Raw genomic sequence first — 117,979 nt, forward strand, 5'->3', positions numbered from 1 at the left:
TAATAATTTATTTAGACGCCAAGGAGACATTTTGCAGTAAATAATAAATAAGTATAAAATATTATACTTATATAAGTATAATTAAGCAAATTCAAATCCAAAAATAAGATGTTTAAAGCAGAGTTGGAGGAATAATTATTTTTATAAACAAGAAAAAGTTCATGTTTTCTGGTGTCTACCCTGAGAAGATTGAATTTAAGTTTTGCTCAAAAAATCAGGCACTTTAATGAATCCATTAATTAACTTATATAAAAGCATAGTCTATGGAGACTGCAACGATTAGGTAAGGACATTACAGATAAGTTATCAGGCACAATATCAATACTAAGAATAGCGTGTTAGGGAATGGTTTAGCAAAAATTTTAAGATAGATAGAAAATAGCAAGACAAATCGATTAAACAAAATTTATGTAAATCAAAAATGCATAGTTTTCCCAAAAAGTCGTTCTGGAATTAAAATCCCACATTTTGAGAACCGCTAACTACAAGCTGCTCAAAAACTGGCGCACCAACTCAGTGGTACGTTATTGAGAAGCAAGTGCAGATTACCGGAAAAATGTTGAAAAAATTCCTAATCATATTTTAAAAAATCTGGAGCTAACTTATTCTGTTAACTTCTTTAGTTTTCATTATTTTTTTATGTTTTTATGTTTCATACCAGGTAATCGTTCCGTAACAAAACGATGAATAATTATTTTTAAATTTACTATCACATTTTAACAGTTTTTTTAATCTAAAAAATTAAATTTCATCAAAAAAATAACAATGTGTAGATGTGCCAACACTGGAAATTATTTCCTAGGAAACCGTTTCAAAAATAATTTATTTTTATTGTTGCTCAAATTCTATTGCGATCATGACTGTTAGACAAAGTTGCCATATATCATTTATCTAAAATCCGTTATTTATCAATAATTTTAATACAAAGCATTTTTTTACTATTTTTACCTTTATATATAACCAGTTCTCTACCATACACCATTGAGTTGGTGCGCCAGTTTTTGAGCACGCTGTATAGTTATAAAAATTAGCGTAAATTTTTATATTATTGACAAAACAGCGGAGATAAATTTATTTTTAGGTTTTTAGGTTTTTTATTCTTCTATTTCAATTTGTGTTGTTGAATTTTGAAGAATTTTTTTTAGTCAGGACTAGGATTCGAACCTCCCACACAATTGAACAAGTTAGCCACAATTTTGAAACACTCTCAAAGCGCCTATGCGCCACCAACTCCATTTTCTTTAATAAAAAAATAACTGTTAATAAACTATAAGCTATAAACCATAAGCTACACAGTGGCTCTCAACGGGTGGGTTAATGAAAATTAAAAAAATACGCACTTTTTTGAAAAATGATATAAGGGTTTTTAACTCGCCTGATCATGACAAATTCACATACGAAATATTGCTAAACCATTCCCTAACACCCCGTATTTAAATTACGTAATTTGAATCTCACATACAGGGTGGTCCATAAGTAGTAATGAGCCTGAAAATTTTTTTTGAAGCAACCAACATTACATTTCATAGATAACGTGGATAGTAAAATACTTGGTTTATTGTGACATAGTGACCACACAGCACTTCAACATTAATTTAAAAATTCAAACTTAGTGTCAAACCTTGCTGAGTTTGTAACTGAATTTAGTGAAACTTTTGAAATAAAATGTTTCAATGGTTGTCATTTATGGAGAATATTTGAAAAATGCTTCGTAGGCTGCACATTTATACACTTTAGATATCCAAATAAACGGGCTCCGAGTGATAGTTTGCAAACACGTTCAAAATAAACTGCGGGAAAAATGGCCTCCAATTAAAAGAAATAAAAGAAGAGTAGCAACATTAGCTGAAAATGAAGCTACAGTTGTTGCAGTTATTGATGAAAATAGATGGATAGGAAGGAGTTCCGTGTATCCTTGGCTCTCTAGAAGTCCCGATTTGACGCCATTTGATTATTTCGTGTGGGAAGTGCTTAAGAAAAGGTTTTATAGAGCACCTATTGGTGATCGGAAACATTTAAAAAACCGAATTGTTGGAGAGTGCTGTAACAAATGTGTTATTTGTTAAAGACGAAATAGTAATTTTTCGGTTCCTTTAGTTTCAGTTTGACCGTTATTTGTCACATGAATCAAATTCGAAAGTGTCGACCAGATTGCGTTCTCGGAAGGCCGACACTTTATCAGTCTTTTTCAGCATTTAAGTTCATGTACAGGAAATCATAAATTTGTCAAAATTAGTGCCGTCTTTTTTAGAAAACTTTAATGTTCGACCACCCCCGACGACCGCCTCTATGACCGAAACGGTCGTCACCTGGTTATTGGGGACATGTGGTCAATTCGTAGAATCGCGGTTCAATAGTTTCTCTTTGATAATCAAGTCCATGGAACCGAATTACTAGACGCGAATTAAGGGAATTGGCCTCCACATGCTAGAAATACAATGGATGCGGTCCTCACGTACAATTGTACAACTTGTTTAGCTGTAAGATCGGCCAGACCAGACAGGTATTCAGGACCTTTCTATTCACAGGAGAGTCGCGAGGTCCTGGCTACCTTAGTTAGGCGATGGAACGTACTCAAAATCAAGTAATCTCTTGATTCATATTATTTGTAGAAATTGTATACCGTCACAAGTGTTGAGACGATCCATCAAAGTCACAAGGACTACAAAAAACCTAGCCTCTCTCTGGGTCCTCGCGTTAGTTCGGGTAAGAGAGAAAAATTTGGCAACAACGTTCCGGTCGGGAATTGCCGCCAAGGGATGCTTCTAAGTTATTGGTCTAGGAAGTAGCCCCTCTCCGAAGGCGAGCTTTCCTAATTTCAAAATTCCGAAGTTCAGTTAGTTCTTGTTTGATTCCGAAATCGAATAGTCCTTGTGACCATTACGTTTGCGTGATCAGTAGGAAAATTTTTATTTTTTTCTTTTATTTTTTGTATCCATTATTAACTTTCTCTAATTTGCTCGTCAGTGTTGTGAAATAAACGGCTGGTTTCGCTGAAACTTGTGTTTTCTTGAGTGCACTGTGAAGTGATCCCCGAGAGATTATTTCAGGCGGATCGGCGACCAAGGTAAGCGATCCTCCCCTTGTTTCAACCTCAAGGATCGTCTGAACTCAATAAGGTGCCAATCTCCACCAAAACGAAAACAAATCCACGCTACCAATTCGTTCAAAATTTCAAAGTCATCTTTACTCAAAAATACCCCCACGCACCAGTCTCGTTAGACTGGCACAGTGCGAATATTGCGTCTAGAACACTTGCTAGTGCGAGAGGATCATTCTTATGAAGAATTGATGCATGATATGGAAACTGTGGTCAGATCTGTAAATACCTCTTAGATTAAGTTTGAACATATTGAATGTAAATCAATCTTTTTACGTTTGACATGCATTTGACTAAATAAAATTCAAAACTAGAGTAATGACTGATATAAATTTGTCAAAAATAAAAATCCGATCACTATGTTTAATTAATTGAAACCAAATATTTTACTATCCACGTCATCTATGAAATGTAATGCTGGTTGCTTAAAAAATTTTTGCAGGCTCATTATTACTCGTGGACCATTCTGTATTTCAAAAAACTATTTTGTACTGCTTCAATACAATTGATATGAGTATTATACGAAGGTTACCACGCTATACAGCTATATTCGAGAATTGATCGAACGAAAGCATAGTTTCTAGATATAAAAAAAAATTCTGTTAAAAAACCTTAAAACAACTAGGCAAAGACGATAAACTTTTATTTTCTGTTTATACACTACGCACACCTTTCGAGATTAATCTTTCCGATATTGAATCGTCTTATTTTTTAAATTGCAACAAAATAATCACATTCATCGCCGTTGATCCAAATAGAGTACATAACGTTTTAAAATCGATAGTTAAAAACCTACAGGCTGTGAAATTTATTTGCCGCTGACTGACTTGATCTGCAAGTGCAAGAAGTTCCTTCTTTAACGTCCGTTCACACAACGATTTTGGAAATGGCAAAGTTTGTAGTAACTGTTTGTAACAAACTGTTGCCGTATGACGTCCTGTCCAAGCTGTTGCAACACAAGAGACTGTTATAATTATTCCCAGCAACTAAATGAAACAATTAAAAATAACACAGTTTTTGACAAATAACAATAATTACCATAAAATAACATATAAATATTAGAAACAACATTAGTCTGTAGAAAACACTGACGTCGTAACTAATTTTAGCATTTCCACTTGCATACAACAAAAATATAAAAGCACCATATGTTGTAGCAATAAGTCCCACAAAAAAAACTCCAAGTATTTGAACACCAAAACAATCATTGAAGGTGGAAATTGTGGAACATAATTTACTGTGCATATCCATATACTTATCCAAATCGCAATTCATTGATGAATTTTGAACAGAACTCTTCACATATTTTTTCAAACTTAAGTTGAGAGCTTTAAATTTACACTTGATGGCTTGTGCATAATTGCACATAGTTACAACTTCCAGGGTCATGACGTATTGATTTATAAAGTCTGGTATTTTAAATATGTACGTGTTTGACTCAAATGAAATCACACTTGTATAAATGTCGTAAATGTACAAAAATACGAAAACAAGATGAACTGTTACTAATTCAATAAATATGCATTTTCTGCGCTTTCGAAATTGCAAATTGTTCATTAGGTGATCAAGTTCTGTTAAATTTTCCATTAGTACCTTGAAGCTTTTCCTTCGTAAAAAGTTCGTGAATAATATTGTAACCAAGCTAAAGAGAGTTAAAATAATCAGAGTGACCACTTCGAAAACAAAAACGCTGAGGGAACTAAATTCTTTCCAAGCTTTACACTTGTTAAATAGAGACCAGACGAACAGAACCAGAAGTAAAAATATCATTCCAACAACGTGAAATAAATACGAATAAGAAGTATTGAGTTTTTGTGCATTTGGTAGAGCTAAGAGTCTTCGAAACCAAAAAAGTTGGTGGAAAACATCATTTTCGTTAAACTTTACTTGAGTATTTTTCATTTTTCTAGTGGGAAAACACAGGAAACGAGTTTTTATAGTTTAATAAAGATGAAAGCTTGTCACACAGTTATACACTCATTTATTTACAAAACTAACATTTTATGGTAATTAGTCAATAATTATGTTAAGGGTACTAATTTCCCAAGAATGTTTTTTAATATGTATTTATCTAAGTATGCAAGAAAGAAAATAACGTTAGTAAATAAAACAACACTAATAAGTAATAAATGATTAATTAGTAGCTCGTTACAGTCGTTACTGTCTGTTATGATGATTGATAAGATCAATTAGCATTTGCTACGTCTTTACCATAATTAATAACGCGACATTACGCAAGCAATTCAGGCATAATGTAATCCCTTGTTTGCTCAAAAAGAACCAAAAAAAAATTTTCGTTCAGACAAAAATCAAAAATGTTATTTTTCGAGAACGCTTCAAAGTAAAAAACCATTACAAACACCCAAGTTTAAAAATAAGCTCTTTAATGGAGAGCAATAGAATTATAAGCTATCCTCAAGTTGTTTGGCTGTGATTTGAATCGACAAAATTGTTGACAATCAACTCATTTCAACACAGGTGCAAATATAGAGCGTTTTTGGTGGTTTTTAAGCTTTTAAGCTTTAAGGTTCCATGTCTGTTTTTCAAAACCACCGAAAATTTGTCCATTTTAGTGACATGAAGCGATCTGAAATATTCCCACAAGCTTTCACTCGTTTTTTTTAAGAGAGAAACCTCGAAACTAAAAATTAATTTATCCGCAGCCAGTCTATTAGGTCAGAATACCAATATTAGGAGACGTCTTATAATATCGATAAAACACACGAGTCTTATAAAAAATCCTCTTTTAAATTTTTACCAAACCTTCGCCAAATGTTATATTCATTTTGGACGGGTATTTATCGCATACCAAGAATTTAGAGGTGATATTAAAAGCAAGAAAAAATTTTGTTTCGTTGTTTTGTTTACCCCCACACACTACACATTAACCACAGCCCTTAGACGTTGGAGTTATGTTTTCTCGAAATACATAGCTAGACCAATTTCTAGAAAAATGGATAAACAACAGCCTTGGTACGTTATCCATGTGCCATCCCAAAATGACTGGTAAAAAATCCAATCATAGTAAGAGTAAATCAATGTGATTCTAAGAAGCAGTCCATACAAAGAAAACCTTGAAAAAGAAAAGGTACAAAAATTGATGAGGAAAAAAGAAAGAAGAAGCAAGACTGGCTAAAAAGAAACAAAGCAAGAAGTCGAAGAATGCTAAATAAATTACTAAAAAAAATTACACTGAATGCATATTATGTTGTGGAAAGTTTAAACATTCAGCTAACGGAGAGGGTTGGATTCAGTGCACTACGTGTTGCGGGTGGGTACATAATAAATACGCAGGAGTAAAGGACGATGATGAAGAATACAAATGATCTGATTGTTTATCAAAAGCGCTGTTTAATTTCAATTAAACATCTTTTTTTTCAAATTCAAATTGACCACATGAAGCAATATTTAGGTCAGCCAAAACTGCAAGTTGTGGTCGACGACTTCTGGCGGGATTACAAACCTCATTTCCTGATGTGGAAATTTCTGTGTCCAAAATTGGGCAATTGATGCAATTTGCATTATTTGTCAAAGTGCTGAGTTACTGACCAAATTCCAAATGTATATATTGAAATTTTATTATTAAAATGCAATGTAATGTAGTTTTGTACAGATAGTTTTAATTGTAAAATAAAAATCAGTTTAGCACAAACCGTTGCTCTACTCACTTCGCTGATTCACTCCGAATCAGTTAGAACCTAGTGCCAACAGTCGCACACAACTTTAGTTAAGTAACCCGTGAAAGATTCACACAGAACACACTTCACACTTAAGTCCAAATCTGTTCAGCGTGGTAAACGACACAATAAAATTTAGTTTGCTCTGTTATGTTTTATTACATGTCCAAAGTTTTTATGTTCCTAAGAATTTTGTTACCTATTATAAGAAAATACATTGCATACTTTCTTTTGGTATTCGCTCCAACTTTTCTAGAAACTCCACCTTAAGATCTTGGGTGTGCTTTTGACACGAGGATCTACATAATAATGGTATTATTCGAATGGGATTATTTTAATAACAATAATAATTTATTAATTCATGACTCTCATTATTACTAACAAAATTTTGACAATGTTTAAACACATACAAAAAGCACCTGAGAATATAAAGAGATGCTACAGTTAAAGTCGCATGCTCCTTGAATATATTTCTGCAAGATTCTAATGACTTTAAGTCATATAGTAATCTGAGAATTCTCTTTTGAATAACAAAAACTCTGCTGATATCTACCGCTCTACCCCATACAATTGCATGATAGTTGACATGACAATAAATTAATGAATAATACACTTTCATCAAAGCTTGACTTGATAAAATCGGGTTAAGTCTACTTAAGGCATAATAAACAAAATTTAGCTTTTTGCAAACTTGATCTGTATTATAATTAAATTTTAAACTGGAATTAACTTGAAGTCCTAAGAATTTTATTACACTAACATCCTCACTTTTAAAAAGTAGATATTCGGTCTTATTTTCGTTTGACATTAAATGGTTTTGGTAACACCATTTGAACATTGTGGATTTAATTTCTAAAACATATTGATAAAGTAAAATTTTACATTTTGCTGTATCTGCATACATTTCTACACTGCCGAGATTGACAAACATGGGTAGATCATGGGTAGACTAAAAATAAGAGGTCCTAGGACTGAACCCGGAGCCACTGTTATGAAATGTCTCTTGTAACACTTCCGTTCTAACGTTTCACCTTTCACAACTCAAAAACGTATTTTCCGACCATGGTTAGTAGAGACATGGTTGCGCTGTAACTCTGTGGAGTAGGAGAACCGCCACGTTGATACGTCACAAGATTACAAACGTGTGGTTTACATCGTGTGTTTTATAGTTTTTAATAAAAAGTAACGATTGTAACCCAGTGGTGATTACTTTTTTAGTTAATAGTGTTTAGCTTGATAACAGTGCAGTTGATGACATTTTTAGTTAATAGTGTTTAGCTTGATAACAGTGCAGTGAAGAAAAAACAGGAACACCACTAGGAGAGGAATTTCAATTTTGCAGAATCAATAATAATTTGCAGACCAGAGCTTTAAAATAATCCGACCGACTTGAAATTCAACACATATAAACAACTTAATAATGGCTATCATTTGGTATTATTTTTAACCCCCTTGTTTCAACCCCTAAAAACATCCCCCAATTCCCTAGACGCTAGTCACCCCAATTTTAAATGACACTCTCAATTTTTGGAAAAGAAAGAAAAAGCTTGTCTAACCGTAAAAAATGTTGATTTGTTTTTGGGTTGGGGGTGGATTTTAAAATTTTTAGTCATTGGGAGCCTTTGAATTTAATCCCATTTGATTTAAACAAACAATAGTTCAATTTGACTTGCAAAAGTACAGGTCAAAACCAACATTACATATGTTTATGTTTAGGCTTCATCCCCTAGTCGCTAGCCACTCCTTTAACATTTTAAATAGCGCTTCCTACATTTTGAATCATTATTAGAAAGAAAAAAAATATTAGAAAGAAGGAAAAAACTAATCTAATTGTAGAGCAAACACATAATTGTAGATTTGATTTTAAGTTAGGGGTGGTTTTAAAAAGTGGGGAGTACAATTTAAAGTTCTAATTAAGGGGATGATGTAACCTAAAACGAAGATTATGCTAGTTTTAGACTCTCGTCTTCTAAGACGAATCTATATGTTCTTTATTTAAATTAAATTGGCTTAAAATCAAAGGCTACTAGGTACTACGACCAAAAATAAATACTTATATACTTATTGGGTATTTAAAAAATAAGTCAATAGGATATCGGTCCAAAAAGTCTTATTTATTTAAATTTACCGGATCCATCAAGCTACACACTGGACATGCATTTCGTCGCTCTTCGGCGTTTCTTTTAGTAGATTCTGGTGGTGATTTAATGCAGTTGAAGAAACACGGTGGATGGAAATCCAGCACAGTTGCCGAAGGTTACGTGAACGAATCAATGCAAACTAAAATTGATTCAGCAATAAAAATTTTGGCAGGAACTAGTTCCACACCGACTGCAAGCAACTTGTCCACAAGTGTCTACAATTCTACGGTTAATTCTACTATGCAAAAACAAGTAGGAAATAAGACTACAAATGTAGACGAAGTAAATTCTTTGAGCAAATCAATCGTTTGCTCTTCTCTACAAATCAATAACGCTCAAAGTTGCACTTTCCATATTTCAATTAATAAAGACATTTGAATTAATACTATTACTTTTTTATATTTTCATATTATGACGGACGTAGAAAAAATGTTGTATGCAATTCGCGAGTAAAGTATCTTTTTTTAACTCTTTTTAACTTAAAGTGTTACTTTACTCACTTGTTGCATAAATAAAATTAACAAACTGGCAAAAAAACGAAAATACGGCAGAGTTTTGGGGAGAGGTAATGATGTACAAGGACGCTTCTGGGGAAAACCCATTTCAAGATTTAGTTGGCCTGGCAGTTAGGCTGTTAATTCTTCCACACTCAAATGCTGATGTAGAAAGGGTTTTCAGCAATATGAATATTGTGAAGAGCAAGCTTAGAAACAAAATGTCGCTGAAGACATTACATAATATTTTATTGATTCGGTTGGCCCCAAGGCACTGTGATTCTTGTGCATGCAAGGTAGAAATTCCCCCAAACGAGTTAAAAGCAGTGGGCACATCCGCAGTTTATAAAATGTCTGAAGAAGATCCCATCCATAATGAAGTTGAGATTTTAAGAGATTTAGATCCAGCAGTAAATCGTAAATGTAACTGAATTTACACTTTTGTTTTGTTTTTTTTTTGTGATTGAAAATATTGTTTATTTTTGTATTGCCGTCGTTAAATTTTGAAATACATTATTTGAGTTAAGTGGTTTCTGGTGTTTTTTTCTGTCACTTTTTTAGATTTCTGACAAGTATAAGTTGGCAACACTGGTTTTGCATTTGCATACAAACTGTTTGCCAGGATCACATCTCGTTGGTCCTTTTACCTTGTTTTGTAGCTTTTTTGTTAGTGGTGATTTTTTTTGTTATTACGGAATGGTGCAAACAATGGAGGACCATCCCCCAGAACATGAAAAAAACGTAAGTACTTGGTTTTTGGAGTATTATTCATGTTTACTTAACCTCACTAAATGCACACTGATTAGATTTAACCTCAACTCATAGTTTTGCCGCGAAATCTATTTTCTTTTCTTTCTGTTCGTTGAAGAGATGAAGCATTTAAATACAAGTGGAATATATGTTAAAAATACACAGTTCTTCATAAATAATTTGTGATGCACCTGTAAACAGTTTTGTACTTTGTGTAAAAAGTCATACTGGTTATCATGCCTGTACGAAGTGTATTCAAGAAGGTCAATTTGAAAATGGTAGAATAACATTTCTAGAAATTAATAGTAATCTCAGAACAGATCAAGGTTGTAAGAAAAGGCTTGATGAATACTATGGCAAGGTGTTCACAGTCCATTTGAAAGATTAAGCACAGGACTAGTGTCTCAGGTGCCTCTTGATTACATGCTTTTAGTGTGCTTAGGAGTGTTCAAAAAATTATTGTTTTTCTGGATAAATGGAACTTGAGATGTGCGAATGAGATAAGATCTAAGTGATATAGAGAGATTCAAAGCAGCGGTGTTTAGACAGATTTTGTTATATTCGGGACCTGTGATATTAAAAAAAAAACGAATTTCTACTTCACGGTATACCCATTTTATGTGTTTGCATTGTGCTATTCGTATAAGTTATTCCGATAAATTGTTGCATAAATATTCTGATTGAACAGACGAACTTTTACGATATTTTTTGAAAATTACAGTCTTCTGTATGGAGAAGAGTATGTTACTCATAATGTACATAATCTGGTTTATCTAGTAAATGACTGTAAAAATCATGGAAATTTAGATGACTTTAGTGCATATAAATATGAATACTATATGTACGAACTTAAAAAGTCAGTTAAATTTTCCCGACATGCGTTAAAACAAGCTGTTAATAGATGCACAGAACAAACAAACATTTCTTCCACAATCCGTAATATTCAAAAAAGGACTTTGAACTTAAATATCGAAGGTGTTTTTTTAATAAAAATTTAGTATCACAAAACTTTGAAATACTTTTGAACAATAAGGATAATTTTGTATTATCCGTTGGTGGAATGTTTTACGTTATTGACTGTTATATGCCAGAAAGTTAGTTCAAGAAAAATATTTGTTTTTGGACGACAATTTCAAAATGTTCAATCATACTTCACCGAACCATGCGATTCCTACAGAGTTTTAAATGTGATTACTTCAGAAGACATATCTGACTCATCAAAAAAAATGCCTATAAAAGATATTAAACAAAAGTGTATCAAGTTCTCAAGAGAAGATGTCCATGTTTTAATTTTAATTAAACTATGAGAACAATGAATGACTATTTACATTATTAATATACAGAGGGTGCCCGGAAAGTCGCGCACCGCCGTGACACTACAATGCCCTAGACAACCAGAATAATGTTAAAAAAATCTAAGTCTTTAATTGTTGAAGGTATGATGAAGTAAAGATTAAAAATTTTTTGCAATCTTTTGAAGGTATTTGCACTACTATTTCGAATCCAAATTCATTTGTGATATAAATAACATTGCATAAAAGGTTTTAGTAACATAAAAATTGAAGTAACCTTTCCAGATTCTTTTAGAAATGTTAACAATATTTTTTAGTTAACAATGGTGTTAAATCTGGCAACACTTGGCACAAACCATTGTTGTTCAAATGAAACCATGGTTACGGTGATTGCTTATAATTTATAAAATAAATCAACTGCAATTTTAGAAGAAGAACTCGTGAGGAGTTGGTGAACCGAATTCATGCCGCTAGTGCTACGATCACTCCAGAAACATTACAAACAGTGCATGCCAAACCTTTGAGCATTTGTTATAAATTTTTTAGTGCATTGTTTATTCATTCGTACCTTAAATTGTTTAAAATATCATTACAATTAATAAAGCTGTTCTCCGCTCTGTTGCATTCAATAAAATAAATAAAAATTACGATAATGGACCAACTAATCCGACTAACAACAATGGCGTAACCATGGTTTTAAACACTAGAAATTAAATGTGTTCAACACCTTATAATGGTATCCAAGACTTTCATTATAATTTTTAATTTTAGTTTTTACGTGTATCTTTAAGCAACGTTGCCTTTTTTCAAAATTTGTTTTAGGCTCTTATGTAAAAACAGAGCATGTGAATTTTTTTTAAATATTTTTTCGGTACTCTAGGGGACTTATCCAATTACTCCCTTTCAAGGAGGTGCGCGACTTTCCGGACAGCCTGTATGCTATATCATTAATAATAATTACGAATATAAACATGTCTGATTTCGTAAGTAATGTCATGTCATGTTTATGTTTTTTATCATGAAATCTGGTCAGTAGTCCTGTTTTTGGAAACCAATACAGTTGCGTTAGTGCCGAATAACTGGATTACACATGATTAAAATGGAACAAACTATTTTTGGCCTGGAGATAAAGACGTCACTGAAAAGATTAAGTAACACTGGGTACCTAAAAGTTCATGGGACTGTTTTGAAATAGATATTCTAAAAGAATATGGTAATAATTCCAATATAAGTAGTCTCAACAGATTAGCTTCAAAGATAATTTATTTTAGATAAAAACGAGGAAGGTAAAGGAGAGACACGATTTGAAAATGAATTCACTGATACGGAAGCTGGTAAATTGTAAATTTGATTGTTGTTTGTTGTGATAACAGTCTTGTAGCGAAGCCTTTAGGGTGAGGTCAAAGAAAACGAAAAATCAAAAAAGATTCTAGTTTTTTTCGAGGATATTGTACCATCTCCGAAGCTTCAGTGCTTCCTTACTGAATTAATAGCATTCTCAGTCAATCAAGTTTCTGTAAAGCAGAGAATATCTGCCTCTGTTTGTGCCAAAAGCTCCACTACACTGGCGTTGAAGTTTTCAAATTCCTATTTGTCCCCTCACTACTACAAAATTTGGGTTGTTTTGAAAATCTCGTCTTTGATATTATGAGGTTGGTTGAGTCCTGGTCCTTGGCAGAAAAAACGTGCTACATATAGCCTGTTTTTTAACTAAAGAACCACCAACACCGCAATTTACGACCAATTACACATGGCAACATGGTAATTTACTAAGGTATGACTTGGTGAATTTTATTTTCTATTCATCTGAATATGTCATCAAGTGTCAGCAGGAACCTAAATATTTTAATTTGAATTTTTTTTCAAAAAATGCCAAGAAAAACGAGAAATTTACTGAATGCGAGATTGAGAGACGCTGTTTTGCGATGTCATAAAGTACTAAGTGAAATGAATTCACGACTAAGTGACCGTTAAATGCAGGAAAACTTATGTAACATCTTCTCGGTAATTTGTTGGATAAAATAATTACTTATTGCTTATTTAGTATGAAAAATTACTTAGGTGTCTCTTTCTACTGTAATGAGAATATTAAATGCTGACAACAGTGAGAGACTTTGTTCTAAAAGCGGAGGAAGAAAAAATATATTTCCTTTGAAGACCATTTCTTTAAAGAAATTAACGTAAAATTAATGAATTTAAAAAGCGTGGTATATTTTACTTTGATGAAACTTTTAACTTTTGCAAAGAGATAAACTAGTATATAGCGGATCGCAGAGCACTTTATATAAAAGGGTTACAGGTACAAATTGGAAAATTTCTGAAAAAATTTAATACTAAGGTCGTATATTACTGCAAAAAGAATGACAAAATGCCAACTAAAGATATTAATGGTGCTATTCTTAAACTGCTGTTACGATGTTATTGCTCTATTACTGTAAAAATTACAGCTGTTATTTAAATCCGTATTTCGTAAACTCTGTTAGCAACATTTCTACAGTAACATTCTCTGTTAAATAACAGCGGCAAAAACTTAGCTATAAACTTAAAAGTAACAGTGACATTTTGAGATATTTTTCGGCGTTTTGGGTAAAAATAAGAGTTTTGGAACATGAGTTTAGTTCCAGTGGTTTCAGCTTTCGTTTTTGACATGCTGGCCATCGAAGAAAGGCGGTAAGATCGACATACATAAAAAATACTAGTACGATTCACTATGTTCCAATAAATTTTAGAAACTACCTGAGGTTTTACAATAGACAGTTACGAGATGAGCAAAATCCATTCGAACTGCCAGGTGTACAGTTTAAAAGTATGTTTCGACTGAATAAAAACTTGGTGAATTTCTTAATTGAAGAACTTCAACCTCATATACCTAGTCGAATGTCTGTTTTACCGTTACATTTAAAGGCTAGTTTCCAAATACCTTCAGAAGCAGTATTTGCACAAAATACTATGTTACAAATCTTTGAAATTCAGGTGTTAACAACGCTAAAGTTTTTGAGTTCCGGTTCGTACCAAAACTGCGTGGGTAGTACCTCATACATTTCAGTTAGCCAGCCATCAGTCAGTAAATGCATTACTCAAGTTTGCAAAGCAATAACTAATCACCTAATGCCGGTATGGGTAAAATTTCCGGAAACCATAGCAGAGCAAAGTGAAGTAAAAAGAAAGTAGGTATATTACCACAAGAATTCTCTTTATAAATACTTGTATAGCTTTTGCAATAAATATGAATTTCAGGGTGTCATCGGAGCCATAGATGGGACTCAAGTAAATATTACGTGATCCGGAACATCCACGTCATGTCCACATAAACAGAAAGGATAATTATAGCATCAACGTGATGCTGGTAATTATTTTATATTATATTTTTAATTTTATCAATGCGTATCAAAACTATGGTCACAGAAGATTCTTCTCCTTAGCGGCCTTAACACTCAGAAGACTCTAAAATTATTTTCAAATTGCGCTTTCCTGTAATCAGGGAAACATTCTTTTAAATTCCAATTTACATTTATATATAATTTTGATTATTTGAAATCGGAAAGGTATGTGATGCTTAGAACAAAATAATTTGCTGTGATGCAAGATTTCCTGGTTCAACACATGATGCTGCAATATACAGAGTTTCAAACCTTCGACAATATTTGCTAAACAAATATGAAAATAAGGATCGAGGAACTCATTTAATTGGTAGTTGATAATAAGTTAAACATAGAAAAATTACATTTTGTTAACATTAAGGAGACAGCGGATACCCTTTGGAGCCTTGGCTATTAACACCTTTTCATGTGGTGCAAGAAGGTACATCAGAGGCCAGATTTAATGCATCATTAAGAAGTGCATGTAATGTCATCGAACGAACAAATAGTATTTTAAAAGGAAGATTCCGAGCTCTTTTAAAACACCGAACATTAAACTATCATCCAAGCAAAGCAGCTTATATGCAGCATGCGTGCTGCACAATATTGCAGTAGTATCAAACATTGTCACTATTTACATATGGGAAGGAATGCCATGCAAGTTTATATACAACAAAATTTATTATAACTACTAGTATTATTTAATTAAGTATTGTATTATTTCAAAAATTACTACTCCTTAAAAATAAATTCAGGATCTTCATATTCGTACTTTTGTATTTCAAATTTCAGTTTTTTTTCTTTTAATAATATCTTCCGCTCTTCTAGTTCAAGTTTCTTGCTTCATGTACTGTTGTTTTTTTTTATACATTTTTAGAAAATCTTCTCCAATCGACTTTATAGGTCGACGTTTAACTTTCTTGGTACTTATATAAAGTGGTTGGTTTTTAGGTATAATGCTCTCTTCCGCACTATGTCAAAATTTTGGGAGTTTGTAGAATTGTTATCAGAAGAGCAAGTAGTTTTACTGCTATTTGAAAAACCTCCTGTCGCTTCCATTTTTAGAGTACCTGTTACCGCTACTCGCCCCCAAGCAGTTAAACCTCTTTCTTCTAACAGAATTAGTACTGATGCATCCGAAGTACCTCCTCCAGGTTTGTTTCTTTCTTCTACATTTTTTCTGAACTTAGCCTAAGTTGCATTTTTCCAATCGTTGAAACGCTTGAAATAAATATGGATAAATATTTATTATAAATTTTTTAATAAGAAATAAATATACACTTCTGCCTACTTTTTTCCATTCAGAAGTATTCAACTTGGGATCGTTCCCGCATGCATTTAGTTTTTGAGTGAGTTTATCCCAGCACAAGTTCACATAATTTTGATCAAGTGTTGGATTGATCGTACCCGAACGAAAAATTTGATTCTCTTCCATAACACAAAGATATTCTTCGTATTGTTCGGTGGAAGTCTTTTGGTGACGCTTTCTTTTTGTCTTTTCTTGAGACGTTTTATCAAGGAGAGTGAAAAATAATATAAATTATAAATTGATGACAGTCTGATATTACGTCGATTTTCATTATCCCAAAAATTACATTTTCTAACAAACAAGAACTCTGTTACCCTTATTTTTATAGAGGCACTTAGAGAATCGCAAATTAAACAACTAACATACTATAAACGTATCAGTATAATAGAGATAGTTAGAGAATACCACCATAAAAATGTAATAAGTGGATAACACTAGAAGCTTAGAATCATGCAAACAATTCGACCTTTGGTTTTTGAAGTAATAGAAAACGAATAAAGAGGATAAAAGATCGATCTTAGAAAAAAATCAACTGGTTTAATTATCCATAATGTTGCAAAGGCAACCCTAAGGGGCAATGAACACAACTTAAAATTCCTCAGGAACCAAAATTTGTATAGATAAAAATATTAACACTGTGTACTCTTCATTTTGGAAACAGTATTCCGTGAAAATAAAACATAGATTTTTAAATTTGTGTTATTTATTTAAGTTTTGTACAACACAGAATAAAATAATTTGATTTCAGTTTGATTACCTAATCCGACACGAAATCCCACAGAAATTGTCTCAAAACAAAAAATGTGATTTTTTTTCAATAAACAAGGATATTCTTTGCCTTGATCTGCACTCGCCTTCTGCATTCACTCTTTGTAATACTCTAGTGGAACTTTTTGCAATACCAAAATCAAAATGATAATTTTAAGAAAATTTCTTAACATTGTCGAATACAATATTTAGAACAAGTAGTAGTCAAAATCGACTTCCATTATCTCTAAAATTACATTTTCGACCAAATGGGAACTCTGTTACTCTTATTTTAACAGAGAGCGTTAAAGAATCGCAAATTAGACAGCTCTGTTAGGCGTTGTCATAACAGAGTACCACAGAGTACTGTTGCTAAAATTCTATAAACATAACAGTTAGAGAATACCACCATAAGATACCGTTTTAGCTACTTACATGAAAATAAAGTTTTTTCAAATCAGTTCCAGGTTTACTGTACAAAAATAAAAACCAAAATAAAATTACACTTTTGGTTTTAAGAATTAATAAAATATAGAAACATTGCTTTTTTGATGACATTATTACTAAGTACGTGTTAAACAAGCTGTAACATAAGTTCGATTGTTCTGAATTACTACAGGCTGTTTATAATTTGTTTCCAAACTTTTTAAACTTAAGAGGCTTTTACTTTGCTTATTTGAAAAGACAACCCGTATTTATATTGATATAGTTCGATGCAGAATTAAAAATCGAACATCCGACAATCGGAGTTATTATTGTTTTATCATATATTATCTATTTGAACGACAAATTTAATGAATAAAAGTCAAAGATGGCTCCAAAGCTTAGGGCCGGTTTATAGAAAACAAAATTATGATTTAATTTAGAATTAAACTAAACGCATTGACAAATAATCTTAAGTTAATCACGAATTAAAATTTGATTGCGATTAAAATGTTCTGCAACTCGGCTTTTAACCTCTCGTTGGAAATGCTTCAACAAAGATTATGAAATACGTATTTAAATAACAGCTGTAATTTTTACAGTAATAGAGTAGTAATATCATAGTAACAGAACTTAGAGAATAGCACCATAAGTTTTGCTTTGTTTTCTGCATTTCCAAATAGTTGTAGACATACGTGTGAAACCGCGGGCAACTGCTAGTGTTTAATAAAATGTCAATAATAATACTAATAATTCACAAATTTTAATAATTCCAACATCTCCCTACAATTTTTATAATCATAAATATGTACTATTGGTACTACCAAAATCAGAGCAGGCCGTGTCTGCGGAATTTTAACCACATGTTAAAAATTGACACATCAGGATTTTTCAAATACTGATTCTTTGCTTTATCTAAATCATTATTTAGTATTTGTACAATGTATTGTGGTGGTTACGATATTCTTATCTTTTGCAACAACTAAATGTCTTAATTATCAGAAAAATCAATCCATTTATCCTCAAACTTTGTATCAATATTTCATAATTAATTGAGATTCTTAACAATAATTATTCTCAGTATACACCCTGTACCTTAAGAAATTATATTTCAACTAACATCTCAAAAACTATAAAATTTGCATGAGATATTTAAAACAGAGGATTATTTCAAATCTAAGTTACGGCCGGGTGATTTGAAAATGTCATGTCAATAAACCCCAGCACTTGGGATCGGTAGGTACTCCAACCGCAACCAAAGTCATTATGTTGACGAAATTCGTAATCAATGCAACTAATAATAAAGCTAATAATAAAGATTCCAACTACATTTGTCATTTAATTCGTATTGAGAATAAAATTAATCAAAAATGGACATTTTATTATTTGTTGATTCCAACAGTTGACTCGAATACTTAAAAGATCTGATGTTTCTAGTAAATTTAACCGTCGATTTGGCCGATGAAACCAATTTCAATAAAGATGTTGTTTAATTCGCGTTGCTAAATAAATTTGTTCTCCCTATGATATTCAGCGAAAACTAATTGCATCCCTCTTTGCAACAAAAGTCCAAACACGATTACCAAAGTGACAAACTGTAAACAAATTTCTGATAAAAATTTGCAAATAAAAAACATAGTTTTGTTTTTAAGTGGAGCCATCTTTTCTTTTAATATATTCTATTTCTTATTAAAGAAAGAGTAATAAGCATTGAACAAGTATCAAAATAGGTAAAATTCTTAAAACGCATAATTCACAAAGAGGCCTTTAGAGGCAATCAATTTTTTTTAATTCATTAATTAATTTTATTTTTATTTCGAAATCAATTTTATTTCACTTGAGAATTAAACGACACCTTCATTAGAATCGGAAAAGGGAATAGAATTATTGGATTAACGGGTTTATTAACATAGTGATTTTAAAAATTACTAAGAACATTATAAAACTAAATCGTAGCAGTTGGATTCAAATTAAAAAGTAAAATTATTTCGGGTACCCAAGTTTAGTTTATTGCCACAGATGGTTGCGGTCCGAGTACCTACCGATCCCAAACCGGGGTTTATTGGCATGACATTTTCAAATCACCCTATTGTACGTTAAATTGAACAGAACAATTTTTATCACACCTCACGCGGGCAAAAATTTGGTGTGAACTCCGATTAGCACCGTACGACGCCTGATTTCCCATTGGTTTTATTGACGATTGTGGACAGCGCTAATTATCAGCATCGAGGGTGTTATAGCTTGGAGATGATGGGACGTACGGCCGGCCGGTGCGAGGTGGTATATGTAATTATGGGCGCGGACCTGTGGAGATATCTTGTCACGATTGTGTTAAGTATAGTGTTTGGTACACCAATAATCGGACTAGTTGACCAGAATCCGGTTCTCAGCGAGTTGCCTCTACAACATGTTGCTGCTTCATTTGGATGGTTGTAGTGTCGATTGGTACTTTATTAAAAATACCCGCTTGATCGGAATACGGAATTTAATATGGATGGATACAATCCGGTCATGGTAACCTCAGCGAGCACATGGTATTATTTCTTCGTTGCAGAGTAATTAATCTCAACCATGCAAAAGCCAAGGTTCAGCTTGTTATTATCGGGAAAATTAGATCGGGGTGTTTACTCGCATGATTTGCTAAAATCTGCTTGGCACGTGTGATGTATTGCATTTTGGCGTTGGGGGAAAGGAATTTTTTCGTGAAATTATTTTAAAAACGCTAACCCAGAACATATTATTATGGAGTGATTCATACGAGCGTAATTTGCATTTAATTTTAATTTAATTTTAAACATAAACAAGCGGTGCGGATGTTACGCTAAATGTAAATTTTTAATTACATTTCTGCTCTTACTCAGTTCACTTAGGTATGATTGATTTTACGTTTTGTAGTACACGTATCTTATCATAGAACTTAATAATTACTATTATTGTTAATATATCATTAGGTAATATTTTATAAAGAATACTTAAACAGTAAGTTCATTAATATGCATAAGGTAGATCACGTAATAACGTCTTTATACGTCAGTATTACAATAATTTCCCATTTTTATCTTTTGCACTACTTTGAATATAGAAATCGTTTAATACTTCTTATAGGCACAACTAAATATTTCAAGTATTTCAAGTATCGCCTTTTTTTGAAGAAATTTTTACTTAGCCTACGACCTTGAACGTAAAATGTCATTCTACTTACTAGTGTGCAATATACAGCGTTAGGCAAAAGTTCGAAACCAAGCGTTTTATGCCCAAACTATATATCTTATGAAAAAACTAATTAGTATCAACTGCTTTAAAATTCTTTTCTTCGAAATTCTTTTTAGTTTTCGAGTTATTCAAAAAAAATTTTTTTTAAATAGTACTCTACTACGGCGATTTTTTTGGTAAAAGATTATGCTATAAAAATTACCTCTACTTAAAAATGACTACTTTTAATAGTTTTAATCATTTATTAAAAAAAAACACGGCTTAAAATTAATTTTAATAAAGTAGAACTTAATTTTAAAGCATAATAAAAAAATTACTTTAGTAGGGTGCCATTCTAAAAAAAAATTTTTTTAATAACGCGAAAATTAAAATTAAAAAAATATATTCTTGAAAAATGAACACATTTTTAAAGGAATTAATTATGTACCAATCCGATTTTTCGTAAGGTACATAGCTCAGGCACAAAACGCTTGGTTCCATATTTTTGCCCAACACTGTATATCATTGTTGGAAAATTGATTTCACACCTCTTGCATCGTAAAGTTCTATCAACTAACATATCAGCCAAAGTTAGGTTTCTCAATATAAAGATTAAGAGTAAGAGATGAATTGAAGTTAGAGAGTTCTGACCACAAATACTTCGGCTTTTTAAACGCAAAATTGTTGGAAGATTCTAAATTATTTTAGCTCTTGAGATATCAGACAAAGTTTTAGGAACTCGTTAAAATTTAATGGGTCAATAACCAAACTCATCTGAACATACAGGCAGTTCCAACGATCCGAAAAAGGTCCATAACTTGTTTAATATTAAAGATATTGACTTTTCCTTTTTTGAGATTATAGCTGCGTTCCTGCTGCATGTTTCGAAAATGTTGCGGTATATATACAGACTGTTCCAATAATAAAAAAACACTAAAGTTATGAAACACCCTAAATTTTATTGTATTTTTGAACGTAGCTTTAAATAGTACTGATGATTTTAATCTCAACTTGTGTTGGTCGATTCTGCTTAGTTTTTGAAATAATTTGAATTTTTAACATGAACACGTTTTATTTAAAAATTTATTACAGAAAAGCGGAAAATTGTAGAAAAGTAGGACTTTCATCACTTTAAAGGGAAAAGTTCAAACTTAAATCTGTTCCAATTGTTTAGCGTATTATGATTAGAAACATAGAAAAATTAAGAAGCTTAAAAGTTGAATAACTTGAAAAACTTAAAAGGAACACTCTATTTTTTGTTCTTGCTTCTCATAGGTTATTAAATTGTCTATCTAAGTAAGCTAATAAAAATAATACATCCTTGAAGTTTGAACTTTCTTCTTTAAAGTGGTGAAAGTTCTACTTTTCTGAGATTCTTAGTTTTTATGTAATGATTTAAAAAAAAACGTGTTTTTGTCAAAAAATTCAAGTTATTTCAAAAACAACGCAAAATTGACCAATAACAATTTAGCTTAAAAACATCGCTGGGACATTCTGTATAAGTTTTTGGCAAAGCGCAAAATCCACTTAACTCAAATGTACGTTTTCCTACTTTGGTTTCACAAGTTGTTCAATGTGAAACTGAAAGTAATTTCACAAGGCGAACTCTTGTGTTTATCTTAAGAAAAATTCTCCGAGAATTCCAAAACTGTCGTTATTTTTCATCTACAGCTAATAACTTTGAAGTTAGACATAGTTCAGAGAATTTTGATACTCCAGCCGTTCACATGCATAAATAATCAAGAGTTGTAAATCTGTTTCCATATTTTATATACGAGTCATGTTCTTAAAATACCAGTCAAAGTCTGAGGAACTGTTTAATTGGTCAAACACCCAACATACCTGAACATACATAATTTTTTGGCAAAACAGTGAATCCAATCAGCTCAAATGTAAGTAAATCTTTCTTACAGACACTTGTCTGAAGACTTCGAAACTGTTTTTATTTTCCATCTACAGTTAACATTTTTTGAGATCTATCAAAGTTAGTTGCGCAAGATAAAAATTAATCATTGGAGTAAGAAATTAGTACTTTTTATTTTTTTACTGAAGTTGAAAAAAAAAACGATTTTGCGTAATCACTCTGTATTTATCATCATTTTGCTAATTGAAACAAATAAGCAGCCAGAAGCTTGGTACTCTCATAAAACGTTCGTACTGTTATATTTTCGTTTTCCATGCTTGCGTTAGAACCAGACGTAACCAATGGCAGAAGAAGAATATTATTCTCCAGAACTCTGTCAAGAATAGTTAACAAAACCATAGGTTTATCAAGTTTGATCATGCTCGGATCTTCTTTATAAATCTGAAAATAATCTTTCTAATAATTCACAATTCACATTAAAACTATATCTCTACTTGGATTGTTGCCCTTCTTGCAGCTTGATAATTGGGATTGGCTACACTTTCGTGCCAATATCTGGTTGAAGAAACTTCCTCGCAAGTGACTTTATTTTCAATGTTAAGTTTCTTAACAACACTGTTAATGTGATTTTTTGTCATATTCACTGTTCTGTTGATAATTTGGCGAGGAACGATTTTTACAACAAAATGTCTTTTAACAATGTCCACTTCTTTCTTCTCACAAGTGCATTCTTCGGTTTCACCAATTGATATCGAAGGTAGGCGCCAATAATGCATTAGGAGTTTGACTTTATCCCATTTTTGCTTGTAAGAGGGCAAATTGTCTCTGCAAATTTTACAGTTAAAACAATATTTTTGTATGCAACATGTATGTAAAGTCTGTCCAAAAGCAGAAAATTGTTCTACACAAACACTTGTGTTAATGTCCAAAATATTATAGTAAAATTACTAAAAGCTGTACGTTGACGTCCATCTCTTTTTTGTCGTACAAAAGATAAAAGCCCTTATTAAAAATTCTCAATAGATCTGCCTGTTATTTCCTGTTATTTAGGCATTTTTAGTATTTAGGTACGCTAGGGCAATTTGGAATTTGTATAAGAGAATGCAAACGCTATACGAAGATAAAAACAAAAAGTTTTCGCTAAAATACAAAATCTGGGTATGATGCATAGAACACACACTTATTGAAAAAATAAAAAAAAAACAAAATTAAAAATATAAAAATGTTGATAATAAAGCACAAAAGATTTTTTTTTTAAAGTGCCTTCTTTTATAAGAAACAATTGTTTATTTATATTTTTTTAATAATAATTAGCATAAAAACACCTAATATAAAATCTAAAAACAAAAAATAAATAAACAATTATCTCTTATACAAATATCCACAACTTTTTCATTTCATTTTATCCTGTTTATACGTACGAATAACAGACACCTTCCACAACGGACAATTAAAAATTCCCCATCAGTGTCCGTTATTGAGAGGTTTTACTGTATTTGATTTTTTACCAAAAGATAAATAAGTTTGCTATCAAAAACAATACAGAATGTTGGTTGCCACTTAAAGAAAAGAAAATTACGTTACTTCTCAAAACCAATAAAGACGTGAGAAACTATGAAATAGTCGTGGAGAGAAAAACTTGTGGAAAAAGCATAAGCGAGAAGCCGTAGTCGTTGCACAAACACTTTTTTTAACTTTGGAAAGTAGTTTCACAAAGAGAAGTTTTGTACAACTCCTTTTAGTAAATCTTTTTCGAAGTGTTGGAGCTAACTAGAAATTTCAAACTTCAAATTCAAAATTTTTGGGACACTTGCAAAGGTTGCAGCTCACTATTGTAAAATATACTTAAAAACAATAACCGCAAATACTATAAATTAACACTGTTACGTGTTACATTAACTAATACTCGTAGAACTCAGTTTGTGCTTTATTCCACTCCAAAAAATTGAAATGCACTGTTACAGCAAACTGTTCATGGCAAAATTCTACTATGAATTTTGTACGTGTACATATACGATATAAAAAGTTTTGGCATGATATAAAAACTATTACTTCTTTTTCCAACGCATTGGATAGCTGAATTCTTATAATACGAGACTTTTTAAAAAACAGTATCACAATGATCTTTTAACTAGTAGTATAACAGATAGTTTGTCAAGGAAAATGTAAGGGTAAGAAATGTAATTATTTATTTTGCTATGTGTGCTTTTTTTTAAAGTGGTTTGTTGTCTCTGTTTAAGTCGTCCCCTAAGTATATTGTTTTTAATTCATGTGGCTCTTCGATTTCAAATCATACATGTGCAACATTAATTAAACTACAGGGTACAATGTTTTGTGTTATTTGCTGTTTTATATTCGCTTATAATTAATATTATTTTTATTTAATGTAGGATGAAAGTGCCTACTTAAAATTACACATAAATACAAAACTAACGCAAAGAATCGCATAGGTACCAGCAAGATGGAACCTCAAAAAGTGCTTGGTAAAAGAGGAAAACCAGTACGTTTCTACTACTATGATCTTTATGAAAAGAGAAAAAGATGAAGATCAGGCAGTCATACAATTTAAAAAGCGCGTTCTTGTGGCTACTGGTATTTCTAACCACAAGTCGATTAAGAAAAAGCTTTCCACACCCTCAAAACCTCGTACATTTTCAGGAGGAGAGGAACAAGCTATAAGACGAATAAAATTGTCCACGAATATCATGGCACCGAAAAAAAGACCGACACTTAATGGTAATTTTTATAAATTTACAAGGCTTTTCTTGGGACGATTCGCGTTGTGATTAATAAATAATGTATTGAAAGAGAATGCATACCTCTTAATTAGTGTCGATATTACTTAGTTGTTGCTCAAAAGGTATTCTGGTTAAACTACATGCTTCAGACATTCCATGTCAAGGAAAAACAAAGACTTGGTCTAAAGTTTTGAAATACATCTTTCACTTTGTCGCTTTGCTACTTATTTTCAACTTAAAAAACAAATGTTCCAATCAAAAGATGAGCTTATATTTTGAGCTTATATGATACGGATATAAGTACACAAGATTCAAGGGATTCAGACTCTGATCTAGATGATGAAGGCAATGAACTACCGTCCATTGACCTAAAGATATACGAAGGAAGAGAAAACAACGAGCTAGTTTTCCTCTATTATCCGTCTTTTTATTAAATTCTTGTCGGTGTCAAAATCGGATATAAAAGTAGTTCGTATCGCTTTAAAACGAAAAATTGAGATATTAGATTTACATTATGTACCTCGATTTGGGGTGAGCAATACACCTTTATAAATTTCTTCAGTTAATGCCATACCACGAAAATTCTTTGATTCTGATATTGACAATTGTTTATAAGAAAACGGACTATAGTCGTGTAGTAAACACCTTTTTTGAATAAAAAATTTCTAGTAAGTAGTAGATATTATTTTTTCCACTTTTGTTCTAATTTTCAAATATTGTAAAGGTATGGCAAAACTCAAGACAATCGCAAAATACTCATAGAGGGCTATGATATTCGTCGGAAAAAAATTGTCTATCTAAAAACACTCATGCAATATCAGACACAAAAACGGCCTATAATTTATACAGACGTAACCTACATTAATAACGACCATAGCTCTCCAAAACAGAGGAATGACAACAGTAATTTAGGTTTGTCAAAGGCAAAAGGCTTATTATTATCGCTGCTTCGAGAAACGAGTCAAATTTTGTTCAAAATTCCTTATAAAAAATTGCTTCAGGTTGTAGGTAGAGCACCACAATTTAGTTCTGTTAAATAAACTGTTGTAGATTCAAAAACAAAAGATTACTCGAACGAAATGAATTGGGAGAATTTTGAAAAATGGGTGACGACCCAGCTGCTACCCAATTTACCACCTACATCCTTTCTTGTATTGGACAATGCTTCCTACCATAACAAATTAGTGGACGCAGTTCCAACGTCCAACACAAGAAAAGGGGAAATGATTAAGTGGCTCCGGGTAGAGGGTGTGACGGTAGATAAAGGTCTATTGAAAAAAGAAATCTACGCCTTAATTAAACAAAAAAAGGAGTTTAAAAGATCCTTTTAGGCAGTCGGTTACAAGAAAATGGGATTGATCTGCTACGGTTGCATCCATGTCACCCAGAACTCAACCCCACTGAAAAAAATTGGCACAACGTGAATTGGGTAGCTGAGAGGAATGTTACGTTTAGGATGACAGAAGTGTAAGTTCCTAGTCGACAGAGGTTCAAGAAGATAGGCGAGCAAGAATGAGCAGGGATCTGTCGCCACGTGACCCTAGTTAAGAATGACTACATTGTCCGAGAACCTCTTTTAGACCAGGCTCTAGAAAAATTTGAATTTATAGTATTCACGCTGTATTCAGCATAAATTCACCACAGGATCCTCTGACATCAATGTACAAGACAGACTCAAGTTCGGAAGAGGAAGAGAGCACCTCGACCTTAGAACCACAAGACTTGAGGGTCTCTCCATTATAAAAGATACAATACAAACAGGTGATTTTGATAAATAACTTCTTAGTGTTTCTTAAAGACCATCGATTTTAGGTCTACAGACCATAATGGTGGATCGTATTATTTTACAGTCATTAAGTTGAACATGGCCTCACACAGTTGCCAGTAAAAACACTGAATCTACAGAATGGCCCACAACTCATTCCTCACCGGAAAAGTGCATTGTAACAAAAACTTGGATTTAAGAATTCCATGAATAAATGATATGTTGTGTTTGTGTTTTATTTAAAAGCACCGTTAAAAAAACAATAAGGGGTGAATCGAGATAAATCAATGAAAATATAAACAAAGTGTTTTGTTACTATGGAAATATTGACTTCAAAAGAGTGTATAAAAGAGCACAGACCGCCGCACCGACGGATTCATTTGAGCCTCCTTCCGGACCTCTTCGGATGAAATCACTAAGACCTCTCTTGGTGGAAACAACTTCAGAACCTCTTTTGAAGGACTGCATTCTTTGGGCATCTTCAAAGGACCTTCTTCCGTCGTTAAACTGCACCTGCCCCAGGACATCTGAGAACCGAGTTCACCTCTGAACACGGACCACGGGATTCCTTCCAAGTGCTATCGTTTCCTGGACCTCTTCAGGAACACAACCGACGGGACTTCTCCCCTCAAATTTCACCCGCGGAGAATCTCTTCTCCAAGGCTAGGGTTCACTAAGTCCAAGTTTGAAGTTGTTTGTAAAAATTACTTGTTCTATCTGTTGTTACTATTGTTATGGTTACTAAATAAACTCTTTTCAATCACTTGTGTTTAATTAAAATCGAACCTTCCCACTACCACTGTATAAAACCTAGTCGAAAAGGCACTCTTATGTAGTGTAAACCTGGATAAGAGCGGCAAATAAGTTCTTTTCCAACTTTTAGGAAAAAGTTGGTGGCACCCAGTTTTGAATAACAAATAGTAGAAAATAAAGCATTACAGCATATAGAATAGACAATTCTGAGACCAAAGTACCTTTGCAAAAAACTTGTAATTCTTTGCGTTTGGAAGGTAACGTTTGAGAGTAGCCAATCACGAAAGGCTCTGCTCCGGAAAACTAAAGAAACAAAATACGTTGCTAGGATAACAAGTACCGTCAAGCGTTACAGGCATTTTGTGAAAGTACTATTTTTCGTTTGAAACTAGAATTTCATAAACAGAAATTTATCGCTAAAATGTATTCAGCTGAAGAATGCTTTGAAATGGTTCTCATTTATGGGATAGACGAAACGCACGGAATGCCGCCAGGGGTTTCCGCGAACACACAAAACATTTTTAAATGTAATAGCAAGAGGAAGAAAAACGAGACAAGTGCGTGCGAACAGTGGAAAATGAAGAGGTCGTTTTAAACACTTCCGAAGAAAAGCCAACGACAAGCCAAAAAGCAGTTTCTCGCCAAATGGCTATGTCGAAGGCTATGTCCAACACATTATGAAAGAAAACTTTATGGACTCCTATCACTAAACACGTGTTTAACAATTGAAACCTGATAATTTTCGCATAAGACAAAGATTTTGCGAGTGGCTGTTGAACGAAAATAATCTTAACTTTCTGTCTTGTGTTCTCTTTACTGCGGAGGCGACGTTTGATCAAAAGGGGTGTTTTAATTCTCGTAATTGGCATGTATGGGCTGAAGAAAATCCGCATGCACTCTTTCATAGAGGATTTCAAGAAAGATTTTCGATTAACTTCTAGGTCGGTCTTTTGGGTGATTATTTGGTACAGTTTAAAGTTATTTTACTTCCCGTGTAGTTATATTTCTAATAAGTCTTAAAGTTCAAGGTTGAGCCTTTTGAATTTCCGGCACGTTTGACTGGCGAAAGATACGCGGAGTTTATCCAGAATGAGTTGGTGGGTTTACTTGACAACGTGCGGCTAGTTTTTCGTGTTAACAATTGGTATCAACATGATGGTACATCGTCTGCAGAGAAGCAAAATTAAGAGATCGATTGCAGGAAGCTTTTCAAACGATAACCCCTGACATGACCAATAATTCACACGTCAGTATGGTCAGAAGAGCTCAGTTTTGTACCCAAATGAACGGGGGAATTTTTTTAATTTCGTTTGATTCGTCTGCTGCTGTTTTTGGTGTTTTTCATTCATCGATTGTTCGTTTCATCCACTAGTTTGTTAAGCTGTGTTCATGAATAAATGCGGTTCTTTTTAGATCTCTTAATAGTCGTAAAAGTATATACCGTTAAACTTAATTGCTACTGATGGCCTTCGTGAACCACCCAATCATCTGCCACAGTGATGAGCGATTTTCAGATATAAAATTTGACCTTCGAACATAAAAACCATAAAATGGTAGTAAAATAAAGATTCTTTCTTTCTTATTGTGGCGTTTAACAGAAAGCTTCAATCTTGTTCCAATATTAAATTTAGAATTATAGTCATATCTGTCAGTGTCAGTGACATTAATCAAATACCTATCAGCATCAAAAAGCTCGTTCACAAAAAAAATGCTCTTGAATTATTTTTTATTCTTTAGTAACGCATTTAGTGCATGTGTAACATCTGGACGAAAGCTTCTGGGATTGATCACTTTGAAACATCTGTATTTCGCAAACGTAGAATAAAAGACCTACTTTTTTCCACTTTTGGCATTCTCATTGCTGTTACCACTAGCAGCTTTCCGGTGAGGGAGTGAGTTGTGGACCACTCTGTATAGTAATTTCTAACAAAAGTGAATACAATAAAACCAGGGTCAGCGGGTTGCTAAGAATTTACAGTGTGTAGAGGACTCATCTTAAATTTTATCCAAAATCTTACGTTATAAGCAGATTTCTGTGCTAACTTGAGAAAAGGAGTGTTAATCTTCAAGTAGTGATATAAACTACTGGAAAAACTCGGAATGAATATTTATCTCATTTCAGTTCTAAAGAGAAAACTAAAATGCACATTTGCATTTTTGTGTGAAATAGAACATACAGGGTGTTTCAAGTTATAGTGTCAGTCAAAAATAAATAGTTCTACTTATCCAAAAAAATATATATCGCGAACAATAAAGTTTCTAACACGCTTCAGTTTGATGCTTTAATGTTATCCCAAAATTTCATGATAAGATCGTGAAATATAAAAACTACATAAAAAAGTTTTTCCCCAAATTATTAAAATGACTTTTTCATAATAAATTTTTCCTATTTTCAAGAATGAGAATTCCGAAATTGAAACAATAAAAAACCCAAGGCGTTTTCTGCAAATGAATTTTTAATTTGATTTAGACGATGATATTTAGACCAAATAAATGTTTTATCTTAGTCACCTTTGAGAAAACAGAGCTCGAGTCTTTGCTTGCTTCACAAAAAATTGTAACATCATAATCTGTCGGACTAAAATTTGACTTAAATAACATATTAAAAATGCCATTTCAATACTCTTTTGAAGAAAAACTCGAAATGGTGCTAATCTACGGGGAATGTGGCAGAAATCAGAAATGCGTCCCGAGCAGCACAACGGTATGCAGCACTGTTTCCCGACTAGGAACATCCCAGTCGAAAATTGTTTCAAAAACTTGTTACTAGTCTTAGAGAACACAGAAATTTTTGCCCAAAAAAAGTATACGAAAATATTCCTGTGACCCACGATCTTAATCAAGCCTTAGTTGCAAATCTTGTGACAAATAATTCAAATTTAAGTCTCACTGAAATCCAGAGTGCTACAGGTATTAGCCGAACTAGTGTGCACAGAATTCTAAAACGACACAGGTTACATTGAGGTGCACTAGAAACTACACGGAGAGGATTTTAAAAGGCGTGTAGCTTTCTGTGAGTGGGCTCAAGAACGCATAAGAAAAAATCCAGATTTTTTCGAAAGTGTCATTTTTACCGACGAATGTAATTTCAAAAATATCGGTGTGGTTAATAAGCACAACCTTCATTATTGGGCCGTCGAAAACCCGCACTGGATGCAAGAAAGAGCCATGCAAAATTACTGGTCCGTAAATGTTTGTGGAGGTGTAATTAGAGGACAAGTAATTGGTCCTTTTTTTTTGAAGGCATTCTAACAGGACAAATCTAGACAGATTTTATATCAAATAATTTGCAAGACCTGTTAAAAGATATTTCATTACAGAGGATAAGGAACTTATGGTTTCAGCAAGACGGGGCCCCGCCACACTGCAAGAGCTGAATTAAATCACCAGTTTGGACCACCAACAACACCAGAAGATACGAGAAATCGTATTAGAAATGCGTTTGATGAGATTAATAAACACTGAATCGTACTGCTTCAGTGGCAGAAAGTTTTAAAAAACATATCCAGACATGCATTGAAGTTAATGGCCATCATTTTGAACATTTGTTAAAAATTCATTCATCCCACCGTTTCGTTTCTTCGTCAATTTAATTTTAAGTGTATTTACTCGTTTTTGTTTTGTTTTCCTTATTAAATTTGTTTTTCTACACAACTAACAACATTGATTGTTTTTTTAATGTGGCTGTGAAAGTTGAAAGTAATCTTGACAAGTGTGATATAACCAGAAATAACCAAAATTTACGTTTACTCTAACGTCCGGTATTTCAGTTGACGGTTAAACTAAAAATATTCTGGTTACCAATTGATTTCTTGGTTTGGCGTATTTCAATGCTTGGTTATGATTTACCCAAGGTTAAAACCTTTACCAAAGGAAATGTGCTGGTTACCAACTTTTCTCAGGGTTAGTCATACTCATGCGCAGTGTCTTTGTTTTTCTAACGTTATAATTTTTATAATGCTTTAATTTCAAAATTGTAGGAATTTATTATGAAAAAATCATTGCAATAATTTGGAAAATTATTGTATTTCATGATCTTACCATGAAATTTTGGGATAACATTAAAGAATCAGATTGAAGCGTGTTAGAAACTCTATCGTTTTATATATTTTTTGGACAAGTAGAAGTATTTATTTTTGACTTGCACTAAAACTTGGAACACCCTGTACATTGAGAATTTCTGTATAAGAAAAGCATTCGATGTTAAACTGATTACCAACGACAAATTTGGAGCCACTAAAACCCACCAGATTAGAAACCCAAAAGAAAAGTTATAAGTATGACAATTAACAGTTCTTGCTAAAGGTTAGCTACAGAGGTGAATGCTACAGACAATAGGTCGTTAGTTAAATTTATAGTAGAAACCTTTTTTTTGCAGTAAACGCGTTCCTTAAGTGGGAAATTCAGATTCAGGGCACCTTCTCTCCACAAGTTTATTCCTCCACGGAAATAGTTGAAACCAATTTCATGCGTTACTTTAAATTCACCCTGTATACGTACAATTCAAAATTTATACTTGAAAACAAACTTCAGGAACCAAACAAACGCAATAAAACTCTGGACTATTTTACTAAAGTCTAGTTAAATATGAATTAAACAATAAAATTTGAACCAGTCCGAAAGCTGTTCCTTTTCTTGTTGAAACTAACAATGTTAGTACCTCGGAAAAACCTTTGTAAAATTATTTTTACAGTTTTTACTACGAGTACTACAGCTACCGCATTCATAAGAATCGTAAATTACAAATCAAAGGTTTACCGTGCTTTCAATTAAATTTCTAATTAAAGTAGTGGTCTGTGACTCAGCAATTTCGTTGACAACAATGAATTTAGTTGTAAAGAATGTTTAGGGAATGAGCTACAATAAAAATCATATATTTTTAAATAGAACGCCGCAATTCTTTTACATTTTTGTATGCAACTTATAATAACACTGACGTTTTTAAGATAAATTGTTATTGGTCGATTTTGCTTAATTTTTGAAATATTTTTTAACACGCTTTTTTTAAATTTTTATACAAAAACTAAAAATCCTATAATAATAGGACTTTCACTATAAAAAAGGCTCAAATTTTAAAAATACAATTTTTGTTTGGTAAGCAAACTATCAAAAAGATGTAAAAATGTAACTCATTTCTTAAACAGCCTGTACATTTCCGATATCATTATGCCAGACATGTGGTTGCCAACTCTTCAAATAATCTCATCCATCGATTTAAAAACTCAAAAAAATTTAACCATGAAATCATAAAAAAATAGTAAGCTATTTATATTCCAGGTGAGTATGAATTTGTTTAAGCAAGTTCTTAACTTATTTGTTTGATTTACCTCCTTCTACAAAAGTTATTCATACCCGTTTGCACCGGTCAAAGTTAAGAGTAGGATTAAACTAAGCCCTAGTTAAATTTAGGTCCCAGTTACCTTTTATTATCTTCGCACCAATTTTTTTTAATTCTCAGTTAGGTAATGGTAACCTATGATAACGCAAGCTACTCGGCTATGGCTGGGTGAGATTTTCAACTCGTGTGTGTACGGATCTGTGGGTGCATTTGACTTTTCCAACGGTGAAATTATCAAACCCTTGTTTGTTAGTTTGTTATTAAAGAGAGGTCTTTTTTAAATACATAATGGTAAGTTTAAACATTGCTACTCATTCAATGAATAGCATTATATGTAAATTATGTTTGTACAGGAAGTAAAACCAAAAAGATTCTGATCAAGTAATTTTACTGGTGAAGAGAAAATTTAACTATTATATTCAAATTCAATATTCAAAAACATATAATAGAGAATAAAAAAACGGACGCTCAGACATGGAGGAGCAAAGAAGAAAGTTAGACGAAAATAACAAACGAATTTAATGCTCAAAATACTGTTTCTGAATTTCGAACTAAAGAAGCCATAAAAAGGTTGTTTGAAAATAAAAAAATAAACAAGAAAAGTAGCTGCTATGGAGCGAAAAGAAATTTTCAAAACAGTTGGAGGAGCAAAGGTTTCCGTTATTAAAGATCCCACTTTTGATATGACAATGGCCATTTTAAATAAAAAAACAGTTCTGGAGTTTCCTTCAATTTGCGATGGAGATAGAAACGAACCTTCATCATGTCGCCAAGAAAATAATTATGCTGTAGCAAATGCAAAGGAAGCGCGAGGAATTGAAGAAACAGAAGAAGACGATGAAGAAGAAGCTATGCCAGTTTCAGACAAGAGAATAGAAGCAACACAGAGCAAGAACCAGTTACAACTGAAGACGTGACAAAAGACTAAATAATAAGTTTTCTAATAAACTCGTCCTTTCTACTTGACAGGCGCTTAATTAACAAGAATAAAAAGTTCCAGAAAAAAGTCCCACATGGTCTAGTCGTAGGCGCCCGTCCCTATGTCCAACCGGAAACGTGGCAAAAAAATATGAAAATTTAGGAGAAGTAAAGCTTCAGGTTGCTAGAGTACAACATGAATTATTGCAAAATGAAAGAATGCATCAACAAAAAAAAATAAAACCGAGATTGAAGAAATGGAGAGAAAGGAGAAAGCAAAAAAGAGGAGAAGAGAAAGACCAAACAAATAAATGCATGCAATTAGAAAAGTACGAAAGAGATAAAGAAGAGTCCGAACTTAGATAGAAATGTCTAGGTTTAGAAATAAAATTGAAAGAAGCACAATTAAGAGCACTGAATGCTATTTAATTTGTTTATGTTTATTAATTAATGTTTTGTTATTGTATGATTTTTTGAATTATAATAGATTAAAGACTTGACAAAATTTAAATGTTTACAAAATAAGTATCTTCGTAACTGAAGTGTCTTCGTAACTGAGCACCGACCCCTACCGGTTTATTTGGGCCGTAATTATTAACATCTGGAATTTAGCCACCTTCTATCATTTATTAGCATCACTTTCATCTGGTACTAAGGAAGGTTCGGTATCATGCATGGTCAAAGCTAAATTATAAAGTATTGCTGTTGCAACAATGATTGTTATTGTGGTTGTAGTTTTTAATCTACATCCATTAGCCAAAATTAAAAATCTCCGTTTTAATACCCATCTTTCAATGCAATTTCTGCTTTTGATATTGTGACGTATTGTGGCGCTGTTCAGCTGGTGTAAGAGGATTAAGAAGTGGAGTAAATAGATATGTTTTTTTAGGATAACCACTATCTCCTAATAATAAACAGTTCCTGTAGGTACGTCTTTCAAAATCTGCTTGAATTTGGCTATTATTAAAAATAGTGCCATCATCTGATCCTGGCCACCGAGCAACGACATTGGTAATTTTTAATTCGGCAGTACAAATCATTTGTGTGTTGATTGAAAAATAAGATTTTCTATTTCGGAAAATTTCTACATCTTCGCCACTAGGCGACTGAATTTTTACGATTGCACCAACAACACGTATAAATCCGTCTACCTCAAAAAATCTCTTTTGTTCAGCACAGATTTCTTTTTCTGTGCTAGGAAACTTGACAAAAATGTCATATAAAGCACCAAAAGCCAAAGACATGTAAAATTAAAATTAAGCGAAGAGTTGTTAAAAGCTGATTATCATTATTATGATTATCATTGGAGAAACTGCATTGTTACTAAAACGAAGGAATTGCTGCATTCAAGAATTGTGGAGAATGATAAATATTTTACTTGTCATATGGATATTCTAAATGTTCTTCAATCAGTCTTAACAAATTTAAACAACATTCTTTTGACAAACGAAATCGTTTCCGAAAACTAGCATTATCCAAATTATCGAAGTAATTGTTACGTACATGTATCTGGCGTGGTATGCCATACGAATATCTAAAACTAAGGATATGAAACGACATACATACAAAAAAAACGTCTCCGCCCTCGACAGTTCCGTTATTGTCACCAGAGGCGCAGTTGTTCCATTACCGTTCAAGTTTTCAGTGCAATGAATTTATAAAATAGTTGTAACTAAATAACGGTTAGCGCAAGGCAAATAAAAACTATACAAACAGATGGAGCAGTAAATTCTCAATAGTAAGAAATAAAAATAGTGCAAAAATTATATCATAAACTACATTTTAAAAAAGTTCAAACGTTTACCAATTTGCACTCTACCTCCTTTTCAAAACGCTGCAAAGACTGTTACAGACAGATACATGAAAGTTTAGTTTAAAAAAGTCCGCTAGATCATATCCCTATCTTCAACCATTTAGGCCCCAAAGACATTCAAAAACGCTCAAGCAACAGATTTCCTTCACTTTGCTGGTGGTCAAGTATTGGAAAGTAAGTTTATACCTAAACCGTTAAAGATAGAAATATGATGTCCCGGACTTTTTTGTAGAAAATTTAATTAACTTATCAAAACGCTGCGAAAACAGCTGAAGATATAAAAAAGTGTAAAGAATGAGGTTGTAAAAAAGTCCGCGACACCATATTTCTATCTTCTATGGTTTAGGTATCAATTAACTTTCTAATACTTAACCACCGGCAAATTGAGGGAAATCCGTTGCTTGAGCGTCTTTAGGGCCTAAACTGTTGAAGATAGAAAAATGGTGTCGCGGACTTTTTTTATAGGATTTAATTTAATTCTCTACAATTTTTTTCTGAACATTTTTCTTTCATCTTTAACCGTATTCGTAGCGTTTTGAAAAATACAGGACGCAGCTCAAAGTTTAAATTTTAAATAATTTTTTTCTCATGTTTTTCGTGAAAATTTTAGTCGTCAGCTTTTCTGTTTGTTGAGAAAGCAAAGCTCAACATTTCTGCATTTTTTTCCAAGTAATTAGTGAATTGGTTGAATTTAAATTAATTTAAAACGATTTGACCTTGCTAAACCGCACTTGATCCACGGATTAAAATAACTGACATTTTAGCGACATTAACTCACGGATAAACGCCGTGCAAAGTTTTGTATGATTTAATCTCCGCTTAAGTTAATCTGTACTTTTAAGTGGAACCGGTGGAAACGGGCATCAAAGTTTAAATGAAGACTAGAATGTTTAAAAATAATAATTTCAAATTCTGTTGAAATATAAAGATGACATTTTTGAATTGAAAGCATAAAACAATTTTTAAATATACTGTATGTACCTTATGTCATCAATGTTGAAATCACAAATATCTTCATACATCTTCTCCTCCTCTGGAGTAATTTGCGAGACAATATCATCAAAGTGCGGGATCAAAATATGTTCCTTCTCGTCAACAATTTCCTTAAATATTTCAACCATATCGTCCCTCGGATCAGTTTTAGAGCCAGGAACTTTTTCAATAAAAATATCATGATGTATGACCCCAATAGTACCATAAATGATGCAAGGGTGCTTCTCACCAATCCACTCACCATCACAAACAATGATATTATCAATATCGACAAAAAAATCGTGTTTTCTCAAAGGCAAAAAATCGGCCAAACCGACACTATCGTAGTGGTACATCGACTCAATGATAAATTTCAAATTAACCGGGAATTCAATATTACTTTTCTGAAACGCTTCAATAATGTGGAACCAATGAATAAGAGTAGCTTTTCCCTGCGCTACGCCACAGCCAAAAATCGAATGACCAACTTGACTGACACTCCACGGATCTGTCTGCCATTTACTCGCCTCTGGCTCCTTAACGTCCAAATGCACATAAATGCAAAGCGTTTTCTTTCGTTGATCGTTTCCTAAAGAGGCCAAAAGAATGACCGGTAGTCGGTGTTTCTCACCCCCGAGTTCATGAAACCCAATATTGAAACGCTCATACTTTAGTCCAAGTTTCGAGAGCCAGTTTTGGGTAAAATCAATCATTTTTTGCACCTCATCTTTGTATTCCAAATTGCCGGATACTGATTTGATCATCACAACATCGGCCAAATCTTTGAGAAACCTGCCACGGTGTGAGTCAATAAATTGGATGATTTTTAACAAATCGGGTTGAATTGGAATTCTTTTACTCTGATGTTGGGCGTAATACTCTCCGTAGACACTGTTTGTAGTTCGCGTTTCGCTGTGTTCAGTTCTGTAAGAGTGAGGGTACACCATTTTTTACTGTCACAAAAAGACAAATAAATTATTTGACGTTATGAAGGTTGATATTGTGTCAAAATTATTATTTTCTACAGCCGTCAAAAAATCGTGACATTTATGCATGGTTACCTATGCGCGAAGTTTGACGTTTTTTCACTGTGAAAAAATATTATTTTTTCACGGTTTCACAGTGAAAAAATAATATTTTTTAACTGTGCAGGCAACTCGATTTTTCAGATCATTTTGTTCCAACTTATTTCTGTTACAATTTTAGTAACACGAAAAGACATCAACAGCAACCGAAATGAAGAGACGGATCGATAATGAGAGGTAGTTTTAAAGGTTTTATAATTATACAGAACAATATTACAAAACAATAATAATAGATATTTACTTTGACATATGAAAATTAAATGTGCATGACGAAAACGTGCCCCCGTTTATCCCCAGAGGCCTGAGTGAAGACGCTTGTAAATGAAAGTTATTTTCGCCATTAAAAGAAGCCGATGTAGAAGGTTGAGTGATTTTGTTTTCTTCTGTGGAGGAAGAAGGTTGAATTTTATTGGCAATTTCAATTTTATTATTCAAAGAGTCCTCGATGTAACTTTCTGCCACTGTGCTGCTTCTCCAGCCCCCATGACGTTTAATTGAAATTAGATCACCTCCAGCATTCGCCAAAAGAGTGGCAGAGCTTCTTCTGAAGCAGTGACCAGTATATTTTTTAGGTTCGTCTTTGTTAAGCCACTTTGCAATCAAACTTGGTATCTCTCCGATTTTGTTAATTCCAACATTTTGATTCACACATTTTCCGTTGGTATACTTTAAAAATAAACGGTCACTAGTCGCCCGTGGAGGCCGCAAAGCTCTATATTTTCTGACAATTTCTATATTTTCTAAATTTGAAACAGTAAATATTCGTTCGCAGTGGGTTTTTGTATCAGGCACCTTCACAATTAAGACAGACTGTTTATCTTCTATGTCAGTTAGCTTCATTTTAACTAATTCTTCACGTCGAAGGGCTCCCGATATACCCAAAATTAGCACAGTCTATAAATAAAACGAGTTGTTTTGATTTGTATTACACTAATATGATAAGTTTACCTTCATCAGTAAATATATCTTGTCATCTGCTTCATTAATAAACTTGCTAATGTCTTCTTTGTCTAAAATTTGCGACTTCTTGCTTCTGTAACCTACGCTTTTGCTTTTCAGGTAGGGCACTAACTTCGGAAACTTACGTGTATCGATATTCTCTTTAACGTTTAAGGTGGCTTTCAACATCGCATAAAGGGCCCAGAGTGTTGGTGGCTTTAAGGTGGTAGACTTTTCTTCCAAATACGCCAACAAAACATTTTCCGTTACTTGATCAATCTTTTTCATAGAACACCACTGCCGAAACTGAAGATACGTTTTTTCGTACTGCGGTCTTGATTTAGCAGGCAAAAGATTCGACACTGCCGCGCTTGCAATTGCATCTATTTCGTTTTCGCTGCTAAAATCCATCACACTTCTTCAACAAAAATACCTATTGTGACAAATTTTTCGCAACTATCACTTTTATTTATCATCGTAACCATGCAAGCAACTCGATTTATCAGACCATTTTGTTCCAACTAATTTCTGTTACTTTTTTCTTCATCTGGAGGCTGTAGAAAAAACGTTGTTTGTATTTCGTGGCGAAATTCATGTTTTAATGGCGCCTTCGAATGTCTTTTAGGTCTCGACCTGGCGGTCTCGACTAAAATAACATTCTCAGGCGCCATTAAAAAAACACTCATTTCGCGCACTTAATACAAAAATTACTATTTTATTATTTATTTGGTAAAAGTAGACCAAATAACCTTGAGGTTTACTACAAAAAAATACGAAAATATTAAAGTTTTACATCCACAATAAATTAACTGAACGTGAGAAAGATAGGTTGTTTCACGTTTTAACAATTTTTAAAGAGAGCCGTTGGAAAATTAGGGTTCGCGATGGACCCAAAAGACATTCAGTTCAAAAAATAAAAAAATTAAAAAATACAGGGTGTTATTGTTATTGGGCGATTTTGCGTGGTTCTTGAAATTGTTTGCTATTTATTGATGAAAACAAGCTTTTTAAAAAAATGTATTTATAAAAGGCCGTGGTTAGCCATTTGTGCGGACGACTATAACATTCAGGCTTATTACGGTGATCATTGAAAATTGGTTATTGTTTCAATAATCTGAAAATAAGCAATAACAAATTGTCTTCCTATTAGCGTACACTATTGGTTATCTATTATTGAATCAAGATCTTGAAATTTTTTAGATATTGGTACAGAATCAATTTCTGGTATTACTGTGACAACTTTCAATGCAATATTCAATAGCAGATATTGAAAAACATTCAGGGTCTTTGAGATTACCCTTAATTGGTATTGATTAATTGTTTATCAGTCATTTTATGACTTTTTATAATTTTGTAAAAATGGATGTGCAGTTCATACTTTTAATACATGCTCTTCAAGACGAGGAAGAAAGGTTCTTTGAAAATAATTCTTTTTTGTTACATAAATGTTTTCAAAAATTGCAGACAACAATACAGGTTAAAAAGGAGAACTTTAAGAGATGCATCAGATCCGTTATCTCTCCCCGCTGGTATTTTTAAATCAATTTATCGCTTAGAAAAAGAAACAGCTTATCAGTTAATACAGGAAATTAGCCCTCACCTACCTATTAGAGTGCGACAACAAATTGCTTTACCTGATTATTTGATTGTTCTGTGTGCTCTTCATTTTTACGCACAAGGAAGTTATCAAAAATCTGTTTCTCAAGATTTAAATTTTCCGATGAGCCAATCTGCAGTCACCAACTGTATTACCGCTGTGACCAATATTTTAAACAACTATTTTGCGCACATAATAAAATTTCCAACAACCGAGGCAGAAAGGAAAAATTTATTAATGTTCCAAATGGATTTCCTGGCATAATAGGTGCTATTGATTGCACCCACATCAGAATACATCCACCAAAAATTAATGCTGAAAATCCCGGAATCTTATATTTGAACCGCAAAGGATTTCATAGCATAAACGTTCAAATTATAGTTGCAGCAGATCTGAAAATCCTTGAAGTTAATGCCCGTTACCCCGGCTCGGTTCATGATCCTGCTATATGGGCTACAAGCCAAATAAAACATCATCTACAAATTACATATGAAAATAATGAATTGCAGAGTTCATGGCTCATAGGAGACTCTGGATATCCCTTAGAGTCATGGTTAATGACTCCAAAAATTGGAAGAAATTTAAATGAACATGAAAGACATTACAATTCTGCACATAGAAGCATTGTTAATGTTATCGAAAGGTTAAATGGTGTTCTTGAATCCCGTTTTCGATGTTGTTTTGGGGAAAGAGCATTGCACTATTCGCCAGAAAGGGCGGCGAAAATAATTAATGCATGTGCCATTTTGCATAATGTTTGCACTGAACGCAATGACGTCATAGTTGAAGACGACTTTCATCATAATATTATAGAGGACGATAATGTTAATAATATACCCAATCATTTCTTCAATGCAGAACAGAGAATAAGGGAAAGAATAATAAATCAATATTTTTAAGAAAACATATTTATTAAACGTTGAAGAGATTGGTTCACATGTTTGACGGCGTTAAGAATTTTAAAAGTAGCATTTGTTGAACATTTGGAGTAGTTAAAATACATTTTTTCAGCTTCTTTTTGTTTTTTTTGTAAGACGATACTTATGGCGGTTGCGTTGTTTGCATTTGTACCCAATCTCAATAGATATCTTTTTCTTTAGCTAAAAAAATGTATCAATCTTAGTTGCAATAGTTCTAAAACATACTTTTGTTTTCCTTTCACATAAACCCAACTCGATTACATTTTTAAAACCATTTACATTAACATTTCCCAGTACATGAAGTAGTCTTTCTTCCAATTTCGTCAGCACAACGTACAAAGCGCCACCACCACCAGTGATATATCGGTAGACAAATATCTTTTTGGCCTCCAGTACTGTAAAACGTGAATGACAGTTGCCCATTCATGAAAGGTAACTTGACCTTTAAACACGATGCTGTAAACTGGTAGCAAACAATTAGGTAAAGTAACCACAAAACACTGGACGATTAGACATGTTTAAGATACAAACCGTGCTTACCATAATTAAGTTCGTATAACGAAATACTTCTTACCTATAATTATTTAATTCAATCGACCATGGTGTATATTTAATTAGTGAAAATATAAATCCCCCGGAACAGCGCCACCTATACATACGTTTGGGAACCACAAATGTCATTGATTTTATAAAGAATAATATTAAAAGCTTGTCGGCCAAAAAGTTTTATACAAATCTCATGCGTTAAGTCATTTTACAGCGCTTCAACTAATAAGGCACTCGCCTTTCAGGCTCGTGCCTCAAACAAAGTTGTCGCGCTGTAAAATGTGACTTACCGCATTCGAGTGTAAATAGCTATTCTGGCTTTTCGTTTAACATACCTAACCCAGTTATCAAATGTCTAATTAACAAGAAATTTAACATTAAATAAAAATATCACATACAATAATACTCACTTTACGCCACTGTTGCACAGTTTTTCTTGCAGCATTAGTTATTTTATTTAAATTTTCACATAATGTAAAAAAAAATTTCCTTTCTTTTGAAAAAAAGTTAAATATAGTTCAAACTGCTCATGTGTAACACAACCTAAAAAAAAACACTTAAAATAAAATAAAAATTTCACTGTATAATTTGCCTCAAAATATCCAAGAATAGTAAGAAATAGTAATTAAATAACTCAAATTATAATTCTTGAGAATAAATGAACACACAAATAAAAATTATTATTTTTTAGATTCTGTGATGTCACAGAACCGATTAATTGCTCTGGCAATGTCTTCTAATGCATCACTTATTTTTTCAAGCCCTTCAAATTGGCTTTTTGTGGCTTGTATATAGGACTTCAGTAACACATCACTAGATGTTTTTCTAGTGCCTATAGGGGTTTCTATAAAATTTTCATTTAATACAAAGTGCTTACTTACGCTTCTTAATTCTAGCTGTAGGCCTTCTTGTTTGACCTTGATCATCATTATCCTCATTTTCTATACTGATAAGAATTTCTTCCTAAAACATATTTATTTATTATTTGTAGTTATAGCTTAAAACAACAAGGAAAAAAATTACTTTGCATTACGTCAGTTTAGTTCTTATTTTTTTTTTAGAAAATAACCCTTACTGCATTTGTTTCTTCATCCCTTACTTCATTTGTTCCGTCATCCCTTACTTCATTTATTTCATTTCTCGCATCGGCAAATCCACTTCCAATTTCTTCAACGCCTGTAAACCCCTCCACAGCCTCGTTTCCAGTTAACTTTAATAATCGTTTTTCATTATCATTTAATGATTTATTTTCTCGAGCCTTTTTTCTTATGGAGCATTTCCATTCTGTAAATACCTAAAAAATAAACTTTAAATGTGAAATGCTTGACTACAACTGACTTTATTCCATTCGTTAATTTCCCGGACTGGTCCGTCTCCGACACTATTTAACAGCACCGTTAACTCCTTCCAGATAGCCCCTAGAGCCTCGTACTGGTTTGGGGCCAGCCTCCTAGTACGTAGGCACTTGTTTTCTTCCAGAAAATTTAAAAATATCTCAAACTGTTTTTTTGTGGTGCGTTTTTTATTAGTCGTTGCCACACTCATTCTGAATATAAACCTGATTAAAACTTACTTGAAGCGAAGAAGAACATAGAACACCGAGCAGAACACTGAAAAACTCCTGCACCTCAAAGAATATAAAGGTTAAGAAGTGACAGCCTGTGGTGACAGCACAGAGTGACAGCGCCGTGTTATTTTGAGGAAACAAATTAATGCTGATAGCGCTACGTGCGGTCGGGTGAGAAACTAAATCCACCATATTGGAAATTGAAAAACCGCGCGCAATTTGAACATTGCGTATTTTATGTATGTACCCTTATTAGTTTGCATTACTGGTTTTATACAAAAATTGAATAAATATATCCAAAGTTTGTATATACAACCTGTAAAATTATTATCATTAAACACGGGACTAACAAATTTACACTATTTAAAAAAAACGGTTTTATTAATTATAGTAGTACAAAATACATTCTAAAGTAAAACATATTGTGTAATTTTCTCATGCACAACTTAATTTTAACAGTCCACAAAACTAGCACTTTACTTTTCCGTTTTATAAAACACTTCCAGTCTCACATAACATTCAAAGTGCACTTTACGAAGGTACAGGGGGAATTTGAAGGCATATACACTCTGACTTCTTTCCATTCTTGAATAATTGCGTTCCGTGATGAGACAAACGCGATTTTCACACAAGAACCAACCTAAACGACAACATGTTTACGACCAAAGCCAGTATCACGACCACACATGACACACAAAAACATTATTTTAAATAAACCGTCAATGTTGTCAACCGTTTTACAAAACTGCGCATGCTAATTGTGCTTTATGCCTTATATGGGTTGACATTGTTGACAGTCCAGGGTGAGCACATAGCGCGAAATTTAAATCATGTTTCCTCTTTCTCTATACAAGCGACACCCCCATGCTGCACCTCACGTGGTACAAAAATGTGAAAAATGTTTGATTTAACCTTAAACTTTTGTGTAATTTTTCATAGGTGGTAAACCTGTTTGAATCAACTTCATACCGGTCTAGTATTCATATTGAAAAGTTTTCAATATTGAAAAGCACTTATCAATGGGTGCACGGTAATATGGATTCATTTTAGTTATTGAAATATTGCAATATCCAATTTTCAATTATTGAAAAATAACCAATGGCCACCATAATAAGCCTGCATGTCTTGATATTTATTAAATGTTATAAGTAAAATGTAATTAAAATTAAAATGTAACGTGTAATCTTATCATTAAAAATGTATTGTTTTTTTAAGGTTTTGGTTTGGTGTTGTGGGACATCGAATATGGAAGGAGAGGACTCACTAAGTACAGTGAGTATTACCTTATAACTCTTACATAGAATGAATAATGATTTGAATAATGCAATTGAATGTAATTTTTAATTTTTACTTATTACTAGGAGACTCATGGGTTTGAGTTTCGAGCCATTTTCCTTGAAGAATGTACAAATAACGAAGAATATTTCGATAAAGATGATGATATACGTCGAAGAATTTACTTTCTACTTTCCGATTGTACAAATTTATCACTAAAGTGTGTTACATTAATAAAAGAATTTATTTCATACGTTGATAATATAATAATAACAATGGAAAGAGATCCTCTTGATCTGATAAGCATACTGATGAGTAAATCTGAAAAAATCACAGAGGAATACAAGTGTACGAATCTATCACCAGTTTTATTCAAGAAGCAGTGTCCCACATTATTCAAAGAACTTGTACTTGAGGCTAATTGTAGCAAGAAAACAAACATTAAATCAAAAGTTACTGTAACTGCTTATGAAGAAATAAAAAATAAGAATATTGGAAAGCAACACATAATGTATACAACACAGCCAGGTTCAATAAGCGATTCATCAAGCTCAGCTGATCTAGAAGATGATGATGATTCTAATTCCAATTCATCTCTCACTCGTAAGTGAAAGAGAAAAACATGTCAAAAAGCAGGGGACTTTGAGCTGGTAGGACATGAAGACAACTGTCAATTTAACAATACTGTGAAATGTCAAGTGGAAATATTGATATTAGTTGGGGATAGATCTTACTGTGAAACATTGGCCAAGCACCTTGGACTGATTTGGTTTGAAGGTCTGTTGAAAGGAGAGGAAGACATTGAACGTCGTTTGCAAAATTGTGATAATAAAATTTATAGACTAGCTCACACAGAAATTATTAAGAAAATGATGAATGGCTACAGCAGCATCTGCATCACCACATCAACATCAGCTTGGAAGTACATACCAGCATGTACGAAAGGAATTATTTACACAAAAAACAATAAATCTAATTTGTATGAATTATTCCAGAAGGACGCAAATTACTGTGTTTTTGTCGAAGATAGTATTCAAGCTTATGTAGATGCTGTTAGTAAAATTGTTCAAAAGTCATTGTTATGCAATATTTTACTGGAAGTAAATTATCAAATAGATGAAAAAGCTTATACTAAAATCCATTTACCTATAACGGTTTTAATACCCTTTTACATTGTTAAGTATTTCGCACAAAGCTTCATTGTGACACATGGAACTTGCACAAATTTTAATATTTTAGATATATTTGAGTCTAGAGGTAATGTCTAAGGCTCCATGTATTGATTCTTTGTAAATGCATACTAATAGTTTTCAAAATTATTGTGTTTTTATGTTTACTTTGTAACCTAAATTACTGATGATATCAAAATAAATTCTACAATACCTTTGTCTAATAAATAAAATGAAACTTTATTTTTGTTTTGAAATTAATTTCCTAAAACTATACCAATAAGATTGACAAACTAGACAAAGTTTTAAGATTGCAAGATGATAAAGACAAGCGCAAATTTGAAATTTTTAATATTTTTTTTCTCATATTTCTCATGCATATTTATTTAAGTCCTCAGTTTTTCTCAGTCTGTTGAGAATGCAAAGCTCTGCATTTTTTTCCAAGTAATTAGTGAACTACTTGAATTTAAATTAATTTTAAACGATTTGAGGCGCCCTCATTTTTACACTGCCGTACTACATCTTCGGGTGCTATTTTGTATCTCGTTTCGTCTCCTAGCTGATAGTCCTTCGTAGATTCGCTCCAAGAACGTTTTATGCACTTTTCATGTTTTATATTCGGAATTATTATCCGTAACCTCAACAATTTAAATTACTATTTTTTTGGAAAGCTTTTTTAACTATCTGTCTTAAAAAAAATCAGTTACAATATAGAAGCTAAACTCATACGTAAGAAATAATGATAAACAAATAAATGTTCCAGTTTTTATTTTATTAAAACCACAGTTACAATCTACAAACAGCAAAGTTACGTGAAAGTTTTAAGACAATGATTAATGGTTGAAATAAAATATTTACTGCTTGGTGTTGGACACATTAAGTACATTAATTATAACTAGTTAATGTGAAATTGCAACAAAACAATCAAAAATGTGGTTGCAGCATTCGAAAGACTGAAAATCGTTGGTCTACTAATATTATAAAACCTCGCAGCTGAAAACGTAGGTCGAATTTGTTCAATTTCGTCCAAGAAAGCTTCTTGTAACTTTCCCATTTTCATCAAGTTAAACTTAATTTTTAATAAAACATCCAAAATATCATCAAATTCTTTCAAAACGTTGTCGCAAAGTACAATCAGATACAGAGCCAAAATCTGAAATTTATTACTTTCTCAAAATAATTATTTAAAACTAAGTTACAGACTAACCCAAAAAATCAGTAAACTTCCAAGTATTGCGCCCGTTTCTAGAGAAAACTGAAAATTTGTTTGAGTTCGAACCAACTCATCAATGTAGATAAGAGTTCTACAAACGCCAATAATGTGACTAAATAAAATATTCCATCCGAAAATATCATTAAAGTGGGAAACCGCATCACTAAGTGTGAAAAGACCGCGTTCGAAAGGTTCCAACCAACTGTAGATTTCTTCCGATTTAACTTTTGTCAAAATCCGTCTTTGGACAATGTTTTTCTGAACGTGGTAACACTGGTGTAGCATTTGTAACACTGTAACGCCCGTAACCATCCCAAAATTGATCGAATTCGCCGCCAAAATCCGGTACGGAAAATAATAAAAAAAGCTAACTCCTTCCTTCCGTCTCAAAATAACGTAAAGAGAAACCGTTACAAAATACGAAACTGTAAAAAAGCCAGCGAAAGAGTATGAACGGTTAGCACCAGTGCCACAAACTTGCGACAAATTACGAATTAAGTGGTACCAACCCAGCGTTATTTTATTCGTCATGAGAGGGAAATAAATCGCCGAACAATACAAAGCCACGTCGGTCATCACCAGAAAAGTCATTTGCATTAAACTAAGACTACGGTAGTCCGGGAGATTATAAAGGAGGTGCGCAAGTGCGGCAATTGTGTACAGAATTATGAGAATAAATGCGAAAATGTGTTTAAGAAGAGACGGTTTTTTCTCACTTGGCGATTTCGGTGAAAGCAGAAAGCATTTTCCGACTGAAAAAATCGCCCCAACTGTGTTTGAATTCATTTTTGAACTGAAAGGGGTGTTTACGTAAACGTTGGGTGAAAGGCTTTTAGTTTCAGTCAATCAAACTACAAATTACTTTAAAAGGTGTGCAATTAGCTGTTAAACCTTTTTTAGTTTTTTAATTTTTAGTTTTATTTGGTTTGTTTATTGATTTGTTTATTCATTTTTCTGTTATTTACTTTTTGGCTGTTCATCTCTTTTTCTTTCAAGACAAAAAGTATTTTCCCTTTATTAGGACGTGCTCTTACGTTTACAATTTGGCGCCTTTACGTATTTTTACCTTTTGCCGCATTATTTTCATATTTCTGTCACTTTTATGCTTTGCTTTACGTTCGAACCCCGACCTCCCCTGTCGTAAGTGGCGCTTAAACCACTAGGCCACCAAGGCCCCAGGCACTGACCGTCTTTTGCAGATATTTTAACATAAACTTTTTAAATGAATCAACATTACAAACTATATAATTGCAATAATTCGCCTAAAACATTACACATTTTCGATAAACAACCGACATGTCTCTTCATATAGTCCATATATTACTTAATAATTAAATCAATATCCTGGTAATTTTCTACTTAATATACAGCGTGCTCAAAAACTAGCGCACCAACTCTGTGGTGTGTGGTAGAGAACTGGTCACATATAAAGCTAAAAATAGTAAAAAAATTCTTTGTATTAAAGTTATTGATAAATGACGGATTTTAGATAAATAATATGTGGCAACGTTGTCTAACAGTCATGATCACAATAGAATTTGATCAATAATAAAAATAAATTATTTTTGAAACGGTTTCCTAGGAAATAATTCCCAGTGTTGGCACATCTACACATTGTGATTTTTTTGATGAATTTATTTTTTTTCAATTAAAAAAACGGCTAAAGTCTGATAGAAAATTTAAAAATAATTATTCATCGTTTTGTTAGGGAACGATTACCTAGTGTGAAACATATTAACATTAAAAGCTAATGAAAACTAAAGAAGTTAGCACAATAAGTTTGTAGCTCCAATTTTTTAAAAAATGACTTTAGTAATTTTTCTCCCGTAATCTGCACTTGCTTCTCAATAACGTACCCCTGAGTTGGAGCGCCAGTAATTTTTGCCGTAAATATGACTTTTTTTTGAGTGAAAGCTCGAGTGAAAGTTTTAGTTTAATTTGATGTCTGTAGAACAAAACCACCAAAGTCAAATAAAACGGACATTCCAAGTACGATAAATTTAACAGAAAATTCGAACAAAACATTCAAGTTTTACGGATCTCATAAAAATTGCCTGACAAAATATTTTCAAAAAGTTAGGTCAAATAACTTTATACTTATTGTTTTGGTATGATAACGTGTTTTGTTCTTGTACTCCTCCGCAAATAAGTCTAACGATAACTATCCTCCAAACGTAGTTAGAAATTTTTGTAAAGGAATTTTAGTTTCAAACACCAATTCACTGGTGTGTGATAGAGTAAATTGGTAGAGATAGTAATAGTAATTTCGACACATCAGGTGCAATGTCTTGACCGGCCACTGCACCTTAATTGCTGACGGTAGTGCAATCGAGGTATTAAATACCCAATTTAGTCATAAGATCGACAGTGATTGTATTCCTTACTATTTGTGCTTATCACCAAGTTCGACGCCAGATTTTGGCATTATGTATTCTAACATCGAATAAATTAGACCTAGACAAATTAGTGTGGCTCTTAGTTTGGGAAGAACTTCCATCACATTACAGTCTACACAAATGTGCGGACGGCTAACACAAAGTTATAATCTAACATTGTTCCAAAAATTGTGGCATTTAATCGCGAAAAGAAAAATCATCGCAGTGCATGTGACTTTGCCTTAGAACAGCAACAAGAAAATCTTTTTATTTACCTAGTTAAAAGTAAATTAACAGGTAACGCAAAAAATTCATTTCTTCTCGAAATCTTCAAAATTGGAAGGCGGTGAAAGAATCACTCTTATGTCATTACGGAGACTGTTGAGATACCAAAAGTTTATTACGAGATTTAACTTATCAAAAATAAAATAAAACTCCTAGAAGTTTTGTATAAAGAATCGAAAACTAGTTAACACGTGTTCGCAGTTCTCTTGCTTTAACAGCCGATTTGGCAGAAAACGAAAAAGAGGTTTCAAATAGACCACACGAGAAAATTGCTTTAAAAGCCTTTTTTGCAGGACTTAATGATCCCCTTGAATCAATAATTAGATCAAAACGCCCAGCATCTCTAGAAGAAGCCGAACAATTTTTGATGGAGGAAGAAAATATAGCTTATCTAACAAATTTAAGAATCTCAAAACCTCCAACTAAACCAGACAGTTCATCAGGAATTTTTCCTAAACAAAATTTTGGATCAAATCAAACTAGAACAAGTAATCCACAAAATTTTTGCAATTACTGTAAAAAGACAGACTATTATTTGATAAATAATAGTTTCAAACGAAATCAGGTACCACCTCGTTCAAATGAACACGCTAATTTTAATCGACAAAACTTAGGGCATACTACTAACAATTTTCCTGGAATTAGTCAAAACTCGAGTCAAAACCCATCAGGCCTGTTCTTCCTAAGAGAAGGTATTGCACGAATTACAAACGATAATTGGAAAATTTTGGTGTATAAAAATATTATATATTTAGAGGAATTATTTCATGAATACAAAAATGCTCAAAAACAAATTGAAGATATGATACGGCGACCAAAACAAGAAATTCAGAGTGTCAATCCAACCCTAACTGATTTTCTTAATGCCTTATCCTCCAAAATTGAAAAAAACATAAAGAAATTAAATTAGCACCAAAGAGGAATTATTAATGGACTTGGGTCTGTTTGTAAACTAATTGCAGGCAGTTTAGATGAAGATGACGGTCAGTATCATATCGATTGCGTTGAACAACTTGAAAAGGGCGAATTAGAAGTTAAAAACCTTATGAAAAACCAAATTCAAATTATCTCCAGTACCATACAAAACATTCAATGAAACAGTTTCTAAATTAAAGCATGACGGTATTACGCTAAATAAAAATTTAGAAATTATCTCACAGAGACTAAATCAATTTTCTCAAAATATCTATTTTCATGATTTTCAGCTTAAATTATTACAAATTGTTGCTCAAATCTTGGAATCTCTTATGATCCTTCAGGATGAATTAAACGACCTTCTCACTAGTGTAACTTTCATCAATTCATCAATATCGAGCCTAGCCTATTATTACAACAATTGACAAAAATACCTCAAAAATTAACTCATGGAAATCTACCTTTCATTCCAAATGACAATTATTTATAAAAAAATTTGACTTTGATTAAAATCGAAGCTTTTCAAATATTCAACAAAACCGTTTTTATCCTTCACGTTCCAATTGTTGAATCCGCCGAGTACGACTATTATCATACCTACTCAGCTACCACTAAAAATACCAAAACCAATCTTTTTTACACAATTATCTCTCTCCACAAATATGTTGCTGTATCAAGAGAAAGCAAACAACACATTACGCTGAACAAGGATGATTGCACCGAAGTTGTCCAAAACCAGATAAAACTACGAAAATGTTGTCATTAAGTGCTCCATGTGAAGTCCTATCAGAGCACTGTGACGGTATAATCATATCAATTAGTGATTATAACATCCAAAAACTAGCCAGTAACAAGTGGCTCCTAACTATCTCGTATCCGACTACAGTAACAACCATTTGTCCAGGAAAAAATTCGAAAAACGAAATAATCGAAGAAAACAGTCTTTTAACTTTACGCCATCATAGAAGACAACGATACGATTGTATCCGAACTTCTAATCCCAAACAATGAATTTGACTGCTGTTCCCGACTTCCCGAAAAAGAGGAATTACCCAAACTTCAACCTCTTCAAATTAATCATTTGAATCTTGACGAGTTGAATACTGCAGATCAAAAACTTCGAGAATTTAACGAAGAACTCGATCGCAGCATCAGGGAACCAATCACATCCAGACACTGGGGAACAATCACCTACGTTATCATCTTCTCAATATTAGTCATAATAATTTGGCTCCTTTGCAAATGCGGCGTCAAAAGTAAAATTCGCAATTGTTTGAACACTGAGGATAATGACGATGATCACCGTCCTCCCAGCGGATGCTGTCCTCAGGTTTTCAATTATTGCAACGTAAGATCAACAGTCATCCGGCGCCCGTCTCCTCATTCGACAGGTTGTGACGACTCCAATGAAGAAGAAATAAGACTTCAAGTGCCTCCAACCAGTAATAGTGCATCAGTGCGGTATTCAAGGGCCAATAAATGCATGTGATCGTGTGAATGTTACGTGGTTGCGTATTTTGACATCTTCCCTGATATCAAAATATCTTAAAGGTGGAGGTGCTACTGAAAAGTGGTATTAGTGTAGGCGGGGGAATGCTTAATTGTTAAATTTCTAAAGTTGTTAGTCGAGAGAATACTTAGTTGTTACATTTCTAGAGTTGTTGGTCAGTTTTTTTGAAGCAGTAGTCATTTACCCACGAAGTTAGTTAGTTGTATCGTACGAAAATAGAAATCTTTAAATTTTAATTAGATAATTTCGTTAAAACCGTACAAAAGTCAAGTAAACAAGGGGCTCTTAAAGGAAGAAAGCAAGTGGGTTCAGTTACGTCGGCTGAACGAGAAACGCTTATTACAGTGTGTGATGCACAGTGTGTGTCCATACTGTCTTGAACCTAATTCAAAAAACAAAAAAGGAGAAGTTTGGATTCAGTGCCATGCGTGCAAAAACTGGGCCCACGAACCAGTAATAGTTGCTGAAAAATGGATAATATACAGCCTGTATCAGAACTCAGTCCCCACCGGAAAGGTGCATATAGTTTGGGCAATTCTGAAACCAAAGTTCTTTTACAAAAAAATTGTAACTCTTTGCGTTTGGGAGATAAGAACGTTTGAAAATAACCAATCACAAAAGGCCTCCTCTGGAGGACTAGGGGAACAAAACACGTTGCTAGGAAAACAAAAAATAGGTAGAACCGACAATAAAAGTGGGCACTTGAATTATTTTTCATTTCTTAGTAACGCATCTACTGTATGCACTACCATTGCCGTCTCGAACTCCAGACCGTGAGGTTACTAGCTTTTGTTTATTGTGACGTCATCGTAAGAGTCGTGACATTTGTTCACATCGTTTGAATATTTTGTATTCCTAATTTTAGAAAATGCCGAATAAGTGTTGTGTTCCCAATTGTGTGTATAACATGAATGGTCCTTATATAGCTGTTTTCCTTTCCCAAACAAGAATCCCTGCGATCATTATGGTCAAGGAAGATACCACGAACTAATTGGACTGTTACCAGGAACAGTCGTGTTTGTGTGAAACATTTTCGGGATGATTTTATAATAAAATATCACGAAGTGACCAGAGATTATTATGGTTATTATTATTATTATGGTTATTATTACTTTCTGTACTTTTGGTAATAATTACCCTTCACTAATTTTTACATATTATAGGCTCCCGACTAACCTTACCAAGACAGAGACTAACCCTTAAAAGTGATGCTTATCCATCACTCTTCCCTGACCTTCCTGCTTATCTTTCCGAAAATGTTCCTGTCAAACGAAAAAATTCAGCCAAGAGATTCTGTTCCCTGAATGACGTTCACCATGAAACGCGGGAAGAAAAATGTGATGAAATGTTAGATGAAATTGAAAGTTTAAATGAAATTATTGTCAAGTTACAGTGCAAAGAGTTAGTATTTAATAATTGGATTGTGGAAATGAAAGAAAGCAGCATTTATTTTTTCAAAACTGATTTTAATGCAATCCCAGAAATTGTTAAAACTATAGTACTTAATCATAACTTAACTGTTACATAATATTTAAAAAAGTTACACTGTGTTAAAACTTGGATAAAACGGTCATCTTTAAGTCGCGGTTATTTAAAATTTAGGCCCGTAAGAAGAATTTTTCTATTAATGGGCGTAACTTTAGATGTTTAAGCACGGCTAGACGGTTTAAGCTATCAAAAAATATAAACTTTAATATATGTTTTTCTGGATAAGCTACTTTAAATCGCAACGTGTCACTATAAAAATTATAGTTGACCTATCGTTGACCACATTTGCAGTATCAGGATTCTTCAGATACACTTTTCCGTCGTTTCTTAAAATTAATTTTTTTCAAAAATTCACAAAGTTAGGTTATGATCGCTTAGACTCTTACTGTGACGTCACAATGTCAACATGCAGGCCTGGAGTTTCAAGACGGCAATGGCACTACACCTAGGAGAAAGCTTTTGGGATTGGTCACTTTGAGACCTCTGTATCTCGCAAACAAAGAATAAAAGACCTACTTTTTTTGCATATTTGCCATCGTTGTTGCTGTTACCAATAGCACCTTTCCGGCGGGGAGTGAGTTTTGATACACCCTATACTTTTTCTGTGTCAACTGTGAAGAAGATGATTAGAACATGTTGACCCGGCATATGGTACAATTGTAGAATTGTAGGTCCAATTGTAACAAGAACATTCTGCCTATTTATATTTTTTTGATTTTAAGAAATTCTTGCGGTAATACGTAATTACGTATATTCCCTTTTAGAGGAAAGCGCATTCTATTACCTTCCGGTTTTCGTCCCAAAAGCATGATTTCATTCGAATATAGAAACATCGTCTATGATGACGATAAAAATCTTGAAGCAACAATGTATCATTAACCCCTAGTTAAGCAATATTCAAAGTGACCTTACCATTCTGTAATAGATATCTTTGAAAAATTCAACATTCATTGAGAACTTAAAATATCAAGATCGAAACATTTCTCCTACACGACGATAATTTTCAAAAATTTGCTCTCAAAAATTATTTTACATTTTAGTAATTCTGGTGCCAAATCAGTTTGTTATAGACGACATTTGTAAAAAAAATATTTTGGGGTAAAAAGATTTCTGTCAAAAATTATGAACGACGAACTTGCTAACAAAATTTGCTGGCAGGGATCAAAAGCTTTAAAAGAAGTACGCCCAAGAAGAGTTAAGAATCAAAACAGAAAGATTAATTTACAACAACGAAATCATTTCATTCAAAGAAAACATGTTGACCACAAAAAAATGGAAGCAATGAAGAAAGACTAAAAAAAGTTGTAACGATTCTTAGGAGTAAACACGTATCTACGAAAATTCCTAATAATAATAATACGTACATTGTTTTTACATGAATAACAACCAGCTGTAAAGTTGTTAGGTTGGTACGCCGTGCCTAGTTTTTTTAGTGTACCGATTGGCAATACTAATTTATTGTCAAAATTTGACACTTGGCACAAGCGCAGTAAAAAAGGAAAGCAGCCCAAACTCGACAAAAAAGCGGGCAAGGCTAAATGTGGATGTAAAACAGGCAATTATAAAATGCCTCGCAGAAATTGAACCACTTTGCCTAGGTGCTTCAGAAAGAACATTGGAGACAAAAGTAAAAAATATTTTCTCGATAATGTTCCAAACATTTTCGCTATTTTATCTACTATACCTGCCCTTTACTCAACTCCTGCTAATTCCTATTCACCCACCAGTACTCAAGATCTCACGTTCGAAAAATTTTAACTGAATACAAATCCCGTCTTCCCATTGAAAATCCCCGAACTGGCAGCAAAAAGAAAAATAAATTTTATTTCGATTCTATGTTCAAAGAAGAATTAAGTCTCTATGTCTACAGAAAGAACCAAAAAACCAATTTTTTACTATGAAAGAATTATTTAATTTTGCAAATCAAGAACTGGAATTTAATGGCGGCGAAATATCATTTAGAAAAATTGTTAAAGCGATGGGATATAAATATAAGAAAGTAGATACAAGAAAAATTTTAGTCGAGTCAGTTCGGCTGAAATCCTAAAAAAATTAAGTTTCTACGGTCATATCTGCAATTTATAGCAATTTGGTTTTGGTATCTCTGGTAATACGCTTATTATTGTGTGCTGATTTTTCTGTCTTTATTCTGTCAAATATTATTTATACTAGAAGAAAAATTAAAGAAGTAACAGAAGAAGGAAGTTCTGAAAGTTTTTTCGTCTCCGAAGTGTCGGGAGAAAATTCTAAAGCCTGGTATGAGTATTTATCGATAAATAATGTCGCAGTGAAATTTAAACTTGACTCAGGAGCGGAGGTAAATATTTTGCCAATGTACATTTTAGATAAATTGTCAATTCAATTAAATTGTATTTCTCCATATAAGGGAACTTTGTTAACATTTGGCAATATGAAACTAAATACGACTGGAAAAGTTACACTAGAGTGTAAATACAAAGACAATGTAAAGCGTCTTGAGTTTGTCGTTGCAGATGTAAAATCTCAATTTCTCAAAAATCTCAAAAAATTTGATTAAAAGAATTGACCAAATTAACAAAAACTACTGTACTGTTAATGATGTAATAGATGAGTATAGAAATGTTTTTATAGGCGTAGGTGTATTGGACACAGCACATCACATAGAAATCGACAAAGACATTATTCCTGTTGTTCATCCTTCTAGACGCATTCCTTTATCACTCCAGCCCAAACCAGAAGAGACCTTGAAAGAATTGGAACGCCAAGGAATTATTGAGAAGGTGGAATATCCGACAGATTGGGTTAACAGTCTAGTGATTGTTGAGAAGGAAACAGGACAGCTGAGACTCTGCTTGGACCCTAAGGATTTGAACAAAGCAATAAAAAGGGAGCACTATATGATACCCACAGCCTAGGCTATAATTCCACGTTTAGCTGGTAAGAAGTTTTTTACATATCTATTAAGATATGAGCGCTGGATTCTGGCATGTGCCTTTAGATAAGGAAAGTTCAGATTTGTGTTGTTTTAACACCCATGTGGGTAAATACAAATTTTTACGGATGCCATTCGGAATTAAATCGGCTCCAGAAGTTTTTCAAAAACATGTCATTCGTATTTTTGGCCATATATCGGGAGTAAGCGTTATTTTTGATGATCTCATCATCGCGGCAAATAATGAAAAGGGCCACGATGAGATTTTACAAAGAGTCTTAAACACAGCTCTAGAAAACAATATAAAATTTAACAAGGATAAAATTCAGTTTGAAATAAAAAGCGTACGATATATGGGAAACATAATAACGGACAAGGGTGTAAAGCCAGATGACGATAAAGTACGTGCAATACGAGAAATGTCTGAGCCCAAGTGCAAGGAAGAAGTGAAACGTTTTTTGGGAATGATAAATTTTCTTTCGTCATTTATTCCTAATGTAGCAATAATTAATGCCCCATTAAGAGAGCTACTGAAGCAAAACGTTGATTGGCATTGGACCCATAGGCATACAGAAGTCTTCAATAAATTAAAAGAATTACTTAGTAAACAACCGACCATGAAATATTTCGACCCAAAGGAAAATATCGTTATCCAAACAGATGCTTCAAAGAAAGGGATAGGTTGTTGTTTGTTACAGAACGGACAGCCAGTGGCTTATGCTTCAAGAGCATTAACGGAAACAGAAATCACACAAATACGCACAAATTGAGAAGGAACTGCTTGCAGTAGTGTACTGTTTAGAAAAATTTCATTATTATATTTACGGAAGACACGTGACGGTCCAAACGGATCATAAACCACTACTAGCAATAACTAGAAAGAATATAGGAAAAACGACAGCAAGACTACATCGTATGTTGTTAAGAACATTGAAATATGACTTTCATTTGGAATTCATTCAAGGAAAACATATGTATCTAGCTGATACTCTTTCTAGAAACTTTTTGAAGGATACTGTAAAAGATGATGAAGATTTGGAATCTGTAGTACACAGTATATCGAAACATATAGCTGTGATGAAGGAAAAAAAAATCAAAGAAGCAATGAATACGGACAAGTCAATGCTAGAACTTCTGAACTATTGCAAAAATGGTTGGCCTAAAAGGAAGACACAAGTGCCGGAAACAATAAAATTTTATTGGAATATTAGAGACGAACTTTCTACCGATGACGGTTTGATTTTCAAAAGAAACAGATTAGTCATTCTTCGTGAAAACATTCTTTCACAAATACACGAAGGACATCAGGGCATTGAAAAATGTAAAATTCGGGCAAGATCGGCTGTGTACTGGCCTGGAATTTCCAAACAAATAGAAAATATGGTCATGCGTTGTTGGATCTGTGAAAAATATAGACACCAAAATCAGAAGGAGTCACTAATTCCTCACCCGGTTCCAGATCGCGCTTGGAAGAAGATTCTGCTGATATAATGACGTTTAGAGGAATGGATTTTCTAATAGTAATCGACTATTTCTCAAACTGGTTGGAAATAATTCGCTTGCAAGGAAAAACAGCGGCACATTTGACCATCAAATTTAAAGAAATTTTTTCCCGATATGGAATTCCTGAAGAGCTTGTATCAGACAACATGCCTTTCGATAGTTACGAATTTAGAAGATTCGCTACGGAATGGGATTTTTCTCTCAGCACTTCAAGTCCACGTTATCCACAATCCAATGGAATGGCCGAAAGGGGAGTGCAAATTGCAAAAAACATTCTTCGCAAGTCGTATGAATAAAATACAGACATATATCCAGCACTACTCGCATACCGGAATACTCCAATTAAAACAACCAGGGTTTCGCCCACGCAGGCCATGCAAAACAGGACCCTCAGAGAAAAACTACCGATTAAGACCGACTGTTTACGATCTCAAATTCTTATAAATATTAAAAGGGATAAGGAGCTTGCACAAACGAAAACAAAAAAATTTTATGACAGAAATGCAAGAGATTTACCTAGTCTAAGTAAAAATCAAAGTGTTCTAGTCAAGATAGGCAGAATCTGGAAACCCGGAAAAGTAGTAGACTAACATGAAAAACCGAGGTCATACATCGTTCAAACAGAATCAAGCTTCATTAGGCGAAATAGGAAAGACCTAAGGCCTTCTATGAATGCCCCACCAGTATTCATGGAAGAACAAGAGCTTTTCAAACCCAAGGTAAACTCTCAAATTCAAAAGCGAACAGAAATTCCCAGTTCCCCAATTCGTGACCTAACTAGTCCTACTAGAAATACTAGCCCAACTATGACAACTCCTACCATGCCCATGACAAGACCAAAACGCACAATTAAACTACCACAGAAATATCATGATTTTGTTATGTAACGTTTTCGAATTTTATAATAATTTGGTTAGTTTGTTTTCTTTTTAAACGTATAAAAAAAAGGGGGGGAGATGTAGTATATGTATCTCGATGTTCACATACAAGTATGGAGAGTAGCCGAATCACTCGATGTTGAGGGCACGCGCTACAAGAGGAATGTAACGAGGTGTGCAATAAAAACATGTTTCTCCTGTGATAGTTTCATTATCAAAGGATAAACCCAAAATAAAGAACACAACACAAACATCTACAAAAAGACCTAAACACTCTACTGGAATAGTTAAAACAATAGAAGATTAAGATCAACTCTAAGAAAACTGAAGCCATAGTATTTACGAAATCACACATAAACCCAGAAAAATGAATACAAATAAACAATCAAGAAGTAAACTGGGCCAATCAGGTCAAATAATTTGGTATTATGCTTGATAAAAGACTTTCATTCAAACAACAAACTCAAAAAGTTAAAAACAAAACACAACAAATACTCACACAACTTTACCCTTTAATAAACACCCAAAGGAGACTAAGTTTGGAAAATAAAATGAAAATCTACAAAATGATCATAAGACCCTCACTTACATACGGATTAGAAATTTATCACGAATTAAAGAAAACAAACAAATGTATCTTAGAAACAATCCAAACAAAAATTCTTAGAATAATCCTAAATGCACCATGATACGTAAGAAACAAAATAATCCTACAGGATACAAACACGGCTACAATTGAGGAGGAAATTACCCAGAAAAGAAGAAAGATGCTGGAAGGCTGCAACAATCATGCAAATCCGGAAATTAAACCAATGAAAGCCTAATAAAAAAGGGCAACAAAACATATAACAAGCCAAGGAGATGAACTTCAACTGCTTGTAAAAACAAAGAGGGTACAAGGATTGATACCACTGTGGTTCACAAGCGAAGAAGAAAAGTGGAATTTCATTGGGTTCCTCAATTTGTAAGTAAAAAAAACGATAGTCTATTAATTCTATAATTTGTTTTGTTCCTGCAGGCCGGAAATTCAGTCGAGTTCAGATAAAACAAAAAGTTCTGACTCCAGGTCCATCTACTGATTCAGGGATTATAAACTAATAAAATTAATGAATAAATAAAAAATATTTTATGGAATGGTTTGTTATTGAGTTTTGATAAAGTCATGATTTTCCAACCTCCAATAAAAGCACAAATAATGTTAAGTATGTAATAAAAAATAATTTTCATGAATTTTAAGTGTTTTTCAAGGTTGAATTTATTTTGACAAAACCGTATTCATATGTGCTGAAGTGGGCAATTGAAAAACAGGGTAGTTTTGCTTATTTTTGGCATAAAAATCTGGCTCACATTTTTAATTAAATTAAATTAAGAGGTGGTGGAGTGCTAATTGCTGTGGAGAAAAACTTTCCCTCCAATCAAGTACAGTGTGATGCAACAATGAGAGAAGAATTGTGGGTTTCCGTTTATGTGAATTCTAGTCAGCTTATTATTGGTGCAACTTATATTCCACCTAACGCAAATTTTGTGGAATATTCAAATCATTTAGACTCCCTGGCTCTTATGTCTACAAACTATCCGAATGCCGTAATATGTGTACTTGGTGACTATAATTTACCAGGTGTTAGTTGGTTAGTTGATACTGACTGTGATTACTTAGTGCCCAACAATGTATTTTCTGCTGCAGAGGAAATCATATGTGACAATTTTGCATACTTCGGTCTTTTTCAATATAATAATATTGCAAACGATAATGGTACTTTTTTGGATTTGACATTTTGTAATAATAGGCTTTTAGTAAGTAATGTTGAACCCATTCTTGCTATTGATAAACATCATCCACCTTTATGTGTTAATGTCTGTGATATTATTGTACCTGATATACAACCAGAAATTGATATTTTTTATTTAGATTATAAGAATGCACCATATGACGTTATTAAAAGTTATTTATCTTCTATTGATTGGTCTGTTTTAGATAATTTTGTTGATATTAATAACTCTGTAGAATATTTTTATTCTCACATTTATTATATCCTAGATAACTTTATTACGATCAAATGTAAAAATGCGTCTAAAAATTTTCCTTCCTGGATTAACAAATCAACAAGATCTTTAACTGTAAAGAAGAAAATTGCTCACAAAAAATATAAGCGTAGTGGTCTGTTAAGTGATTATGAACAATTTTGTATACTGAGAGATAAATGTAAAAATGCCACAAAGAACTGTAAAAAACAATTCCTTGATCAGGTAGAACAAAATATTATAACTAACAGTAGAGCATTTTGGTCATATGTTAAATCTAAAAATACTGCACAGGGTTATCCTAAAAAAATGTCGCTAAATGAAAATTCATGTGATTCTCCTAATGGTATTGTAAACCTTTTTGCCCATCATTTTGAATCTGTTTATCTTGATCAACCAAAGTTATCAGATTTAAATTTTTCTAAAAATGATCAAAATGCTGTATTTTTAAATAGCGTTGAAATTTCTGCTGATGTTATTTTTTCGAAATTGATACATCTAGATGACAACTATACAACCGGCCCTGATGGTATATCTCAAATGTTTTTAAAAAATTGTGCTTATGAATTAACATTGCCATTACAAATGCTGTTCAATAAATCTCTTGATCAGTCTCAATTTCCGGATATTTGGAAAATCTCATATATCAGACCTGTCTTTAAAAATGGTAGTCGTGTAAATATTTCCAACTATAGACCGATATGTACCCCATCGTATATATCAAAAGTTTTTGACTCCATTGTGGCTGACATTATATCATTTTCTGTAAAACAATCTGTTATTGAAGTACAACATGGTTTTTTCAAGGGTCGCTCTACGATGACCAATCTTTTTCTGTTTACTGAATATATAACGTCAAATCTTGAAAATGGATTCCAAATTGATTGTATATATATTGATATGTCAAAAGCTTTTGATCGCATTTCCATTGAGTTATTAATATCAAAATTAGATAATTTAGGTTTTGGGGATCCAGTCCTTCGTTGGATTTATTCTTTTTTATCTAATCGTGTACAGTATGTAACTATAAATGGTGCTAAGTCTCGCGCAATTCACCCATCCACAGGTGTGCCACAGGGGTCACATCTAGGCCCTATTCTTTTTTCTCTATATATAAATGATGTCAAAACAGCGATCGAAAGCTCTGAAATCCTTCTTTTTGCCGACGATGTAAAGATTTTTAAAGTTATTATAAATCCAAACGACTGTGATATATTACAACGTGATTTAAATAGTTTTTGTATGTGGTGTAAAAAAAATTTTTTAGAACTGAACATAAATAAATGTAAATCACTAAGATTTTCTAGAAAATTATATTACAATTTACCATCTTATTTTATATCAGGCAATCTACTTGAATGTGTCACTCATATTCGCGATTTAGGAGTTATTGTAGACAGCCAGTTAAGTTTTGACTATCACGTTAACCACATTTTGTCGAAAGCAAACAAAACATTAGGATTTATAAAAAGACAGTGCTCTGATTTTTCAAGTTTGCGTGTTGTAATATTATTATATAATTGTTATGTTCGTCCTATTTTGGAATACTGCACAATTATTTGGCAACCTTGTTATAATGTTCATATTAATCGAATTGAAAATGTTCAGAAAAAATTTGTTAAATTTGTATGTTACAAATTTAACATATTTTATGACAAAAATAATTACATAAACATTTTAAGTTATTTAGGACTATCCTTACTATCTTCTCGTAGAATATTTTATGACGCGTCGTTCGTATATCGTATATTGTCTGGTAATGTAAATTGTAATCCTATTCTTCCGCTATTTTCAATCAATATACCCGTTTGTAACGTTAGAGAGCCTAGAATGCTTGTAGTGCCTTACCACCGTACCAATTATGGGAAAAATTCTGTATCTTCTAGGTTATCTAAAACATGCAACGTACTTTCTGGTAATTTAGATTTTATAGGTTTACCTAAAAATAGATTTCTAAAAGATTTAAAAACTGTAATTGAACATAGTGAACTTAGCTCTTTTAATAATTAACACTTTATTTTATGTTAACTGTATTGTACCTATCTTTGTTTGTATTTTATATATCAATTTATCTTTGTATTTTATATATCACTTGTACTTGGCGTGGCCGTTTAAACATTATAATATTAATATTATAATATAAAAAGGCTATAAAAATTAGGGTAGTGTGCATAAAAAATTGATGTTTCAATAGATAAAATGGGTCTAAAATCAGGTTATTTTCTGAATTTTTTGTGTTTTTGAACAGACTTCAATGGGCTGTTTTTCAAACTCAATAAACTTCAACGACTAAAACTTGAAAACCGACTCATTTTCCTAAAAAAATTATGTTTTTTGGAAAATCTGAGTTAGAAGTTAGGGTTAAAAATCAGGGTAAAAAGTCAAATTCAACGTTGTTTTTGATGTTTTGGTAGAAATACGGATTTTTCTTGGAAAAAAAATGCGTAGAAAGTAAAAAATGACTAAGAAACTAAGCATGATAATCTGAGTTAAAAAGTTACACATATTAGAAAAATCAATTAGTTTGCCAAGTCTGCATCAAACAAATAAAGAAATATCTCGCACTGAATCATAAGAATATATCAAACTGGTATGGAAATTTTAAAAATCGCATATAATCCTAATTTAATAATAAATACTGTTTTTCTTTTAAAGTCGTTAACCCTGTAAAATAGGACTGTGAAGCCGTATTTATTTTTGTGCTCAAGTGGCTCAATGGAAAAATAAGGCAAAATCTTTGAAAAACGTTAATTTTAATATACCTCTAAAATGGGGGGTATTTTCACGATTTTTTCTGCTTTTCTGTTTACCCTTAAAAATCGGGGTGTTTTCAACGCTTGATTTGTCTATGCATAACCTGAACGTTTACTAAGAACTTGGCGGGAAATTTAGCGGTCTTGTCTACTCCTTAGAGTTTGCTTTATCTGTTTTTTCTTTATATCTTTATTTCAACAATACCTAAAAGTAAAATTAGACAAAGGCAAAGACTTATTAAGAAAAGTGTTGATAGAACCATGAAAATGTTAAATGAATCAAGTTTAAGTGTTAAAACTTCTAACAGTTCTAATTTTGAGTGTTTTCATATTAAAAGTGCACGTGATGTGGATAATTCTTCAATAGTTTTGAGTTCTGTGGATGACGAATTAAATAGATCAACTTCATTAAGTAACGAAACTAAAAATGAAGGTGTGCCATTAGAAGATGTAGAATTCGGCTATCCTCAGTTACAAGAGTGTGTTAAAGACAAGAACAGAAAATTGAAAATAAATTAGTGAAATGAGCTGTAGAAAATAATATTTCTCAAAGTCACTGTGGTAAATTATTAAGGAAATTGCGGGACGACATAGTTAAGTTACCCACTAAAAGATCCCAGGACCTTATTAAAAACTCCTAGAACTACCCTTATTCGTGATCTGGAACCAGGAATTTTTTTTATTTCGGAATTTCAGAAACAATAACAAACTTATTTATCAAATATAATGTATCTTTAAATGAAAATAACGTTCTGTATATGTCAGTTAATGTAGATGGCCTACCGTTATCTAAAAGCACTGGCTCTCAGTTTTGGCCAATTCTTGGTACAGTAAACTTACTAAAAAAACATTTTATTGATCGGATTATATCACGGTTACCAAAAACCACAGGATTCAAATAATTTACTTTATGAATTTATTAAAGAAGCTGTAACATTAATTAATGAGGGATTTCGATTTAAAATTACAGTACATGCATTTAGAATTAATATGTTAATATGTGACCTCCCCGCAAAAACTGTTTTATTAAAAACTAAAGGTCATTCTGGGTATTCTTCATGTAACAAGTGTACACAAGAAGGTGATCATTTTGGAAATAATTTGTTTTTTCCAGAATTAACCTTTACAAAACGAAATGATTCTGATTTTCGATTACGGAAAGATCCTGATCATCACATTAGTTTGGATGACACAAACTTATTACTGTTACCTCAGTTTAATATAATTAAGAACGTACTGATTGATTATATGCATTTAGTGTTACTTGGAGTGACAAAAAGATTATTAACTCATAAAAACTATGGGTTAATATTTGGTAAACCACCTCATAAACTTTATGCAAGAGATGTGAACAGTATTTCAAATAAATTTTCAGATATGAGAAATTTATTCCCCAGGAATTCACACGAAAGACTATGAGGAATTTAAATGAATGTAAACGCTTCAAAGCTACTGAATTCAAATTTTTGTTACTGTATTGTGTTCCTGTTGTTTTTAAAAATACTTTAGGAAAAAAAATATTATGAAAATATAATGCGGCTGCATGTTGACAACTTCAGCGCTTTTCCTTTTGAAAATTATATTGTAACGTTTATATAAAAAAAAACTTAAATTCTTAATAAAATCATGCGCGAAATATTTGGGGAGGGGTAGAGGTCGAACGGTCAGTAGGTATCGAGAGGTCCAGTTAAGAACATCTGCAACAATTGCCTGTGAGCTTAAATTAGTTATTTATTTGTTAAAAATCCAACACTTAGAACGATCAAGCAACTTTTGAGGGCGCACACCACCAAAGTAGGTTCATAACTTTAGTTTTTCCGATCCCTAATACCCCATTTTAGGCCCTCAACCCCAGTATCATCCTAAAGTCCGACACGCCAATGTCGTAACCGATCAGAGGAAAATCCGAGGTCCTCAAAGTTTCTGTTATTTCGTATCCGAAGGTTCCCCTACAGTCGATTAGAGGAGGACTTTCTTCATCAAATGGTGTGACCTTCGGGAACCTCGTAAACGGCCAAGGACTGGACGCAGATAAGTCCAAGATATCAGTTCTTCGCGATTTCCAATCTTGTCGTTATAATATATTATTCGAATTTCCTTTCTTAAAAAAAATTTATTTCAATTTTCAAATTTTCCTATTTAAATTTCAATTTTTATGCAACTATTAGTAATTTTTTATAACTTATAATTTCAATTAATGTGAGCGAGCGAATTGGCCAATTCTAACGTAAAAATTCGTGTCAGTAGTTGATTTAACCATCTGGTCACAAGAGTAACTTTTAATATACGGAATTTTAATTGATTATTCAATAGTTTTCTTATCTCCTTCTCAGTTGGGAGCTTAGTTATCGATAACTGAGTGGCGCCCTTAAATTTTTAGCTAACTTAAACCATCAATAGTAAAATCCTTGTCCCACGACCTGCCACCGACTAAAAAGAGCTACCGCCCCTGTGTACCTGTTACGAATATAAACAAACTAAAAAAAAAGGTATGCAATAACGGCACATTTTAATTTAAGGGAGAAAAATAATTTAAATATAGAGTACTTACGACTAGATAAAAGCAAAATTTCAGCAGATCCGGTGTGCACGATCGGTTTGCAGTAGTAAAATGCTTCCACTGCTGGGAGTACGGGCACAAAACAAAGGACTGCTCAGGTGAGGATAGAAGGCAGAGATGCCGAAAATGTTCGCAGATAGGCTATTTCTGGAACAACAGCTTCGATGCCCCCTGTGTAGTTCGGAAGGACAAATGCCGGGAGCGGCATACTGCGAGAGTTTCAAGAAAGCAATGAGAAATGCAATCCAAACGAGGAACCAAAGTAAGCCTCGTAGAATGACTTCAAGAAACGACGCTCCGGAACGCTACCTCCGGGAACAGGTAGAAGAGCCCATTGGTGACTGACGGCGTTTGCGGGGAGGGGGAAGCCCACACCCGCACCCACTGACGGACCGGGACAAGGAAAACCAGAACCAGCTATGGGCTTCCAACAACGACAACGACAGATGGCCACAGTTAGTACCAATATAGTGCTGCTCTGTATCCAGCTAAACACCAACCGGAGCCAGACAGCACACGACTGTCTAACGCAGATGGCCATTGAGGAACGGGCGGATATCCTGTTTGTAACGGAACCCAACAAGAGACTCATCGCTAAGGGAGGATGATCCTATGACAGAAACCTGGACGTAGCAATCAGAGTCATTAATCCGCAACTCAGAGTGGAACACCAAGCCTCGGGGCGGGGGTGGGCCTCGGTGCAAGTGGGAATATGCACAAAGATCAGTGGTTACATTCACCAAATGTGCCCATTCAACAATTCCTTGAGGAGTTGAGGAAGACACTACGAGACATGCGAGAAAAAATCCTGTTAATGGGCGATTTCAATGCCAAGTCTCACGCATGGGGCTCCGGTACCGAGGACCGTATGGGCAGTGCCCTAGCGGACCTCCTGGCAGAATTAAACCTAGTAGTGGCCAATGTAGGAAATTAATTGGTGAAACATTATTGTTCTTTCAGAAAACAGTTTAACTTTAAAAAAGTTACTAGGAATATCTCATTAAAATGATGAAAACTTCTTTAAACCCGCTTTTTCGTCTGATAATTTTATCCAGGTAATAAATTCTGAAAAATACATTGTTGTAAAAATTTATTGTAACTATACCCAGTAATAATTATAGTACAAATAACGTGTCGAGAGATTGTAAGATCCAGTCTTAGGGATATAATTTGTTTACGTTACGCCTAGTAAAATAAATGATACTTTTATAATTATGTATTATTTTAGAATTTAGGAATTATTTCTCGTTTTTTTATTAAATTTATACAATTTTTCTATTACTAGCTTGCGAAGATATAGCTGCGTTACTCTTACATTATATAAATTTTGTGTATTTCTTTAAAATATAAGTAAACATTGCTAAAGATCGGGTACCTGAAACTGAAATCACATGTAAACAAAAATGTTTATTAGAAAGTTTAGAAAGTTTTTCATAAGCTCTTGTATTTAGTGGAGGGTTTTATTTTATACGTGGGAGTTAAAAATAAAAATTGTAAAAAATGTATGTATTATAAGAAAAAAAACCAAACGACGCCCCCTCATAAATGTTTTAAAAATTGGAAAAACACTTCAACTTCAATGGAAGCAGCAATTATTTTGGATGGATTTAAAAAATAAGTAGACATGCATAACGTAAGATTTAAAAACCTCATAGGAGATGGTGATAGTAGCGTCTACAAAAAAATTCATAATGCAAGACCATACGGGCCTAATTATTTTATTAAAAAAATTGAATGCCGAAATCATATACTACGAAATTTTTGTACTAAAATTAGAGAAATCGCTAAAACTCCTCGTTCTGACATAAATATAAAAAAATTTTTGCGCAACAATTATTTGAAATTTAGAACCGCAATTGTTTCAGCGATAAAATACAGAAAAAACGAAAACTGTACTTTCGATCAAAAAGCAGAAAACCTGAAAAATGATATTTTAAATGGACCTGCACATATTTTTGGTAATCATTCAAAGTGCGCTACGTATTTTTGTAAAACAGTTGGTCAAATAACAAATGCAGTTGCATATTCTGACTTTAAAAATAGTTCCTTGTTTGAGTTGTTCATGCAGGCATTAAAACGAGTTGCAAATTTATCTTCAAGTCTATTGTATGATGTCGATAATAATTCTGTTGAGTCATTTAATTCAGTAGTTAACAAACTTGTTCGGGGTAAAAGAATAAATTTTTCAGAACGCGGTTCTTATCATGGAAGATGCTTTGCGGCAGTCGTAAATGTAAATAACAAAAACAAATTAATTTGTATTTAAAATTATGGAGAAAATATCAGGGAATAGTGGCATTTACACCACAAAATTTTCAAATCGCTTATTAAAAACCAAAGAACTTCAAGCTACAAAATTAAATAAAAGAAAAATTCGTATTCAAAGTGCAGATTCGGATTATGGTGCGACTAATGACATAATGGACATGCCAACAGAAACATATGACAAAATAAAAAATGAGTTCTTGAATGATTTGGCTGCTTGCGATATTTTAAAAATTCCTTTGTTAACAATTGGTCAACGTAATAATGAGCAGTGGGATAAAGAAAGAAATAATAAATTAACGGCTAGTAATTTCGGAAGAATTATTAATATGAAATGTACGACCAATACAGCGAATGCTGTAAAAGATATCTTGTATCGTGTGGGATTATCTAAATTTAAAAAATTACCCGAACCACTACAGTGGGGAATTGATAATGAAGAGAAAGCAAAGGAGAAGTTTGAACAGATCACAGGTATAAAGGTAGATTCATGCGGCTTTTTTGTTGATAAAGAAAAAAAATTTTTAGGTGCAACACCAGATGGGTTAGTGGGTTCAATGCTATTGTTAAAATTAAATGTCCATTTAGCGCAAGAAACACAAATATTAAAACTGCCATAGAACAAAAATTGATTAAATACTTAGAAATAGATTCTCAAGATGATAGTAAAATAGTTTTAAAAGAAAAAGATAATTACATGCATCAAGTACAAGGTCAGCTCCACATTACTAATCGCCAAACTTGTTATTTTATAGTGTACACCTCTACAGATTTAAAATATTGTATTATTGAGAAAAACGATAGTAAATATTGGAACGGAGGAATGATAGATTGTCTTTAAAATTTTTATATGAATGCCATGTTACCAGAAATAATTGATTCAAGACATAGTCGCAATTTACCATTACGCAGCATAATAAAAAAGGATTTGTAAATAATATTTCAAGTTTAGTTTTAGAGATTTTTACATAAATACATAATATGATGATAAGCATTTTAATAATAATTATAATTTTTAATTTGAACAATAAAAGTAAAAAAAAACTTCCTCAGTGGGTTGACACCTTGTCGTGGTGAGGGAGCTCAGTAGTTCTATCACAAAACCTGTACAGAACGAAGCTAAGTACCAAAGTTTTAATCATCTTTTTTTATATTTTTTTTTAAAACAGGAATAATTTTATTGTTAAAAGTATTCAAAAAAATAGCGAGCGTGATTACTCGTATTTCAAAATCTCATAAGATACGTTGATAGCAGTGTCTACACAAAAAAAACGTAATGCAAATCTATAGGTATCTAATTATTTTGTTAAAAAAATTAATTCCGAAATCATGTGCTTTAATTTTATACCATTATTAGAGAAATCGCTAAAATTCCTATTTGTGCCGATACATTTCTCTGTCTTGAACAAAGGCAATAAAATTATTATCTTGTGGGTCACCCCAATGGTGGTTACCTCCAGCGGTGCGTCCTAAACCCGTCATAAATCTTCTTCCAGCTAGCTACGCATTCGAAGAAGGATGCATTAAAAGTTGCCTACTTACAATTTAATTTTTGCTTTATATCTATCAATTAAGAACAGTTAACAAAAATCTAAAATATCTCAGGTCTGTATTTTTAAATTTCCTATAAAATGGTTTATTTAAATTCTCAATACAATGCACCGTTATCAAAAATTCGTATCAACTTCATTAACAGACATTTTATTTAATAAAAAAATATCTAGCCATTTATTTTAATCAAGAATGTTTCTTGGAACTACATTTACTTATAAAGAAACACTGCAAATGTCAAGAAACTCTTCAAGTCTAAATTTGTGGCTAAAAACAGTAAAAACAGTTTACACGTAAAACGTATGCGCCAGCTCCCAGAGGGTCTTGAGCCTTTTAAGTTACTAGAGCAGGCAAGCTGCTGCGCGATCATGTTTTGAGCCATGCAAATGAGCGATAAACACACATTTAACAATAGCAAATAAAAACAAAAAGGTAATAATAATTGCGACCGCAGAAAGGTATAAATAACTCCTCGAATAATTTTTTTAATAAGAAGGTGACGCGGATTTATGCAAAAGTGGAATTTGCAAGTAAGATTTTGTTGTGTTTGCGAGCTGTTTGAGTTTAGGTCACTGTGGGAAAATTGAGGAAAGTTACATTAGTTTCTTACCAAGGACATTAAAACTATTATCACGTTGCCATTCATTGCTATTACCAAACTACTAAGCACTACAAAGCAACTACCACCCCGTCTGCATGATACGAAAGCGGCTAAAGAGACCCAACGTCTGTTTTAACCGGAGCGGAGCGTCTGACCGACCACAACATTCAACACTACCGCTATTCGAGAGTACATTAAAATTTGTTGTAAATCGACAAGGACAACAAGTCAAACGGTAATGTTGTGGGAAAGAGACTGCTGGTAGACCTGCATAGTGCAGGACGTGTCCCGCCAACATTTCTTCGTTTTTCCAGACGCAGGACAGTCGGCCGGAAGCCACTGTATCACTGTGTTTCCCGCTAAATACTTCACTGGCGTAAGTAATTAAAAATTTCCTAACTACGTTTGTGACGCCGATCCTCGTTAATAATTTATGATTCATTTCAGCAAATGGAGAAAGAAAGTTGTGATTAATTGTTGGTTTACGTGAAACGTAAAGTGTTGAACATCATGAAGCTTTTCAGGAGCTGATCAGTTAATTTCCAACTTCAGGAACTTGACGCCTAATTATTATAAATTACGTATTATGATGTATTCATTTATTGTTGCTACGCTTTTTATTTGCTGTTTCTCTTGATTTCGTTTTTGGAAAGAAAGTGTCAATTAACTTCCGATCGATTTGGGAAATCCATTTCATTCACCTGTTCTTCACGGCTTGGCTAACATTCGTCCATCAACTAGAACATCGTCGCCGAAGAAAAGAAAATAATTTAAATTTTCCACATTTTTTTACCAAAACGGATTTTAGTACAATAAGTATTGACGTTATTTCCCACAACTTTTGGCCAAACGTATTTGCATACAAATAATGGAATTTAACGAAACAGATCAAAGTTTCAAGTTTAAAAATCAAAGGGAAAACTTTGCAGATAATTCATATTTTCGCCCTAGGGGAAAGAATAAACTTATCGGAAGTATTGGAACTTTTCACATGATTGTATTTTTCTTTTTTGTACGGCGTATTTCCCACTTTGTTGTATAACCATCAGGCACGGGGAACTTTAGACGGGTGCTGCGATTTAAGATTGCCGATGAGTAATGAGTTAAGTTTTCTTCCTCTTTAATTAACATTTAATGAATACTACATCACTCCATCTTCCCTTCTTTTTACCTTATTTCACGTGATTGACTAAGAAGAATAATTAATTATATGCGGACTCGCGTGTTGCTTATAATTTTGTCATAACAGCATTGTAATTAGCGTCTAAAGTTACCCTTGTAATACATGCACACAACTTTTAAGAAAGACTTTCGAAAAGTTTGACTCCAATCACCTTCTCAATACATTTAAATTAAGTGGCGCATTTAGTTAATTGTCTATTTGTTGCAAATGTTAAATTAATATTAATAACAGTATCGCAATCATTTTAAGTACATGCAGCTGCAGAAAAAATGAAAATTAAGACACGCTGTAGACTTTAGGTCTTTTACTCGTACTTCTTGTGTAGGATTGCAGAAAATTATTTTTTTTGCACAGATTAAATTCATCTGTCATTAGCATAACTCGCAGAACTTTTCTGATTTTGATGTTTATTTCAGTCGTAATAACTTAAATTGTAACTTTTTGTAATTATTTCCAGTTTTAATTTATTTGGGGGAGTTCTTTATTATTAACGATACGAAATGTAGGAAAATTAAATAAGCCTAAAAATGTATTTTCCAAATGTGGCCACTGACTTATGCAATACCGATTACACATTCAAATAAAGAGTTATCTACAAGTTAAATTATGTATATCTATTAAACCAATGTACCTATTTAATATTTATGGTATTATTTGTTGAAATCTCATTTAATTTAAAAAAAAAAGCTATTTGTTGTTAATGTATTTTTTGCCACAGTGAAGTGAGTCAAGTGCGCAAAAATTTGGTAATTCCCCGGTCATGGTTGACGGCCATCGAGTGAAATCACTCAGAAGTGAAGATGTATCTGTGTATTTAAAGACTTTCACGGACGCGTACCGGAGTCTAATTGCTGGCCAGTAAATTATGTAAATTTCCACACATGAAGCGTTTATACCTATAAACACAGAAACGAAACTAGTTTCAAACAGTTTGTGTTGCGCTTTGGCGGGAGCACAGTATTTGAAAATAATTTGTAGATTTAGTGGCACTCTATAAATAAAACGAGAACGAGTTTGATCGAACTTTCATTTACGATATGATGACTAAACCTTGCGGCTAATGTGTTACTTGCTATAATTTATTGCGGCTACAGTCATTATCAAGTGTAGTGTAGTTTGTTATTCGAAAATTGTAACTAGCAATGTATCAGTTTGTGTTTACAACTGGCTTAAATGGGGACTCGGAATTTCATAAGGATTTGAGCGCAACGAACAATCTTTGCAAACTAGTGCAAGTAACTGTAAATGCGTCTTCAGCGGCTAATTGTGGAAGACGATGGTGAAAAATTGCTACGTCTTTTTTATTTTAGTGGTGCTTGCGGTAACGGTGAGTACACTTTGTCTAATTGCGCGAAAGTATTTGAAACCGATTCGAGGAACAAAGTCGGAAATTGCTTTTAGAAAAAAACAAACCTGTCGATCGAGTTTATGTGAATAACCATGAAAATGTTTAAACAAACCGCTGTTCCATTCTACTGATGATTACTTTACTTAATACTTTAATCACTGCAATTGTTGTAGGTGTATATTGCAGAGACGCGACCTCAATTTAAAGAGTCGCTTGAAGCCATCTCCAAAGTGACTGAAGGGATTAATGATAGCGCTATCACTTTTATTAAACATCTAACCGGCGAGGCGTTAAAAGATGACAAGAATAAAACTAAAACCAGGATTTTGTTCCGAGGTACGAATCAATCTTCGTCTACTTAGCGCAGATTTATAAACCTAGTCCAAGGTTAATTTCAAAATGGCATAAATTCAGAGAGTGGTTTTGGGAACAGGAAACAAACACGAAAAAATGAAATTTTGATTGAAACGCCACTGTTTGTTTTTGTTTATGTCTTTACATAAAACACGTAACCTTGACCTATCGTCCACACTTAAACAAGTGTGTTTATTTGTCCTTATTTTTTGCTTGAAATTTGTTAGAAAACTAATTGGTCGCTTTCAGGGGATTTGCTGGGCGGGGAGTTCGGCGACCAGGACATAATATTTCCCGACACGTACCAAGTGATTTTCAATGATGTTCCGAAAATCGACGGTCCTCCTAAGTGTGCCGAAGGCAACACTTTTTGTGAGGACTTTGATTCTTATCCTTACAACCACGTGAAAAACGTGCTTAAGCGCAAGCGGGTGCATACTGATTTATTCGGCAAGGACGAACCCCTCGATGAGCGCTACAGCATCACCAACAGAAACGGCGACTTCGAGGCGTTCATCTGCACGAGCATATCCAAAACGATTTTCCCCCGAGTTGGCATCAACAAAAACAACAAGTGGAAGGTCATAATCAATCAAGAGGAAGACGGATACATTCAAGGGATTAGGACGGAAATTTGCCGAAAGTAAAGGGTTGAAAGTTGATTTCTGTGTCGGTGACAGAGTGTTGCGGGGAAGGGGCGGCTTGTGACCTCATCGGCGACAGGGCGAACGGCTACATAACCAGCTGCAAGCAAAAATACATGTTGCGGAGGATGATGTCTTTATCTGAAAATGGGGATCCCGTCCCGGACACATTCCAGTTACCGTCAGCCTGCTGCTGCTCTTACAGGAAGGATCTGAGTTTTTTGTCCCGATTTGGCGCCGACGATGTTTCCTTAAGGTCGAAAGGGAAAGGAAAATAAAATAAAGAATGTGATATAAGTTATGTGATTGAACTTTTTATTGTAAAAACGGCAGCGGGATTATTTATTGAATAAAATCATACAGAAGCAAACCACAACCAATGAACGAACCCTTCTCCCCACCTTTGGCCGAAACCCTAAACCCTTTCAACTTTCCTAATCACTTATTTACGATTCTATTCAACATTATTCTTCGTGGCTGCAAACGTCGAATGTGGGTGAAGTGTGTTTTCGTCTGTGTTTATTTTATGACTATGGAAGTGGTTAGTTATTTCTTTTCTCTTTTTCTGGATTTTCTTATAGTTTTTTTAGTCAGTATTCAAGCAAGTCCAGCCTGGCAGAGTAAGATTTATCGCCTTGAAAATGAAAATTTAATTATTTTTTATGGCAGGAAACAATCACATCGTTTTTCCGAACTCGCTAGAAGAGCATGAAACTTTCATTGCTCCAAAGTGTAGCGGTAACAAAACATTTTGTGAGGACGTCGGACATTACCCCAAAAATAAATTTAGCGTAATATTAGAAAACACCACATACGGGGAAGATTATTTCATGCCGCAAAGCACCGCCGAGGAAGAATCTATCAAAAATCGATTGTACGGAGTAACTGAATATTACATCTGCAATTCTCACGTCCAAACGCAATATCCCAAAGTGGCGCAAAACGTCAGAAACGAGTGGAAATATGTTTACAATTTTGATAACTACAAGCAAGGCGTAAGGACAGAAGAATGTGTGTAAGTGCATGAAGTGATTACGATTTCTACTTTCTTATTAGAGCTGAAACAGCTTGCAGATCATTCCAGGGAACGCCGCGGGAAGTTAGGACGAAGTGTATGCAAAAGTACAGCGATATGTTGCTGTTGGTTGCCGATGAATACGGAAAACCTGTGTGGGATTTATTCTGGTTTCCTTCCGCCTGTGTCTGTGCATACGAACCAATTATTAATTTTAACCGAGTTTAGGAGAGTTTGCTGACAACTAATTTTCCTTAAATTGCGATCAATAGACGTGTCTTTGAAGCTGAAATGTTATACCATTTCCCGGTACAATAAAACTTTGATTCTATACATTCGGTTTTTTTTTCCACCTTTTCTAATGAAATAAAAGTAAACATGAGTTTTGATGTCACGGCGACCTGTAAATTCTTGTGAAAGAATTTCGTAGTCGAATACCTTTCGGAGCCGGTCTCCTGCTGTTAGTGAAAATGATGGTCAAGGTGGTGGACGGTAAGTATCATTAACTCTTAATCCTTTGCTGTTAGTGTCAGATGTACCTGTTCAGAAGACAGTACACAACCTTCAGTGGCAGTGGAAGAAATGTGGGTTTTTGTGTTGGTTTTTGCCGTTTTCAAAGAGGTAGGAATATATCTTGTGAAGCGCTGTGTGATTAAGCTGTTACAAGTTTGATTAATAAATTGATTTTTAGTTGGGCATTCAAGCCATGTCATTTAATCCAGCCAAGATGGGTAAGTTTAGCAAGCGTTAATCAGTGTAAACTAATCTCAGAGAATATAACAGAATAACACAAAGTTTTTTAATGAAGACACTCTAATTTTTTCTCTCATTCGTCTTCTAATTGTGTAATTTTAAACTGGTTTTAATGAGGAAAGAAGTAGTAAATTCGTAGTTTTAGATGATCGCAAGGGTTTGACCTTTCCGGATTCGAGTGAAATTGGGGGTGATTTTTTGTACGAGACGGTGGTCCCCAACTGCCAAAATCACACGTACTGTGAACACTTGGACCGCTACCCTAACGAACTATTTTCCAAAATATTAAAAAGCCGCGAAAAGGAGTTTTCTCGGTACTTTCAGAGTATGGCAGTAATAGAGCCCATTATGAGTAGGAACCAAGACACTTCCTGTATTTGTGCATCACGCAAAAGTATTATATACCCAAAAGCGGCATATAATATAAAAAATAATCTGAAATTTATCTACAACTTCGATGGATACAAACAAGGAGTGTCCGTAGAGGTCTGCGTGATGTAAGTTTTTTAAATTTTATTGTGAATAAGGACGGACTTTAGTACGTGTTTTAGAAAAAATCAAATGTGCAAATTTTACGAGAAGGTGAGAAAGTTAAAAACAAGGTGTCGACAAAAGTTCGTCGAAAAATTGTTACTGACGGCTGATGAAAATGGAAGACCGTACGCTGATAGGTACAGATTTCCATCAGCTTGTGTCTGTTCGTACAAGATAATTAGCTCTAATGTGTTTTTTACTTAAAGTTGGGGTAAGTTTCGTAATTTAAATTTTGTTTCACCTACTAACTCATTTTTAGTAACTGCAGAGTAATACATTTACTTTGTGGAGAAGTGAACTGAGACGATTTTATCCCTGTAATTATCGCAGTATTAGGTGGAAGAAAACGATAGGTATTAATCACAATTTAGTGAATCCCAGCTAATAATTCTTGAAAAGTAATTACGTGTGATTTGTGTGATTATGACGAATTGTAGGTACGTAAGTTATTGTGGACTAATGTGTGTTTTTATAATTAAATTTTAGCAATTTTAGTCCGGACGTTAGTCAAGTTTTTATTTATTGTTACAAGCTTTACCAGTGTCTGAAACTGTTTAAGCATTTTATGAAATATTATGTTAGAACTAGCTTAAGCATTAAAAATGTACAAACAGACGAAAAGTATTGTAGTATTGTAAATTTATGTGTACTATAAACTGTAATTAATAAAGCTGTTGATGTTCGAATGAACTTATTTTATGTGGGAAAATGAATAAAATTTGTTGCAAACAGGAAAGCTATTAATAACTGAAACTTAAATGAATTTCCTTCAGTTTTGTTTGAGGAACGGTGTGGTCTGATGTGCGTCCGTGATGCTGAGTTATTTGTATTTGAAATAAGAAGCCTCTAATTTAATAGTAATAGGTGAGTTGGTTAAATTCAACCAAAACGTAGTGTGGGCTCTTCTTGCACCTTTATTGTAACAAAAAAATTCCACATATCTCACTCTTAATACTTTAATTAATTGCTGTTGTGGCACAAACCAATTGTTAGATATAGTATTTAAATAATGCTTGAGGAAATAAGAATTTTGTTAAATTTTGTCCTGCAACGGTTTGTTAAATCTTACATTGTGCGTGCAGAAATCTTCAAGTCGTAAAAACGATCTTATGTTGATTTAAAGAGTTTATAGCTGCAAAATATACATTTCTTCGATTTATTGCTTGACTTGTTATTTCTGGAGGAAAGTGACGGCAAAAGCAAATAGCATTGATACAAACCATTTTTTATTTGTTAACAGATTCAAGTTTGGTACAAGCTTGGGTGTAAAATAAATTTTTCTATAAGTTTAGTAGTAAATTAATTAACTAGTGGCATACTAAAACCAAATAAATACGGTTATTTATTATGTATTGCTTTTATTTTAAGAAAACCTAAAGCAATTTCAGTTACAACTTTAAATACTTTATTCGCGGTAAATATTATATTAAATCAACAGGTGTAATAAAATCGCTGAATTTGAATGAACCATTGTTTTTGATGTTGCTGTTGCAGACTGTTTATTGAATGTTACTTTGAAGTAATTACATAAATTAGATTCATTGGGCATTAATTATATGATATTTGAATGGACACTAATTAAATTCACTGAGTCAGTATAGGGAGAATAAAAACGTTTCTGAAATATTTGTCTGAATGAAATTAAATCGATTAAATATTTGCGTATCAATCAAGCCAGGGATCGCGTTTATTTTTAAGGAGTTTTAAAAATTCTGACGCATCTTCTCTGTTATGCTTTACACAGTTTCGTGGATCTTCCTTGAAGGAGATTGATGTGGCCAGTGAAATCCATCTCTGCGTCACTTCTTAGCGCAAACCCTTTACAATTTGTTGGAAGTTAAACTGATCCTGCAAGCTACAGATACCTCCCTTGAATAACTTTAGGAAAATGCGACTTTCTCTCAGATTTTCTTTAATTAGCAGATTACATAGTTTATGAACGTGATGTAATCATGGCCAGAAGTTCCAACAGTGGAGCCGTTCCATCTATAATTATGTAAAATCGATGCTTTGGGATGATTACCAACTCTAGGGTACCTTAAATGGCATTGTTAGAGCGAAAAAGCGGTTAATTGCTTTTAAATGAAACCGTAAAAGGAGGAAAAATGTTCCTGGCCCTAAAGACAGGTTTAAACGCGGCATAAAACTTGAATGAACGTTACTTAAATACTTACCAAATGCATTCTAATTTCATTTGAATTTTTAAATATTTACTCCGAATTTCAAAACTATATTTTTCTTGTGGCGATAGGTAAGTTATCCAGATGCTCGTTATAAACAAAATCTGTGTCATATTCGTTTTATAGCTATCCTACTAACATTCATTGTTAAAATATTGTTTCAGTTTGAATAGGTACAGCTGTAATTGTAGTCGAGTTTTGGTAAACAAAATGAGCAAAGTAAACACGCAGTTTTTATTTAAAAAATGCTGTAAAAATAAAATCGCAATTTATTCCTGGATTAAGTGCTCAGTATTTTTAGATACTCCAATAATAATATAACTAAATCAACTTTCTAAGTAGATAACGAATGGGGGGACAACACAACACAACCTTGACCTTGAGTTTGACCCCGCCCATTTTCCCTCTCTTTTTTTTTCAAGGTCACTCGTTCTCTCTCTCTCTTACTTTTTCAAGGCCAACCCCTCCACTTCCCCCACCACTTCAAGGCCAAGGCATTATTGGACCTTGATGTTTTCAAGGTCAAGGCCATTCATGTTACTCCCCACTTTTGCAAGGCCAACAACTCCTCACTCATTCAAGATGAATCGCGCAATTGTCCTTACTCATTTTCCACCCCAAACTGTATAAAAGTTAATGTGTTGTGTTGTGTAACACAGTTCTTGTGTATATCTACAATAACAAGCAATTCTTAAAAAATGGAACCCATCAGAAAAAGTTCTATTTTTAATACTCCTGGTAAGTTTAATATTTTTTTAGTAGTTTAGTTGGAAATAATTTTTTTTCAGAGGATATCATAGTTTGTCCATACGACAAAAACCACATTCTTCTTTGGTTTCGGCTCGAAAGGCACATTTGGAAGTGCCATCGGGCCGATAAAGAAAAGCAAAGGGCCTCAAGTAAAGTGATGGTGCAAGAAGAAGAGGAGAACTGGGATCATTTTAATGAGCCCAGCTACCTCGACTTCCTGAGGAGTAAAAAGAATCATAATGCCTTAAATTAAAGAAGTAAGTTTTATTGTTCTTTTTCAACAGTAATTTATTGTGAATTTTTTAGGGCCGGGGTTCTTTCGTAGAGAATAGTGTAGTTTAGCTAAGTAGTAGTCGTAGTAAAATATAAATATTATATTATTGTATAAAAAAATAAAAGTTGTAAAAAAAAAAGCTACATGTTTTTATGTACACCTATTTCAACCTACTAATACAAGTAAGTGTGACCAGCAAGCAGAGTCGCTCCCTGTTTCAAGACCACTCATTCCCTCTTTATCTTTGATGTTTTCATCTCACTTTTTCTCATTATTTCACTTTTTCAAGGCCACAATATTGGTGCATTTTCATTCAAGGTTAAAAAGTGGGGGTATAGTTAATATATAGAATTTAGTACAAGTTTGATAGCAGTCAGTACTGATTTAATCCTCCGAGAAATAAGAATATAAAAAAGTGCATATATCTGTGTTAATGTCTAAGAGTATTCGCTGCTGGGTCATGGATGTATTGAATCGAATCGCTCGATGCGGACAGAAGCCCATTTTAAAAGCTGGTGAGCTAGAGTTGAACACAAGATTCCGCATACATAATATTAGACGCACAAAGTCTCTGTTCGGAAATTCAGTGCTTGTTGAGTCGGACAATTATGCAGTGTTTCTGCCGAGAAGAATAAGTGATTATTTGACTGAGGAGAAAATTGATGAGTTATTACGAGATCCACGTCCACTATATTTAATATATAATAAACGGTTACCTTTCTTTCGTAAAACTTTCTCAACGAGATATACATTCGGATATTTAACTTTTTGTAATTCTTCAGTGTAGAAACCTCCTCGTATTGTTTCTCCAGAAACATCTTGTAGCAAATAAGTTCTAGGATTAGTATTTTGAATCTTCGAAACTGTAAATACTTCATTACTCCAATTTGGGGTGTACCCTTTCTTAAAAAGATGTCGATGTTTACTAATTCGAACAAAATCACCAACTTTAAATTTGGGTTTATAAATGTCCATTGTTTTAAGATGACTATAAACTTGATCCAAAACTTTGCGTTCGTTTTTCTTATTTATTGAAATCGGTTTTAAACTAGTAGTCCTATGTCTGGTATTATTGTATTTTTTTATTATGCCAGGTAAAATGTTTATCCAGTTGTAGTGACCTTGCACCGAAAATTCTTTATACATCATTCCCTTGATTGTTCGATTCACGCGCTCGACGACATTACTTTTTAAATTCGAATAAGAACTGTAGTGATTAATTTTGTATTTATTCATTAATTGTTGAAAATGTTTATTGTAAAACTCCTTTCCCAGATCTGTTTGAATGTTTTTAGGAACGTTACGTCGAGTTTTTAAAATTTCACTAATTGCATTTACAACACTTAAAGCCGACTTATTCTTTAATGGAACAGCCCATACAAATTTAGAAAAAACATTGATAACCATTAAGATATACTTAAAGCCTTTATTGACGCGTGAATATGGTATCATTTCAACCAGATCGAGTTGCAATAAATCATTTAAACCTTTCACTATCACACGTCGTCTTTTAAAGTTCACTCTCGCCGGTGCATGTAGTTCATTAACAACTTGACGCTTAATATTTAAATCACTACGCTTCATGGTGGATTGGTACTTTTAAAACTATTTCTATATATATCGGTTTAGCTTCTGATGTTTTGGGTCCATATTTAAATGATAGTTTGTCACCTTCATGTAAAATTTGACCAATTAAATTCGTAGTTTGTTTCGAATTAATTAATGCAATCCACCCGCTCGATGGACTACCATGTACAGACGTAATCGTTGCTTCTTTTAATGGGAAAATATAATTCGTACCAATATTAAATAATACAAAAAGTTTTTTAGCTGGATCCAGTGTCCCAAAGAGTGAGATTGTGGTATATGAGAAAGATTTGACACGTTGTAAAGTTGTCCGAATTCTGTGTTCACTAATGTGTTCACCAAATTTATCTAATGTCATATTCTTGTCTATTGAATGAATAAAGTATGTAGAAATACTAACTATAAAATATAATGTGTTTGCAATATATACAAGTCGTCTCTAAATTATTAACGAATTATTTTCGATTCACGCAATTCTGTTATGATGCGATTGATTTCATTCATATGATTATTATTACCAGCTACTGTCGATGATAATAAAAGACGTAGTCTATTTACGAGTGTGTTGGGATTTTTGTAGGGAACAAATTCTAAATTTTTATCTGTTAAAGCCAATGTGCGAAGAATACCACCACCCTTAACTCTTTTTGATATTGGTTGGATACTACTTGTCGGAGTTGATTGTTCATGACCTTGAGCCTGCAATCGTTGTATTGCAGGTATGTTGCGAAGTCGCGGATACTGTTTACGTGCTGGTGGTACGAGAATTGAAAGACTACTACAGCGGCTTCGTTGCTGGACAGGAGTCGATTGACCTTGATCGGCATCAAGGCTTTCTTCAGTATCACTGTAAAATGGCGGCGACTGAGATGCACGGTGTTCCTGAAGCGGTAGTGGCTGTCTCGAGAAATGTCGAATAATTGTTTTATATTTGTTCCCTACATTACCCAGAATTTGTGCATTTGGTTTATAGTTTTTTCTGTCTGCATTGGTTCGAATGACAATATTTCGATAAGTTTCTAAATCTGATTGAGTATAATTAGTTGGATTTTTTTTAAATAATAATTCATATAATCCAGGTGTATCAGGATAAGCTACATTTTGAACGATTACATGATCGTCTTTGAAATCAATTTCAGAATTGCCAATAAAAAATTTATTTGCCTCGGTTCCATGTCTCACACCATATTGATGATCAAATTTGTTTTCTGTGTCAATAATCATATCTTCAATGTACTGTCGAGGTAAACCGGTCCATTGTTTAAGAAAATGGCGAAATGCATCGGTTTTTGACAAATTTATTAATGTTTCTTGTAACTTTCCAATGGTCACGTTCTTGAGTGACTCTCCCTCCTCTCTGGGTGTGCTAGCAGCCGCATGTTGTCGCATTAAACTGAAACGTGGATCGAGCGATGTAGTACTACGGCTTGTAGTCGTTGACTCAAAAAGTCGCTTCGCCTCCGGTTGTTTGACCTTATGATGAATTGATATTTTTTCCTGTTTTGGGACAACTTCGCGTTCATGTTTAATTTCAGAAATTAAACTTTTTATTGGATCGGTTAGAGGTTGAATGTGGGTTGCGAAACGTCTTTGCGAACTTGCAATGTGTGAAGATAATGATCGTACTTTTTGTTTAACGTGTCGTCTTGCCTTATCCAGCTCTAAAGCTAAACGTTTATCCATGTCGATCGTCGACTAATAAATAAATCTTTGACAAACATTTACATTTATATTTTAATGAACTGATCAAAACCGTTACGATAACGCCCATTGTCTTGTTCAGCATCCTTATCAATAGTAACAAATCCATACGGTTTTTGCCAACACTGTGAACACATTTTCTGAAAGGTTTCAAATGACATATCTGTACCAACGTGATCATTAAAAATATGTTTTAAATTTAATACATCCTGAGGAAAGATAATTATGAAATTAGCATTATCACGAATTAATTGTATCTGAATGGAAGAATACGTTTGGCTAATAAATATACAATCGATATTATAATGCCTACCAAAGCAAAAATAATCACGTATTATATTTTGGTTACAAGTTACTACATCATCAAATATTATTATGGAATAGGGTTTGATTTCTTTAGGAGGAGGAATTTCGGCACCATCTTCATATTCATAGTAACCGACTTTATCGAGAGGTGCCAGAACCGATTTTAAAAATTGATATTTTGGTTGTTGTAGGGTTTTTGAAAATAAGTAAATGTCTGTGAAGCGTAATCCATTAGGATGCAGCAAAAGACTTAATATCACATTTGTTTTTCCACATCCAGAACGTCCAACCACTAGTCCTCTTTTTACACTATTATTGAATAAAGTATTATGTTTAGGAAAGTGTTGATAGGGTACACAAACTGAATAGTCGTGATTAGAAATTTTTAATAAATCTTTTTGTTGCACAAGTTTCATTGTTGACTTACAAAATACAAATAAAAATACTTTACACATTACATCAATTATAAATACATAATAATAATAATAATAACTATGTAGTATAAATAAATGGTTACATATCGTTACATATCTACAATAAGGTAAAATTCAATCAGTGGGTTCCACATATTTTTGCAATTCTCTAATTAGAGAATCTAAATTTCGATCTCTATCAATATCGTAATGTCCCCAGGCTAATGTGTCAATTGAATTACCTAAAATGTATCGTTTATCATCGAAATTAGACAGTGCTATTTTATTCCTTAATTCGGTATACATATTATGTAAATAAGATTTGAAAACGTTCATAACACAGAAAACTGATGAAGATGAAGGATTTGTTGCAATTGCCCGATATTGTAACAGTGTTAGAGATTTATCAATTACATGTTTACTTACACCTTTAGCCTTTTTAATTAAATCATTCACTGTTTGCACACAATATGCTTTGGCACCGGTGCCATAAAGTAGTACAATTGGTACACCAGCATACTCATCTTTCATTTTACCGATAATAGACACAGTTTTAGGAATATCATGAATATTATTCTCGGGATAATTTGAAGTATCAAACCGATCAATATTCTGCTTAATATCATTATATACGTTTTCCGTATAAATTTCTAAAATTAATGAATCCGTATCCGTATACAAAAGCTGTACATTATTTCCATACTTAACTTTAAGGAAATTATAAAAAAAGTCATACATTAAAGTTTTTGAAATTTCCAATATACTGAATCCTACATAAATAGGTTTATCATACGTTACTTGAACTTTATTCATTTCTATTGCAACTAAATTTTCAGTAAAAATAGAACAATTTTTAAATTGTGGTTTGGCTATCCATGTCTCTGCTCCATACTTGTGACCGTTCTTTTTCCAATGTGTAGCCAGTTTAATATCTACCCGATTATCGACATTTTCCATGGTTTTTCCATACACACTATTATTCATGAGTTTAAATAAATCTTTTTCAAACTTATCTTTAGTCTGATTTCGTAATTTCGTATTTAAATCAATATATGGTTTGAGCCATGACGATTGATTGAATTTTAGTACTCTATGAATTTTTGTCAATTCTAGTCCATTTTGTAGAGCTTGTTTTAAATTTCGATAGTGTATTATGTAGTTTGTTTTAGCACATAGATTTGGAATGAGTTTAGCACATTTTCCGTTTGGTGGAATTAAATTTTCAGGTAGAAATGGCATATCATTATGAGAGTTGTGTAAATGATGAGGATAAGAGATATCTACTTCAAGGACATAACCTTCAGGTGTGGTATCAGTCAAATCCATAATACTAAGTGAATTAATTTCGTCTTGCGTTAGCCAAGTAAATCCACCTAAAGGGAGTACTTCACTCATAGCCCAACCATAGAGATTTGTTGCATCGAGGTATAAAATGTATGATGTCGGTTTCGAAGGGTCATAATTTGGAAGAAATTTATTATTTGCTTGAGCCGCTCGTTTAACACATGTACTAACTCCCCCACGAATCCCTTTTTTGAAAAAATGCAACATATCTATATCAGTCAATAATTCTAATTTTACATGGGTAAATTTAAGCATAGCATTCCAACTAAGAGATGGTGCTGTCACGTAATGTGCTGGATCAAGTTCATAATGCTTAAGGCACATGTTTCGAAAATTCTCAAAGACATCAGCTAATAGCAAAATATCACTTTTTAAATAGAGATCAGAATATTCGCCTAGAGTCTGACAATGGAATGTATTCCATACGGTATTAGCTCGTTGATAATCATCTTCAGAAATATGCTCATCGCGAAGTTTATCGTAAAAATCAATTTTTTGTGGTAATTCCGTGAGATCTAATTTAGAAAAATCATCGATAAATGAATATGGAAAAACCCCTTTCTGTCTAATTAACTGAAATTCTCTGTCAACGGGAAAGTATCGTTTTACTTCCATACATTGAGCATCATCCAAGGCTGCTGCCAGTTTTTCTAATGAACATGCCAAAAACTGAAAACTATCTATAAAACGCAAGTGTAAGTGCTCCTTGACTATTCGATTGTTTGAATTTAGATATTCGCCTACACAAATTTTTTTCGAAAATGTAATATATTTCTCTTTAGTTTTACCAAGAATATTAATTTCACTTTCTTCAAGGGCCAACTCTTTAATGAATAAGTGACTATCATAATTTGTTAAATTATGAAATACTATCGGAATAAAATTTGGAATTTGAAAATTCAAGTTACAATTACTGTGCGCGGCGGACCTATAACGACCCGTTAAATGACAGTGATCTTTTACTTTAATATCATTCTGTTGAAAAGGTTTTTGACAAATATGACATTCCGTTGCTGTAAGATAATCAAACTCTTCTTGAATAGTTAATGGAAGCATTGGTTGTACAATACTTAAATACTTTTTATAAATCTCTATCAAATCTATTTCTAATGCTGTAATAAAGTCAGCCACAGATGACTGTCCTCGAAAACTTTGGAATTTAGATAATTGATCGTTATATGAACATTTAATGTAATATGCACATGAATATGGTTGATGGAGAAAAGTTTTTATCGAAAATGATTGATTTGGATTTGGTGCAACTGTACTCATAGGTTTCAATAAACATTCGAAATCAGCATAAACAATAAATGGAATAGTCATTTTATGATGATAATTTTGAAATTCTAATACATTAGCGGGAACATTATAACCAAATCTATTTGTTATTAATTCATTATTTGGGATTCTAGCATAAAGTTTTCCACAATCAGTCGAAGAATGTCTATCTAATAAAGCTTGGGTTGTGAAATATTGTAGACATCCATCACAGAAATATTTTGAATGATGATGTTTTGAGAGTTGGGAAGATACTAAACGTGGCAAATTAGTTATTGTACAGTAATGTTGATTACCATCGTTATCACTCAACAATAATAAATTTATGTGTACCGGTTTCTTAAAGTTTGTAAAATATAATGGTCCCACAATTTCAAATTTTACCTTATTGTTTACATAAAGTAATTCAAGTCCGTAAACATTAATAGAGACATTATTTTGACTTTCAAATTTTGCAATACTATCCAGTTTTACAGGAAATTCAATACCTTGGAAATTAAAAAGTGTCGACCAATGTGGATATGAACTGGGCAAATGTTCTGGTCCCATAGGTAGACACACTGCTGCTACGACACTCCAACCAAAACAATGAATATCCTGATTTTGAACATTAACTATTGCCCTCTTCATTTTCACGCTTGGCGGTAGTGGGATATACGACGAAGCTTTCAATGGATTGTAATAGTTTACATTTAATTCTAAATGTAAGATTTTCACAAGTGTCCAGCCTAAAACAAAGAAGCAAAAAAAATAATTGTATTATAAAGATTTTTACAATATATAACTACCTGAATCTCGTTCCAAAAAATCCATCATTTTTTGACTAATAACTTCTTGAAAGTCATGCAACATATTCCTAATATTCGTGCCTAAAGTGACAATTCTGTTAGTAGTATTGAAAGATTTTACATCAAATATATTTTTTGACTCAATGGTATACAATCCAAATAATTCCAAATTTATTTTGATTGTACTAAATTTTTCAATTTGTGAAACAATAAGTCTAAGTAATTTATTGTGAATTTTATCCATAAATTCATTTAAATCGATAAAATGGCCCTCATCACAAATCCTATATGAAGCGATGCGTGATTTAAATGCACTGCTGAGTGCAAACACCCCATCCTCCAAGGGAGTACTTTGACAATTATTTCTATGCTGTCTACTTCTCTCATGGGCCGTAATAAGCTTTGGAGCAATTTCTTGATTACATGTAACGCACATATAATTGTTGCTAGCTAGAAAAGAAAAATTATTGAAAAATAGAGTACCTATTAGTTAAAACTTACCAGTTGAATGACATATTTTCTGTTTTTTGGCGGCCGGTCCTCCATTTTCCTGTTTTTTGACCACTTGACAATAGAGCTTTTCGTGGCGTAGTCGTGATTGACGGGTTGTAAATTGTTTATTACAGTTTTCACAGTGATGCATTTTCTTATGAAAATATAAATCAATAAATTAAACAGGTTACTAACAAAGTTTAATTATAAATTTGCTGCCTTCTGTTACTATCTTTGAATGACTTTTATTTATACTATATAAATATATATTTTTTTGTGTTCAGAGATAGGTATCCAGCAAGACCTCGAGGAGGAGCAGCATGCTTGCCATCGTGTTGTAGGTAGTATGATGTTAAAATTTGGAAAATCGCGTCCGAATTAAATGTACTTGATATGAGTGTGGGATGGAAATAGGATTTATTAATATTAATTATTAATATTAACATCATTAATATTAATATTAATATTATAATTATTAATAATTAATATTAATGGCGACTTTTGCGAACGTCTACGAGGCTTTCTAGGGCGCCGACGCCTCCTTGATCGTGAGTGAGGGGGAGTGGGTGGAATGATGTCTTCGTCGTCGTCATCGTCTCCACCCTCCACCCTATTCTCAATCCTATTATTTATTTGCCCTAGAATGGGTGACAATTGAGAGGGTTGAATGATGTCATTTTCAACATCCATCTCTTCACCCTGCCTCCTCTCTTCAACCCACGGCTCTGCCAGTGCGTCAATGAGAGATGGTTGTTGCATGTCATTGACGCCCTGTGATAATATTATGGGTGACGGTGGTGGTGATGGTTGTGGTGACCGAATGATGTTATTTTCGGCCTCTACCACCACCAATCTCTCTGGCAGAACATCATTTTCCTCAATAATCGGTGAATTGGGTTGAGGGGGATGTTCAACGTTACCATTGATAATGTTTTCCACCTCAACCCAAGGCTCCGATAAAGCGTCAATGATGTCCTGCGATATTATCATAGGGGGTTGAGTTAATATCGCGGGTGCCGCTTCAGGAGATGTTAGTGTAACGGGGCGGGTAAACACTGGCTCAACGAAGGGGCTTTGTGGTGGTAGTGGTGGACTGGGAGAGATTGGGGGTTCTTCCACCACCACCACCATATCATTATCAAATACATTTAACTCATCGGTAATCGAATTATTGATGGGACAAGTTCCTTCATCCACAACCGGATTGAACGCCGCCTCGTCTTCGTTAATAAACTGGTCTATTAAGGTCAACGAGATGTCGTCCGAATAATCATTTTCAATACCATGTTGAGCCAGGTATTGCGTGAATGGTAAAGAAAACGATAATTCACTATCAGATTGTGATGAAGGAATAACCATAGAATCATCATCATCCTCATCAACGATTTGAACAATATTAGCAACAGCGTGATTAGCTAATTGCTTCTCTTTCACACTTAACTGACTACATTCAATCACATCCTCTTCAAGACAATCTTCCCTCAAAGATTGATTTAAAGACGACTTGGCAAATTGTTCAAATTGTGTCTCATCATTTTTGATTAATTTTGAATTAGCAGGTCTAATAATTACATCAGAAACGATATTGATTCTAGGTTTATCCCTATTAAAACCACTACGGTTTTGATAGGGATTTGCAACTTTTCCCTTCAATACTTTAAATAATAACTTTGATGACTGGTTACTTACAGTTGTCCTAGTTGAGGGACCGGGACACTGACAACACTCGTCACCATGAGTGCACGGTTTAAAATTAGCAAAATAATTTGAACACATTATTTCGTACACAGACTACCTGTACAACACAGAATGAATTTCTGCATGCACTCTCTGCACATTTATAAATTGTTAAAAGCTCCCGTCAAGGTCAACTTCTTTGTATGCACTTACTGCAACTACATTGGTGTATTCCATCAAGGTTAACATATAGACACAAAAAAATGTAAAAAGAAGACCTATGTAGACAGGATGGAGTGTAACCGCCTGTTTCAAGGACATCGTTAACCTGTTTAATTTATTGAAAAAATGAGAAAAATCACTCATATCCACTGCAATAATCAACTCTTTTTTTATAAATAAAATGAATTTTTTTGGGTGGTGTAAAAGGATTATTGAAAGTGTAAGGGAGTGGTAAATATTATGAAAAAAATACAAATGTTTATAAATATATAACATTTATTTATAAATACTACAATTAATTAATTCAATTAATATTCCATATCATTACAAAAAATATTTTTTGAAGAGTTTGTATTTTCAAAGTTGCTTCTCGATGATTGTTGATAATCATTATTAGTATTATGGGATAAAGTTGAATCAAAATAATTCCCATTTCCGCAATCAAAACTCCTCCAAGAATATTCACGATGTGGAAGACATCTTCGTAAATGTCGTCGAAGATGTTTTACTTTCAGGCGATGTCCTGGATTATTACGACACGTTATCCAACTCTCTTGATTTATGATTACTAATAGACTGATGAGTTGAGATTATTTACACAATGTTTTGTACACTTTCAACAAAATGTTTGTTTTAAAAAAAATACATTATGTAGACTGCAATATGCTTTATCGTTCAGATGGTACATGCATTTAACTTTATCGGCGTGTAATGTTGGTTGTTGTGGAAATTCAATAACTTGTTTATGTGTATATTTTTTCAAAAATTCGGCTTTTTCTTTTCCTTTTACGTAAATTTTGTCAACATCCTTCAACACATTGTTTATAACTTGTACGTGTTTCCAATATGGAATATGTCCCATATTCCAGTCAATACAATGATAATTCTTCATTAACCATTTTACTTGTTTTTCATCTTGAGGATTCAAAAGTTGTGAAGGGAAAGGGGGTTGAAAAACATAGTGTGCGAGTTTGTCTCCTCTTAAAGCAGCCAGTTCTTTAACTATAAACTTTTTTCCAATTTTGTAACCTTGAACGTCTATAATCACTTCGTTCTCCATTACTATTAATATTAATTTAGACTTGTTTTACAGATTTTGTCAACGGTGTATATGTAAAGGCTCGATCACTAATGACTAATGCATATGCGGTGGTTCCCTCACTTATACCGGTGTCTGTATCAAATTCAATTCTCAGTGCAATAGACTGTGTTTGTAAACCAGTTTTTTGCATCGAACAATCAATTATGATTAGTGGATAACTGTCGAAAAACTGTGTAGGTGTAATGTGTGTTTCTTTTTTATCTGTATAATATTATCGGGATCTAAAGTTTGTAAACATTTCATATAATATACCGAAATGGTGTTTTTTATATGAAATATTTAAATTTTCATACGGATATCGTTCATTATTTAGAAATACTCTCATATTGGTTATATCGCCTCTATCAAATTTACTCATATTTTTATCAAGTTGTCCTTCTCTACTGCTTTGAAGGCCAAAGATAATATAACGAGGTGTTTCAAATTTTGTAGAGATTTTCACAGGCCAACTACACTTTGTAGTATTTGTAAAGAGTGGCAGCGAATGAAGTTCCCAGCTTCTGTACGGTACTGCAATTTCTTTATCTTTTTCAATGGTTTTTGTCAATTTAACCTCTTCCTTTAAACCGGGCACAATATGTGGAACTAGCCATGCAATTTTATCAATTACAACTCGTGCTTTCTCATTTGTTGTACAAATTAATGCATTGACATCACTATTACTACGAATTAATATTAACTCTTGCGGTATGTTTAGCATTATATTTTTATAATCTTCTGCAAATCCTAATAGTCGATTTAATGGGATACATGCTTGAAAATATCCATCTATAGGTTTAGTGGCTTCTTCATTTAGATCCCAACCAGACATTGTTAATTTCAGACTTTCACTTTGATTTAATGATGCCAGATTTTTCATAGTTGTTGTAATACCTGGCTTTGTGTTTGTATCTACAGTTACTCCACTTACTTCATACCGTATTTCACTAAACAAAAAAGCGACACCATTATTTACAAACTTGGTTTCTGTTGCTGGTACAGTTTTATTGGTTGTAGCGTCGGTTTTAACCAATTGTCCCTCAATTAAAATTAAAATCACATGGTAGTGTACACAAATCTTCTTGTAAAGGAATTCGAATTTCATCCGTGTTTTCATATCTGGCTGTATATGCCTCATGACTTTGAAATTTGTAACCTACCACACCTTCATCCCACTCAATACCCTTCTCAATATCGAACATTTTTTATGTGTATAATTCAAATCCTAATGATTTTAGAAACAGTTTATTTTTATTACTTAATTGTTGCACGGTTCGTTTCGTACTAACTGTTTTTCTACACTTTTGTTGCTTTTTATATGAGTCAGTTCTAAAACTAATACCCATTTTCTTCTTTCTTCTGCAAATGTAATCCAACTGTTACAGTCTCTTGTTGAAAATTGACCAACTTTTCATCTTGATCTATTATTTTAAGTGTAATATTTCTGATAGTTTTAACACTAATGGGTAGGTAAATCACATGATCTGGTGACTGTACTATTTTAAATCCAGGTGGAACGTTTGGAAAAAATTGATAAATTATGTGTACAGGTTCTCCATTTTTAAAACTTCAAATTGTAATATTACATTCAATCATAATCGAATTAAGTTTCATTATGTCTGCAATATTGTCCGAATCTTTTCCAACATTTTTCGGAACTATTTGACTATTAAATCCCAACACTGGTCCGATAGTATTTGGTTTGGTAAAGTCAACATCTTTTGTTGCTTTGATATGTGTATGTAATGTATTATTGTTTGCAGTAATAGATAAGAGGTCATTACGGAATTGTTTTTCAATTACATGTTGTAAATAGTTGTTTATATCGGTTAATTGATAACAACCGGTCGGTATTTTAAATTCGACATCCCCGAAAAAGAATTTATTATTTTCTTCATCAATATTCGGTATACTGTTGTAGACTTCAAAATTTGTAACACCCAGTTCATAGACACCATCACTAACATCAATCGGTGGATTAAAGTCAGCACTTAGTATCGCTGATTTTCCTGTTAATACAAACAGCATCTTTGATTCGACTAAACTTATAATTTGCATGTGTGTCTATATAAAAACTTTAAACATAATTGTCCACAATTATATGAACCCATTTTCTGATATCCATCATAATTGTATGTAATGTTATTACCATCATTATCACTTTTGAAATAATTGATAATCTCTGTTGGAGGTTTTAAATTGCCCATACTATCAAAGTATAATATATTATTTTTATTTTTTACATATGCTGTCCAATGAGTTCCACTATTTTTTTCTTCATCTAAATTTATAATTCCTGTTTCATTTTTATGTATAAGTTTCGGTAATTTATTACGCATATATACACCTCTAAAATTTGGAATTTGTAATAGTCGAGCAAACTTTATTATTTCAATATTAGTGAGGGCGTGACGTGGTAATTTTACTGGGAGTTTTTTTTCTGATATCATTTATATGGATCAATGTAAAGACCTTTCCCTTTAGTTTTTCCTACACCTTTACCGCTACTCATTTCCATTGCTTTATTATGCCGCATAGTTTCCTCCAACATTTTTTTATCTACCGAAGCTTTATTTACAGCAGTCGCTATCCCTGCAGCTCCTCCTCCTAAAGCGCCTAGAGCACCTAATAGTGGTAATAGGAATGGTAAAAAAACACCATATTTAGGAGCAACTAGAACTCGTTGTTTTTTTGTCTTCTTTTTTTTACCCTTTTTACTTTTAGCTCCCATTCCGAATTTTACTTTGCCTTTCATTATACCAGCAATTGCTAATGCAGCTGCTTTTTCCCCAAACGATGCGTCTTTTGCTTTTAAACGTTCAACTGCTTTACTTAATAATAACTTATCTGCTTCGTGTCGTTTTTGCAAATTAGTTTCGTTGGCGTACGATATATCGTGTTCTTTACAAGCCTGATCTAATTTATTTCTACCACTATGTCCAAGTGCAATTTGTTCTTGTAATTTGGTTCCAGGACCACAAAACTGATAACCCGGTATATGTAATTCAATGGGTAATTTATTTATTAATTTATTTATTAGACCCCAACCTCTCTTTGTCAGAGTTGAATCAATACTATGTTGAGAATCACAAGTCTGTTTATTATATAACTTCATTTATTTACTTTTATCCATACAGCAAAAGAACAATCTAGATACTAATTTAATCTAAGGTTACAAGTTGTTTATATTTAATTTCTACTCTTATTAACTAACTAACATTCTATACCACTATCACAGCTACTTGATGAGTCGTCAGAATCATAGTCATCAGAATCATAAAACATCATTTGTCGCTCTCTACTAAAATACCATATTTTAACAGTCATTTTGTTTATTAAATTATTTCCACACAACTGAGAATTCTGTCCTATTACTGTATTACAACAAAAACACTTGTAGTTTAACACTGAAGTCACATGTAGATGACAAATGTGAAATCTCACTGCCATAATCTTCACACATTTTAAACAAAAGAATTTTCTTTTACTACAGTCCTTTGGAGACAGGCAAAAGAGCATGTAGCAGTAAGGATCTGAAAACATTTAAAACTTAATTTCTACAAGTACATACAATCTCATATTACATACCATTGTCAACTTCCATTATGCTGATTTAAGTTAGTGGTATATCGCTATAATTTTTTGGGCATTTTCAGGATCCACTTGGCTAGCTGTGTAACACGGAGTTTTACACTTATGACAAAGGAAACCATATTTTCTAAGTAACTCTTTAAATTCTTCTTCATTACACGTAATGTCAATACTTAAAGAATTATTCCACCCATCTGGATTAATAATAGAAATGTCCTTAGTGCTGCACTGCTCACACACAACCACTCTATTAAAGAAACGTTCCCAACCACCTTCCAAAGATATGTGTCCTAACTGGTTGTGGAAACACGTTTCTTCCACTATTATGACACCTTCACAAGTAAAACGATACCACATTTTTTTACTACTTTAATATTGAGAAATACTTATTAGATACTGTTTTTGAATTTGTATTGAATTTTATATATATTAGCTGCAGTGACCTTGAATGATAAATAAAGAGGGAAGTTGTTGGCCTTGCAAAAGTGGGGAGTAACATGAATGGCCTTGACCTTGAAAACATCAAGGTCCAAAATACCTTGGCCTTGAAGTGGTGGGGGGAAGTGGGAGGGGTTGGCCTTGAAAAAGTAAGAGAGAGAACGAGTGGCCTTGAAAGAAAGAGAGGGAAAATGGGCGGGGTCAAACTCAAGGTCAAGGTTGTGTTGTGTTGTCCCCCCATTCGTTATCTACTTTAAGTATATAATAAAAAATAATTTTCATGAATTTTAAGTGTTTTTCAAGGTTGAATTTATTTTGACAAAACCGTATTCATATGTGCTGAAGTGGGCAATTGAAAAACAGGGTAGTTTTGCTTATTTTTGGCATAAAAATCTGGCTCACATTTTTAATTAAATTAAATTAAGAGGTGGTGGAGTGCTAATTGCTGTGGAGAAAAACTTTCCCTCCAATCAAGTACAGTGTGATGCAACAATGAGAGAAGAATTGTGGGTTTCCGTTTATGTGAATTCTAGTCAGCTTATTATTGGTGCAACTTATATTCCACCTAACGCAAATTTTGTGGAATATTCAAATCATTTAGACTCCCTGGCTCTTATGTCTACAAACTATCCGAATGCCGTAATATGTGTACTTGGTGACTATAATTTACCAGGTGTTAGTTGGTTAGTTGATACTGACTGTGATTACTTAGTGCCCAACAATGTATTTTCTGCTGCAGAGGAAATCATATGTGACAATTTTGCATACTTCGGTCTTTTTCAATATAATAATATTGCAAACGATAATGGTACTTTTTTGGATTTGACATTTTGTAATAATAGGCTTTTAGTAAGTAATGTTGAACCCATTCTTGCTATTGATAAACATCATCCACCTTTATGTGTTAATGTCTGTGATATTATTGTACCTGATATTCAACCAGAAATTGATATTTTTTATTTAGATTATAAGAATGCACCATATGACGTTATTAAAAGTTATTTATCTTCTATTGATTGGTCTGTTTTAGATAATTTTGTTGATATTAATAACTCTGTAGAATATTTTTATTCTCACATTTATTATATCCTAGATAACTTTATTACGATCAAATGTAAAAATGCGTCTAAAAATTTTCCTTCCTGGATTAACAAATCAACAAGATCTTTAACTGTAAAGAAGAAAATTGCTCACAAAAAATATAAGCGTAGTGGTCTGTTAAGTGATTATGAACAATTTTGTATACTGAGAGATAAATGTAAAAATGCCACAAAGAACTGTAAAAAACAATTCCTTGATCAGGTAGAACAAAATATTATAACTAACAGTAGAGCATTTTGGTCATATGTTAAATCTAAAAATACTGCACAGGGTTATCCTAAAAAAATGTCGCTAAATGAAAATTCATGTGATTCTCCTAATGGTATTGTAAACCTTTTTGCCCATCATTTTAAATCTGTTTATCTTGATCAACCAAAGTTATCAGATTTAAATTTTTCTAAAAATGATCAAAATGCTGTATTTTTAAATAGCGTTGAAATTTCTGCTGATGTTATTTTTTCGAAATTGATACATCTAGATGACAACTATACAACCGGCCCTGATGGTATATCTCAAATGTTTTTAAAAAATTGTGCTTATGAATTAACATTGCCATTACAAATGCTGTTCAATAAATCTCTTGATCAGTCTCAATTTCCGGATATTTGGAAAATCTCATATATCAGACCTGTCTTTAAAAATGGTAGTCGTGTAAATATTTCCAACTATAGACCGATATGTACCCCATCGTATATATCAAAAGTTTTTGACTCCATTGTGGCTGACATTATATCATTTTCTGTAAAACAATCTGTTATTGAAGAACAACATGGTTTTTTCAAGGGTCGCTCTACGATGACCAATCTTTTTCTGTTTACTGAATATATAACGTCAAATCTTGAAAATGGATTCCAAATTGATTGTATATATATTGATATGTCAAAAGCTTTTGATCGCATTTCCATTGAGTTATTAATATCAAAATTAGATAATTTAGGTTTTGGGGATCCAGTCCTTAGTTGGATTTATTCTTTTTTATCTAATCGTGTACAGTATGTAACTATAAATGGTGCTAAGTCTCGCGCAATTCACCCATCCACAGGTGTGCCACAGGGGTCACATCTAGGCCCTATTCTTTTTTCTCTATATATAAATGATGTCAAAACAGCGATCGAAAGCTCTGAAATCCTTCTTTTTGCCGACGATGTAAAGATTTTTAAAGTTATTATAAATCTAAACGACTGTGATATATTACAACGTGATTTAAATAGTTTTTGTATGTGGTGTAAAAAAATTTTTTTTGAACTGAACATAAATAAATGTAAATCACTAAGATTTTCTAGAAAATTATATTACAATTTACCATCTTATTTTATATCAGGCAATCTACTTGAATGTGTCACTCATATTCGCGATTTAGGAGTTATTGTAGACAGCCAGTTAAGTTTTGACTATCACGTTAACCACATTTTGTCGAAAGCAAACAAAACATTAGGATTTATAAAAAGACAGTGCTCTGATTTTTCAAGTTTGCGTGTTGTAATATTATTATATAATTGTTATGTTCGTCCTATTTTGGAATACTGCACAATTATTTGGCAACCTTGTTATAATGTTCATATTAATCGAATTGAAAATGTTCAGAAAAAATTTGTTAAATTTGTATGTTACAAATTTAACATATTTTATGACAAAAATAATTACATAAACATTTTAAGTTATTTAGGACTATCCTTACTATCTTCTCGTAGAATATTTTATGACGCGTCGTTCGTATATCGTATATTGTCTGGTAATGTAAATTGTAATCCTATTCTTTCGCTATTTTCAATCAATATACCCGTTTGTAACGTTAGAGAGCCTAGAATGCTTGTAGTGCCTTACCACCGTACCAATTATGGGAAAAATTCTGTATCTTCTAGGCTATCTAAAACATGCAACGTACTTTCTGGTAATTTAGATTTTATAGGTTTACCTAAAAATAGATTTCTAAAAGATTTAAAAACTGTAATTGAACATAGTGAACTTAGCTCTTTTAATAATTAACACTTTATTTTATGTTAACTGTATTGTACCTATCTTTGTTTGTATTTTATATATCAATTTATCTTTGTATTTTATATATCACTTGTACTTGGCGTGGCCGTTTAAACATTATAATATTAATATTATAATATAAAAAGGCTATAAAAATTAGGGTAGTGTGCATAAAAAATTGATGTTTCAATAGATAAAATGGGTCTAAAATCAGGTTATTTTCTGAATTTTTTGTGTTTTTGAACAGACTTCAATGGGCTGTTTTTCAAACTCAATAAACTTCAACGACTAAAACTTGAAAACCGACTCATTTTCCTAAAAAAAATATGTTTTTTGGAAAATCTGAGTTAGAAGTTAGGGTTAAAAATCAGGGTAAAAAGTCAAATTCAACGTTGTTTTTGATGTTTTGGTAGAAATACGGATTTTTCTTGGAAAAAAAATGCGTAGAAAGTGAAAAATGACTAAGAAACTAAGCATGATAATCTGAGTTAAAAAGTTACACATATTAGAAAAATCAATTAGTTTGCCAAGTCTGCATCAAACAAATAAAGAAATATCTCGCACTGAATCATAAGAATATATCAAACTGGTATGGAAATTTTAAAAATCGCATATAATCCTAATTTAATAATAAATACTGTTTTTCTTTTAAAGTCGTTAACCCTGTAAAATAGGACTGTGAAGCCGTATTTATTTTTGTGCTCAAGTGGCTCAATGGAAAAACAAGGCAAAATCTTTGAAAAACGTTAATTTTAATATACCTCTAAAATGGGGGGTATTTTCACGATTTTTTCTGCTTTTCTGTTTACCCTTGAAAATCGAGGTGTTTTCAACGCTTGATTTGTCTATGCATAACCTGAACGTTTACTAAGAACTTGGCGGGAAATTTAGCGGTCTTGTCTACTCCTTAGAGTTTGCTTTATCTGTTTTTTCTTTATATCTTTATTTCAACAATACCTAAAAGTAAAATTAGACAAAGGCAAAGACTTATTAAGAAAAGTGTTGATAGAACCATGAAAATGTTAAATGAATCAAGTTTAAGTGTTAAAACTTCTAACAGTTCTAATTTTGAGTGTTTTCATATTGAAAGTGCAAGTGATGTGGATAATTCTTCAATAGTTTTGAGTTCTGTGGATGACGAATTAAATAGATCAACTTCATTAAGTAACGAAACTAAAAATGAAGGTGTGCCATTAGAAGATGTAGAATTCGGCTATCCTCAGTTACAAGAGTGTGTTAAAGACAAGAACAGAAAATTGAAAATAAATTAGTGAAATGAGCTGTAGAAAATAATATTTCTCAAAGTCACTGTGGTAAATTATTAAGGATATTGCGGGACGACATAGTTAAGTTACCCACCAAAAGATTCCAGGACCTTATTAAAAACTCCTAGAACTACCCTTATTCGTGATCTGGAACCAGGAATTTTTTTTATTTCGGAATTTCAGAAACAATAACAAACTTATTTATCAAATATAATGTATCTTTAAATGAAAATAACGTTCTGTATATGTCAGTTAATGTAGATGGCCTACCGTTATCTAAAAGCACTGGCTCTCAGTTTTGGCCAATTCTTGGTACAGTAAACTTACTAAAAAAACATTTTATTGATCGGATTATATCACGGTTACCAAAAACCACAGGATTCAAATAATTTACTTTATGAATTTATTAAAGAAGCTGTAACATTAATTAATGAGGGATTTCGATTTAAAATTACAGTACATGCATTTAGAATTAATATGTTAATATGTGACCTCCCCGCAAAAACTGTTTTATTAAAAACTAAAGGTCATTCTGGGTATTCTTCATGTAACAAGTGTACACAAGAAGGTGATCATTTTGGAAATAATTTGTTTTTTCCAGAATTAACCTTTACAAAACGAAATGATTCTGATTTTCGATTACGGAAAGATCCTGATCATCACATTAGTTTGGATGACACAAACTTATTACTGTTACCTCAGTTTAATATAATTAAGAACGTACTGATTGATTATATGCATTTAGTGTTACTTGGAGTGACAAAAAGATTATTAACTCATAAAAACTATGGGTTAATATTTGGTAAACCACCTCATAAACTTTATGCAAGAGATGTGAACAGTATTTCAAATAAATTTTCAGATATGAGAAATTTATTCCCCAGGAATTCACACGAAAGACTATGAGGAATTTAAATGAATGTAAACGCTTCAAAGCTACTGAATTCAAATTTTTGTTACTGTATTGTGTTCCTGTTGTTTTTAAAAATACTTTAGGAAAAAAAATATTATGAAAATATAATGCGGCTGCATGTTGCCATATCAATTCTAGCAAGTGACGTCTTTTCGTCAGACAATTCCTATTTAGATTATGCGGTACAATTGTTACATAATTTTGTTAAAAAATATAAGAAAGTTTATGGAGCAGAGTTTCTCTCTCACAATGTGCATTCTTTACTACATTTAGTCGATGATGTTGGACAATTTGGTAATGTTGACAACTTCAGCGCTTTTCCTTTTGAAAATTATATTGTAACGTTTATATAAAAAAAAAAACTTAAATTCTTAATAAAATCATGCGCGAAATATTTGGGGAGGGGTAGAGGTCGAACGGTCAGTAGGTATCGAGAGGTCCAGTTAAGAACATCTGCAACAATTGCCTGTGAGCTTAAATTAGTTATTTATTTGTTAAAAATCCAACACTTAGAACGATCAAGCAACTTTTGAGGGCGCACACCACCAAAGTAGGTTCATAACTTTAGTTTTTCCGATCCCTAATACCCCATTTTAGGCCCTCAACCCCAGTATCATCCTAAAGTCCGACACGCCAATGTCGTAACCGATCAGAGGAAAATCCGAGGTCCTCAAAGTTTCTGTTATTTCGTATCCGAAGGTTCCCCTACAGTCGATTAGAGGAGGACTTTCTTCATCAAATGGTGTGACCTTCGGGAACCTCGTAAACGGCCAAGGACTGGACGCAGATAAGTCCAAGATATCAGTTCTTCGCGATTTCCAATCTTGTCGTTATAATATATTATTCGAATTTCCTTTCTTAAAAAAAATTTATTTCAATTTTCAAATTTTCCTTTTTAAATTTCAATTTTTATGCAACTATTAGTAATTTTTTATAACTTATAATTTCAATTAATGTGAGCGAGCGAATTGGCCAATTCTAACGTAAAAATTCGTGTCAGTAGTTGATTTAACCATCTGGTCACAAGAGTAACTTTTAATATACGGAATTTTAATTGATTATTCAATAGTTTTCTTATCTCCTTCTCAGTTGGGAGCTTAGTTATCGATAACTGAGTGGCGCCCTTAAATTTTTAGCTAACTTAAACCATCAATAGTAAAATCCTTGTCCCACGACCTGCCACCGACTAAAAAGACCTACCGCCCTTGTGTACCTGTTGCGAATATAAACAAACCAAAAAAAAAAGGTATGCAATAACGGCACATTTTAATTTAAGGGAGAAAAATAATTTAAATATAGAGTACTTACGACTAGATAAAAGCAAAATTTCAGCAGATCCGGTGTGCACGATCGGTTTGCAGTAGTAAAATGCTTCCACTGCTGGGAGTACGGGCACAAAACAAAGGACTGCTCAGGTGAGGATAGAAGGCAGAGATGCCGAAAATGTTCGCAGATAGGCTATTTCTGGAACAACAGCTTCGATGCCCCCTGTGTAGTTCGGAAGGACAAATGCCGGGAGCGGCATACTGCGAGAGTTTCAAGAAAGCAATGAGAAATGCAATCCAAACGAGGAACCAAAGTAAGCCTTGTAGAATGACTTCAAGAAACGACGCTCTGGAACGCTACCTCCGGGAACAGGTAGAAGAGCCCATTGGTGACTGACGGCGTTTGCGGGGAGGGGGAAGCCCACACCCGCACCCACTGACGGACCGGGACAAGGAAAACCAGAACCAGCTATGGGCTTCCAACAACGACAACGACAGATGGCCACAGTTAGTACCAATATAGTGCTGCTCTGTATCCAGCTAAACACCAACCGGAGCCAGACAGCACACGACTGTCTAACGCAGATGGCCATTGAGGAACGGGCGGATATCCTGTTTGTAACGGAACCCAACAAGAGACTCATCGCTAAGGGAGGATGATCCTATGACAGAAACCTGGACGTAGCAATCAGAGTCATTAATCCGCAACTCAGAGTGGAACACCAAGCCTCGGGGCGGGGGTGGGCCTCGGTGCAAGTGGGAATATGCACAAAGATCAGTGGTTACATTCACCAAATGTGCCCATTCAACAATTCCTTGAGGAGTTAAGGAAGACACTACGAGACATGCGAGAAAAAATCCTGTTAACGGGCGATTTCAATGCCAAGTCTCACGCATGGGGCTCCGGTACCGAGGACCGTATGGGCAGTGCCCTAGCGGACCTCCTGGCAGAATTAAACCTAGTAGTGGCCAATGTAGGAAATTAATTGGTGAAACATTATTGTTCTTTCAGAAAACAGTTTAACTTTAAAAAAGTTACTAGGAATATCTCATTAAAATGATGAAAACTTCTTTAAACCCGCTTTTTCGTCTGATAATTTTATCCAGGTAATAAATTCTGAAAAATACATTGTTGTAAAAATTTATTGTAACTATACCCAGTAATAATTATAGTACAAATAACGTGTCGAGAGATTGTAAGATCCAGTCTTAGGGATATAATTTGTTTACGTTACGCCTAGTAAAATAAATGATACTTTTATAATTATGTATTATTTTAGAATTTAGGAATTATTTCTCGTTTTTTTATTAAATTTATACAATTTTTCTATTACTAGCTTGCGAAGATATAGCTGCGTTACTCTTACATTATATAAATTTTGTGTATTTCTTTAAAATATAAGTAAACATTGCTAAAGATCGGGTACCTGAAACTGAAATCACATGTAAACAAAAATGTTTATTAGAAAGTTTAGAAAGTTTTTCATAAGCTCTTGTATTTAGTGGAGGGTTTTATTTTATACGTGGGAGTTAAAAATAAAAATTGTAAAAAATGTATGTATTATAAGAAAAAAAACCAAACGACGCCCCCTCATAAATGTTTTAAAAATTGGAAAAACACTTCAACTTCAATGGAAGCAGCAATTATTTTGGATGGATTTAAAAAATAAGTAGACATGCATAACGTAAGATTTAAAAACCTCATAGGAGATGGTGATAGTAGCGTCTACAAAAAAATTCATAATGCAAGACCATACGGGCCTAATTATTTTATTAAAAAAATTGAATGCCGAAATCATATACTACGAAATTTTTGTACTAAAATTAGAGAAATCGCTAAAACTCCTCGTTCTGACATAAATATAAAAAAATTTTTGCGCAACAATTATTTGAAATTTAGAACCGCAATTGTTTCAGCGATAAAATACAGAAAAAACGAAAACTGTACTTTCGATCAAAAAGCAGAAAACCTGAAAAATGATATTTTAAATGGACCTGCACATATTTTTGGTAATCATTCAAAGTGCGCTACGTATTTTTGTAAAACAGTTGGTCAAATAACAAATGCAGTTGCATATTCTGACTTTAAAAATAGTTCCTTGTTTGAGTTGTTCATGCAGGCATTAAAACGAGTTGCAAATTTATCTTCAAGTCTATTGTATGATGTCGATAATAATTCTGTTGAGTCATTTAATTCAGTAGTTAACAAACTTGTTCGGGGTAAAAGAATAAATTTTTCAGAACGCGGTTCTTATCATGGAAGATGCTTTGCGGCAGTCGTAAATGTAAATAACAAAAACAAATTAATTTGTATTTAAAATTATGGAGAAAATATCAGGGAATAGTGGCATTTACACCACAAAATTTTCAAATCGCTTATTAAAAACCAAAGAACTTCAAGCTACAAAATTAAATAAAAGAAAAATTCGTATTCAAAGTGCAGATTCGGATTATGGTGCGACTAATGACATAATGGACATGCCAACAGAAACATATGACAAAATAAAAAATGAGTTCTTGAATGATTTGGCTGCTTGCGATATTTTAAAAATTCCTTTGTTAACAATTGGTCAACGTAATAATGAGCAGTGGGATAAAGAAAGAAATAATAAATTAACGGCTAGTAATTTCGGAAGAATTATTAATATGAAATGTACGACCAATACAGCGAATGCTGTAAAAGATATCTTGTATCGTGTGGGATTATCTAAATTTAAAAAATTACCCGAACCACTACAGTGGGGAACTGATAATGAAGAGAAAGCAAAGGAGAAGTTTGAACAGATCACAGGTATAAAGGTAGATTCATGCGGCTTTTTTGTTGATAAAGAAAAAAAATTTTTAGGTGCAACACCAGATGGGTTAGTGGGTTCAATGCTATTGTTAAAATTAAATGTCCATTTAGCGCAAGAAACACAAATATTAAAACTGCCATAGAACAAAAATTGATTAAATACTTAGAAATAGATTCTCAAGATGATAGTAAAATAGTTTTAAAAGAAAAAGATAATTACATGCATCAAGTACAAGGTCAGCTCCACATTACTAATCGCCAAACTTGTTATTTTATAGTGTACACCTCTACAGATTTAAAATATTGTATTATTGAGAAAAACGATAGTAAATATTGGAACGGAGGAATGATAGATTGTCTTTAAAATTTTTATATGAATGCCATGTTACCAGAAATAATTGATTCAAGACATAGTCGCAATTTACCATTACGCAGCATAATAAAAAAGGATTTGTAAATAATATTTCAAGTTTAGTTTTAGAGATTTTTACATAAATACATAATATGATGATAAGCATTTTAATAATAATTATAATTTTTAATTTGAACAATAAAAGTAAAAAAAAACTTCCTCAGTGGGTTGACACCTTGTCGTGGTGAGGGAGCTCAGTAGTTCTATCACAAAACCTGTACAGAACGAAGCTAAGTACCAAAGTTTTAATCATCTTTTTTTATATTTTTTTTTAAAACAGGAATAATTTTATTGTTAAAAGTATTCAAAAAAATAGCGAGCGTGATTACTCGTATTTCAAAATCTCATAAGATACGTTGATAGCAGTGTCTACACAAAAAAAACGTAATGCAAATCTATAGGTATCTAATTATTTTGTTAAAAAAATTAATTCCGAAATCATGTGCTTTAATTTTATACCATTATTAGAGAAATCGCTAAAATTCCTATTTGTGCCGATACATTTCTCTGTCTTGAACAAAGGCAATAAAATTATTATCTTGTGGGTCACCCCAATGGTGGTTACCTCCAGCGGTGCGTCCTAAACCCGTCATAAATCTTCTTCCAGCTAGCTACGCATTCGAAGAAGGATGCATTAAAAGTTGCCTACTTACAATTTAATTTTTGCTTTATATCTATCAATTAAGAACAGTTAACAAAAATCTAAAATATCTCAGGTCTGTATTTTTAAATTTCCTATAAAATGGTTTATTTAAATTCTCAATACAATGCACCGTTATCAAAAATTCGTATCAACTTCATTAACAGACATTTTATTTAATAAAAAAATATCTAGCCATTTATTTTAATCAAGAATGTTTCTTGGAACTACATTTACTTATAAAGAAACACTGCAAATGTCAAGAAACTCTTCAAGTCTAAATTTGTGGCTAAAAACAGTAAAAACAGTTTACACGTAAAACGTATGCGCCAGCTCCCAGAGGGTCTTGAGCCTTTTAAGTTACTAGAGCAGGCAAGCTGCTGCGCGATCATGTTTTGAGCCATGCAAATGAGCGATAAACACACATTTAACAATAGCAAATAAAAACAAAAAGGTAATAATAATTGCGACCGCAGAAAGGTATAAATAACTCCTCGAATAATTTTTTTAATAAGAAGGTGACGCGGATTTATGCAAAAGTGGAATTTGCAAGTAAGATTTTGTTGTGTTTGCGAGCTGTTTGAGTTTAGGTCACTGTGGGAAAATTGAGGAAAGTTACATTAGTTTCTTACCAAGGACATTAAAACTATTATCACGTTGCCATTCATTGCTATTACCAAACTACTAAGCACTACAAAGCAACTACCACCCCGTCTGCATGATACGAAAGCGGCTAAAGAGACCCAACGTCTGTTTTAACCGGAGCGGAGCGTCTGACCGACCACAACATTCAACACTACCGCTATTCGAGAGTACATTAAAATTTGTTGTAAATCGACAAGGACAACAAGTCAAACGGTAATGTTGTGGGAAAGAGACTGCTGGTAGACCTGCATAGTGCAGGACGTGTCCCGCCAACATTTCTTCGTTTTTCCAGACGCAGGACAGTCGGCCGGAAGCCACTGTATCACTGTGTTTCCCGCTAAATACTTCACTGGCGTAAGTAATTAAAAATTTCCTAACTACGTTTGTGACGCCGATCCTCGTTAATAATTTATGATTCATTTCAGCAAATGGAGAAAGAAAGTTGTGATTAATTGTTGGTTTACGTGAAACGTAAAGTGTTGAACATCATGAAGCTTTTCAGGAGCTGATCAGTTAATTTCCAACTTCAGGAACTTGACGCCTAATTATTATAAATTACGTATTATGATGTATTCATTTATTGTTGCTACGCTTTTTATTTGCTGTTTCTCTTGATTTCGTTTTTGGAAAGAAAGTGTCAATTAACTTCCGATCGATTTGGGAAATCCATTTCATTCACCTGTTCTTCACGGCTTGGCTAACATTCGTCCATCAACTAGAACATCGTCGCCGAAGAAAAGAAAATAATTTAAATTTTCCACATTTTTTTACCAAAACGGATTTTAGTACAATAAGTATTGACGTTATTTCCCACAACTTTTGGCCAAACGTATTTGCATACAAATAATGGAATTTAACGAAACAGATCAAAGTTTCAAGTTTAAAAATCAAAGGGAAAACTTTGCAGATAATTCATATTTTCGCCCTAGGGGAAAGAATAAACTTATCGGAAGTATTGGAACTTTTCACATGATTGTATTTTTCTTTTTTGTACGGCGTATTTCCCACTTTGTTGTATAACCATCAGGCACGGGGAACTTTAGACGGGTGCTGCGATTTAAGATTGCCGATGAGTAATGAGTTAAGTTTTCTTCCTCTTTAATTAACATTTAATGAATACTACATCACTCCATCTTCCCTTCTTTTTACCTTATTTCACGTGATTGACTAAGAAGAATAATTAATTATATGCGGACTCGCGTGTTGCTTATAATTTTGTCATAACAGCATTGTAATTAGCGTCTAAAGTTACCCTTGTAATACATGCACACAACTTTTAAGAAAGACTTTCGAAAAGTTTGACTCCAATCACCTTCTCAATACATTTAAATTAAGTGGCGCATTTAGTTAATTGTCTATTTGTTGCAAATGTTAAATTAATATTAATAACAGTATCGCAATCATTTTAAGTACATGCAGCTGCAGAAAAAATGAAAATTAAGACACGCTGTAGACTTTAGGTCTTTTACTCGTACTTCTTGTGTAGGATTGCAGAAAATTATTTTTTTTGCACAGATTAAATTCATCTGTCATTAGCATAACTCGCAGAACTTTTCTGATTTTGATGTTTATTTCAGTCGTAATAACTTAAATTGTAACTTTTTGTAATTATTTCCAGTTTTAATTTATTTGGGGGAGTTCTTTATTATTAACGATACGAAATGTAGGAAAATTAAATAAGCCTAAAAATGTATTTTCCAAATGTGGCCACTGACTTATGCAATACCGATTACACATTCAAATAAAGAGTTATCTACAAGTTAAATTATGTATATCTATTAAACCAATGTACCTATTTAATATTTATGGTATTATTTGTTGAAATCTCATTTAATTTAAAAAAAAAAGCTATTTGTTGTTAATGTATTTTTTGCCACAGTGAAGTGAGTCAAGTGCGCAAAAATTTGGTAATTCCCCGGTCATGGTTGACGGCCATCGAGTGAAATCACTCAGAAGTGAAGATGTATCTGTGTATTTAAAGACTTTCACGGACGCGTACCGGAGTCTAATTGCTGGCCAGTAAATTATGTAAATTTCCACACATGAAGCGTTTATACCTATAAACACAGAAACGAAACTAGTTTCAAACAGTTTGTGTTGCGCTTTGGCGGGAGCACAGTATTTGAAAATAATTTGTAGATTTAGTGGCACTCTATAAATAAAACGAGAACGAGTTTGATCGAACTTTCATTTACGATATGATGACTAAACCTTGCGGCTAATGTGTTACTTGCTATAATTTATTGCGGCTACAGTCATTATCAAGTGTAGTGTAGTTTGTTATTCGAAAATTGTAACTAGCAATGTATCAGTTTGTGTTTACAACTGGCTTAAATGGGGACTCGGAATTTCATAAGGATTTGAGCGCAACGAACAATCTTTGCAAACTAGTGCAAGTAACTGTAAATGCGTCTTCAGCGGCTAATTGTGGAAGACGATGGTGAAAAATTGCTACGTCTTTTTTATTTTAGTGGTGCTTGCGGTAACGGTGAGTACACTTTGTCTAATTGCGCGAAAGTATTTGAAACCGATTCGAGGAACAAAGTCGGAAATTGCTTTTAGAAAAAAACAAACCTGTCGATCGAGTTTATGTGAATAACCATGAAAATGTTTAAACAAACCGCTGTTCCATTCTACTGATGATTACTTTACTTAATACTTTAATCACTGCAATTGTTGTAGGTGTATATTGCAGAGACGCGACCTCAATTTAAAGAGTCGCTTGAAGCCATCTCCAAAGTGACTGAAGGGATTAATGATAGCGCTATCACTTTTATTAAACATCTAACCGGCGAGGCGTTAAAAGATGACAAGAATAAAACTAAAACCAGGATTTTGTTCCGAGGTACGAATCAATCTTCGTCTACTTAGCGCAGATTTATAAACCTAGTCCAAGGTTAATTTCAAAATGGCATAAATTCAGAGAGTGGTTTTGGGAACAGGAAACAAACACGAAAAAATGAAATTTTGATTGAAACGCCACTGTTTGTTTTTGTTTATGTCTTTACATAAAACACGTAACCTTGACCTATCGTCCACACTTAAACAAGTGTGTTTATTTGTCCTTATTTTTTGCTTGAAATTTGTTAGAAAACTAATTGGTCGCTTTCAGGGGATTTGCTGGGCGGGGAGTTCGGCGACCAGGACATAATATTTCCCGACACGTACCAAGTGATTTTCAATGATGTTCCGAAAATCGACGGTCCTCCTAAGTGTGCCGAAGGCAACACTTTTTGTGAGGACTTTGATTCTTATCCTTACAACCACGTGAAAAACGTGCTTAAGCGCAAGCGGGTGCATACTGATTTATTCGGCAAGGACGAACCCCTCGATGAGCGCTACAGCATCACCAACAGAAACGGCGACTTCGAGGCGTTCATCTGCACGAGCATATCCAAAACGATTTTCCCCCGAGTTGGCATCAACAAAAACAACAAGTGGAAGGTCATAATCAATCAAGAGGAAGACGGATACATTCAAGGGATTAGGACGGAAATTTGCCGAAAGTAAAGGGTTGAAAGTTGATTTCTGTGTCGGTGACAGAGTGTTGCGGGGAAGGGGCGGCTTGTGACCTCATCGGCGACAGGGCGAACGGCTACATAACCAGCTGCAAGCAAAAATACATGTTGCGGAGGATGATGTCTTTATCTGAAAATGGGGATCCCGTCCCGGACACATTCCAGTTACCGTCAGCCTGCTGCTGCTCTTACAGGAAGGATCTGAGTTTTTTGTCCCGATTTGGCGCCGACGATGTTTCCTTAAGGTCGAAAGGGAAAGGAAAATAAAATAAAGAATGTGATATAAGTTATGTGATTGAACTTTTTATTGTAAAAACGGCAGCGGGATTATTTATTGAATAAAATCATACAGAAGCAAACCACAACCAATGAACGAACCCTTCTCCCCACCTCTGGCCGAAACCCTAAACCCTTTCAACTTTCCTAATCACTTATTTACGATTCTATTCAACATTATTCTTCGTGGCTGCAAACGTCGAATGTGGGTGAAGTGTGTTTTCGTCTGTGTTTATTTTATGACTATGGAAGTGGTTAGTTATTTCTTTTCTCTTTTTCTGGATTTTCTTATAGTTTTTTTAGTCAGTATTCAAGCAAGTCCAGCCTGGCAGAGTAAGATTTATCGCCTTGAAAATGAAAATTTAATTATTTTTTATGGCAGGAAACAATCACATCGTTTTTCCGAACTCGCTAGAAGAGCATGAAACTTTCATTGCTCCAAAGTGTAGCGGTAACAAAACATTTTGTGAGGACGTCGGACATTACCCCAAAAATAAATTTAGCGTAATATTAGAAAACACCACATACGGGGAAGATTATTTCATGCCGCAAAGCACCGCCGAGGAAGAATCTATCAAAAATCGATTGTACGGAGTAACTGAATATTACATCTGCAATTCTCACGTCCAAACGCAATATCCCAAAGTGGCGCAAAACGTCAGAAACGAGTGGAAATATGTTTACAATTTTGATAACTACAAGCAAGGCGTAAGGACAGAAGAATGTGTGTAAGTGCATGAAGTGATTACGATTTCTACTTTCTTATTAGAGCTGAAACAGCTTGCAGATCATTCCAGGGAACGCCGCGGGAAGTTAGGACGAAGTGTATGCAAAAGTACAGCGATATGTTGCTGTTGGTTGCCGATGAATACGGAAAACCTGTGTGGGATTTATTCTGGTTTCCTTCCGCCTGTGTCTGTGCATACGAACCAATTATTAATTTTAACCGAGTTTAGGAGAGTTTGCTGACAACTAATTTTCCTTAAATTGCGATCAATAGACGTGTCTTTGAAGCTGAAATGTTATACCATTTCCCGGTACAATAAAACTTTGATTCTATACATTCGTTTTTTTTTTCCACCTTTTCTAATGAAATAAAAGTAAACATGAGTTTTGATGTCACGGCGACCTGTAAATTCTTGTGAAAGAATTTCGTAGTCGAATACCTTTCGGAGCCGGTCTCCTGCTGTTAGTGAAAATGATGGTCAAGGTGGTGGACGGTAAGTATCATTAACTCTTAATCCTTTGCTGTTAGTGTCAGATGTACCTGTTCAGAAGACAGTACACAACCTTCAGTGGCAGTGGAAGAAATGTGGGTTTTTGTGTTGGTTTTTGCCGTTTTCAAAGAGGTAGGAATATATCTTGTGAAGCGCTGTGTGATTAAGCTGTTACAAGTTTGATTAATAAATTGATTTTTAGTTGGGCATTCAAGCCATGTCATTTAATCCAGCCAAGATGGGTAAGTTTAGCAAGCGTTAATCAGTGTAAACTAATCTCAGAGAATATAACAGAATAACACAAAGTTTTTTAATGAAGACACTCTAATTTTTTCTCTCATTCGTCTTCTAATTGTGTAATTTTAAACTGGTTTTAATGAGGAAAGAAGTAGTAAATTCGTAGTTTTAGATGATCGCAAGGGTTTGACCTTTCCGGATTCGAGTGAAATTGGGGGTGATTTTTTATACGAGACGGTGGTCCCCAACTGCCAAAATCACACGTACTGTGAACACTTGGACCGCTACCCTAACGAACTATTTTCCAAAATATTAAAAAGCCGCGAAAAGGAGTTTTCTCGGTACTTTCAGAGTATGGCAGTAATAGAGCCCATTATGAGTAGGAACCAAGACACTTCCTGTATTTGTGCATCACGCAAAAGTATTATATACCCAAAAGCGGCATATAATATAAAAAATAATCTGAAATTTATCTACAACTTCGATGGATACAAACAAGGAGTGTCCGTAGAGGTCTGCGTGATGTAAGTTTTTTAAATTTTATTGTGAATAAGGACGGACTTTAGTACGTGTTTTAGAAAAAATCAAATGTGCAAATTTTACGAGAAGGTGAGAAAGTTAAAAACAAGGTGTCGACAAAAGTTCGTCGAAAAATTGTTACTGACGGCTGATGAAAATGGAAGACCGTACGCTGATAGGTACAGATTTCCATCAGCTTGTGTCTGTTCGTACAAGATAATTAGCTCTAATGTGTTTTTTACTTAAAGTTGGGGTAAGTTTCGTAATTTAAATTTTGTTTCACCTACTAACTCATTTTTAGTAACTGCAGAGTAATACATTTACTTTGTGGAGAAGTGAACTGAGACGATTTTATCCCTGTAATTATCGCAGTATTAGGTGGAAGAAAACGATAGGTATTAATCACAATTTAGTGAATCCCAGCTAATAATTCTTGAAAAGTAATTACGTGTGATTTGTGTGATTATGACGAATTGTAGGTACGTAAGTTATTGTGGACTAATGTGTGTTTTTATAATTAAATTTTAGCAATTTTAGTCCGGACGTTAGTCAAGTTTTTATTTATTGTTACAAGCTTTACCAGTGTCTGAAACTGTTTAAGCATTTTATGAAATATTATGTTAGAACTAGCTTAAGCATTAAAAATGTACAAACAGACGAAAAGTATTGTAGTATTGTAAATTTATGTGTACTATAAACTGTAATTAATAAAGCTGTTGATGTTCGAATGAACTTATTTTATGTGGGAAAATGAATAAAATTTGTTGCAAACAGGAAAGCTATTAATAACTGAAACTTAAATGAATTTCCTTCAGTTTTGTTTGAGGAACGGTGTGGTCTGATGTGCGTCCGTGATGCTGAGTTATTTGTATTTGAAATAAGAAGCCTCTAATTTAATAGTAATAGGTGAGTTGGTTAAATTCAACCAAAACGTAGTGTGGGCTCTTCTTGCACCTTTATTGTAACAAAAAATTTCCACATATCTCACTCTTAATACTTTAATTAATTGCTGTTGTGGCACAAACCAATTGTTAGATATAGTATTTAAATAATGCTTGAGGAAATAAGAATTTTGTTAAATTTTGTCCTGCAACGGTTTGTTAAATCTTACATTGTGCGTGCAGAAATCTTCAAGTCGAAAAAACGATCTTATGTTGATTTAAAGAGTTTATAGCTGCAAAATATACATTTCTTCGATTTATTGCTTGACTTGTTATTTCTGGAGGAAAGTGACGGCAAAAGCAAATAGCATTGATACAAACCATTTTTTATTTGTTAACAGATTCAAGTTTGGTACAAGCTTGGGTGTAAAATAAATTTTTCTATAAGTTTAGTAGTAAATTAATTAACTAGTGGCATACTAAAACCAAATAAATACGGTTATTTATTATGTATTGCTTTTATTTTAAGAAAACCTAAAGCAATTTCAGTTACAACTTTAAATACTTTATTCGCGGTAAATATTATATTAAATCAACAGGTGTAATAAAATCGCTGAATTTGAATGAACCATTGTTTTTGATGTTGCTGTTGCAGACTGTTTATTGAATGTTACTTTGAAGTAATTACATAAATTAGATTCATTGGGCATTAATTATATGATATTTGAATGGACACTAATTAAATTCACTGAGTCAGTATAGGGAGAATAAAAACGTTTCTGAAATATTTGTCTGAATGAAATTAAATCGATTAAATATTTGCGTATCAATCAAGCCAGGGATCGCGTTTATTTTTAAGGAGTTTTAAAAATTCTGACGCATCTTCTCTGTTATGCTTTACACAGTTTCGTGGATCTTCCTTGAAGGAGATTGATGTGGCCAGTGAAATCCATCTCTGCGTCACTTCTTAGCGCAAACCCTTTACAATTTGTTGGAAGTTAAACTGATCCTGCAAGCTACAGATACCTCCCTTGAATAACTTTAGGAAAATGCGACTTTCTCTCAGATTTTCTTTAATTAGCAGATTACATAGTTTATGAACGTGATGTAATCATGGCCAGAAGTTCCAACAGTGGAGCCGTTCCATCTATAATTATGTAAAATCGATGCTTTGGGATGATTACCAACTCTAGGGTACCTTAAATGGCATTGTTAGAGCGAAAAAGCGGTTAATTGCTTTTAAATGAAACCGTAAAAGGAGGAAAAATGTTCCTGGCCCTAAAGACAGGTTTAAACGCGGCATAAAACTTGAATGAACGTTACTTAAATACTTACCAAATGCATTCTAATTTCATTTGAATTTTTAAATATTTACTCCGAATTTCAAAACTATATTTTTCTTGTGGCGATAGGTAAGTTATCCAGATGCTCGTTATAAACAAAATCTGTGTCATATTCGTTTTATAGCTATCCTACTAACATTCATTGTTAAAATATTGTTTCAGTTTGAATAGGTACAGCTGTAATTGTAGTCGAGTTTTGGTAAACAAAATGAGCAAAGTAAACACGCAGTTTTTATTTAAAAAATGCTGTAAAAATAAAATCGCAATTTATTCCTGGATTAAGTGCTCAGTATTTTTAGATACTCCAATAATAATATAACTAAATCAACTTTCTAAGTAGATAACGAATGGGGGGACAACACAACACAACCTTGACCTTGAGTTTGACCCCGCCCATTTTCCCTCTCTTTTTTTTCAAGGTCACTCGTTCTCTCTCTCTCTTACTTTTTCAAGGCCAACCCCTCCACTTCCCCCACCACTTCAAGGCCAAGGCATTATTGGACCTTGATGTTTTCAAGGTCAAGGCCATTCATGTTACTCCCCACTTTTGCAAGGCCAACAACTCCTCACTCATTCAAGATGAATCGCGCAATTGTCCTTACTCATTTTCCACCCCAAACTGTATAAAAGTTAATGTGTTGTGTTGTGTAACACAGTTCTTGTGTATATCTACAATAACAAGCAATTCTTAAAAAATGGAACCCATCAGAAAAAGTTCTATTTTTAATACTCCTGGTAAGTTTAATATTTTTTTAGTAGTTTAGTTGGAAATAATTTTTTTTCAGAGGATATCATAGTTTGTCCATACGACAAAAACCACATTCTTCTTTGGTTTCGGCTCGAAAGGCACATTTGGAAGTGCCATCGGGCCGATAAAGAAAAGCAAAGGGCCTCAAGTAAAGTGATGGTGCAAGAAGAAGAGGAGAACTGGGATCATTTTAATGAGCCCAGCTACCTCGACTTCCTGAGGAGTAAAAAGAATCATAATGCCTTAAATTAAAGAAGTAAGTTTTATTGTTCTTTTTCAACAGTAATTTATTGTGAATTTTTTAGGGCCGGGGTTCTTTCGTAGAGAATAGTGTAGTTTAGCTAAGTAGTAGTCGTAGTAAAATATAAATATTATATTATTGTATAAAAAAATAAAAGTTGTAAAAAAAAAGCTACATGTTTTTATGTACACCTATTTCAACCTACTAATACAAGTAAGTGTGACCAGCAAGCAGAGTCGCTCCCTGTTTCAAGACCACTCATTCCCTCTTTATCTTTGATGTTTTCATCTCACTTTTTCTCATTATTTCACTTTTTCAAGGCCACAATATTGGTGCATTTTCATTCAAGGTTAAAAAGTGGGGGTATAGTTAATATATAGAATTTAGTACAAGTTTGATAGCAGTCAGTACTGATTTAATCCTCCGAGAAATAAGAATATAAAAAAGTGCATATATCTGTGTTAATGTCTAAGAGTATTCGCTGCTGGGTCATGGATGTATTGAATCGAATCGCTCGATGCGGACAGAAGCCCATTTTAAAAGCTGGTGAGCTAGAGTTGAACACAAGATTCCGCATACATAATATTAGACGCACAAAGTCTCTGTTCGGAAATTCAGTGCTTGTTGAGTCGGACAATTATGCAGTGTTTCTGCCGAGAAGAATAAGTGATTATTTGACTGAGGAGAAAATTGATGAGTTATTACGAGATCCACGTCCACTATATTTAATATATAATAAACGGTTACCTTTCTTTCGTAAAACTTTCTCAACGAGATATACATTCGGATATTTAACTTTTTGTAATTCTTCAGTGTAGAAACCTCCTCGTATTGTTTCTCCAGAAACATCTTGTAGCAAATAAGTTCTAGGATTAGTATTTTGAATCTTCGAAACTGTAAATACTTCATTACTCCAATTTGGGGTGTACCCTTTCTTAAAAAGATGTCGATGTTTACTAATTCGAACAAAATCACCAACTTTAAATTTGGGTTTATAAATGTCCATTGTTTTAAGATGACTATAAACTTGATCCAAAACTTTGCGTTCGTTTTTCTTATTTATTGAAATCGGTTTTAAACTAGTAGTCCTATGTCTGGTATTATTGTATTTTTTTATTATGCCAGGTAAAATGTTTATCCAGTTGTAGTGACCTTGCACCGAAAATTCTTTATACATCATTCCCTTGATTGTTCGATTCACGCGCTCGACGACATTACTTTTTAAATTCGAATAAGAACTGTAGTGATTAATTTTGTATTTATTCATTAATTGTTGAAAATGTTTATTGTAAAACTCCTTTCCCAGATCTGTTTGAATGTTTTTAGGAACGTTACGTCGAGTTTTTAAAATTTCACTAATTGCATTTACAACACTTAAAGCCGACTTATTCTTTAATGGAACAGCCCATACAAATTTAGAAAAAACATTGATAACCATTAAGATATACTTAAAGCCTTTATTGACGCGTGAATATGGTATCATTTCAACCAGATCGAGTTGCAATAAATCATTTAAACCTTTCACTATCACACGTCGTCTTTTAAAGTTCACTCTCGCCGGTGCATGTAGTTCATTAACAACTTGACGCTTAATATTTAAATCACTACGCTTCATGGTGGATTGGTACTTTTAAAACTATTTCTATATATATCGGTTTAGCTTCTGATGTTTTGGGTCCATATTTAAATGATAGTTTGTCACCTTCATGTAAAATTTGACCAATTAAATTCGTAGTTTGTTTCGAATTAATTAATGCAATCCACCCGCTCGATGGACTACCATGTACAGACGTAATCGTTGCTTCTTTTAATGGGAAAATATAATTCGTACCAATATTAAATAATACAAAAAGTTTTTTAGCTGGATCCAGTGTCCCAAAGAGTGAGATTGTGGTATATGAGAAAGATTTGACACGTTGTAAAGTTGTCCGAATTCTGTGTTCACTAATGTGTTCACCAAATTTATCTAATGTCATATTCTTGTCTATTGAATGAATAAAGTATGTAGAAATACTAACTATAAAATATAATGTGTTTGCAATATATACAAGTCGTCTCTAAATTATTAACGAATTATTTTCGATTCACGCAATTCTGTTATGATGCGATTGATTTCATTCATATGATTATTATTACCAGCTACTGTCGATGATAATAAAAGACGTAGTCTATTTACGAGTGTGTTGGGATTTTTGTAGGGAACAAATTCTAAATTTTTATCTGTTAAAGCCAATGTGCGAAGAATACCACCACCCTTAACTCTTTTTGATATTGGTTGGATACTACTTGTCGGAGTTGATTGTTCATGACCTTGAGCCTGCAATCGTTGTATTGCAGGTATGTTGCGAAGTCGCGGATACTGTTTACGTGCTGGTGGTACGAGAATTGAAAGACTACTACAGCGGCTTCGTTGCTGGACAGGAGTCGATTGACCTTGATCGGCATCAAGGCTTTCTTCAGTATCACTGTAAAATGGCGGCGACTGAGATGCACGGTGTTCCTGAAGCGGTAGTGGCTGTCTCGAGAAATGTCGAATAATTGTTTTATATTTGTTCCCTACATTACCCAGAATTTGTGCATTTGGTTTATAGTTTTTTCTGTCTGCATTGGTTCGAATGACAATATTTCGATAAGTTTCTAAATCTGATTGAGTATAATTAGTTGGATTTTTTTTAAATAATAATTCATATAATCCAGGTGTATCAGGATAAGCTACATTTTGAACGATTACATGATCGTCTTTGAAATCAATTTCAGAATTGCCAATAAAAAATTTATTTGCCTCGGTTCCATGTCTCACACCATATTGATGATCAAATTTGTTTTCTGTGTCAATAATCATATCTTCAATGTACTGTCGAGGTAAACCGGTCCATTGTTTAAGAAAATGGCGAAATGCATCGGTTTTTGACAAATTTATTAATGTTTCTTGTAACTTTCCAATGGTCACGTTCTTGAGTGACTCTCCCTCCTCTCTGGGTGTGCTAGCAGCCGCATGTTGTCGCATTAAACTGAAACGTGGATCGAGCGATGTAGTACTACGGCTTGTAGTCGTTGACTCAAAAAGTCGCTTCGCCTCCGGTTGTTTGACCTTATGATGAATTGATATTTTTTCCTGTTTTGGGACAACTTCGCGTTCATGTTTAATTTCAGAAATTAAACTTTTTATTGGATCGGTTAGAGGTTGAATGTGGGTTGCGAAACGTCTTTGCGAACTTGCAATGTGTGAAGATAATGATCGTACTTTTTGTTTAACGTGTCGTCTTGCCTTATCCAGCTCTAAAGCTAAACGTTTATCCATGTCGATCGTCGACTAATAAATAAATCTTTGACAAACATTTACATTTATATTTTAATGAACTGATCAAAACCGTTACGATAACGCCCATTGTCTTGTTCAGCATCCTTATCAATAGTAACAAATCCATACGGTTTTTGCCAACACTGTGAACACATTT

At 33.3% G+C, this 117,979-nt stretch overlaps 7 protein-coding genes, 3 long non-coding RNA genes and 1 other non-coding gene across 38 annotated transcripts; 7 read left to right on the forward strand and 4 right to left on the reverse strand.

The window, feature by feature from the left end:
* The first annotated feature begins 10,007 nt into the window (after nucleotides 1-10,007).
* LOC107399167 (uncharacterized) lies at nucleotides 10,008-45,944 on the forward strand. Of its 5 annotated transcripts, XR_010332954.1 has the most exons (5): nucleotides 10,008-10,153; nucleotides 14,428-14,621; nucleotides 14,692-14,800; nucleotides 26,140-26,850; nucleotides 26,902-27,617. It is a non-coding gene; the product is annotated as an uncharacterized LOC107399167 (long non-coding RNA). The 5 variants fall into 5 exon arrangements; XR_010332953.1 differs by lacking the exons at nucleotides 14,428-14,621; nucleotides 14,692-14,800; nucleotides 26,140-26,850; nucleotides 26,902-27,617 and adding exons at nucleotides 44,518-44,574; nucleotides 44,664-45,513; nucleotides 45,573-45,944; XR_001575830.2 differs by lacking the exon at nucleotides 14,428-14,621.
* On the forward strand, nucleotides 10,163-14,421 carry LOC135265328 (uncharacterized). Of its 2 annotated transcripts, XR_010332956.1 has the most exons (5): nucleotides 10,163-12,437; nucleotides 12,491-12,667; nucleotides 12,726-12,788; nucleotides 12,836-14,124; nucleotides 14,184-14,421. It is a non-coding gene; the product is annotated as an uncharacterized LOC135265328 (long non-coding RNA). The 2 variants fall into 2 exon arrangements; XR_010332955.1 differs by having other exon boundaries at nucleotides 10,163-12,667.
* On the reverse strand, nucleotides 22,500-37,658 carry LOC660961 (cytosolic non-specific dipeptidase). The gene is made up of 3 exons (XM_008200916.3): nucleotides 36,658-37,658; nucleotides 22,846-23,176; nucleotides 22,500-22,792 (listed from the first exon to the last, which is right to left on the reverse strand). Exons 1-3 carry the CDS (start codon nucleotides 37,593-37,595, stop codon nucleotides 22,583-22,585), a joined length of 1,479 nt encoding a protein of 492 aa, XP_008199138.1. The 5' UTR covers nucleotides 37,596-37,658; the 3' UTR covers nucleotides 22,500-22,582.
* On the reverse strand, nucleotides 37,912-39,420 carry LOC107398409 (uncharacterized). 2 transcript variants are annotated; one of them, XM_015982376.2, is made up of 3 exons: nucleotides 38,819-39,420; nucleotides 38,682-38,773; nucleotides 37,912-38,627 (listed from the first exon to the last, which is right to left on the reverse strand). In XM_015982376.2, exons 1-3 carry the CDS (start codon nucleotides 39,081-39,083, stop codon nucleotides 37,971-37,973), a joined length of 1,014 nt encoding a protein of 337 aa, XP_015837862.1. In that variant the 5' UTR covers nucleotides 39,084-39,420; the 3' UTR covers nucleotides 37,912-37,970. The 2 variants fall into 2 exon arrangements, with proteins under 2 accessions (XP_015837862.1, XP_015837861.1); XM_015982375.2 differs by having other exon boundaries at nucleotides 38,682-39,419.
* On the reverse strand, nucleotides 41,162-43,447 carry LOC103314569 (uncharacterized). Of its 7 annotated transcripts, none has more exons than XR_010332946.1 (7): nucleotides 43,309-43,447; nucleotides 43,074-43,207; nucleotides 42,811-43,029; nucleotides 42,617-42,698; nucleotides 42,328-42,567; nucleotides 41,415-42,278; nucleotides 41,162-41,369 (listed from the first exon to the last, which is right to left on the reverse strand). It is a non-coding gene; the product is annotated as an uncharacterized LOC103314569 (transcript). The 7 variants fall into 7 exon arrangements; XR_010332948.1 differs by having other exon boundaries at nucleotides 43,074-43,235; nucleotides 43,309-43,444; XR_010332947.1 differs by having other exon boundaries at nucleotides 41,415-42,090; nucleotides 42,146-42,278; nucleotides 43,074-43,430.
* A 19,235-nt stretch (nucleotides 45,945-65,179) lies between the features above and the next one.
* LOC135265446 (uncharacterized) lies at nucleotides 65,180-74,402 on the forward strand. 4 transcript variants are annotated; one of them, XR_010333104.1, is made up of 5 exons: nucleotides 65,180-65,393; nucleotides 65,441-70,952; nucleotides 71,024-73,086; nucleotides 73,281-73,443; nucleotides 73,711-74,402. XR_010333104.1 is itself a non-coding variant. In XM_064354953.1 (3 exons), exons 1-3 carry the CDS (start codon nucleotides 73,036-73,038, stop codon nucleotides 74,106-74,108), a joined length of 612 nt encoding a protein of 203 aa, XP_064211023.1. In that variant the 5' UTR covers nucleotides 72,497-73,035; the 3' UTR covers nucleotides 74,109-74,402. The 4 variants fall into 4 exon arrangements, 1 of the variants encoding a protein (XP_064211023.1); XR_010333105.1 differs by having other exon boundaries at nucleotides 65,189-66,088; nucleotides 66,175-70,952; XR_010333106.1 differs by having other exon boundaries at nucleotides 65,189-66,088; nucleotides 66,178-70,952.
* A 111-nt stretch (nucleotides 74,403-74,513) lies between these two features.
* Nucleotides 74,514-74,880, forward strand: LOC135265447 (uncharacterized). The gene is made up of 3 exons (XR_010333107.1): nucleotides 74,514-74,646; nucleotides 74,696-74,725; nucleotides 74,775-74,880. It is a non-coding gene; the product is annotated as an uncharacterized LOC135265447 (long non-coding RNA).
* A 691-nt stretch (nucleotides 74,881-75,571) lies between these two features.
* On the forward strand, nucleotides 75,572-78,053 carry LOC135265448 (uncharacterized). 4 transcript variants are annotated; one of them, XR_010333108.1, is made up of 5 exons: nucleotides 75,572-75,741; nucleotides 75,812-75,851; nucleotides 76,019-76,370; nucleotides 76,425-76,844; nucleotides 76,894-78,053. XR_010333108.1 is itself a non-coding variant. In XM_064354955.1 (5 exons), the coding sequence occupies exons 1-4, from the start codon at nucleotides 75,703-75,705 to the stop codon at nucleotides 76,609-76,611; spliced, it is 618 nt and encodes a 205-aa protein (XP_064211025.1). In that variant the 5' UTR covers nucleotides 75,572-75,702; the 3' UTR covers nucleotides 76,612-76,618; nucleotides 76,667-78,053. The 4 variants fall into 4 exon arrangements, 2 of the variants coding, with proteins under 2 accessions (XP_064211025.1, XP_064211024.1); XR_010333109.1 differs by having other exon boundaries at nucleotides 76,425-76,840; XM_064354955.1 differs by having other exon boundaries at nucleotides 76,425-76,618; nucleotides 76,667-78,053.
* A 5,521-nt stretch (nucleotides 78,054-83,574) lies between these two features.
* Nucleotides 83,575-89,541, reverse strand: LOC100142188 (uncharacterized). Its single transcript, XM_064354956.1, has 4 exons — nucleotides 89,210-89,541; nucleotides 87,530-87,674; nucleotides 87,029-87,478; nucleotides 83,575-86,968 (listed from the first exon to the last, which is right to left on the reverse strand). The coding sequence occupies exons 1-4, from the start codon at nucleotides 89,294-89,296 to the stop codon at nucleotides 83,754-83,756; spliced, it is 3,897 nt and encodes a 1,298-aa protein (XP_064211026.1). The 5' UTR covers nucleotides 89,297-89,541; the 3' UTR covers nucleotides 83,575-83,753.
* A 10,679-nt stretch (nucleotides 89,542-100,220) lies between these two features.
* Nucleotides 100,221-110,396, forward strand: LOC135265451 (uncharacterized). 6 transcript variants are annotated; one of them, XR_010333116.1, is made up of 7 exons: nucleotides 100,221-100,335; nucleotides 100,383-105,895; nucleotides 105,967-108,029; nucleotides 108,224-108,386; nucleotides 108,654-109,668; nucleotides 109,718-110,063; nucleotides 110,105-110,396. XR_010333116.1 is itself a non-coding variant. In XM_064354965.1 (5 exons), the coding sequence occupies exons 1-3, from the start codon at nucleotides 107,979-107,981 to the stop codon at nucleotides 109,049-109,051; spliced, it is 612 nt and encodes a 203-aa protein (XP_064211035.1). In that variant the 5' UTR covers nucleotides 107,440-107,978; the 3' UTR covers nucleotides 109,052-109,668; nucleotides 109,718-110,063; nucleotides 110,105-110,396. The 6 variants fall into 6 exon arrangements, 1 of the variants encoding a protein (XP_064211035.1); XR_010333117.1 differs by lacking the exon at nucleotides 100,221-100,335 and having other exon boundaries at nucleotides 100,623-101,031; nucleotides 101,118-105,895; XR_010333118.1 differs by lacking the exon at nucleotides 100,221-100,335 and having other exon boundaries at nucleotides 100,623-101,031; nucleotides 101,121-105,895.
* Nucleotides 110,397-110,514: 118 nt separating this feature from the next.
* Nucleotides 110,515-114,660, forward strand: LOC135265450 (uncharacterized). 5 transcript variants are annotated; one of them, XM_064354963.1, is made up of 7 exons: nucleotides 110,515-110,684; nucleotides 110,755-110,794; nucleotides 110,962-111,313; nucleotides 111,368-111,787; nucleotides 111,837-114,267; nucleotides 114,318-114,536; nucleotides 114,586-114,660. In XM_064354963.1, exons 1-4 carry the CDS (start codon nucleotides 110,646-110,648, stop codon nucleotides 111,552-111,554), a joined length of 618 nt encoding a protein of 205 aa, XP_064211033.1. In that variant the 5' UTR covers nucleotides 110,515-110,645; the 3' UTR covers nucleotides 111,555-111,787; nucleotides 111,837-114,267; nucleotides 114,318-114,536; nucleotides 114,586-114,660. The 5 variants fall into 5 exon arrangements, 4 of the variants coding, with proteins under 4 accessions (XP_064211033.1, XP_064211034.1, XP_064211032.1 ...); XM_064354964.1 differs by having other exon boundaries at nucleotides 111,368-111,783; XM_064354962.1 differs by having other exon boundaries at nucleotides 111,368-111,561; nucleotides 111,610-114,267.
* The last annotated feature ends 3,319 nt before the right edge of the window (nucleotides 114,661-117,979 follow it).

Source organism: Tribolium castaneum, chromosome 2, assembly GCF_031307605.1.
Source record: "Tribolium castaneum strain GA2 chromosome 2, icTriCast1.1, whole genome shotgun sequence".
Classification (NCBI taxonomy): Eukaryota; Metazoa; Arthropoda; class Insecta; order Coleoptera; family Tenebrionidae; genus Tribolium; species Tribolium castaneum.

Bases quoted from the DNA above. Each gene is read 5' to 3' on its own strand.
- LOC100142188 (XM_064354956.1), bottom strand. From the start codon at position 89,296: ATGTGTTCAAATTATTTTGCTAATTTTAAACCGTGCACTCATGGTGAC. The intron at 87,479-87,529 runs GTAAGTTTTAAC...TTTCTTTTCTAG, and splicing joins GAAAATATGTCATTCAACTG to CTAGCAACAATTATATGTGC. The intron at 86,969-87,028 runs GTAGTTATATAT...TCTTTGTTTTAG, and splicing joins TTTTTTGGAACGAGATTCAG to GCTGGACACTTGTGAAAATC.
- LOC135265446 (XM_064354953.1), top strand. From the start codon at position 73,036: ATGGTGAAAAATTGCTACGTCTTTTTTATTTTAGTGGTGCTTGCGGTA. The intron at 73,087-73,280 runs GTGAGTACACTT...CAATTGTTGTAG, and splicing joins TAGTGGTGCTTGCGGTAACG to GTGTATATTGCAGAGACGCG. The intron at 73,444-73,710 runs GTACGAATCAAT...GGTCGCTTTCAG, and splicing joins AACCAGGATTTTGTTCCGAG to GGGATTTGCTGGGCGGGGAG.
- LOC107398409 (XM_015982375.2), bottom strand. From the start codon at position 39,083: ATGGATTTTAGCAGCGAAAACGAAATAGATGCAATTGCAAGCGCGGCA. The intron at 38,628-38,681 runs GTAAACTTATCA...TTTTATTTATAG, and splicing joins AGATATATTTACTGATGAAG to ACTGTGCTAATTTTGGGTAT.
- LOC135265451 (XM_064354965.1), top strand. From the start codon at position 107,979: ATGGTGAAAAATTGCTACGTCTTTTTTATTTTAGTGGTGCTTGCGGTA. The intron at 108,030-108,223 runs GTGAGTACACTT...CAATTGTTGTAG, and splicing joins TAGTGGTGCTTGCGGTAACG to GTGTATATTGCAGAGACGCG. The intron at 108,387-108,653 runs GTACGAATCAAT...GGTCGCTTTCAG, and splicing joins AACCAGGATTTTGTTCCGAG to GGGATTTGCTGGGCGGGGAG.
- LOC135265450 (XM_064354961.1), top strand. From the start codon at position 110,646: ATGTGGGTTTTTGTGTTGGTTTTTGCCGTTTTCAAAGAG. The intron at 110,685-110,754 runs GTAGGAATATAT...ATTGATTTTTAG, and splicing joins TTTTTGCCGTTTTCAAAGAG to TTGGGCATTCAAGCCATGTC. The intron at 110,795-110,961 runs GTAAGTTTAGCA...TCGTAGTTTTAG, and splicing joins ATTTAATCCAGCCAAGATGG to ATGATCGCAAGGGTTTGACC.
- LOC135265448 (XM_064354954.1), top strand. From the start codon at position 75,703: ATGTGGGTTTTTGTGTTGGTTTTTGCCGTTTTCAAAGAG. The intron at 75,742-75,811 runs GTAGGAATATAT...ATTGATTTTTAG, and splicing joins TTTTTGCCGTTTTCAAAGAG to TTGGGCATTCAAGCCATGTC. The intron at 76,371-76,424 runs GTAAGTTTTTTA...TACGTGTTTTAG, and splicing joins TCCGTAGAGGTCTGCGTGAT to AAAAAATCAAATGTGCAAAT.
- LOC660961 (XM_008200916.3), bottom strand. From the start codon at position 37,595: ATGGTGTACCCTCACTCTTACAGAACTGAACACAGCGAAACGCGAACT. The intron at 23,177-36,657 runs GTACATACAGTA...TAAAATTTGCAG, and splicing joins TTCAACATTGATGACATAAG to AGACAATTTGCCCTCTTACA. The intron at 22,793-22,845 runs GTAGAGATATAG...GATTATTTTCAG, and splicing joins CAAGAAGGGCAACAATCCAA to ATTTATAAAGAAGATCCGAG.